Genomic DNA, 144,179 nt, shown 5'->3' with positions numbered 1-144,179 from the left:
CTAGTGTGGCATTGGAATCTGTGTCTTTGTTTCAACAGGTTCCTACCAAAGCCACCAAAACTAAAATTTCAAAACACAAGTCAAAGAAAACCACCTCTGTTGTTTCCCAAAAGACAACAGTTATAACAACTACCATAAACCCTGAAGGGAGTGAACAGGGTGTGAGTGGTGAGGGGAGGGGTGAACATCAAAAAACCCCCCAGGATAAGGTGGGAGAGGTGAGTGGTACCCCAGCCAGCCAAGTCACAGTCTCTCAAAAGACTGTGGTGGTTCAAAAGGAGTCAAACACATCCCTAGTTGCATCCTCCCAAAAAGGATGCAGCTATTGAAAATAGTCCCCAACCAGGGACACAGAACAAAAGAGGGAGGGACACTGAAACCACACACTCACCAATCAAAGCCTTTTCAAGGAAGAAGAAGGCTAAAACCCTAGTTTCCACACAGGGGGCACACACAGCACAGATACATCCACCTGTATCTTTGCCTTCTTAAATTCAGCTTGATGTGACTCCAGCAAATGTGGAGTCACAGCCCCATTCTCTCATAATAGAAATACATCAATCATCAAACTCTCCATCACCCTCTCTGGATGTGGATATGATATTCACATCAATTCCTGATTCTCCCTCCTTAAAACTCAGGGATGAGCCCCACTCAAATCCTGATGATCATCATCTTTTAGATGATTTGTTGGATCATCAGCCAATTCTTTCAGATATAGTTGAAGAATCTGTATCACCTCACTTAAAATTAATTCACACAGATTCAACAATTATGTCACTTTCAATATCTACATCTTTTCCTTCTTCAACGGATATCTCTCATCCGTTGACAAGTGGTTGTTCTTCGACGGATAAGCTTAACAGCAGTTATCCGTTGATACCATCAGTTTCCACTTCAACGGATACTCCCTATCCGTTGATGGTCTCTACACATATAACAGAAACAGTTCCAACTGTAGAAGACATGGTTACTGTTCAATCACTTTTAGGTTTGAGAATCTGATGCTGACAAGAGGCTGGCCAGGTTGGAAAACAGAGTTCAGATTATTAAAGACTCTATGGTCACCATTCTTCAGAATCAACAAACTCAGACAAATCTACTAATACAGCTGGCAAAAGCACAAGGCTTGACCCCTACCCTTGATGATAACAAAAAGGGGGAGAATAAAAGGGAAAGGGAAGGAGAGCCATCAACAACAGTTCAAATATCTAAAGTGCTAATTCCTGCCATCACCACTTCTCCACCTATTCAAATCAAAGGAAAGCTTGATGGAATTGATCTAATCCAGATAGCAGCAGCTGAATTGCAAGTCAAAGAGCAAAGGAGGAAAATTGATGAAAAGGTGCAACAAAATTTTGCTTCTACAGCTTCTAAATCACAATCTGTGAAGCATAGCACAAAGGTGGAATCAATTATTATGGAGCTCAAGCCAGTAAGGAGGAATAAGGTTGGAGAGACTTCTGCCAAGAATATGAAACCTATGGTTCTCAAGCCCAACAACAGATCCAATAAGGACTCTACAAAGAATCCTCTAAGCCTTGCTCAGATGAAAGAAGTGGATTTTCCTCTTCCAAAGCCTGATGAAGACAAGGTTCTGGGTGGAAGTATCATAAAGAACAAAGAGACCATGTATGTGGTTAAAAGGATGAAAATGGCTATTATCTTTAGAGAGGGAAAGAGCATTTGTGTGATGCAAGGACATCCCAAATTCTCAATAGCCAAGAGGGAAGAAGCCAGAAGGTTGAAGGAAGAAGCCAAAAAGCTAAAGGCTGACAAAAGAGCACAAACAAAGCTTGAAAGATAACTAAAGTCAAGTCAAGCTGAAGAAAAGAAAGAAATTGAAGACAAGAGTGAAGATGTAGGTATGGGGGACATGTTTAGTGATGATGTGGGAGAAAGAGGTAAGGAAAGAGAGGAATGGCAGAAAGGGAACAGAAAGAAGGTCAATACAAAAAGAAATATGGTAGATGAGACTGAAGAAACCCAATCAAAATCCAAACCACTACCTTCTATTCCTGAACCCATTGTGCCCGACCCCTTCATAAACATCCATGGTGAAACAATCACTCTTAAGGAGGAACCAATTGATTGGGACACCATCAAATTGCCCACATTCTTAACCACTTCTCCACCCTCAAAGAAACAGAAAAGGAAAATCAAATCAACACCTCCTCTAACCTCAATCAAATTCACTCAGAAGCCTAAGCCTAAGCCACAAGCCTCTAAGGATGATTATGTTCGCATTTGTGACATAAAGGAATTCTCAGACATTGAACTCTATCTGGATGAGCTGGAGGAAGTAAGGGGAATAGATGCCTACAGACAGCTACCAGAAAGACTAGTGTTCAAATACAAAGGAAGTGGGGAAAGAACTTGGCCTCTCTACAGGATTCTGAATGAAGGCTACTCTACCTTGGTTAGAGTCTACTCAGCCATAAAAAGGGATTCTGGCTTTACCAGGACTGCCAAGACTGAGATTCTCAACAAGATTGCCAATATAAGGAAGACTTGGTGGGAGCCCAATGCCTTGCCTAGAATATTACTCATTCAAGAAAGAGGAATTACAGTTCACAAATCACCTCATTGGTTGATGGAGTTCAGAGACAACAAAGGAGTCAGAAGATTTTTCAGACTTGAAGATCAGCTCAAGATTGCCAATAATGAAACTCTCAAGGATATGCAATCTAAGTTGGACATCAATGAAGAAGATGAAGTTGAGTTCTACAGACAACTTCAACTTCAAATAGAGGAGAATGATAGGAGGCTAGGAAAGAAAACAAGGGATCAAAGGAAAATAAATTAATCTGCTCAGGCTAAAGGAGCACCCTTGGAAATAATGTAATTCTTCAATTCCATCTCAACATACACATTTTTGCAGCACTTTTGAATTTCTGCTTTTTTTTACAGTTAATATGTTTGTCAAGTATTTTGTTATCATCAAGCTAAACCCAAATTTATGCCTACAGTTCTAGTAGACATAAATAGGGGGAGATTGTTAGGAATATGTGTATTAGTTTGATGATAAATTAAACAAAATACTTAAGTAGAAATCTAGTATTTGTAGCCTCAACGGATAAGACCATCTTGGCTATCCGTTGAAGGAGTAGCTTTAGTTAGCAATAAGTTTAGTATTTTAGCACATTTCATTCTTTGGATTCAAGTTGTAATTCTTAGATGTTGTAGAAAATTATCAGTCATGTTGACTACTAGTGGATATGCAAATAGGAGGGCTAATTGTAAATATTTCATGCCTTGTAATTTTATATAAGTGAAGAAGTATCAACTGATATTGAAGACCTTCAACGGATAAGAAACAAAGCTTCAACTGATGCCTCTAAAGCTTCAACGGATAATATCCATCAACGGATAAGTGCTTCAACGGATAAGACTTCAACTGCTAATGCATCAACGGATAAAGCTTCAACGGATAAAGCCTCAACGGATAAGACATCAACGGATGAAAGCTTCAATGGATGCTTAGTTCAATAACAGTTGATAGTGATAATTCATAAGCTGACAGAGGCACATGGGTTGACAGAGACAAACTGGAATGTGGCAGCCTTTAGGAGGAATCAAGAAAATGCAGCATTTCCATTCTGGTGCAAACAAGGGAGTATTCAAAGATTAACAGCTAAACCCAAATTGCATTGGATAGAGAAATAAAGAAGAAACATGTGAAGAGCCTTTTTAATTGTATTTTACAGTTTTGTCTTCACTTGTAAACTTGGTGATATATAAACCAAGTAGCAGCTAGTAATTAGGTGTGAATTTTCCAGAGCTGTTTAGAAAAATCCAGAGAGAAAATCATCTAGTTTGTACTAGGAAGCAGCTGTGATTTAATTCTTTGAATCACAGATTTTTTGAAATAACACATCTCTGGTGGAACAACAAATCTACCATAAAAGTTTTTAAGTTCTTTGTGTTCTTTATATTTGTGTTTGAATATATATCTGTATGTATTAGCTTCAAGCAATTCACACACATTTGCTCACTAAAACACTTAGCCTTAGAAACTGCTCAAAACTTGAAAAAGTTTTGAGATTTACATTCAACCCCCCTTCTGTAAATCTCATTGTTAGTCCACTGGGAATAACATAAACTCCCAACCAATAACAATAAAATAACTTAGTTATCCAGACTCTTTTAACTAAGGACTTGCCAAGAGTTTATACATGACCAAAAAAAATTAAAGTAAAATGCATACTTGAATACACAAGTTCAGGAATGGGCTAATCTCTTTCTTCAAGCTATCACAGATTAGTCCATATATTTTCTCAATACAAACCGTTAGGTGTTGCTTAAACAACAGAGCCGTATACTTGGCTTCTATTTTCAATTGTCTGTTTGGCTTTCCCTCCATTCCGCTGTACCCACTGGAAATTCCCCTTCCCATTGCAGATGCACGAAAACCCTGTACATATAAGTAGACTTTTAAAAATTGAGTCAACACATTTATATGGGAATTTCCTACTATAAAAATTTAAGCTCTACTTTGAAAAGCTAACTTGTGCCATTCTGTCAAACAGGGTTGTAGGAGAAGCTCAACGACGCTAACGAAGAACCTGGTTCTCAGATTCGAGGTTGGATACATTCAGTTCTAGCCTGAGTACGCGCATAGACCACATAATTAGATAATTAGAAAACATGCACTGCAGGTATTTTTTCCCTCTCAATTACAATTGGGAAATTACCTTTCAAGGAATTATTTGATGAATGTCATCATGCTAGAGGGAGACACCCCTACGCTTGCATTATGATGGTAAGTTTATCTATGTAGTACTATCGAATTAAATTTACTGTGACATTTTATAGACCAGTTGATTGAGTTTTTTATATTAGAAGTTGATTTTCCTTTCAATAGTTGCATATGCAACCTATTTCACGAGTCTCCACTCTATACCTATAGACAATGTTTTCCAAAGGGCAAGCAAATACACAACACATACACAGTGGCGAAAAGATTATTGTTCACACTGTTTTCGTGTAATAGGAGTCATGTTTATCTTGTTTTATATGTATATCTGTTGTATATCATTGTATCTACCTTCACCGATTTTTAATAATGCACCACATGAATTTTATCACCCTCAAGTGGAATCTAATAACTTTCAGCTTCCTAGGATATTAGGGATGACCGCTTCCCCTATCAACACTAAAGGTACACACAAGCATTGACTTATATATATAAGTGTGTGTGTGTCTGTGTGTATATATATAAAATTACTGTTAAAAATTACTTCAATAAATGTCATTAAGCCTGGACAGGGCAGAGTACTTGATCTATATATTCAATTTCATTATTATTTTTACTTTGTTTTTCAAATTTAGGTTCAAGGGACAAAACAGGTTACTGGAAGAAAATCCATGAACTTGAGAATCTAATGAACTCAAAGGTCACGTATATTACTTTTCTTTTATGCCTTTTATTGTTTTTGTTTTATGGTTATAAGTATGGCATACAATACTGGTGAGGAAAGCATCATTACTTGAACCTTTTGTCATATTTTGGAGACAGATGTCTCGAGTCATAGTGTGGCTTGTCTAAGATATGTATTATTTTGAATAAACAGAAAAGCACTTTCCTGCAGAAATGATATCACCACATCTTTCTTATGCGATTTACAAGAATAGCTCACTTGTATGTCCACATAAATAGTAGACTCATTTGTAATGTGCTCACGTAAGAATTGCATGATTACTTTACATAGGAGTGAAGATATTATGATATAATGAGATATAGCGAGAAGTTTGTTACCTTTATGAAAATGAAAGTCATTGAAGAATCGCAGAAGTTTGCTTCTGTTTGTTACAAGTACATTCACGATCTCAGGAGGCTTGTTTTAATTAGCAACAAAAAGCTAGTAACATAAGCATGCAAGAGTATCTATAAGATTTAAAATCAGAGAACGAAGAGCCAAATACCCTAAATGTGTTTATAGACATATATATACAACATACAAGATATTCGGTCCAGATTTTCAGAAAATAACCTTGAACACATGAAATGCTTCTAATTTGATCGTCTTGTTTGAATCCTTAAAATATAAATGAGAAAGTTTAATATTAGAAAAAGAAATATATATTGCATTACGAATCAGAGCTAGATGAATGAACAAACATCAAAATACCCTGAGAAGGTTCATGAGGATCCTCATGTTGTCTATTGAACTAACACACTGTACCATCACTAAAAGAAGATAGTGCATTAATAACATTAGGCGTATGATTATAATGAAATGTGAGTTATGCAAAAAAACAGAACATGAGATGACCTTGACTACATTTCTTCTAGTGATGTAGTTAGAAGACTCCAACAATGTGTTGTACTCCCGGAAAAACTGTGATAAGAGAACTGCAAGATTAGCTGTTGTAAAGTACCCAAAGTTCTTATATACAATTCTTATATGAGTATAAATTGAATTTATAAAATTCTACTTATATTTTTATGGGTATTAACTGCCACTACTAAGGATAACTCTAGTTGTTTTGATTTCTGGCTAGTTTATTGTTTACTCCATTGTAATTTGCTTGTTTCCTTCCAAACTCATAATCTACAGTGGCCTTAAATTTTTGGAAATGCAAGCAAGATTACTAGATCAGAGTAATTAAATTATATTATTGCTTATAAAAGTGATAGTGTAGGAAAGTTACCTGCATACTTGTAGTTCCAAAGAACTGAAGTCTCACGGAGCTCGACATAAATTAAATTCATGCAAACAAGGATATCAAAACTTTGACGAAAGTTTGAAAACTGCAGGGCCTATACAGAAACAAAGAGTTGAATTTGCTAAAATATAATGTAATCAAAAGATCGTGAAGAAGATTGGTTACCGTCAAACTGCAGGGCCTTTTTGCACTATTCATGCTCATTTAGTAGTTGCAGTCTGCAGCACAAGCAAAAAAAATAGAGGGGGTTTATCAGTTTTATTAAAATTCGAGCAGTTATATTAAATACTATAAAATGAAATAGTACGTTATCCATAAGAAAGATCCCACACATACTGATGTAGCGTTGTTTTCTTCCAGGAGCCTTTATATTGAAGCTGAAGGTTTAAGTTCTTCAAACAAAGAGTCATCCACAGCGGTTCCTCGTTGCACAGTATGTACATAACACTGCATATTTCACAATGCAAAGTTATTTCTAATTCATTACATTTGTTATAACATACACACACATTTCAATGAAGCTGAAATGATATCACTAATTACATTTATTTTTGGTAATTCCTACATAATCTCAAATGATATCTTCCATTCTCAACATATTTGACATTTAAATCAGATAACCCTATAGATGGGTGAACTGCGAAAGTTCCCACCATATACGCTTTAAATATAATATAAAATAAAACAGCTGCTCATATAACTATTTATTCATACTTCTATCATTGAACTATAAGTCTATAAGAAAATCGTTTGTCACCCTCAATTTGATATATTTCAAATATCAGAAGTATCTCCCACGGCCAAAATAAGTAGCAAAACACGCCTACTAGGAGAGAAAAAATAACATAGCAAAACGATGCTAATTATTGATGATGACAACACCTAGCATATAAACCAATAACATCTGGATTCTCTAACACCACTAAAATCGTCTATTGTCAAAATATTCATCATCCTATTCCTCGTGCGTTTACTTTCCTCCTCTTTTAACAAAACATATTAACCTACTGTTAAAACTTAATCACAAAAGAATCTATTATCTCACTGTAACTCCTCCTTCATTCTACGACCTGCGGCTTAATTTCGATCCAAATTCCTAATTAAATGTTGCGATTCAATACTTATTATTCAAACAACAATAATACCAAAACATTACATATTTGTACTAAATTGAAACCTGATAACAAACATATATAAATTTAATCCATAATTCTATAATTAATTAAATTCACTACTAAAAATAAGCTATGCAAAACTGAAAAATTAGAATTGATACCTGCTAACGCAAGATAAACGAGCGACATCGAGGAGAGAGCAAAACTAAAATTGAACACAAGGTTTCATCTGGAAGAACACGTAGGTCGCCGAGAGCATCGATTCTACGATCTTTCGAAGCTACAGAGCTTTCATCAATCTCCATTTATGGTGATTGTATTTTTGTGTGTGACAGAGAGAGAGATGTACACAAGAACTCGACGATATTTTTGGAACGAAACCCATGGCCCTTTTCAAGCTCTAAAGCCACTATTTAGGTCTAACCTTGCCAATTTGAAGCTTGATTTGGTTCCTAATCAGGTCCAATTTCAGTGTCGATTATGTACTAGTTTCTAATTAGGGTTTACGAGAGGCAGTGGCAAGAAAAGAAAGAAAGAGAAGAGAGATGAGGGAGAGTCGTGATGTTTAAGATGAAGTTGAGGTTCGAGATAGAGAGAGAGAGTTGCCATCGATGTTTGAGAGAGAGAGAGTCGGCGTGCGAGTAAAGAGGGAAAGAGGGGAGATAGTTTTGGAAAGAGGGAAATGAAATATGTGTAAAGGGGAACAATTTTTTTGTTAAAATTAAAGGGGGAAAGTGTACTGAAACCGGGGGAAAAAAGACAAGTAAATTTTTATTTTTTTAAAAAAGGTTATAGACAACGGTTAACAAAATTAACCGATGTCAAAATTAAATGCATATATTTGGCCTTTTTAATTTATGAATATAGACAACGCCTACTATATGAAACCGATGTCAGTTTCGTATTCAATATCATTTTTTTCTAAACCGATGTTAAACATGATTTTAACATCGGGTGTATTACATGCCAATGTCTAAGCACCGATGTCGTATCTACTATTTCTAGTAGTTACAAAATTTCTAAGCTCTTTAAAGTTAAAGAGCTCAGCTTCTTCTCGAGAGTGTTACAAGAATTTTTATCTAAATTGTTACTTCTAACTAGAGGACCAGTGCTAACTTTATATCTCAGTTAACTGCTGGTTTACACAATGGATAATAAACATGCTATTAAATTTTCTAAACTGTCACTTGTCATTTCTATTTATAGAAAAACAAATCTTCCATTTCTGGCTTAGCATATCTTTGGTCTCCCGTGTTTACTTTAATCTTCCTCTGTCAGTTAATCTTTTCCATTGATATTGCACACTCTTCAAACTGCTTTTTATAGACTTGTCAATCAAGCTGTTGGATTGTTTGTTGATTGTTTATCTTGGATATTGAATTGATCTGCAATTCTGTACTTTGAGACTGTACTTCTAGATCTCCAGTTTGATTTAATAGAACACCTGACATCTCGATAAGTACATAGGCTTATCGAGATCTCTGGCACTCCGTAATGAGTTCGGCTTGTAGAGGTCTTCAGCTTGTTGAGATCTCTAGTCTTCATATCTTCACTTTGACTTGTAGATATCTCCGATTTCTCGAATAAATGTAAACTTGTCGATAACTCTGAGTTCTCTAGTGAAGGAATGACTTGTCGATATCTCCAACCTACAGTTCTTCAATTGGCTTGTCGATATCTTCTTGAGTTCTTGAGTAGCTTTCCTGACTTCTCTACTCCCGGTGGATATTGCTTATCCGTCGAGTAGTGATGGCTTATCCGTCGAGTAGACATTGCTTATCCATCGAGTAGATGTTGCTCATCCATCGAGTAGATATTTCTCATCCGTTGGTACTCTCTGGAGTTTGAATGACTTCTCGATAAGCCATTCCGGAGTTCTAGAATGACTTCTTTATAACATTAAATCTGTGACTTATAGAGATCTTGACTTTGAACATTTTTCTCCAAACAGATTTATTCAACTCCAAGCTTCTTCAAAATTCTTCTGAGGCATGATCTTCTTGATCTTCTTCCAGATAGAATCCTTAGGCTTGATAATGTTTTAGGAAAAAGACTCCAGTCTGCTCCTTTGCATTTTTACAGACTTTAAGTGCTACAAGTACAAAATACAAATTTTGATTACAATACAACTTACTTAGGATTGACCTCAAGCTTAACTGATTACTGAAGATAATTGTTCATTAATCTTCTACTCAGATCATATGTCCATTTGATTTGCTGCATACTATGATCAGAGATGCTAATGACATTGTTAGCTCCAGTAATCTTTGACATCATCTATTATATATTACAATCTCCCCCAACTTGTTCATTATGAAATTATGCACAAATTCTGATTGATGATGTCAAAACTTTAACTAAATGCAGAAACCAATCTTCCCATCTGGTCTTCTTTTGTTGAGTTGCATTTAGATTTATTCAATATCCATCAGCTGTTTTGGCATTTAGATATATCTTCTCCCCCTTTTTAACATTATCTCCAGGAAGAAGGATCCAGCTAGATGTACATTGTTCAAGCTGCTGTCATTGTCCATTTGGAACACTATCTACAGCTTCAAGCTTCAGTGAGATATATGGTGATGAGTTTATCAAATAGAATAGAAATTGCACTTAGATCTGCAGAAAAATTATGTCAGTGATAAAAGTCCTAAGCTCTCTGTTCTTTTGAATAAGTAGTCTCACTACTTCTCACTGCACTAGTCTCATAACTTTTGAGAGTCAAAGTTTCCTCACAAGGATTACTAAATCCATACACTCATCTACCTCATCTTTTGCCAGAAAGGATCTTGCCTCTCTTATTCTCTGTTTTTTTCTCAATCTTTTCTCTTATTCTCACATAAAAGGCTCAAATGTTGTTTGACCTACAGAAATAAGAGATGGCTGAGAAGAGTTTATATGTGATCACATGATTAGGGGAAATCCATATAGTTCATACTCATTTCATCAGAAGAGTGAGTTCATAAACATCTGTGACTAAGGTCATAGTTTGACTCACAGATTGCTCTGTGGTTTTGAAAGTGTATTGTCCTCCACTTATAGTGGGAACCTCCAATTGAATTGGAGGGGATTTGACTGGGTTACTGTCATGTGCACCAGCCTCAAACCCTTGTATGTCTTGCAACATACTGATACTTGAATATGCTATGCTTGCCTTTCTTATGACATTATCATTGACAATTGTACTTCTAGCTTTGACCGCTAAGGCAGCTTCTACTAGAGTTGTGAGGGGAGTTGTTCCTTCTTGAGGAACCTCCAATTGAATTGGAGAGGATTTAAATAGCTCCCCCTCAGGAGTACTACCCTCAAACCTAACAGACTGTTTTGCACATAAAAGTGCATTAGTGATATTCATGAAAATCTGATGAGTTTTTCATGTTAGTGATACCATGTTTCTTTTCTCAAACAACAAAACAACTGAAGAACATTTTGGGGATTCTGTCCTTTTGTAAAACAGGTTCCTTTTGAGAGTTACCTGAGTGGGATTGTGTTTGAGTTTGTGTTTGTGTTGTTGTGCCTAGGTGAATTGCAGTTTGGTTTTGAAATATTTTAGCTACAGTTTTAGCACTAATACCTGTGGATTGATTATCTGAATTCCTTGTTGTTGTCTGAGTAGATCATGTTGGACCTGTAATGCATTGAAAAAATATATCTTTTTGGAGTTCCATTAGATGAATACATTGCAAGATATTTTAGTTGCAAGCATTATTGCAGAGAAGACAATATTCAATACAGATATAAGCACATAGTAATCATTACACAAACAAGAGAATGCTAGAGAAGAATTTGAATTTTCATTAATAATAGAAACAGAGTACATTAAGACATAGATTTTAACAAGTAAATCCTAATCCTAATTACTCTAGTTTGGACTTCTTCTCTGCCTCCAACCTCATTGCCCTGCGCTAGTAAGCTCTGGACATGGAGTGTGCAAGAGAAATGATTCTCTCCTGCAACTCCAAAGCAGCAAGGCGTTGCTGCTCAGCTACTCTTGCACGTCTCTCTTGCTCAAGAGAGACTTCCATCTCAAAGAAAAGGATGCTGAATTGATCATTCCATGAGAGTTCATCAAATATCTCTCTTGGAATATCAAAGGGGCTGCAAACAACCCCCCCTGAGACGAACACGAAGTCCGAAGGGATCAAAGTAAATTTGGTCTTCATCTAGGTGATGGACAAGCTGGTAAGCCCCATGAATAAGTCTGTAAAAGACTGGGGCATACATTAGAGTGAGAGAGAGAGAGATGAACAGGAGGTGAGTTTGAAATTAGATGTTTGTTGAGAATAGGAAATTGATGAATGATAAAGAGTGAAGCGTTTTAATTTATAGAGGGAGTAAAGATAGAAACCAATAGACTCTTGAGTTGCCCGGATAATAAGAGTAATAATCACATAAGCATATTTGACAGTTAGAAATGACTAGTTACTATTCCCCATGCAAGTACTCAAGAATATTAGTTCACTATTTAGAATAACTGTTCCCCATGCAAATAAACAAGTACTCCCTACATAAAAGTAACTTCTCCTATCAACATATAGTCAAACAATTAACCATTAACAGCTATCTCAAAACATCAAATATAAAGTACTAGTCTACTTACATTAGACCAACATATTTTAAAAAAAAATCAAGCATGCAAATATGTCAATAAGTCAGAGTAATTATAGACAAGGTATGTCAAAAGTATTTTGCTGAACATAATTTATGAATTAAATTATATCAGTTTTTCATACTTTTTGCTTCTTTTGATCTGCTATTTATTAACTTCATATAGTGAGGATATGAATTAATAAATATTTAGTTTACTTAGAATTTTGAGAAATTCCAAGTTAAAATAATCGAGAAGTCCGGGTATTTATAGTAAAAGTAGATGACTTGTCGAGAACTCAAAAATAGACATTCGGAGTTGTCTATCGAGAAGTCATTTAGAGAAGTGAAGTACATATCGAGAACTCATTTTAAATTACTCTTATAGAGAAATCAAAAATGACTTATCGAAATGTTAGATGAATGCCCAGTTTGTCCAAAAAGGATTGAATTAATTATAACTTTTATTTGAATAAATTCAAAATAAAATTAGAATACATTTTTCAAAAGTAGTTTACCAGAATAATTTATCAATTTAAATTATCTCAGTTCTGAGTTATTGATAAGTCAGGAATTGTACTTGTAGAGAACTCTGTGAATGAATATTATTAGAGAACTCTACAAAGACTTATCGATGAGTCATTTTAAACCTATCGAGAAGTCAATATGTTAGATATATTTGATAATGTCATGTCTAATGTGATTTGTGTTTAGTTTTCAGATCTTACCTAAACAGGACAAATCAGTACTTAACTGGAAATCAGTACTTATACTGAAGTCAGAACTTAAGTGGTCAGAACTTAAGTTATCAGGAGATATTTATCAGGAGATAATATCAGGACTCAAGGAGACTTTCAGATAAGGAAGACGACTGATTGAAAGGAAAGAAGATCAAGACAAACGCAAGAAGAGATATGCATGAAGAAGGAATTCTATGAAGAATAGAATACTTGGAAGAAAAGATATCTGATTGATATATTTTAGGAAGCAGAATTATATTCCATATCAATTAGTGATTATCGTGTAACTGTGTAGTATATAAACACATACATAGGGTTTATACTATAAGTGTTATCATTATCGAGAATAATATTCATTGTAACCCTAGCAGCTCTCGTAATATTCGTTCATCACTGAGAGAGGACAGTTCCATATTGTAACAGAGTTTATTATATTGAATAAAGTTTGTATTCTGTTACTTGAGTTCTTTAATTCGATTTGATTGTGATAAACACTGTATTCAACCCCCTTCTACAGTGTGTGTGACCTAACAAGTGGTATCAGAGCAGATCTGTTAACACACAAACAGTTTAAGATCCAAAAACAATCATGTCTGAAGAAGAAACTCCAACCAAGCCCACCAAAACTGAAGAACCTCCAAAAACTCAAATCCATAGTCGATATGAGACTATCAGAGTTCCCATTCTGAAACCATCTCAATATTCCATATGGAAGGTGAGGATGTCTATGTTTCTGGAAGCTACTGATCCAGAATATCTTGACAGAATCAATGAAGGACCACACAAGCCAACCAAACTCGCTGTTGTAGTTGCAGGTCAACCAGCAAAGTCTGTGCCAAAGGAGAAGAGTGATTACACTGCTGAAGATATCTCTTCAATTGCTAAGGATGCTAAGGTACGACACTTGCTGCATAGTGCTATTGATAATGTAATGTCAAACAGGGTAATCAACTGCAAGACTACAAAGGAGATATGGGATGCTTTGGAGACAAGATGCCAGGGAACCGAATCAGTTAAGAAGAACAGGAAGACAATACTCACTCAAGAGTATGAACACTTTAACTCAAAGCCTGATGAGTCATTAACTGGTTTATATGACAGATTTGTCAAACTCTTGAATAATTTGTCACTAGTTGACAAGGAGTATGATCTTGAGGATTCGAATCTTAAATTCCTGTTAGCACTTCCTGAAAGATGGGATTTGAAGGCCACCACTATAAGAGACAACTATAATCTTGAAGAATCAACTCTTGATGAAATTTATGGGATGCTCAAGACTCATGAACTTGAGATGGAACAAAGAAGCAAGAGGAAAGGAGGAAAGTCAAGGATGGTTGCTCTTAAGGCTGAGGAGGAATCTCCCAAAGCAGCTACCTCAAGGAAAGGCAAGGGAAAAGCTCTCATCACAAAGTCTGATACTGAGTCATCAAGTTCTGATAGTGATGATGACTCAGAAACTAAAAGCTTGCCTGAGATGGATGTTGATGAAGAGATGATGAAGCTGTATGCTCTTATGGTGAAAGGAATCACAAGAATTGTATACATAAAATTCAGGAAGGGAAAGAAATTTTCTAGGAAAGGTGCAAGTTCTGATAAGAAGAGTTTCAGAAAATCTGAAGGCAAAGGAGGGAAGTCTGATAGAGGAGATTACCCAAATGTCAAATGCTACAACTGTGGTGAGAAAGGCCACATATCTCCTGATTGCAAGAAAGTGAAGAGTGACAAAGGCAAGGCTCTTGTCACAAAGAAGAAAAGATGGACATACACTTCAGATTGTAAAAGTGAGGAAAACTATGCCTTGATGGCAAATGCTGATAGCAGTTCTGATTCTGCTGAGTTAAAGGTACCTCAAACTACTTATGCCTTTCATACTGATGATATTAATGAGTTGAGAAGATATCTTAAAACCATGTTCATTAGTTATAGAGATCAAACTTTAACATGTGAAAGATTAACTTCTAAAAATCTTGCTTGTAAAAAGAGGAATGATTATTTAGAAAAAGAGTTAGTCATGTTCCAACAAACTCAGAAAGATAGAGATGATGCTTTTTATGTTAGGGATGAAGTACTTAAAATGAATGAATCTCTAAAAACTGAGTTAGAAAAGGAAAGAGAGATTATCAGAACTTGGACTAACTCTGGCAGAACAACTCAGAATTTGTTAAGTAGTGGAAACTGGAAAAAGGGCTTAGGTTATGGAGATGATACGAATGATAAAGGAACTGTAGAAATTGAGCCTATAGTTGTTAAACAAAAGCCAAAGTTGAAACCTATTAAGTTTGTAGCTGTAAAGTCTGATACTGATAAATCATAAGTTAAAGAGGAATTAACTTCTGGAAAACTAAAACAGGAAAAGCCAACTGAAGTTAACGTAGGCTTAATGACAAAGAATCAGCTTAAGCATAAGCTGAAAGATGTTAAGAATGTAAACAAGGTAAAGTCACCTAGGAAAAATAGGAATGGAAAGGAAGGTGTGAATAAAAGTAATGATTACAAGCCTGTTCCTAATGCTCCTAGAAAAATATGTTATAACTGTGAAAATTCTAACCATCTGGCTTCTTTTTGCAGGAAAAATAAGAACATAAACTCCTTACCTTCAAAGTCAGGAGTTAAGAGTCAGTCTGTTAGATATAGGCCACAAAATCCTTATTTTCATTGTGGTAGTTTATGGAATTCCATTTATACTTGTAAGGAATATCCTAGTTTGTACTATGATTATTATCAAATAAAACTTCTTTAAAGAAAGTTAGCATTGTTCCTTCTAGTGTAAGTTCTGATACAAAGTCTGATAGTGTAAATGCTGATAAGAAAAATGTTAACATAAACTATGATACTAAATCCGCTGCAAATGTTAACAAACTTAATAAGACCAAAGAATCCAAGCAAGTCTGGGTCCTTAAAACTAATCATTAATGGTCTTTAAGATTACAGGGCAATAGAAAAACATCCTAGTTCTGGACAGTGGATGTTCAGGACATATGACTGGAAATAAAGCCCTGCTATCAGACTTTATGGAGAAAGTTGGGCCAAATGTTTCTTATGGAGATAGCAACATTGGAAAAACCTTGGGATATGGCAATATCAATCTGGGGAATGTCATCATTGAAAAAGTAGCTCTGGTCTCAGGACTTAAACACAATCTGCTCAGTGTTAGTCAAATCTGTAACAAAGGTTATCATGTGGATTTCTTTGAAGAACACTGTGAAGTTGTAAGCAAATCTACAGGCAAAGCTGTTCTGAAAAGATACAGGCATGGTAACATTTATGAAGCCAAGATTTCAACAAGTACTGATGGTTCTGCAATCTGTCTGTTAAGTAGAGCATCAATTGAAGAAAGCTGGAATTGGCACAAGAAACTCTCTCATTTAAATTTCAACAATATAAATAAAATAGTCAAGAAAGATCTTATGAGAGGAATGCCAAAATCAGTATTTGCTCCTGATGGCCTTTGTGATTCATGTCAGAAGGCTAAACAAAGAAAATCTTCATTTAAGAGCAAGACTGAATCATCAATTCTTGAGACTTATCACCTACTACATGTTGATCTATTTGGTCCAGTGAATGTCATGTCTATTGCAAAGAAGAAATATGATATGGTCATAGTGGATGAGTTCACCAGATACACATGGGTGTATTTCTTACATACAAAAAGTGAAACTGCATCTATCTTGATTGATCATATCAAGCAACTGGATAAATTAGTCAAAGATTCTGTGAAGATTATAAAAAGTGATAATGTCACTGAGTTCAAGAATTTGATCATGGAAGAGTTCTGCAAAGACCATGAAATAAAGCATGAATTTTCTGCTCCTGGAACTCCACAACAAAATGGAGTTGTTGAAAGAAAGAATAGAACTCTTATTGAAGCTGCACGAACTATTCTTGATGAAGCAAAGCTACCAACCTATTTTTGGGCCGAAGCTGTGTAGACTGCTTGTTTCACTCAGAATGCAACACTCATTAACAAGCATGGAAAGACACCATATGAGATGGTGAAGAAAAAGAAGCCAAATCTGAAGTATTTTCATGTATTTGGATGCAAGTTTTTTGTTCTTAAGACTCATCCTGGACAGCTATCCAAATTTGATCTAAAAGCTGATGAAGGATTTTTTGTTGGATATCCACTTTCCACAAAAGTCTTCAGTGTCTACAATTTAAGAACAAGGGTTGTCATGGAATCTATCAATGTCTCTTTTGATGATAAGAAGATTACTGGACTTGAAGATTTTAATGATCATGATCATCTAAGATTTGAAAATGAAGATTTAAATTCTGATAATGTAAATCCTGACAGTCTAAATCCTGATAGTCTAAATTCTGATACTGCAAATTCTGATGGATTAAACTCTGATGTTATTGAAACTGTGGTGACTACGCCAAAGGAAGATGCACCTGTGCAGGGGGAGCATACTGAAGATCCAACCACATCTCAAGAAGCATCAGAATCTACAACAGGCTCTTCAAGTTCTGATGGGTCAAGTTCTGATAATTCTGGAAACTCATGTTCTGATATTTCTGGAAACTCAAATAATGAAGGATCCAACTCAGAGAGCATAATTTCAGGGGGAGCATCAAAAAATATAGATGAAGACAACATGGATCATGGGGGAACATCCAGTTCTAGAGAAAATCTTCCATCTGTAAAGAAGTGGACTAAATCACATACACTTGACTTAATTATTGGAAATCCTGATGCAGGTGTCAGAACTAGAACAACTACACCAAATGTATGTCTTTATAATTCTTTTCTTTCTCAGACTGAACCAAAGAAAGTGGAAGAAGCTCTTCAAGATGTTGATTGGGTGCAAGTAATGCAGGAAGAGTTAAATGAATTTGAAAGAAACAAAGTCTGGACCCTAGTGCCAAGACCAAAGAACAGATCTGTTGTTGGTACAAAGTGGATGTTCAGAAACAAAACTGATAGTGATGGCAAAATTACAAGGAATAAAGCAAGGCTGGTTGCAAAAGGATATTCTCAACATGAGGAAATTGATTATGATGAAACATTTGCACCAGTTGCTAGATTGGAAGCCATAAGGATATTTTGGCTTATGCTGCTCACAAAAAGTTTACTGTCTTTCAAATGGATGTGAAAAGTGCTTTTCTTAATGGAGAATTGGAAGAGGAAGTATATGTTGAACAACCTTCAGGCTTTGTAGACTCCAAACTTCCAAATCATGTCTACAGGCTTGATAAAGCACTTTATGGCCTTAAGCAAGCTCCAAGAGCATGGTATGAGACTTTAGCTCAGTTTCTTCTGGAAAGTGGATTTAACAGAGGAACTATTGACAAAACACTGTTCTACCTCAACCATGGAAATGACTTACTTTTGGTGCAAATATATGTTGATGATATCATTTTTGGTTCTACAAATGACAGACTTTGCAAGAAGTTTGCCAAACTGATGCAGTCAAGATATCAAATGAGTATGATGGGGGAACTTAGCTATTTTCTGGGCCTTCAAGTCAAGCAGAATGAAGAAGGCACTTTTATTTTTCAATCCAAGTACACCAGAAATTTGCTGAAGAAATTTGGAATGCAAGATTGTTGAAGTGCATCCACTCCCATGGCCACTGCAACAAAATTGGATAAGGATACTGGTACATCAGTAGATATTACTGATTACCGAGGTATGATTGGCTCCTTACTCTATCTAACTGCAAGTAGACCTGATATCATGTATGCTACCTGTCTTTGTTCAAGATTTCAAGCAGATCCAGGAGAACCTCACTTAACAGCTGTGAAAAGAATTTTCAAGTACCTTAAGGGTACAGCTGATCTGGGATTGTGGTATCCCAGAGAATCAGACTTTAAGCTAATAGGTTACTCAGATACAGATTTTGCAGGATGCAAAATTGACAGGAAAAGCACAAGTGGAAGCTGCCAATTTCTTGGAGGCAGATTGGTTTCTTGGTTCAGCAAGATACAGAAGTCAATTTCCACATCAACTGCAGAAGCAGAATACATTGCCGTAAAAAGCTGTTGTGCACAGATTCTTTGGATGAAGAATCAGTTACTGGATTATGGGTTAAAATTTTCTAAAATCCCTATTTACTGTGATAATTAAAGTGCTATTGCTATGACAAGTAATCCAGTTCATCACTCAATGACAAAGCACATCAGCATTAGGTACCACTTTATAAGGGAACATGTGGATGAAGGTACAGTGGAATTGCATTTTGTTCCCACAGATCAACAACTAGCAGATATCTTCACTAAACCACTGTGTGAAGCTACTTTTACAAGATTGGTAAATGAACTTGGAATGATTTCAGGTTCTTTCTCTAAATTTGCTTAGTTTATGTTCTGATACATCAGACTTTATGATCAGTATTTACAGATATTACTATCTTTGTGTATTCTGTGCTTAAATTGAAAATTGCTTAAGTACTGGTTGTTGTCTGATGTGAATTTCTAAACTCTGATAGTGATATGAATATTTCTGTGACTATTCAATCCAATGAGGATAATTGTACTAGATGCTGACCTAGTAGTCTACAATATACTAAAGTCCCATGTTTGAAGTAATCATTTATGTGGAAATCTTTTAACACAAGCAAATCCTGATTTTGAGCTTAGTTAAGTTTACTTTGTGTATCTTATTACTAAGTCAAAAAATAGAATAGTGCTTCTTATCTGTTAAATTCTGATGTTAGTAAATCTGATGGATGTACTAAGTGCTGATAAACCTCACTTATTAAAAGAAAAAGGAAAAGAAAAAGAAAAAGGAAAAGAAATAGAAAAAGGGAATAAAAATCAGGTACTCCTTTGAGATCTAGAGTAAAAATGTGGAAGGGAAGACCCAAGTGCATTGATGGTATTAAGTAATATGCATCAGAAAAGCAAAATAAATATTTTTCTTGGTGACTTTTCACACTCTATGAGTGCTGGAGAAATACTCTGATAACAACATAAATTATGATAAGCAGTCGTAACTCACTTACACTGAGAAGCCACTGTAAAATAGAATTTCAAAAGATGCAGAAAATGAGCACAAAACAGTTGAGGTGGACTCATGCATGAACTTATTCTAAAGTAGACTTCAGAATAATGACAGATTTTGAGCAAAGTTCTTAGTTATGCCTTATTTCTAAGATGTACTGAAGTGAATCAGACTTTATTCTTTGTCTGATATTTAGCTTAATACACACACATACACTCCATATGAATGATGAAAATTACTGTGGTGATAAATGTTATTTTAGATGAACAGTTTAAGTGTCAGTTGCATAAATTCTGAGGACAAGTTATGATGAAAATTATGATGATTAAATTTTGAAGAAACGAAATCAGAATTTGTGTGAAGAATTACAGAAATAGGCATTCACCTTTCGAGTTAAGGTTTCATATTCTGATGACATATTAAATCCTGATACTAACCATATTCTGATGACCTTTTTAGCTCTGATATAAATCAAGTTTTGATTCTGACGTGGCAGTATTTATTTACTTGGTTTATTTATGGTCATTCTCACATTGGTCATATTTTTACAGAATATTGGTAAAGTAGTAATAATAATTTATGTAGTGGGAACAGTTTTCAAATTTAAAATAAAACTGCATGTCCTTGATTAATGGGATTACTTGGTAAGTGGAACGGTTTTTCTCCTTGAAAAACTGCATGTGATAAGTAATGATTACTGAATACCCGTGCCCATTAATTATCTTTTACTGCTGCATGTCTGACAGATGTCTCAACGGTTATTTTTTGTATATAAGTAAAAGAGAGAAAAAATTGTAAAATCTTTTATTTACCTTCATATTTTATCTCTCTCTTTTTACTTTTATTCTCTCTCACATCTACTGACGATTTTTCATACAGACATTTTATCAAACACCTTACAGGAAATTTTCTCTCTCACGTATTTCTCATGGCACCCAAGGACATAATTTTTGATGGAGCTACGTTTGTTCCTAATAACTTCTCCGCTATTCTTAGCAAGTTAGAAGCCCCATCTGAACTTCACTTCATTCAGGACTTTCTTGCTAGTTCTGATATTGGGTATGCTCTGACCGAACCTGAAGCAGTCTCTGGTACTCAAGTACTGGAGTTCCGGAGAAGCAGTGTATATGATGATGGTGGTGCTCAAGGGTCCCCAAGTATTATTTTTTCATCAGGGGAGGATGAGTATGTTGTGATATTGTCTACGGTTCGACAAGCACTGCAGCTACCTGAGAACTGTGTTTATTCTACTGTTGAAGAGCCAGTTCTTCAAAACATGATGGCCAGTCTGGGATATGAGAAGACATTGGCAAAGCTGGGCCAGTTGAAGAGATCTTTCATAAGGAGGGAATGGAGTTTCTTCTTTGACTGCATAACCAAGGCTTTTGCAAACAAATGTTCCAATTTCGATGCAATTCCCATCTTCAGCCAACAAATCGGGTATGCTCTCATAAATCAAACTGATTTTGACTATGCAAGTGTTGTCTTAGGTTTTATTGGGGATAGAATGACAGAAGATAGAACTACTGATTATTTTGCTAGATTCCGTCAGCTTATCTATAGTTTCCGTTGTGGTAATAAGCCCCAATCTGCTAGTGAATTAATTTCATCATTCAGACTAGCTAAAAGAGCTTTTAATGACTTATTATCTACTGATAATAAGAAGGCTGTGTTAAGACCCCTCCTAATTCCTTTATCTGTCAAACAAGCCTTAATAAACTACGATCCAGTTAAATACACTGAACTATATCCTGATGTTCAACCATCCGAACCTCATCCATCAGCACCTACCACCTCTACTCAACCACCTCACACTTCTCAACCTCAACCCTCAAACTTCAGATCCTACAATACAGCCTTCATCTTCCAAACCTAAGAGGACTAAGAAAGTACCTCAGACACAACAGAAGAGAAGGAGATTCATTCTGCGAGATGAATCAGATGCTGAGGAACAGGTTCCAGTTTCAGAACCTGTTGTTGTAGAAGCTGAGAAGGTCTCTTCTCAGAAGGATGTTGATATTGGGAGTTCCAGACCCCTAAAAAGGCTTAGAAAGCATAATTCTGATGATACAGCTCCTAAAGACTCCTCAAAAGCTAAAAGACTCAAATCATTGGCAAAAAGGCCTGAAGATTCTGGTAAAGGAATGGAAGCAGCAGCTAGGAAGGGGGTCAGGAATCTCTGATCTCACAAGACCCTGTTGAAGCTCACAATTCTCCTAGTGCTGATCCAGACCTTCATGCAACTCATCAATCTCCAGTACATGCTGATAACGAGGGGCCAAGTGATGAAATTGACATCCATAACTTAGAAGTGCCTCAGGTTTTGCATCTAGAAGCTCCACCAGCTCCAATCACTCCACCACCAACACCATTTCTTGATACTGATTTTAATCCAGAATTGCCTACAACACCTTCTCTGCATCTAGATACTGAAGATCAGATTTTAGGTGAGCATCAGAATATGGCTGTTGATCAGAACTTAGTTGGAGATCAACACTTAGAGGATGATGTTAAAGCCTCCATAGCCTCTCATACTATTCTTTTATCAGAGGATGCTGCTGATGCTGATTCTACAAGTTCTGATGCTGCTAATGATGACGTTACTGGTGAAGCTACTGCTGCAAATGTAGATGCTGATGCAGTTGGTCCATCAGGACATGCACCTCAACAAACTATTCATAAAGCTGAGATAGTTAAGAAGTTTGTTACAGGAGAAGCACCAGTACCTTGGAGTGAAACTCCTAGAGGACAGGAGTGGACTAAGGAGTGGAACACAGTTACCTTTGTTCCTTCTGAAAAGATTCTTGCTGAGCATCTTGCAAAAGCTGATGAAATGCTGATCAATGATGATTTCAAGACACAACTGAGAGTTACTGCATTGAGTACAAGGCACCTTCAAGGTCAACACTCAATATCTCATGACAAGGTGAATAAAATTCAAGAAAACTTGATCCAGCAAGATATGAATCTGAAACTTGAAAAGAAAAGGTTTTTCCAACCTACCTTTGACAGAATTGCCTAAATTGAGAAAATCCAAGAGAAGCAACAGTCTCAGATTGATGAAATTTTGAAGAATCAAGCTTCTCATCAAAATCAACTCAATGAGATCCAATCCTCATTGGAATTGCTTGTCTCTCTTTTATTACATGCTGATGCCAAAAAGGGGGAGAAAGTAATTAAGTCCAAATGCAAACCTATTAAGACACTGAAGGGAAATGATGATGGAAAAGATGATCCGGGAAACTCTGGAATGGGTGGAGGTCATGGTCAAGGTAAAGGTCTTTCATCAAGTAGTACTGGAACTACAAGTCAAAGAACAAGTTCTGATACTGGGAGAAGAATAACTTCTGATACTGGTAAAAGGATAAGTTCTGATGAACATCTGGAACTTGATGAGGAGATTTCAAGACAGTTATTTCTGAAAGAAAATCCAGGAATGGACTTTGAAAGTCTAAAGGAAGAAGAAGCTAGACTTAAGTTAGAAAAAGTCAACTCCAAATCTGAAGCTTCTGTTGTTGAAAAGAAAATTCCTAAGGCTAAAGGCATTGTGATAAAAGAAAGGGTAAATCCTGATGCAACCAAGGCCAAATCACAAATGCAGATAGATCCAAGGTCCAAGGGCAAAGAAAAAGTTGGTGAACCTGTAAAGGTTTATGTGCCTCCTATGGATGAAGAAATATCTGTTGAAGATGTTAATCTTACTCTGGTTTCAAAGAAGATTTTTCAAACAACCTCTGACATGGCTCAAGTTGTTCAGAGTCAAGATATAATAAGTTCTGATATAACACTGAAGCAAGCAACCTCTGACATAGCTCAAGTTAGCTTGATATCAGAAGATAAGTTAAAGGAAACCTCTGACATTGCTCATGTTAAATCCTCAAAACTACTCCTACCGGGATTCACTAAAGCTAAACAGACTCAACCTTTGAAGACCGCAACAAGTGGTTTTGAAGCAAGAGTGGTTACAGGAAAGGAAGCAAGAGATAAATCTGGATTGGGTAGTGCTGATGAAAGAAGAGTGCAGAACACAACCAATGATCCAACTTCCTTAAGTGAACCAGGTGTTGGAGCAACTCCTGAAAGAGTGAATCAGCTTGAATCTGTACAGATGGTTTACCATACCTTCTTGAAAGAACACATCTTGTTATATTTTATGACATATGGAAGGGTTTACCACATAGGGAGAATGCTATACCACTGAAGTATTTTGAGGAATTAGAACATGTTCTATTCTTACTTCAAGTGAAGAACAGATTAACAGAAAGTGCTGCAAATTATTTGAAGACTCAAATTCAGAAACAGAAGAAGCTTTATTTTGTGAAGTCTGACAGCACATACTGTCCCAAGTACAGAGATCACAAAGGTGATATTGTTGAGATGAAGCCTAACGCTGCTAAGATTATAACTACCTTTCTGGGTTATAAGGCTGTAGAATTCAATCTTGAGTCTGACAAGACATATTTGATCAGACTAGATCAGGACATAAGGAAAGCTAAAATAAATGATCTCAGGGCTGCTATCTTTCAAATTGGTGAAGATACAGTTGAATTGAAGAATGCTAAAAGGAGGATGATTGATGAACTTAAATATGCTGAGAGATGTTTGTTAAAGAACTATCTCAGAACAACTCCTGACATCAAAGAGATTAGTAATTAAAGCCAAGTCAAGATCTACAACTGCTAAAATTCTGATGTGTATACAGACTGAAGCTGTTATCGCAAGTTAAAGTTGGTAAAGCTTTAAGGACTGTAAGTTGTAGTTATCTAGTCAAATTCTCATGCATTTGTACTTAATGTTTTTGACATCATCAAATATCTGTTAAACTTGTATATTATACTAATTTACAAGTTGGGGGAGATTGTTAGATATATTTGATATTGTCATGTCTAATGTGATTTGTGTTTAGTTTTCAGATATTACCTAAATAGGACAAATCAGTACTTAACTGGAAATCAGTACTTATACTGAAGTCAGAACTTAAATGGTCAGAACTTAAGTTATAAGGAGATATTTATCAGGAGATAATATCAGGACTCAAGGAGACTTTTAGATAAGGAAGGCGACTGATTGAAAGGAAAGAAGATCAAGACAAACGCAAGAAGAGATATGTATGAAAAAGGAATTCTATGAAGAATAGAATACTTGGAAGAAAAGATATCTGATTGATATATTTTAGGAAGCAGAATTATATTCCATATCAATTAGTGATTATATTGTAACTGTGTAGTATATAAACACAGACATAGGGTTTACACTATAAGTGTTATCATTATCGAGAATAATATTCATTGTAACCCTAGCAGCTCTCGTGATATTTGTTCATCACTGAGAGAGGACAATTCTATATTGTAACAGAGTTTATTATATTGAATAAAGTCTGTTTTCTGTTACTTGAGTTCTTTAATTCGATTTGATTGTGATAAACACTGTATTCAACCCCCTTCTACAGTGTGTGACCTAACAAGTAAGTTGACTTATCGATGACTCACTCGAGAAGTCCTAAAATGACTTGTCGACAAGAAGTCAATTTATACTTATCGAGAACTCAGTTCTCTAGATACTTTTGGTTATTGTAATTCTGCCTTGAGTTAATTTTACATATTAAGGATGTAAATTAACAACTAAGCAGTTTAATCAGAATTTGAAAAATTCCAAGTTAAATGAATTTGAAAAACAAATATGCAGAGATTTATGAAATATTTATAATTCATATTTTAGTTAATTTCCAATTTAATCAAATTAATTTTGATTTACTGGAGATTAATCTGATGCAAAATATTAGCCGAGTTCTTGCCTTAGGATGAAGAATTGAGCATTCCAATTTCACTTACAAGTCTAGTGAAAGTTGCTTCATCCAAAGGTTTAGTAAAAATGTCAGCTAGTTGTTTTTCTGTTGGTAAAAAAATGAGTTCAATGGTACCATTAGTAGCATGTTCTCTAATAAAATGGTACCTCACATCAATGTGCTTTGTCCTAGAATGATTAACTGGATTAGCTACTATAGATATAACACTAGTATTGTCACACATGATAGGAATTTTGTGTAACACTAGGCCATAATCCATTAGTTGATTTCTAATTCAAAACACTTGAGTACAACAACTTCCTGTGACTATGTATTCAACTTCAGTTGTAGAAGTTGATACAGATTGTTGTTTCTTGCTGTACCAAGATACAAGTCTTTGTCTAAGAAATTGACAGCTTCCACTGGTACTCTTTTTTTCAACCCTGCATCCAGCAAAATCTGCATCTGTGTATCCAATAGCTTCAAAACCATTTCCCTTAGGATACCATAATCCCAAGTTTGGAGTTCCCTTCAAATATCCGAAAATCCTCTTTACAGCCATCAAATGTGATTCTTTAGGATTGGCTTGAAATCTTGCACATAGACATGTTGCAAATATGATGTCTGGTCTACTTGCTGTTAAGTAAAGCAATGATCCAATCATCCCTCTGTAGCTTGAGATATCTACACTCTTGCCCTTTTTATCTTCATCCAACTTTGTTGCAGTAGATATAGGTGTAGATGCAGGTGAACAATCAACCATTCCAAACTTTTTCAAAAGATCCCTGACATATTTAGTTTGGCTGATAAAGATACCATCACTTCTTTGGCTGACTTGAAGTCCAAGGAAGTAACTCAGTTCCCCCATCATACTCATTTCATATTCACTTTGCATAAGCTTGGAGAATCTTTGGCACAACTTCTCATTAGTAGAACCAAAGATGATATCATCCACATAGATCTGAACTAGGATCATATCTTCACCATGTTTCTTGTAGAAGAGGGTCTTGTATATGGTTCCTCTAGTAAAACCATGCTTTAATAGAAAATCTGACAGTGTGTCATACCAAGCTCTAGGTGCCTGTTTTAGTCCATAAAGAGCCTTGAGTAACTTATACACAAAATTTGGGAATTTTGGATCCTCAAATCCAGGAGGCTGTTGCACATAAACTTCTTCTTCTAGCACATCATTTAGAAAGGTACTTTTGACATCCATTTGATACACTTTAAAATTTGAATGTGCAGCAAATGCTAAAAAAAATCTTATAGCTTCAAGTCTTGCAACAGGAGCAAAAGTTTCATCATAATCAATCCCTTCTTCTTGTGAGTAACCTTTTGCAACCAACCTTGCTTTGTTTCTGGTAACTATACCATTTTCATCCATTTTGTTCCTGAACACCCATTTTGTTCCAATAATACTTCCGTTCTTTGGTACAGGAACTAACTCCCAGACTTTGCTTCTTTCAAACTGATTCAGCTCTTCCTGCATGGCAGATATCCAGTCAGGATCCAGCAGAGCTTCATCAATTTTTTTAGGCTCTACTTGAGATAGAAAACATGCATGTAGGCACTCATTAGCTGTTACACTTCTAGTCCTCACACCAGCAGTAGGATCACCAATAATTGCTTCTCTGGAGTGACTTCTATCCCACTTCCTTGTGTGAGTTTGTTGACTTGTGCCTTCATCATTTTCTCCATTATTGGTATGACTGGTAGATCCTTCCTCTCTTTTCCCCCTGAGTTTGTGCCATCAAATTCAGGTGTTTGATATGAGCTTCCATTCCCATGATTTTCCACTTCAGTAGACTCTTCATTCATCATTTGTTGTGCATTAACTTCATCTTCTCCATCAGAATCACTATCAATGTTGAGGTTTTCAAATGCAAGTGTTTCGGCTTCATTATCATCAAGGCATTCCAAGTCTGGACACTTGTCATCATCAAAGGTCACATCTATGCTTTCCATAATCTTCTTTTGATCATTCACATAGACTTTGTAGGCTGTTCTTTCCAGTGAATATCCCATAAAAATTGCTTCAAAAACATTTGAGTCAAATTTTCCCACATATTCAGAGTTGTCTTTCAAAATGTAACACTTGCTTCCAAACACATGAAGATGCTTTACAATAGGCTTTCTCTTAGACATGATTGAATAGGATGACTTTCCATGTGCCTTGTTAATGAGATATTTGTTTAGAGTATAACGTGCAGTGTTGACAGCCTCTTCCCAGAAACTTGTTGGCAACTTGGCATCTTGCAGCATTGTTCTAGCAGCTTAACCAATATTCTGTTCTTTCTCTCAACTACTCCATTTTGTTGAGGTGTCCTGGCAGCTGAGAATTCTTGAACAATGCCTTTACCTTTATAGAATTCACTTAATGTAACATTTCCGAATTATGTTCCATTATCACTTCTCAGTCTTTTCACACAATTTTAATCTTTATCCTGCTTTTCTATCTTCTTGATGTACTCAATTATGATATGTGGAGTTTCATCTTTAGAGTACATGAACTCTACCCAAGTGTATCTTGAGAAATCATCCACCATCATAAGTGCATATCTGTTCCTTGAAATTGATAAGACATTTACTGGCCCAAACAAGTCCATGTGAATAAGCTGCAAGGGTGCACTAATAGAATTCACATTTTTTGACTAGTGACTAGATCTTTTTATCTTTCCTTTCTGAAAAGCTTCATAGACTTCAACTTGAGCAAACTCCAGCTTGGGCATGTCTCTCACTAACTCCTTTTTGACTAAGTTGTTAATTTCCTTGAAATTCAAGTGATACAGCTTCTCATGCCATAGCTTGCTTTGTTCTTCTAATGTCTTGGTGTAGAAGCAGCAAATACCATCCTTATTTGTTGAGTCCAAGTATGCAACAAACAAGCTTCCTTTCCTTGCTCCTTTCAGAGAAATTTCACCAGTTTTCTTGTTGATAAAGGTGCATTCTTCTTTATTGAATAAAACTTCAAAGCCTTTGTCTACAAATTGGCTAACACTAAGAAGATTCACCTCAAGACCAGCTACTAATGCTACATCATCAATGACAACATTTTCAGAGACAATCTTGCCATATCCCATTGTGAATCCTTTGTTGTTGTCTCCAAAGGTTACCAATGGGCCAGCTTTCTCCTCAAACTGTGATAGCAGGGCCTTATCACCTGTCATATGTCTGGAACATCCACTGTCAATGATCCATATGACTTTCTTCACTTTGCCCTGCACGGCTGCACACAATGAGATTCAGGTGTGTTTAGTGACCCAAGCAGTGTTGGGTACTTTCTTCTTGTTAACTGATTTAGCAGAAGTAGAGTGATTTGTTTCAGATAAAATAGAGTTCAATGATTGTTGTGCAGTTTCCCTTTCTAATTTAGACTCAATTTTTGTTTCCTTAAGATCCACTCTCAGTTTGTGGCAACTTTTCATCACTTTTAAGTTGCAAGGGATGTAATCAAACTTATCACAGAATGAGTAGGGATCATTTAAATCTGCTTCATTGTATTTGCAAGTTCCTTCTGTTGGCTTACGAACACCTTTTTTACAAAGGTGAGTTAGATGATTTGTAGAGTCACATTTTCCACACTTCTTGTCAGGAACATCTGCAACATAAGCCGAATTATTGCTTTTGGTTATCCCCTTTCTCCCATTTCTATTTTTCTTCTTCTTTCTTGCATCTTCAATCTTGGTTTCTTTGACATGAGTCTTGGTACTTTGATTATCCATAAGATTTTCTTCAGCCTTAAAAGATTTAATTGAGCTTGCATTTTTCTTTTCATTGTCCTCATCTGCAATTTCTTGCTTGATGATCAATTCTTCTTCACTGAAGTTTACTTCACAAGTCTTAAACACAGGTAACCCAACATTTCTCAACATTGCTGGAACATTTTTACTCTTTGTTGCTTTTCCTCTGTCACCAGTGTTTTTCTTTTTGCCGTTTAAGGCATCATAATCAAGACCAATAACAATGTTTGCACATGGTTTGTTTTTCTCATGGTACTGACCAACCAATTCAGATGCATTCTTGAAGGACTTCAACTTTACTTCACTTTTCTCCAGTTTTTCCCTTAGCACAACCTCAATTTCATTTGTACACTTAAGCTTGTTTTTCAGATAGCTATTTTCTTGTTTCAAGGCTTCAAGCTCCACTATCAACAATTCAGCTTCTTATTTTTCACTTTCAAGCTTCTCATTTAACTTTGTTAATCTGCTAACTTCTTCATTAGCAGCAATAATTCAGCTTCTTGTTTTTCACTTTCAAGCTTCTTGTTTTTCTTGTATGAATATGAAACATTTTTGTACTCATCTTTTCAACAGCTTCCTTATATTTATTCATATTTAAATCAGTGAAGGTAAGAGTTGGTACATGTGATTTAGATGAGGATGATTCTCCTTGCTTCAAGGCCATGAGTGCATAGTTTCCAAGTTCTTCATCTTCATTATTTTCAGAGTCATCCCAACTTTTACCTTCTACAATATAATCTTTGCTTTGCTATTTCTTCAGAAGAGCTTCATATTTTGCTTCAAGTTCAAGATAAGCCTTATCTTTCCTTGACTTCTTGGGTTTCCTACATTTTGTAGCAAAGTGGCCTAGTTCATCACAGTTGAAGCACCTTATATTAGATCTGTCAACAGATCCAGTTTTGTAACCACTCTTGCTATCAGAATTGTACTTCCCTTTCTCTCTCCAGCTGTTGTCTTTGTTAAAGGACTGTTCTTTACTCTTGAAGTATCTTGGCTTCCTTACTCTAATGTTAGAGAATTTTCTAGCTAGATAGGCCATTGACTGATCTAGCCCATCCAGTTCTTCAAGAGTATAAAACTCATCCGTTTCCAATTCTAGTATGACTTGCTCATGTGAATCTATTGTTCTCTGCTCACTTGTTGAGGCATCCGGAATATGAGATCTTGGTTCATCATGAGATGTTTGACCTTCATTTACTATTAAAGCACTTAAACCATCTACAACATGTCCTTGCCCAGATCTCAATGATTGACTTTGAATCATCTCTAGTTTATAGGTTTTGAGAATTCCATATAGAACTTCCAGAGTTATTCTGCTCAAGTCTTTCCCTTCCCTGATTGCTAATATTTTCTGTTCCAAATGGTCAGGAAGAGTAAGCAAGAACTTCAGATTCACCTCTTCAGCTTCATAGTATTTGTCATGAAGCTGCAAGTCATTTATCAGCTTATTGAACCTTTCAAACACATCAGTAATGCTTTCCTTAGGGTTAGCCATGAAACCCTCATACTGTGAAATCAATATCCTTCTTTGATTAGATCTAACCTCCTCAGTTCCTTCACAGAGTATTTCAATCTTCTCCCATATTTGCTTGGTAGTGTCACAGTTAACAATATTGTTGTACATCACATTGTCAAGTGAATCAATCAATATTAATTGCAAGCTGCTATCCAGGGAGACTTTCTCCTTTTCAGGGTTAGAATATTCAGCTAGATCTTTGGGAGCATAATGAGCTGGTATGACCATGTCTACATCTGTAGATTCCTCAACTCTTACCATAGGAATGAAGGGTCCATTCTTGAGGATCTGAATATAGAATGGATTGGCCATCCTGATAAATAACATCATTTTCTTTTACCAAAGAGTGTATTTAGCTTTGTCAAAGGTAGGAATTTTGATGCTACTGATTTTCTGTGTATTCATTCTTCCAAGATTTTGAATCTGTTTACTTTCAGATTTTTCTCTGATACCACTTGTTAGGTAATGAATCACACACAGGGGGGGGAATGAATGTGTTTTTCTGATTTTAGGCTTTTCTTGAAAGTTAATGGTTGAACAAAGTAAATTAAATCTTGTATAGAAAAGTGTTCATGCAGAATATAAGCTTGCAGAAAATAAAGAACACGGATCTTCAAAACTCACTTAATTTTTGTATTAAAAATTAAGATGTTTTGCTACAAAATTTCTAAGCTCTTTGAAGTTAAAGAGCTCAGCTTCTTCTCGAGAGTGTTACACGAATTTTTATCTAAATTGTTACTTCTAACTAGAGGACCAGTGCTAACTTTATATCTCAGTTAACTGCTGGTTTACACAATGGATAATAAACATGCTATTAACTTTTCTAAACTGTCACTTGTCATTTCTATTTATAGAAAAGCAAATTTTCCATTTCTGGCTTAGCATATCTTTGGCATCCCGTGTTTACTTTAATCTTCCTCTGTCAGTTAATTTTTGCCATTGATCTTGCACACTCTTCAAACTGCTTTTTGTAGACTTGTCAATCCAGCTGTTGGATTGTTTGTTGATTGTTTATCTTGGATATTGAACTGATCTGTAATTCTGTACTTTGAGACTGTACTTCGAGATCTCCAGTTTGATTTAATAGAACACTTGACATCTCGATAAGTACATAGGCTTATCGAGATCTCTAGCACTCTGTAATGAGTTTGGCTTGGAGAGGTCTTCAGCTTGTTGAGATCTCTAGTCTTCATATCTTCACTTTGACTTGTAGATATCTCTGAGTTCTCGAATAAATGTAGACTTGTCGATAACTCTGAGTTCTCTAGTGAAGGAATGACTTGTCAATATCTCCAACCTACAGTTCTTCAATTGGCTTATCGATATCTTCTTGAGTTCTCGAGTAGCTTTCCTGACTTCTCTACTCCCGGTGGATATTGCTTATCCGTCGAGTAGTGATGGCTTATCCGTCGAGTAGACATTGCTTATCCATCGAGTAGATGTTGCTCATCCATCGAGTAGATATTGATTATCCGTTGGTACTCTTTGGAGTTGGAATGACTTCTCGATAAACCATTCTGGAGTTCTCGAATCACTTCTCTATAACATTAAATCTGTGACTTGTAGAGATCTTGACTTAAAACATTTTTCTCCAAACAGATTTATTCAACTCCAAGCTTCTTCAAAATTCTTCTGAGGCATGATCTTCTTGATCTTCTTCCAGATAGAATCCTTAGGCTTGATACTGTTTTAGGAAAAAGACTCCAGTCTACTCCTTTGCATTTTTACAGTCTTTAAGTGTTACAAGTACAAAATACAAATTTAGATAACAATACAACTTACTTAAGATTGACCCCAAGCTTAACTGATTACTGAAGATAACTGTTCATTAATCTTCTACTCATATCATATGTCCATTTAATTTGCTCCATACTATGATCAGAGACTCTTGTGACATTGTTAGCTCCGGTAATCTTTGACATCATCTATTATATATTACAAATCTCATGAATATTATCATCATATTCTCTTATTATATATAGAAGAGACTTATCCATTCATCTTAGTATTATGTAATTTAGTATTATGTAATTTAAAATAGTGAATCATGTTTTTATCACTTTTATGTACACATTTATAATTTAAGATTAAAAAAAACTTTTAAATTTATGATATAATGAATAGCTGTCACTCTTATTCCACACATTTGATCGGTTATTCTCATTCTTTTATTTGATAGGTTAAGAGTTCGATTTTTTATTCCTAAGAAACTGCATGTCACGATTTGCAAGTTCGTAATATTTTCGAAAATAGAACTAAAAATATATTAGTATTCATATACAATGTTCGTATTCACGCGTGATATGATAATTAAGTTATGGGAAGTTATATTTTATAGCAATTTTTTAATTTAAAGATTAATGTTATGCCCGAAGATTGGTATAAACAATATTCAGATTAAGTTTGATAAAATAGTCAAAATTGAGGTACAAACGCCTAAAATTAAGGAGCAGATAAGACGACCCTTCTTTATAGAAGGAAAGTAGGCACGCTCTATTAGTTGGGAATGATGCGCCCTAACTTATGAATGACTAATGGAAATGTGCCCCTGTAAGATATGGAGGGCGCGCCCTCACCGTATGAGGGAGGCGCGCCTTGATGGTAGGAAGGAAGATGCTAAGTAACTCATTACAGGGTTTGACCCTTTTTATCTTTTGAAGAACTTAGGGCGCGCCCTAAAATCAATGATAGCTGGGAAGAAGTTCAACATGGATGCTTGGATAAACTCTTTGGAAGATTCGAGGAAGATGGAGATTATTATTACTAACCTATTTGATGTAGGTACTCTATTGAAGAACTCCTTCCTGTAGTGCATCTACAGGAAGGCGGTGCCCGTGGTTAGAGACCTACAAGGGTATGTCTGGGCGGAAGGCCTCCTCCTGTAGTCAATGATTGTCCTCATTGGGGATGTGGGGTGAGTTCTGGTGTGTGCTTTTGGAGCTCTGTCTCTGTAGTCAGCGGGTGTCCTCGTTGAGAGACTTTAGAGTATCCTGCACTTTGCGCCCAAAAATTTGGGATCACTTGTCCTGTAATCTGGTAGGGGCTCCTTATCGGGGGACAAGGATGCGTTCCACATTTGGGGTGAACCACGGCTATACCTGTGTCCACGAACTAGAGAAACAACTGGTAGCAGAGGGTTATCCTTGGACAGGGAGATGCCTTATCCGTGAAGTCTCAAAGCCGCAGACGAGCCTTGGGCCTTTGTGGTTGGGCCTCATCGGCGGACATTCCTAAAGCTAGTAGTAGACGGTTTCCAGTGGGTTTACCATTGGGCCTCGGGACAAGAGATCTAAGCCCATTAGGTTTCTTGTTCCCCAAGAACTACGTTGGCTTGATTCCCTATAAATAGGGATACATAGGCAAATTGTGAGGGGTCAGAAGTGAGAGTGCAAAGAAGCCACCACTAACCCGAAGCAATCTCAGCCACCAATAATCACCACCAAACATTGGTTATAGAATTCGACGATTACTGTTCACGTTTCCAAAAAAGAACCATCGTCACAGATCTTGTTTCCGGCTACGAACCTCAGACTTTGTTGCTCCCAAATTCCTCCGTCAACAAATTGGCGCTAGAAGGAGGGGCTAATCAAGATCTGCATCTAGGAGGAAAGATGTTTCAATACCATGATGAAAGTTTTTGTGATGGAAGCTCTGAAAAAGCATCTGATCATGGCTATGACCGCCATGAACCCTATGTTCCACCCATGACTGATCGCCCCACTCCAGATATTGGGGGTCAGCCGCCTGTGCTTAACAACAATGATGACTTGTTGGAACAACTGTATTGCATGGAAGATGCTTTGAACGGTTTCAACTCAAGGCTGAGCACCATGGAGTGACGCAAGACCAGAAGAGTCCTTCATCATAACCGTGCCGCTCACGCACCTGGGAAGGCCCCCATGACTGATAGGGATGGATTGGCCGGTCGCGGTCGAACTAAAGGTGGACGTATGCCAATAACCCCGCGATATCTGAACTATTCCAATGATGTATCCCCGATCATCAAGCTTGTAGAAGAGGATGCTGATGGTCAAGAAATATTGCGGGCAGATAACCGGGGGGTTACTCATCCGCACCGGTCTGGGCGTAGTCTTGAAGAACGCCGACAAGCTGAGTCTATGCCGGATAATGAGCAGTGAGGCTTCACAGCTTTAAAGGATCGTTTGGGGATCCGCTTAGGCGACAATAATCTAAGGATGTTGCTGCTAGAATGGAAAAAAAGAGGTTGATCGCGGAGATGTAACGCCCCGTTGTACAACGCGTGTGCCCCTGAATTCCCATGAGAATTAGGAACGGCACCGTGATCATGAGAGAGCTCCTCCACGCGAATCGGTGGACCGATATGGTCGATGATATGGAAGTGATCGTTGGAGAAGACCCCAGTGGAGGGGAAGAGGTGGAGGTCGAGGTATATACTTGGATGGATATCGCCATGACAACTATCGTTGCCACAGGGATACGCTGGTATAACCGAGCAGAAAGCGGTAACTATGCCGAATATGATGATCACAGGGATGTGGCAAATTATGATCACGAGATGGCTCGGGGCCGCGGCCAAGGTCAAGGAGAAAATCTTGGGGGAGATCAAGGTCAAAACCCAGAAGTAATTGTGATACCTGAAGATGCTCGGAACACCAATTAACAACAAGCTCCTCTAGGTGGAAATCAGGTAGAGGTACCTTCACCTCAGTCCCAAGGACCACAACCTCATATGCAAACTATCCCAGGTATGGGAACCTTCAATGTGGATGATCTAAAAAGGCTTCTTAACCACTTGAAAGGCAGAGTAATGGCCACGGTCGCAACACTACTAGCGATCTCAGTTTCCATGGAAGCTCAGACCCTGTAGAATTCTTGGGCCGATTAAATATAGAGATGGACGTGTATCAAGTCCTAGACTTGGCTCGATGTCGGCTTTTGGCGGTGACTTTTAGAGAGAGCGCCCATCAATGGTTTCAGAAGCTCGGACCGGAGTGATCACTTCCAGGGACCAAATGAAGACCCTGTTCCTGACCAAGTTCCAAGCCGCCGTGAGGTATGCTCCCTCTGTTACAACTCTTGCCAATGTTAGGTAGAGGGAAAATGAAAGTTTGACGTCCTACTTTAAAATATTGAACGCTGAGTCCACCAGTGTAAGAGGGGCTTCAGACGAAGCGTTGAAAAGCTTTTTGATAGCAGAGTTAAGGGTGTTGGATTTTTAATCGCAGCGGGGCATGGCAAAACACTTTTACACATATAAAATCCAAATAAAAGCATATAAATCGTGGTAAAAACATAGGGATCGAATCTAACCTTTAAAATAATTCGGAGACAACGATCAGAGATCCTTAGCAGTTGCTCCTCAAGTGTGAAGCACTCCACCGGTATCCATCAAGAAAACGATGTTAAGGAGGAGGAAGGAGGTGGAGAGAATTGGGTTTTCCAAACTTTTTGGGTTTTTGGGGTTCGAATAAAAATAGGGTCTATAATAGTATATTTATAGGCAAAATTTTTAGCTGAAATTTTCATATAAATATTATTATTATTATCCCATTTATTATTCTCATTAATAATTAAAACACCTTTTAATTATTAATCCTTTTTCTAAACACTTTAGAAATAATTCTCTCTCTTGATTTAATTTCCAAAAATTGAATTCTTAATTAATAATATTAAGAACATTTCTTAATTAATTTATAATCAATTAAATCTCATTTAATCAATTATTAAATTTGACAATTAATTATTTATTTCATAAATAAATAATTATTAGCCATTATTAATTATTTCCTCCACCATTAAATCATTCTCTTTTTATGGTGTGACCCTGTAGGTTCAATATTAAGCCGGTAGTAGAAATAAATAATAATAAAACTATTTTATCATTATTTATATAAATTCTCTAATTTATTAAATATGATTAATACATTTATTCTACATCGTGAGGGATACTTCTCAGCATATCGCGACTATCCGGATAATATGAATTCACTGCTTAGAATACCAAGAACCTATTCAGTAAATAGTTACCGTACAATAAACTCCTTCTACCCTACAATGTCCCGATTAAATACAAGGCATGGATCTCGTGTCAAGCCTATCTAATTTAATCACTTGCTTACCATTTACTATGCGTAGTTCTATGCAAATTAGAAACTCCTTTTTAATTTCATTCACTCTGGCCAGAGATTCCTGAACTAGCATAAGTGGATCAGCCTTGAACATTCGCTTCCTTCACTAGAAGGGGTAGATCCTTTATTGATCATACACTATCTTCGTGTACAAATTCCTATACCCAGTAGAGCCCTAATAATTGTCCCTGGAGACTAAGAACTAAACCAAAGCATAGTTCAGTGTACACAAGATGACTATGATGACCTCAAGTCTAAGGATACTTGTACAACTATCACTATGTGAACAACTGCTGACACGTGAGTGAACTCCATCAGTTGTTCAGTTGTGCGAGTCATGTTCAGTGAACTTATTCTATAATAAGCACCTACATACTAGCTATAGTGTCACCACACAAATGTCTATGAGAACAGACATCCTTCATAATGAAGCAAGCATAGTATGTACCGATCTTTGCGGATTATTAATTACCAGTTAGTAATCCTATGATCAGGAACTATTTAAGTTTAGAGTTATCATCTTTTAGGTCTCACTATTATGATCTCATCATAATCCATAAAAAGCTTTACTCTAAACTATGGTATATCTTATTTAAACACTTAAATAGATAGAGCCCATAATAAAAACAAAACAAGTCTTTTATTAATATTAATAAAATCAAAACAGATTACATAAAAGTTATTCCTAAATCCTCATACATGATTGGACTTAGGACATATTCCTTTCAATCTCCCACTTGTACTAAAGCCAATCACTCTGGTATCTAATACCCATCTAGTCTTTATGACGATCAAAGTGACTTTCAGAAAGTAGCTTTGTGAGTGGGTCTGCTATGTTGTTATGTGTGTCAACTCTATTTTAATACAATATAAGAAATGTTACCGCGCTCCCACTAACCCTTTTATAAACGCATGGTTCATCTACGTTTTTGATAAAATCAAACTCTTTGATTGTCTCATCAAAACGAATGTTCCATCTTTCGAGAAGCTTGCTTTAAACCACATATGGTTCGCAGTAGCTTACACACTAGGTTTTCATTTCCCTTGGAAAGAAAACCATCTGGCTATATGCCAGATCTCATAGTCGTAGTAAGAAGCAATCGCAAGCAAAATCCGAACTGATTTTAACAGGGCTACAGGTAAAAGGTTTCATCAAAGTCAATCCATTGCCTTTATTTGAATCCTTTTTCCAAAAGCCTGGCCTTAAAGGTCTCCACCTGGCCATCTGCTCTAATCATTCTTTTGTATCCCGTATACATAGATTTGATTCCGGATTTCATGGCACTATGCCATTTCTCTGAGTCTACACTACTCATAGCCTCATTATAAGTTACAGGGTCGTCATCATCAATGAACAACAACTCATTGTCATTCTCAATGACAAGGCCATAATACCTCTTAGGTTGGCGAGACACTCACCCTGATCTATGAATGGGTTGTTCCACAAAAGGTTGTTCAGTCAGAACAGGTGTTTCCACTTGATCTGTAGTAGTTTGTGCTTCTTGAACTTCATCAAGTTCAATTTTGCTCCCACTGTTTCCTTCAAGGATAAACTCCTTTTCCAAGAAGGTAGCATGTTTGGAGACAAACACCCGATGATCGGTGTAAAAGTAATACCCTAAAGTCTCTTTAGGATATCCCACAAAACTACATTTTACGGATCGATATTCCATCTTATCTGGGTCAACTTTCTTGACATAAGCTGGACATCCCCAAATCTTAACGTGTTTAAGACTCGGTTTCTTTTCTTTCCATATCTCATACAGAGTTTGAGGAACAGATTTGGAAGACACCTTATTCAGTAAATATGTTGAGGTTTCCGATGCATAACCCCATAGGAATACTGGAAGATTTGCATAGCTCATCATGGACCGAACTATGTCTAACAAAGTTCGATTTCTCCTTTCAGATACCAATCTGGAGGCGTCCACTGGGAGACTATACCATTTACTTTGAGATAATCCAGAAACTCTCCTTTAAAGTATTCACCACCTCGATCTGATCGAAGAGTTATAATACTATGTTTGGTTGTTTCTCCACTTCATACTTATACTCTTTGAACTTTTTAAAGGCTTCAGACTTGTGTTTCATCAAACACATATCCGAATCTAGACCTATCATCTATGAAAGTAATGAAGTATGAAAATCCACCCATGGCTTGCGTAGACATTGGTCCACATACATCTGTGTGTACCATTCCTAGCAAATTTGCAGCCCTCTCTCCATGTCTACTAAATGGAGACTGCAGTGCCACAATGAAGTAAGATTTTTATCATCCCTTTTCTTTTATTAGTTTGTTCAATCTAAAGTAAATAATGTCACATTTATACAGACCATTATTTAAAGCACCACGTCCATAAAGAATATTATCTCTAAGAATAGAACATTCATTATTCTCAATAATAAATGAAAATCCAGCCAAGTCTAATATGGGAATAATATTCCTCACAATCGAGGGAACAAAATAACAATTATTTAAAACAATAGTCTTGCCCATAGGCATATGTAAATGAAATGATTCTACATCTTCAGCAGCAACTCTTGCTCCATTTCCATCAGTAGAATCACCTCCTCTTCCTCAAGAGTCCTACTTCTCCTTGGTCCCTGCAATAAATTGCAGATATGAGAACCACAAGCGGTATCTAATACCCAAGTAGAAATTTGATTTAATGACATATTCACTTCTATCATGAACATACCTGAATCAGAAGCGGTAGTCTCACTACCCTTCTTCTTCTTCAATTCTGTAAGGTAAACCTTGCAGTTCCTCTTCCAGTGCCCCACCTTATTACAGTAAAAGCGAACAACTTTGCTCTTGGGGTCTTCAGCTTTTGGAGGAACCGGCATTTTCTCACCTGCTTTCTTCTTCTTGGAAGGGTTCCTCTTCCTTTTCTTAGGATTGGAACCTTCACCAATTAGAAGAACATAACTCTTCTTAGGGGGAAAATTCGATTCCGCAGTCTTCAACATGTTGTGGAGTTCAGGCAGGCTGACATCCAACTTATTCATATGAAAGTTCACAACAAACTGCGAGAACGAACTCGGAAGCGATTGCAAGACCAAGTCTTGGCTTAGCTCCCCATCCATGGCAAAACCAAGTTGTCCAAGACGTTCAATCAAATTGATCATCTTAAGTACATGGTCATTCACAGATGATCCCTCAGACATCCTACAACCGAACAACTCCTTCGATATCTCATATCGAGCTGTCCTTCCTGCCACATCATACAACTCTTGTAGATGCATGAGGATAGTGTAAGCATCCATATGCTCATGTTGCTTCTGTAGCACAATGTTCATGGAAGCTAGCATGATGCATAGATCAACATTTGCATCATCTATCCACTTACGATACGCAACATGTTCATCATTATGTGCATCACTAGCAGGTTCAGTAGGCTTAGGTGAGTCAATCACGTATTCCAGCTTCTCAATCCTGAGAACAATTCTCAAGTTTCGAAGCCAATCAGCATAATTAGGACCAGTCAACTTGTGAGCATCTAGTATGCTCCTGAGTGATAGTGCAGAAGACATAATGTATATTGTAAATCTGTAAATGATAAACACATAACAACACTTAGCAAATATTCGATTTCATTTTAAAATACTACATGAATCGGTTCTTTATTCATAAGTGGCTCCCACTAGTTTATCTAATTTATTCAACCCCCTACGTGAAAAATTAAGCATTCATAATGCTAGTGGGAATAGGGATCCTACATTCCATTACACGACCCCGGCTGTAGCACGAACCACCATGTAATGTTCAATAGGCAGACAACTCTTGTCAATTACATCTTATGTTATTCCCTAATCAAACTTTAGCATCTTGAATAATTGAGTCTCGGCTGTGGCACGACAAACTCAATATTCTAAGTCAAGTCTAACCCAATATTCCGTACAATTGAATCAGTCCCCAAAGGCCCACGGCTGTGGCACGTACCGACATTTAGATTCTTATTCAATGTACACATCTCTATGTAATAGACAAGTATTTCTTATTTCGAAATCAAAGCCCTCGGCTGTAGCACGAACCGACAATGATTCAAAAATAAGAACTACTTTTCTATCATGTTGGAAGGCTATGACCGACACAAGCCCGTTGTGTCATTGGCCAATTACTACTTGATATTATTTAATTTTAGAGGGATTATATTACGTTACAATCATAATCATATTATAAAGAGATTCTTCCTTTTAAATGAAATATTTTAAATCAATAATCAATAATCAGATGATTCCCAGATCGGGTGGAGCATTGTCAAGAGGCGTCACTTAATAACCCTTTCTTACAGATAAAAATCTGTTGTTGACAGAATCATCCTTTCTCTCATATCGAAAATTCATATTCAATTATGTGTTTCATAAACACAAGAATCTCATGATTGTATTCATAATATTGTTATTAAGGTTATGAAACAATTTCACTATACTAGGTTGTCTAACAAACGCCTTATGTTCATTCAAGTTCACCTAAATCTATCATCGCATGATAAACTAAGCATATATCATATATATCAACATGAATAAACATCAAGGTAGGCATATTACATCATCTAGCATATTGGTCTAAGCATTATACATCTCTATGTATCACATGAAGCATTTAAAAGCAATTAAAACAGTTAAAAACAGCTTTAAAACACTTTATGGAAATATAAACAGTTCAAAACTTTTATATAAACTAAAATTTATCACTCCATTAGATCCATCTCGGAAAAACGAATCCAACGGTATATTGCACGCCCAAAACGGAGTTACGAAACTCCCAGAAAATCAATTTTAATGTAAACAGTCGGGTTGTAACGCATTACAGGAACGCGTTACAAGCCCTTTTAAGCCATTAAAAGGTGTAACGCATTTCGTGAATGCGCCACAGGCTGTAACGCATTCCCGGAATGCGCGACACCCTTTTTTTTTTGCAGCAGCCGCCTTTTCTCGATTAGCGTGCCACCGTACCTTCTCTGTCTTCTTCCGTGCAGTCAGTAAAAAGCATTCAACAGATGCTTTTCTTTACAGCAGCAGATGATACAAACATATATATATATATATACTTTATATACATATATTTACTTATTTAATTACGAATTTTAATTGCAAGAACTTCAAAAATTCATAATAAAAAATCTATACATCATAAAATTATGAAAAAAATACCCAGACGATCTACAACACTTGTAGAACCCAGATCAACATTCAAAATTACTCTGAGAAACGATTTCTCATCAGACAAAATTAATCCATGATATAACTTGTAAACATCATAATTAATTCATACAAGCACATAAAATTCTGAAATTTTTACCACAGATCTATATGCAAACAACCTAAGCTCTGATACTATTGTTGGATTTTTAATCGCAGCGGGGCATGGCAAAAAACTTTTACACATATAAAATCCAAATAAAAGCATATAAATCGTGGTAAAAACATAGGGATCGAATCTAACCTTTAAAATAATTCGGAGACAACGATCAGACATCCTTAGCAGTTGCTCCTCAAGTGTGAAGCACTCCACCGGTATCCACCAAGAAAACGATGTTAAGGAGGAGGAAGGAGGTGGAGAGAATTGGGTTTTCCAAACTTTTTGGGTTTTTGGGGTTCGAATAAAAATAGGGTCTATAATAGTATATTTATAGGCAAAATTTTCAGCTGAAATTTCCCATAAATATTATTATTATTATCCCATTTATTATTCTCATTAATAATTAAAACATCTTTTAATTATTAATCCTTTTTCTAAACACTTTAGAAATAATTCTCTCTCTTGATTTAATTTCCAAAAATTAAATTCTTAATTAATAATATTAAGAACTTTTCTTAATTAATTTATAATCAATTAAATCTCATTTAATCAATTATTAAATTTGCCAATTAATTATTTATTTCATAAATAAATAATTATTAGCCATTATTAATTATTTCCTCCACCATTAAATCATTCTCTTTTTATGGTGTGACCCTGTAGGTTCAATATTAAGCCGGTAGTAGAAATAAATAATAATAAAACTATTTTATCATTATTTATATAAATTCTCTAATTTATTAAATATGATTAATACATTTATTCTACATCGTGAGGGATACTTCTCAGCATATCGCGACTATCCGGATAATATGAATTCACTGCTTAGAATACCAAGAACCTATTCAGTAAATAGTTACCGTATAATAAACTCCTTCTACCCTACAATGTCCCGATTAAATACAAGGCATGGATCTCGTGTCAAGCCTATCTAATTTAATCACTTGCTTACCATTTACAATGCGTAGTTCTATGCAAATTAGAAACTCCTTTCTAATTTCATTCACTCTGGCCAGAGATTCCTGAACTAGCATAAGTGGATCAGCCTTGAACATTCGCTTCCTTCACTGGAAGGGGTAGATCCTTTATTGATCATACACTATCTTCGTGTACAAATTCCTATACCCAGTAGAGCCCTAATAATTGTCCCTGGAGACTAAGAAGTAAACCAAAGCATAGTTTAGTGTACACAAGATGACTATGATGACCTCAAGTCTAAGGATACTTGTACAACTATCACTATGTGAACAACTGCTGACACGTGAGTGAACTCCATCAGTTGTTCAGCTGTGCGAGTCATGTTCAGTGAACTTATTCTATAATAAGCACCTACATACTAGCTATAGTGTCACCACACAAATGTCTATGAGAACAGACATCCTTCATAATGAAGCAAGCATAGTATGTACCGATCTTTGTAGATTATTAATTACCAGTTAGTAATCCTATGATCAGGAACTATTTAAGTTTAGAGTTATCATCTTTTAGGTCTCACTATTATGATCTCATCATAATCCATAAAAAGCTTTACTCTAAACTATGGTATATCTTATTTAAACACTTAAATAGATAGAGCCCGTAATAAAAACAAAACAAGTCTTTTATTAATATTAATGAAATCAAAACAGATTACATAAAAGTTATTCCTAAATCCTCATACATGATTGGACTTAGGACATATTCCTTTCAAAGGGTCGGCTCAGATTTTTGGAAGCACTTACAGGGAAAAGACCCTGCCACTTTGGCAGAGGTCTTTGCCTTGGCAGAATCATTTAAAGTCATAGAGCAGTCCTTGGCGGAGGTACAACCAACTCCGCAAGCGATTCAGAGAAGCAAAGCAAGGAAGAGAGACAGATCTCCAAGCCCAAGGTATAGAAGGAGTAGTCGAATCCCGAATTGGGTAAATGCTAGGACCACAAAGAGGGAATAGAGCCCTCCCTCGAGCTATGACCACAGAACAAGCAGATATACGCCTTTGGCCGCGTTTATTAAACATATCTTTGAGGTAAACAAGAATAGAGGGCTGTTTAGAAAACTCGAGGCACTGTCATCTTGGCAAAGCAAAGATAAGAAGAAATATTGTAAATACCATAAGTCATCCGGACACAACACATGAGTGTCGACAACTTAAAGATGAGATCGAAGTACTTATCATGGAAGGATATCTAGGCGAATGGGTGGTTAAGGAAGTAATGAGGCACAATGATGGCGCCGACATAGTTAAGGAAGAAGGAGGCCGAGCCCTACGGGGGTCGAACAATGAAACTCTGGAAGAAAATAAGTTCGTCAGGGATGGCAGCATCCGAACAATCTACGGAGGAGATCCCAGAATGGAATGCAGTAATAGAGCCTTGGCAAGGTATACAAGGGAAGCCCCATTCAGACCACACATAGACATTCTTAGGGTGGAGACTCGACCACCCAAAGTATTTCAGGGTGAGTCCATGTACATCACCCTCACAATGACGCACTGGTTATTTCCATCCAGATCGGGACCAAGAATATCCACAGGGCCTTCGTAGACAATGAAAGCTCGGTAAATATCCTCTACTACAGCACCTTAAAAAGATGGGGCTACCTGATCGGGATATGTTGGGAGAAGATTCTTGGGTCTATGGTTTTTATGGCACAGGAGTTAGAGTTATGGGATCAATTCGATTGCCATGTACCTTGGTGGAAAATCCGTTGTCCGTGATAAAGATGCTCGAGTTCAAGGTTCTAAATCAGGAGTCATCCCACAATCTGCTGTTAGGATGACCTTTTCTTAGGGAAATGAAGGTCATCAGTTCGATCCATCACCTTACCATCAAGTTTCCAACCTCAAATGGTGTGGGAAGCATAAAGGGTTCTTAATATGACTCTCGGGAATGTTATAGGCAAGCTATGAGGGGCTTTAGGAGAAAGGATGCCCACAACGAAGACGCATCGGATGAAGAGCGAGATAAAAGCATCGAACAACCGATTGAGGAAATTCGAGTCCATTACTATATCGAGCAAGAAAATGAGCGCCCCACTGAATTACCTCCAGCGATGTTGTTCTTAGAAGACATAATCAGGATTGAAATATTGGAGGAAGAAGAACCCCCAAATGATATAGTCCAAGAAAACTTCAACCGAGAATGGCTCGAGGGAAGATTTGATGTCTTATAGAGTCTTGGATAAGATGTGCATAAGGTAAATGCCCCTCTCTTTGAGGGCACGACCTTATCTTCATAAAATTCAAAAAAGGTTGATTCCCCTGTGACACAGGGCGCGCTTTCTAAAGAAGTTGATGCTCCTCTCCAAGAGGATGCGCCTTCTCTGTAAAATGATGAGGATCGTAATCAGCTCGACTTATATCCACAGATACCCATGCCAACGGAAAAGATGGGGCCAACGGAAGACACAATTGAAATCCATGTTGACGAAAAAGATCCAAGTAAAGTTCTGAAAATCGGATCTCAGTTGGCCCCAAGATTGAAAGAAGGGATTTTGATATTTCTCCTGGAAAACCTTGATGTATTTGCGTGGAACCATTCTGATATGGTGGGAATTGACCCGAAAGTTATGTGCCATCTGTTATGCCCAAAATTTGGTATAAACCTTGTTCGGGTCAAAACCGGGTCAATTGGTCAGAATTGGGATTTTGGTGCCTAAAATTAAGGAAATATAAGGCATCTATTTCATCACAAAAGAAGAAGGCGTGCCCTACAGATATGGGGAGGCGCGCCCTTATGCATACGAGAAGAGTAATGCTGGCGCCTTACATAATCAAGGCGCACCCTCATTGGTGAATGAGGCGCGCCCTATTGATATATGAAGAAAGTAATTCAACTAATTCTTAGAGCTATCCCCTAAGGTATTAGGGCGCGCCCTAAGTGAGAAACATAGCTTGGATGGGAATTTAACATGGTTACTTGGACGGGTTCTTTGGATGATTCAAGGAAGATGGAGAATTATTATTACTAACTTATTTGGTGCAGGTACTCTATTGAAGAACTCCTTCCTGTAGCATATCTACAGGAAAGGTGGTATCCGTGGTCAGAGACTTCCAGGGGTATGCCTGGACTGAAGGCCTCCTCCTGTAGTCAATGGGTGTCCTAATTGGGGATGTGGGGTGAAATTTGGTGTGTGCTATGGGAGCTCTGTCTCTGTAGTCAACGGGTGTCCTCGTTGGGAGACTTTGGAGTATCCTGCACTTTGCACCCAAAATCTTGGGATCACTTGTCCTGCAATCTGGTAGGGGCTCCTTATCGGGGGACAAGGATGTGTCCAACATTTGGGGTAAACCACGGCTATACCTGCGTCCGTGGACTAGAGAAACACCTGGTAACGGAGGGTTATCCTTGACCAGGGAGATGCCTTATCCGTGAAGTCTCGAAGCCGCAGACGAGCCTTGGGCCTTTGTGGTTGGGCCTCATCGGCGGATATTCCTAAATCTAGTAGAAGACGGTTTCCAGTAGTTTTCCTACTGGGCCTCGGGATAAGAAATCTAAGCACATTAGGTTTCTTGTTCCCCAAGAACTACGTGGGCTTGATCCCCTATAAATAGGGGTATGTAGGCAAATTGTAAGGGGTCAGAAGCGAGAGCGCAAAGGAGCCACCACTAACCCTAAGCAATCTCAGTCCCCAATAATCACCACCACCAAACACTGTTCATCTTTTCCGACAAATACTGTTCATCGAATCCATCGATTACTATTCACGTTTCCGACAAAGAACCACCGTCACAGATCTTATTTCCGGCTACGAACCTCAAATTTTGTTGTTACCAAATTACTCCGTCAACAAATTGGCGCTAAAAGGAGGGGCTAATCAAGATCAAAATCTCAGGAGGAAGAGATGTCTCATCACGATGAAGGTTCTTTGACGCAAGAATTGAAAGATAGCCAAGGAGGAGTTGCATACAACGGCCACGGAGGAGATCAGTGAATAACTGTTTTCGGCAGGGGGGTCGAAGGAGATTTGAGTATAGTATCCGCGGCCACGAGGGAGATCCATGGATGATGATATCCAGCCATGGAGGTTGAAGTTTGCAGCCATAGCCACGAAGGAGCGAAGTTGGATGGAAAATTCGGATTTGATGGATTAAGCGATTTGCTTACACTGTTTAGGTCGTATCTCGAGTTCCATAAGTCAGATTTGAACGATCTTACAGTCTACGCGAAGCTTGTTGAATCCCGTTAATTCGAAGATGATATGATTACGAGAATAAAACTTGAGCAGTCCAAAAACAGAGGAAAACAATAGCTGCGAATTTTTCCAAAAAATTGTATTTGGTTTAGAAGATTGGGAGAATCCTATTTGGTTTAGAAGATTGGGAGAAACCTCTTTGGTATTGAAAATTGGAGTATCCTATTCTAATTAGAAGATTGGAGTATCCTATTCTAATTAGAAGATTGAAGAATCCTATTCGATATAGAAAATTGGGGAATCCTATTCTAATTAGAAGATTGAAGAATCTTATTTCATTAAGGAGATTGGAGAATCCTATTCAAGAAGAATGAAGAATCCTATTTGATTTAGAATATTTGAGAACACTATTCAGTTCAGAGGACTTAACCAGGAGCAAATCTGAGGAGGATCGAGAGGAGAACACTTCAAGAAGAAGGCATTACTACCATGAGCTAGTCATCGCCGTTAAGACGATTCCTCGAGGTAACACTCGACTAGTTTTGTTATGTTTTCCGTTAATTGTTTCTGGGACTTGTGCAGGAAGAATATTGTGAAAGAGATTTAGCACGGAGGAGACCCCCACAAATACTTAGAACGCGCCTTGATAAAGATATCTGAGGCACAGGAGACTTCCAACATATTTCAGGAGAGTTCGCTGATTGGACACGTCCGTCCCTCTAGGACGCGTCCTCCAGGTAACATTTAAAGTTCCATATTAATTGTATTTCTTGCAGGTAGGAAACCTTATCTGGGAAAAATCTCATGATTTGCGAAGCACAGTATCACAATCTATTAAGGCACGCCCTCTGCGTGTGAGACATTCAGTGGAAAATTGCCTTCCCAGTGCGCGCCTCTATGGAAGTTTTCAATGAAGATGTCTTGATGATCAGATGAGTCATAGTCAGTACTTGAAGAATGGCTCGACTAGAACTAATTCATTGTCTTTCAAGACGCGCCCTTTTCTTTAAGGCGCGCCCTGACAGAAATATTGAGTGTGAGATGCCATTTATTGGATGACACTTCGTGAGACGCCCAAGAGATGTTTCTACATGAGATAATTTCTGCATCCCTTGAGCTTTGTAGAAGATAGAAGCCTTCTAAGAATATTGATCTTTGATTTGGTTTAATTATATGAAGATTCTGTAGAAGACCCTTGTCGAGGTGGATGCTCCTCTGACAGATGACGCACCCTCCGAGGATGATTTTCCTTGACGAGGTAGATGCTCCTCTTACAGAGGACGCACCCTCCAAGGATGATTTCCCTTATCGAGGTAGATGCGCCTTTTACAGATGTCGCGCCCTCCAAGGATGATTTCCCTTGACGAGGTAGATGCTCCTCTTACAGAGGACGCGCCCTCCAAGGATGATTTCCCTTGACGAGGTAGATGCTCCTCTTACAGAGGACGCGCCCTCCAAGGATGATTTCCCTTATCGAGGTGGATGCTCCACTTATAGAGGACGCGCCCTCCAAGGATGATTTCCCTTGTCGAGGTGGATGCTCCTCTGACAAAGGACGCGCCCTCCAAGGATGATTTCCCTTGTCGAGGTGGATGCTCCTCTGACAGAGGACGCGCCCTCCAAGGATGATTTCCCTTGTCGAGGTGGATGCTCCTCTGACAGAGGACGCGCCCTCCAAGGATGATTTCCCTTGTCGAGGTAGATGCTCCTCTTACAGAGGACGCGCCCTCCAAGGATGATTTCCCTTGACGAGGTAGATGCTCCTCTTACAGAGGACGCGCCCACCAAGGATGATTTCCCTTGTCGAGGTGGATGCTCCTCTTACAGAGGACGCACCCTCAAAGGATGATTTCCCTTGTCGAGGTCGATGCGTCTCTGACAGAGGACGCGCCCTCCAAGGATGATTTCCCTTGTCGAGGTGGATGCTCCTCTGACAGAGGACGTGCCCTCCAAGGATAATTTCCCTTGTCGAGGTAGATGCTCCTCTGACAGAGGACGTGCCCTCCAAGAATGATTTCCCTTATCGAGGTGGATGCTCCTCTGACAGAGGATGCGCCCTCCAAGGATGATTTCCCTTGTCGAGGTGGATGCGTCTCTGACAGAGGACGCGCCCTCCAAGGATGATTTCCCTTGTCGAGGTAGATGCGTCTCTGACAGAGGACGTGCCCTCCAAGGATGATTTCCCTTGTCGAGGTAGATGCTCCTCTGACAGAGGACGCGCCCTTCAAGGATAATTTCCCTTGTCGAGATGGATGCGTCTCTTCCAGAAGACGCGTCCTCCAAGAATGAATACCCTTATCGAGGTAGACGCGCCTCTTACAGAGGAAGCTCCCTCCAAGGATGATTACCTTTATCAAGGTAGGCACGCCTTATATAAAGGGCGCACCCTCTAAAAGTATATGATTGTTGAAGATCGTAAAGGTTTTGAGTTTGAGTTAAAATGAATCACACTATTTGTGGAAAAGACGAGATCAACGATTGAGAGTTATGATTTGACAAGGAGCAAGAAATCAAATATGGAATGGTATTGTGTTATTGATGGAAGAATCACTCTCACCAACAAAACACGTCCTCCTTTCATCAAAGATTATTTATTATTTGAAGTTCAGAGAACTGGTCTTTTATCCTGGTTATGCCTTCCCTTAGAGAGCGCCCTCTAATAATGACCCTTTCTGTTTAAGGCGCGCCCATGAGAAATCAATATTAGGATGAAAAAGTTGGAGAAAACTCTCAAATCTTCGTTAATGGATTATGCTTTTTCAAGGTATGTGAGGTGCACACTTTTGTACAACTTCTCTTATTTCTTACGCCGAGTTAGCTCATGTAAGCTTAGAGAAGTTGTGCATAAGTGGTAAACCTCTCTAGACAAACCAATATTATAGCTATAAAGAAGAGAAGTGGTAGAGAGTGACAAATGTTACATTGAGGGGTGTGAAGTTGTTGTATAGATTCAAGAGACGCGCATTCATCCAAGCCGCATCCTATCATGTTCAAAGAAGAAATAGAGCAGGATGAAGAAAGAGGAATAAATAAGTTCGTAAGGGCATACCCTCAAATTGGTAGACGCTCATACAAATTTTCAAGTTTGCTAGGGGGGTTGAAAATTACAATCCCATTTTCAATAGCATATGGAATTTGGGGGGTAGTTGTTATGCCCAAAATTTGGTATAAACCTTATTCGGGTCAAAACCGGGTCAATTGGTCAGAATTGGGATTTTGGTGCCTAAAATTAAGGAAAGATAAGGCATCTATTTTATCACAAAAGAAGAAGGCGCGCCCTACAGATATGGGGAGGCGCGCCCTTATGCATACGAGAAGAGTAATGCAGATGCCTTACATAATCAAGGCGCGCCCTCATTGGTGAATGAGGCGCGCCCTATTGATATATGAAAAAAGTAATTCAACTGATTCTTAGAGTTATCCCCTAAGGTATTAGGGCGCGCCCTAAGTGAGAAATATAGCCTGGATGGGACTTTAACATGGTTACTTGGACGGGTTCTTTGGATGATTCAAGGAAGATGGAGAATTATTATTACTAACTTATTTGGTGCAGGTACTCTATTGAAGAACTCCTTCCTGTAGCATATCTACAGGAAAGGCGGTGTCCGTGGTCAGAGACCTCCAGGGGTATGCCTGGACTGAAGGCCTCCTCCTGTAGTCAATGGGTGTCCTCATTGGGGATGTGGGGTGAAATCTGGTGTGTGCTTTGGGAGCTCTGTCCTTGTAGTCAACGGGTGTCCTCGTTGGGAGACTTTGGAGTATCCTGCACTTTGCACCCAAAAGCTTGGGATCACTTGTCCTGCAATCTGGTAGGGGCTCCTTATCGGGGGACAAGGATGCGTCCAACATTTGGGGTGAACCACGGCTATACCTGCGTCCGTGGACTAGAGAAATAGCTGGTAGCGGAGGGTTATCCTTGGCCAGGGAGATGCCTTATCCGTGAAGTCTCGAAGCCGCGGACGAGCCTTGGGCCTTTGTGGTTGGGCCTCATCGGCGGACATTCCTAAAGCTAGTAGAAGACGGTTTCCAGTAGGTTTCCTACTGGGCCTCGGGATAAGAAATCTAAGCCCATTAGGTTTCTTGTTCCCCAAGAACTACGTGGGCTTGATCCCCTATAAATAGGGGTACGTAGGCAAATTTTAAGGGGTCTGAAGCGAGAGCGCAAAGGAGCCACCACTAACCCTAAGCAATCTCAGCCCCCAATAATCACCACCACCAAACACTGTTCATCTTTTCCGACGAATATCATTTATCGAATCCATCGATTACTGTTCACGTTTCCGACAAAGAACCACCGTCACAGATCTTGTTTCCGGCTACGAAGCTCAAATTTTGTTGTTACCAAATTCCTCCGTCAACACCATCGTTTGAACATTGATCCCAAGCATAAGGGGATCAGGCAAAAATGGAGAGCCGTGAGTGGAGAAAGGGTTGTAACTTGGCAGAAGAGGTAGAAAGACTCTTGGACGTCGGACTAATCAGAGAATCTTTTTACCCAGATTGGTTGGCAAATCCGATTTTAGTGAAAAAACCCAACAGTAAGTGGAGAACGTGTGTGGATTTCAATGATCTAAATAAAGCATGTCCAAAGGATAGCTTCCCTTTGCCAAGAATCAACCAGTTGGTCAATGCCATGGCAGGGCATGCCCTGCTGTGTTTCATGGATGTATACTCTGGGTATAACCAAATCCCCATGTACGAGCCCGACCAAGAGCATACCTCTTTTATTACTAATAGGGGGCTTTATTGCTATATTGGGATGCCGTTTGGACTGATCAATATTGGGGCCACTTATCAAAGATTTGTGAACAAAATGTTTAAGAGGCAGATCGGGAAGACGATAGAGGTGTACGTGGATGATATGCTTTTAAAATCTAAGAGGGAGGAAGATCACATAGCAGACTTGGCTGAGATGTTCCATATATTGAGAAAGTATAGAATGAAGTTGAATCCTCAAAAGTGTGTATTTGGCGTGGAAACAGGAAAATTCTTGGGATTCATGGTTAACCACCGAGGGATTGAGGCGAACACGAAAAAAATCAAAGCTCTGTTGGACATGAAATCTCCCACCAGCATTAAGCAAATATAAAACTTGACGGGAAAGATTGCGGCTTTGAATCGATTTATCTCAAAGTCATCGGATAAATGCAAGGAATTCTTTAAGGCAATTAAAAGGATGGGAAAGGATTTCATGTGAACCTCAGATTATGAATATGCTTTTCTAAATATCAAAGAGCGGTTGGGAAATCCTCCTATGTTGTCCAAACTGGAGGATGGGGAAACGTTGGTTCTTTACTTGGCGGTTTTAGAATACTCCGTCAGCGCGGTGTTGGTGAAGGAGGAAGGGAGTCACCAATCGCCCATGTATTATGTAAGCAAAAGGTTGCTAGATACAGAGACTAGATATACCAGCATGGAGAAATTAGTTACGCCCTTATCCTTGCGGCACAAAAGTTGAGACTGTACTTCCAAGCTCACCGAATAGAGGTTCGCACCGCTTTTCCTGTCCAGAATATTTTAAATAAACCAGAATCATCGGGAATAATGTTAAAATGGGTGATAGAGCTGGGACAATTCGATTTGGAATATTTCCCTCGTATAGCGATCAAGGGATAGGCGTTGGATGATTTCATACAAGAGTTTGACTCTGAAGTAGACAATAAGGCTATAGTGTTGGCAGAATCTTCCTCACAAGAAAATCATCCTGCTGATGTGAGAGAAGAGTTCCCACACCCTTGGTGGATCTTGCATGTTAATGGGGCTGTGAATAATAATGGAGCAGGTGCCGGGATTATTTTGGTCACCCCGGAAGGGCATCGTTCGATGAGTGCCATCCACTTTAAATTTTACATCACTAACAATGATGCTGAGTATGAAGCATTAATTAATGGTTTGAAAATAGCCCTGGAAGTGCGGATTGTGAACTTGATCGCTCAGAGTGACTCAGAGTTAGTGGTAAATCAGGTCAACGGAGGTTTCCAAGTCCGAGGACCTCAGACAGAGTTATATATGAGATGTGCGCAGCGTCTACTGGAAAGGTTTGGAAGTGCCAGGCTAGAAGGTGTACCAAGGGAAGAGAATAGCAATGCAGATGCCTTGGAGAAGATGGGGTCACAGATGGACAATGTCTAACTTGGGCAAATTCCTTTGGGGATCCAAGAAATCCCAAGTATTCTAGAGGTATGGGTGTTCCAGGCACAGGAGATCCCGCAAGAAAATTGGATGACCCCCATTCATAACTATATTCAAATAAGAGCTCTTCCAGAAGACAAGTTACAGGCTCGACGCCTTCGCTACCAGGCTGCGAAGTACGTTGAATATGATGGAGTATTGTATAAGAGAGGGTTTAGCCAACCACTATTATGATGCGTGGATCCGGAAGAAGGGAATTATATTCTCAGAGAGGTGTATATAGGTATTTGCGGCAATCACTCGGGGGGTGGTTCATTGGCATTGAAGGTCCTTAGACAAGGATATTATTGGCCGACTATGAAAGAAGATGCCTTCAAGTTTGTTCGGGCCTTTGACCGTTGCCAGCAATTCGCTAATTATTCCAATGCCCCGGCAACTTCTATTACTTCGCTGGCAAGTCCTTGGCCTTTTGCCATGTGGGAAATTGAACTCATTGGAGAATTACCCAAAGCCAAGGGGGGTGTGAAATATGCGGTGGTGGCTGTTGATTATTTTATAAAATGGGCGGAAGCTATGCCATTGGCCACGATCACGGCAAAGAAAATCAAAGACTTTGTCTTTAACTCCATAGTCTGCAGGTTCGGAATTCCGTATAAAATCATCTCGGATAATAGAAAGCAGTTCGACAGTAAAGAGCTAAGGAAGTTTTGTAAAGGCTTGGACATCAAGAAAGTTTTTGCCGCGGTCTATCACCCGCAAAGAAATGGTCAGACAGAAGCCATAAACAAGATTATTAAGCACACTTTAAAGGCTAAGCTGGAAGAAAAGAAGGGAGATTGGCTAGAGGAGATGCCCATGGTCCTTTGGTCTTACAACATGACTCCTAGATTAACCATAGGAGAGTCACCATTTTTGCTGACTTATGGGTATGAGGCTATGGTTCCCATGGAAGTAGGAGCCGAATCCCTGTGAAGGGCCTTGTTTGTTGAGGAAGATGCAGAAGTTAACCAAAGGCTCCACTTGGATTTGCTAGATGAAGCCAGAATGAACTCTCAATTGAATTTTGCTGCATATTAGCAGAGAATTGCAAGGTATTTTAATAAGAAGGTGAAGTTCGTACCATATAAGGTGGGAGGTCTTGTGTTGCGAAAAGTCATGCCAAATACCAAAATAGCTCAGCATGGGGTGCTTGGAGCTAACTGGGAGGGACCATACAAGGTCAAGGCTATACTCTAGAAGGGAACTTATCATTTGGAAGATTTGGATGGCAAACTTATCCCTCGGGCTTGGAATGCAGAGCACTTACGGAAGTATTATCAATAGGGTGTGGCTTTGGCCTCCTCGTTTCTATGATTAATTCCTATGTAATAGACTAGTAGCCTATAAATTCCTCCTAGCCTAGGGGGTGGTATACATGACTACGAGCCTTGGAACTAGCAGAAGGATAAAATTTCAAATAATTTTCCCACAGAGCATAGTAGCCATGGGACTGGTGTAATCTTTGCACGAGAGCGCATTATTAATGAAAAGAAAAAGTTGATTCATATTGCTTTGTTTTCTTAGCATATAAATTGTAGGGGAACTTTAGGGCGCGCCCTGATAACAGAGTCTCCTCATATATACAGAAAAAGCTATTTGTGATACATCAACAAAAGATGTTCATAATATGATGTGATAGTGAAATTCCATTATTAGGGAATATACCCTTTAAATCAGAAGTTATAAAAATTTCCTATCTAAGAAAATCTGTTAAAAAATGAAGACGCGCGTTATGATAAGGCGTGCCCAATTGGGGAAATACTATGTTCTAAGTTAACTTATGATCACGATGCAAAAAACGCGCCTCTATGGAAAGACGCACCTTAACTTCTGTGTGTTTATAAAATCTTGGCAAAAATAAAAGTGTAAGATTGTCTAGAAATAGCTAAAATAAAAAAACCTAGGTAAAACAAGGCGTGCCTTAATGGTGGAGGCGCCTGGTTTTGACTTTGAAAGATTATTATACAAGAATGTTTACTTTTAAGATGTGGCTGACCCCTTAAGGCGCGCCATCAATGTGGTATTTAGAAACTTTTTTGCAGAAAATCTACTTGTTAAAAGATAAATGAAACCTTAAAGCCATAATTCAAATAAAAAAGTAGCAAAATGAAACATAGTCATAACAACTTTGCACAGCATCAAAAGAGGGCTGGTTCCTCAAAGTATTAAAAGACTTATTTCAGATAAACATGATAATAAATTAGGGTGCGCCCTGATTTTCACCGGTTGGAGGAATGGATTGGAGAGGAATTGAGGGGTCAACCTTAGGCGCGTCCTTCTCAGGCTCGTCGGTAGGCGCGCCCTTAGCTTCCTCTAAGCCGAGCTCAACCCTTTTCTCTCGAATCTCCTTGTCAAACTCCCTTTTGAGTTCAGCCATTTTAGCTACGGTTTCTTCGCCAAACTTCTCAAAAGTGTACTCAAGATCATTTGCCACGAACCCAATCCTGTAGAAATGGAAACCATTGGCAAAAGCATCATCCGTTATAGTCCTCCTCACCTCCATCCAGCCGCTCCTTTCTTGATCCTCAAGATACTCTATCCTCGCTTTTGCTTCAGCCAATTCTACGTGAAGAAGTTCTGCCTTTTTGTTGGCTATTTCAAGCTGGGAAGTTGAATTTGCAACTTCACCTTTGAGGAAAGCAATTTCAGAATATTTGGCTTTGATATCTTTTGAATGGAGGAAGTCTTTGTCCTTCAAAGTATTTTTGAAAATATTGTTGTCACCTTGCAGCCTCTCATGGCACGCCTTCTCCTCTAAAAACTTGTCCACCATCTGATTAGAGTGGATGAACAGTTGGCAAGATGCCTTAATGGAAGGCTTGGTGGTGTCTTCCAAGCACATGGCTTGCCATTGCTCCACCTCCTCATCTGTAACATGGAGGTAACCCAAAGGACTAAGGGAATTCAGAGCAGTAGCAGATCCTGAAGGCGCGCCATTTGTCCTTGGCTTTTTGGGCGCACCCTATTTTTCGGTCAGATCAATGATTGGCCTTTTCAGAACAGGAGCAGTCTGAGAGACAGGAGTAGGAACATGAGTGGATGTATGGGCTGCAAAAACATATTTCCTTAATTTGGGCTTGGGTTTGTCGCTGGGATGCGTCCCGAATGACTTAGCAATTCTGGGAGGAGCCATTTCTGCATAAGACATGGTAAACATAAATGAACATTGCAATGAGGCGCTCCTAGATTTAGGGCGCACCACAAGTATCAAATTTGTCAATAAAGGCTTGAAAATATACAATGTACCGAGATGCAACAAGTAAAGATAAAAACAAGAATAAAATGTATAATATGAATGTGCAATCTATAACTAAAGAAAATGATACGAAAACAAAAAAGGTATAGGGATGACTAAGGGATATGGAATCGAAGATATAATATGATATGCGAGGAGTGAAGCTAACAAGAAATTTTACAAAGTTTTTATTAAGCTACGAAGACGCGCCAACAACAGAAGGCGCGCCAATGAGGCTTAAAATGATCAAACCTGAAGGAACCTCTCCTTGAAGGGAGTTGTCTTTTACTTCTTCCTCTTCTTCTTCAGCATCTTCATCACTGTCTAAGTCAATGGCACGAGAGACAAGAACACCTTTTTTAAATCTTATGAATCTACATCTAATCCCCACCTGGTCGAAAAGGATTCCAACCCGCATAAGGTTGGTCCTGGTAACCAATGTTTTTAGATTCCATCTCTCGACGACCACTCTAAGAAGGGCTTCTACTCGCCTTTTGGGCGCGCCCTCGAGTGCTCTTACCACTGGTTTGTCTAAGTAAAAACAATATTATGAGAGATAGAAAATAAATATAAGCTGATAAAAAGAGAACGAAGGAGGCGCGCCCTTACTTGGAGATGTGTTGAATCTAATTCTTATCCTGGGAATATCGTATAGATAGAAGAAATTTTCCTTCTAGCCTTTCTCATGGCTGAGCTTTCCAGAAGAGAAGCCTTTTTTGTTATATTGTTTGTCCGTGACCAGATAGTAGTATCCAAGGTCAGACTTCCTTAGGCTGAAAAAGTAGCTCACTTTGGCCATTGAGGGTTGAGAAAAACCCAAATTTGTGTAGAAAATGAATAAGGCAAGGACAAATTTGTAGTTGTTGGGAGAAAGTTGGAGTGGGGCTACATCATATAGCTTAATCACCTCTCTAAGGAAGGGGTGCAAGGGCGCGCCCACTCCCAATGAAACCAGCTTGGGACTGGTCACCATTCCGGGAATCCTGAAATTCCTTCCATTATTAAAAATATGGGGTCGCATCATGCTGAGAGGGCGCGCCCAGATACCCTCCATGTCATAGTACTCCATAAGCCACCCTAATTGTTCATCTGAACAGGCTGTGGGGAGTCCAACACATAATAGCTTCATGTGCTCTTTCCCGAAACGCTTCTTCACAACTTCGTTGCACGGCTCGAAGTCATTCCAATCGAAGTTCAACTCGCTATCAGATACTTCCCAATATTGGAAGGGGGTGGGAGAAGGGTCAGGAGAAGTAGAAAAATAAAAGGTGTCTTCATCAAAGAAATTCATTTCATCCCGAAGAGGTGATGCGTTCTCTTCAGACGTACCCTCTGATTGCTGAGGAGTGGGCGAACCCTGTGATTGTTGAGGGGAGAGACTTGGAGAAACAGCCCTGTAGGAGACCTTGGATGACCCTGCCCCAACATTAACACCAATTTCAATGCCCCTATACATATTCGCGTTCAAACTCTCCAACCAGTCATCGTCATCTAGTTCTGTACTAGCAGGGATTGGGGATCTTTCTTTTTGAACTAGTTTATGTTTACCCCTTTATTTGATTCAGAGGGATGTGGTCTTGAGAGTTATGTGGTGATTCTACCATTATATCACTGAATTTGAACTCTTCAACAAGGTGCGCCTCTTGTTCCAAGAAATGGGGAGTTCTGTGTGCGTCTGGGAAGTCTAGTTCGAAGGAGATGGGAGGGGGAGAATAGATTCCTAGCCTAGAGCAAAAATCCTTGAATAGATGAAAAGGTGAGGACGCGCCCTCGTCTTCCAGCTGTCAAGAAAACCAAAGAAACATTGAGGGCGCGCCCAATTCGAAAGAATGGGAGAAGAAAATATAAAGGAAACAAACAAGTAATAGAGGGCTTAAGAAGATAGTATCCCCTGTGTTGGGGGTGACCTATATTAACCTCCTCCTAAGGCACGTACTATGCTATGAAGGCGCATCCTATCAATGATAAGACCCATGTAGTCTAGTATAATGACTAAATGCTAAGATGTTGGAAGTAAGGCTGTCGAAAAAATTCGAAAAATCCGATATTCGTCCGAAAAATCCGCATTCGTATCCGAAATAAAGCGGATATTATTCGTATCCGAAATAAAGCGGATATTATCCGTATTCGAATTCGATGATTACGGATACGGATATAGGCATATTCGAATCCGATAATATCTGAATCTGAATAAATATATTATATTTAAATATTTATGTAATTTAAAATTTATTATATTAAATTTATAGTGTTTGTATGTGTATATAAACATATACACACACATATATAATTAAATATTATATTTATACAAATTTTATATAAATATAAAAATAGTATTGACATATATAAAAAATCATTTGAGTTCAACAATTTAAAGATAACAAATATATTGAAAAGATATATAAAAATTAATTTTTAATAAATTAAAAAGGATTAAATCACTTTAACTTTTATTTTATTTTTTAAAAATGAAATTTTAATTTTTACTGTATTTTTTAATTTTTTTTGAATTTTTAATATAAAAATCCTGACGAATCATTTAGTTTTATGATTTCATCGATTAATATAGTTATCAAATGAATTGTAATTAAAAATTCTGATTGAAAATTGGATTCAGATCCGGATATTATCCGTATCCGGATAGTATTCGTCGGATCCGGATTCAGATATTATTCTTCAAATATTTCCAGATACGGATATGAAATTTCGGATCCGGATACGGATATAGGTAGATCCGTATCCGAAATATCCATTTGACAACCCTAGTTGGAAGGTTAGTGGTTAAGATGGTGCGCCTTAAACGGCAAGGTGTACAGATTATAATGACACTACTGATAATAAAGTGGGGTGACACGCCTCATATAAATGAAAGGGCGCACCATGGACGGGTCTCACGGAATATACGCCCTTAGACTTAATTGAAAGTAGAATTATAAACGGTTGGAATTCCTAGAAACATAAATTTGAAAATTAAACCATATGATTTTGGATCTAAACCATAGAGATTGCAATATACACACATATATACACACGAATACATACAAACAGAGGATGAATTATGAACAAAAAGTTGAAAAGATAATATGACATGCAGTGTAATTTACTCGATGAAATCCTGAAATAAGAAAAGCTTTACATACCTTTTCGGTTGGAGAAGAAGATCAACTGAGAAAATCTGAGAAACGGCAACAGAAAAAGGCAGATTCCGGGCACAAGTTCCTCCCGCCAGTGTGGTAATTTTTTGAAGAAAAAGTAAAATAAGAGAGAGAGAGTAAGGTAAAAGGTGAAAAGGCTGATTATGACTTGTATTTATAGCTCAAAATGACAACTGTCAATCACATCAATCATGTCGGTCATGACTCCCGAAGAAAAAGGGGAACTGTTTTGAACCGTTTGAAATTCTAGGACGCACCCTCTTGAATGCGCGCCTAATCTAATTGTCATGGCAATTTGAAGTTCTGAGTAGAGAAAGATGGAAATTTTGAAAGACGCGCCCTGCTTACGGCGCGCCCTGTGGAAAAATGTTGGTAAATAAGTTTATACGAATTTTGATGAAAGGTAAGTAGAAATTCCAATCCCATTTCCAATGACATATGGAATATGTGGGATAGTTGTTGTGCCCGGAAATTGGTATAAACAATATTCATATTAAGATTGATAAAATAGTCGAAATGAAGTACATACGCCTAAAATTAAGGAGTAGATAAGACGACCCTTCTTTATAGAAGGAAATTAGGCGCGCCCTATTAGTAGGGAAGGACGCGCCCTGACTTATGAATGACTAATGGAAATGTGCCCCCTGTAAGATATGGAGGGCGTGCCCTCACCAGATGAGGGAGGCACGCCTTGATGGTAGGAAGGAAGATGCTCAGGAACTCATTACAGGGTTTGACCTTTTTTATCTTTTGAAGAACTTAGGGCGCACCCTAAAATCAAGGATATTTGGGAAGAAGTTCAACATGAACTCTTTGGAAGATTCGAGGAAGATGAATATTATTATTACTAACCTATTTGATGCAGGTACTTTTTTGAAGAACTCCTTCCTGTAGTGCATCTACAGGAAGGCGGTGCCCATGGTCAGAGACCTCAAGGGTAATGCCTGGGCGGAAGGCCTCCTCCTGTAGTCAATGAGTGTCCTCATTGAGGATGTGGGGTGAGTTCTGGTGGGTACTTTGGGAGCTCTGTCTCTATAGTCAGCGGGTGTCCTCATTGGGAGACTTTGGAGTATCCTGTACTTTGCACCCAAAAGCTTGGGATCACTTATCCTGTAATCTGGTAGGTGCTCCTTATCGGGGGACAAGGATGCGTCCAATATTTGGGGTGAACCACGGCTATACCTGCGTCCACAAACTAGAGAAACAGCTGGTAGCGGAGGGTTATCCTTGGCCAGGGAGATGCCTTATCCGTGAACTCTCGAAGCCGCGGACGAGCCTTGGGCCTTTGTGATTGGGCATCATCGGCGGACATTCCTAAAGCTAGTAGAAGACGGTTTCCAGTGGATTTCCCATTGGGCCTCGGGACAAGAGATCTAAGCCCATTAGGTTTCTTTTTCCCCAAGAACTACGTTGGCTTGATTCCCTATAAATAGGGATACGTAGGCAAATTGTGAGGGGTCAGAAGCCAGAGCGCAAAGGAGCCAGCACTGACCCGAAGCAATCTCAGCCACCAATAATCGCCACCAAACACTGTTCATAGAATCCGACGATTACTGTTCACGTTTCCGAAAAAGAACCACCGTCACAGATCTTGTTTCCGGTTACGAACCTCAGATTTGTTGCTCCCAAATTCCTCCGTCAAAAAGTATAAAATTAAGAAAAACAAAAATATCCTCAAATTGATATTTTTATTATTTTATTATTGATTGTAAATTCAGAGACAATTTTGTCTTGGGATTTTTCATAAATATACTAAAAAAAGTTTTGCAAATTTAATTAAGGACTTTAAAAACTATTGCAAAATTATTTTAAAATTGAAAACATTTCGTAAATTTACGATAATGAATAAAAAATAATAAAAAAAGTACTTTCAATTGGTTATATTCTGTTGCAAAATAATCACACTCAACAGTTTTTTGCTCATGACTTACTTTCTTTGTATACATTATAATCAACAAATTACATAGATTTCTTCGTTTACAACACAGATTCGTTAAAGACAAACACAAAAGTCGTTTGAAATATGATTTATGTTCATCATTACAATAGAGAATCAAATTAGAGCTTTATACTTTTGTTAAAATCGCCAAAAAAAAGGATAACTTCTAATACCTAAATTTATATAATAGTTGTAGATCTGTTCTTATTCATTATCAAACCTTGATTATGAAGTTTATGATTTAGTATGAAGAATTGTTAGTTTTAGTTTTATAACTGGTTGCTGAGATTGTATATTATTGGCTTATTAATTTGAATGTATAAGTGTTCAAGTTTCTTTTTATAGTTACAATTATTGTGTCAAATAATTTTGTTATCGGTAATTAGCTAAGTTAGAATGGATGTAAGTCATATGTCATAGACCTATTTGTATATTCGAGGATTCAACTCAACTCAAATAAGAATGTAATAAGTAAATAGTGGATCGACCGTCAGAGAGATCTCGCAAAGTAATATCTGTCAAAGGATTCAGAGACAATGTTCATCTACAGACTTGAGGAGTTAATTCACTGGAAGAAGTTCAAGAAGTTGATCATGCCTCAGTGATATAAATCAAGATCGTGGATTTAATCAAGTGACAGAGATCTCGTCAGAGTATCATTAATTACAAGGATTTAATCTGAGGAAAATCAAAGTGTCAGAGTCAAGACATGAAGAAACGTCACGGAAGTTAGTCACTCATGAACCAGACAGTACATCGAGTGTCAACGTTGAAGTGGTGGAATTGATTCATAATTTTCAGTGATTTTCAGAAGATTTGCAGAAGAATGGTTGCTGCTCAAGACTAGAATTAATTCTCTATTAATTAATTAATTCATCTAATTTAATTAAGAAAATAAATTATATATGCGAAGAATAATTTATTTATTAATTGAATTAATTGATTAATTAATTCTGAATTAATTTTAGGAATTTTCAGAAGTTTAATTGGATTAAATTCAAATCTTAAATCAGCAAGACAAATGGAAATGAACTAGCATGACAATCTGGATTGTCATACCGATTGTCATGCTAGGCCATTTTCCATTGTCATACCGAAAGTTACTCTAGGAGGATAATTGTCTTGCTAGTTCATTCTGATTGTCATGCTAGTTCATTCTGATTGTCATGCTAGTTCATTCAGATTGTCTTGCTAGTTCATTCAATTGTCCTACGGAAAGTCTTGCCAGCTATAGGATTGTCATGCCAATTCAATTCTATTGGTTTTGTTGATTAAAAAGAAGCAGAAGACCTTCTTTCAATTATCATCCAACACACAAGTCAAGAACAAAAGAGCAGCCGCCTTGAAATATAAAATCATCTTCTCTGCAGAAATTCAAGATCAATTTCTAGTTTGTTAATGTTAAATCCAAACCACTAGAATTATTTATCTTGTTCTTGTGTAACAATCTAGCGGATCAAAATCCCTAGAACTTAATCTCAAATCGCGTTTAGCATTTGATTCTAATTATTGCAAAAATAGAAAAAGTTCATGTCGAATTTATTCTAGATTTGTGATAATTGATTTGAGATTAATACCTTGTAATCGATACAGTTGTTGTAACACCTTTCAAGTTTAATAATATTTTTATTTAACTTGAATTTTGTTTCACATTTTTTATTCCGCATTTTATTCGATTATTTGGTAACGTTTGTATTCAACCCCCCTTCTACAAACACATTGGGACCTAACAATTGGTATCAGAGCCTTCTGATTAACGAACAAATCAAGATCCTAGACTTTTGTGATTTTTCAACTCCTTGAATTTTTATTTATTCAAAAATTCATAATGACTTCACATAAAGTTGGAACCGTTAAAATTCCACAATTTGATAAAGAGAATTATATCATGTGGAAGAAGAAGATGCTATTATTTTTACAAGTTGCAAATCCCAAATATTCAAACTTGTTAAAGAAGGGTATAAAAACTCCGATGGTTATTGAACCGGAGGTAATAATAGATGGTGTGGTGACTACTGAAGCTAGAACCTATCCAAAAGAGCCTGAAGATTTTACTCCTGCTGAGAAGGAAGAAGCCTCCTTGGATGCCAGCCTTCAATTAATATTAATTGATTCCCTTGATCCCTTGATGAACAGACATGTGATGAACTGTAAAAATTCCAAACACATGTGGGAAACTATTGAGGTGATTAATGAAGGCACAGAGGAAGTTAGGGAGAACAAGTTGGAAATCCTAACCTCTGAATATGAACATTTCAAATCAAATCCAGGAGAAGGAATTACTGAAGTGTTTGAGAGGTACAATGCGTTGATCAACAACCTGAACATCAATGGAAAGTATTATTCAATCAGGGAGGTCAACAAAAAGTTCCTTTTAACACTGCCAGCTCATCTTGAACATAGAATCACTGCCATTAGAGAAGCTAGAGATCTGAGTGAGATTTCTTTGGACAGGCTCTATGGAGTGTTAAAAACCTATGAGTTGGAGCAGATTCAACAGAAGGAAGTCTACGGGAATGATAGAATGGTCAGCACATCTAATGCACTTGTAGCTGAAGGTCAACAACAACAACAATCTCAACAGTTAGAAAGAATGGTACAGTTTTCCAAGGGTGAGGAAAATGAGTTAGTAGCAGAATATGATCCTCCTACTACAAATCAATCAAGTGATGATTTTTATTCCTTGGAAGAGCTGGAGCAATTGGAAGACGAGTCAATGGCCCAAATTGTCAAGAGATTCTCCCATGTCAGATTCAAGAGGAATCCCAAGTTTAAGTACAAGTCCAACTACAACAAATTCCAGAAAGGTGGATCTTCATCCTCTAACACCAGCAGTGGTGGATACAAAACAGGGATGGTTGATCGAAGCACCATTAGATGCTATAACTGCAATGAGTTGGGACACTTTGCCACAGAATGTAGGAAGCCAAAGCAAGTAAGAAAGAACTCTGAAAGGGCTTATCTGGCAAAGGGAAGAAGCTGGGATGATACTGACAGTGAAGATGAAGATGAAGGAAATCTTGCTCTTATGGCTATTGATGGAAAAGCTTCATCGTCAAGAATAGAGGTAAAACTTTCTGATGCTGAAATGGTTTATCATCTAAGAGGTAACTTAGATTGTGCACGTCGTGATAATGAACTGTTAAGTTTACAGATCACAGACCTTGAGAAAGAGGTCAATGAATTAAGACTTGTGCACATTAATCAAGACAAATTAAAAGAACAGGTATCTTTTCTAGAGAATAGAGTTGACTGTTATAGAAAACTCGAAACTATTCTCAAAGACAAGATCACCGATCTTGAGACTAAGGTTAGAGCCTACTTCAATTCTTGTTCGAAGGCTAAAGAGTTCTACAGTAAGCAAGCTGTTAATCAAACATCTGGAATAGGTTATGATTACAATGCTGCTATTGGAGAATTAGGCATAAACTCCCCTCCTCATGTATGTGCTAAAGGGAGGGAAGTACCACATGTGCTTAAGGGTGTTGATGAACCCCTCTATAAAGCATCAATTGCTGAACCATTTGATGCGACCTCTTCTGTTATTCAAGAAGAAATACGTGCTGAGGATCATGCTTATGAGAAGATTGTTTCCAAGTCAAGTGAGTCGAAAGTTCCAGTCAAAGTTGTGAAAGCAACTGAGACTAACTCAGACACACATGAGTTGGATAACAATAATGCCATGTCTACCATGCATAAATTGCCTGCTGTTAATCACTCTCATAAAGCATGTGATGTTGTTAATTGTATGTCTTGTGCTTTTAATATGATGTATGCTTATTTTAATGGTAAGCATGTGTCTAATGATAAGACTACTCCTCGTCAGCATGTGAATAACAAGAAGCATGATAGGTCTAAGACTGCTAGTCCTTCTAAGGCTAGAAAGGAGACATTTGTGCCTAAGCTTAAACAGAAATTTGTTAAGGCTGTTTACAAGGTCAAATGTTCAGTCATTGAGAAAGTTGAGACAATTAAAATTAAAAATGTTGTTTTGCCTGATAAAGGACAGTTCTACAAGTATGCCGGGCCCAACCAAGTTTGGGTTCCGAAGAAGGTCTAATCCATTTGTAGTGCAGGGCATTAAACAAGTATAACCGGTAGTGTGGATTCTTGACAGTGGATCATCAAGACATATGACCGGAGATAGAGCCCTGCTATCAAATGTGGTTGAGAAAGCTGGCCCCCTAGTTACCTTTGGAGATAACAGCAAAGGTTTATCTGAGGGATATGGCTGTTTGCAAGCTGGGAATGTTATCATTGTAATTTTGTATATTGTGCTAGGTTATTATCAGGAAGCAGTATCTAACATATAGCACCAGTGACGAGACTAGAGAATATTACGACATATCAGACACCTGCTGCACATTACACTTGGAATTGTACTCTAGTAAGATGTGTACAAGTGTACTCCTGGTTGGTAAGTCAAAAGAGGAAGTCAATGCACCACAGTTCATGGACTTTGCAGCTGCAGATCTATTGGACTATGCAATTTCTTCTTCACAATCTCACTTCAGGTTGGTATGAACTAGTATACTGCTCAAGCAATCGTCAAGGACATGGTATGGCACTCTAACAGAAGTTATAATTTTATATGAATAAGTAGAGTCGTCATATTAATAACTATCTTATCAATAGGCACAATCATATTGTTTTATATGTGCAGTGATATATTGATAATGCAACATAACAATTAGTATCTAAAGTACTTGACAAGTATCGATCAATGATATGTTGTTAACATTATGTTGCAGAAATTTGTAAGCTTTTGATATGAATGAGAATTACTTAGACTTTACCCTAAGTGATCAATGTTTTATCAAAAACTCATTCATATTGAAAAACAAAATCAAACTTCTTTCTACATTAGTGATTTCTTATTTCATGTAAAATCTTTTGAAATCACTATTGTAAATCATTTTCTCTCTATTACCATATGTTCTATGATACAGGTTCAGTCTCCATTGACTTTCTTTCATTGACAGTCATGAGGTTGAAAACCCACAACGTCTATCCCAGACTGTAAAGACAAACATAAAAACAGAACCAACCAACACTCTCTTACCACTAAATATAGTATGAATGAGCGTGAGGGAGATAGTGCCTAGTGCACCACATAAGGAAGGTTCTGTAGTCAACCCAGTGGCTCTGTCTCATACATAGATGAGTAGTATTTAAACCGAGACAACTGCTAGCCCCCATACATCTTCTCAAAAAGATGTAATGGCTGAAAAGGCACAAAAACAGTTACTAGATTCATTCTCTCAACAGGGTGAGTCTATTGAATTTTGCCTGTCGGCCAAGGTATCCGATGTAGTGTCACCACTTCAAACATAAACAATTCTTGATGCACAAGGAAATGTTACACACACAAAGGATGAGTTGACGGAAACAAGAGTTTCGACCATTTTAAGGTCAGATTCGATTGTTTAAGGTTCGTTAATGGACCAATTGCCTTTACAGGTGTTAGGAGAGGATACTGATCCAAAAGCCATATGTCAGTGGTCAGTGTCTACCTCCCCAGGCTTAAATCCCCTGGATGCATCTGCGGATAGTGGATCTGACATAGGTGCAGATCGGCAACTTGTTGACAATGATTCAGATATTACCTGATGAGTCACAAGGAAATGTCTTCACAGACATTAGAAGGGAACTTTGATCTTTATGCTAAATTCTTTGGATCATTGTTTACCTTCCCAGAATTCAAATCTGGAACCCTAAAAGGGAAACTAGCAACTTGTAGATTATGACTCAGATTCATCTGACGAGTTTAACAAGGATGGGGATTTGCGAACTCCCATTGCACCACCTATGACCTCCTTAAGGATGGCTAAGGTGATTTTCCTTGCAGGTATAGCTGGATTATGGAGCTATGAGAGGAGTGATACACTTGTGAGAATGAGTGTAAACATGAGTGGAGAGAAGAGTGAAACACATGTGAGGTACACTAAAACACAATCACACACTCACAGTGAGGAAGAAAGAGAAACACTTGTTATTTCTTTTCCAACCAAGTGAAATATGAGAACTCCTTCAGACGAAGGCATACATTCCTTCTTTAAGGGGGAGATAAAAGCTTAAGTAATAGTTTGGAGGATTCCTCAACTAAGGGGGAGAAATAGCAAGGAGGAAGAAAAAGATCCTAAAAATGTACACTACACCACACCATTGTTGTTTGTAACTACGGATCCTATTGTACGGGAGAGGTGGTAAACACAAGGTGATTTCCTAGTAAGGGAAGAATCTGTTAGGGGAGTACCATTGGTTTTTATCTGCGGATCCTATTGTACGGGAGAGGTGGTAAAACGAAGGTGATCTTCTTTAATCAGTTGATTCTCATAGGGGGAGAAGCAAGAGATATGGGCTTCTCAACAGGAAATGTGGTTGTACAAATGAAGATGGAACTACTTGAAGATATGTTCAGTCTAGAGGAACATCTACTTGGAATCTGGAAAATGTTAAATCTCATCCAGAACTTTTCTGCTATTTACTTTACATGTATGTTTATATCTTTTTCTTATTTGTTAGTTGAGTTATCCTCTAGGTATTTGTGTGTTATTGTCTAACAAACAAATAGGGGGAGATTGTAAGTCATATGTCATAGACCTATTTGTATATTCGAGGATTCAACTCAACTCAAATAAGAATGTAATAAGTAAATAGTGGATCGACCGTCAGAGAGATCTCGCAAAGTAATATCTGTCAAAGGATTCAGAGACAATGTTCATCTACAGACTTGAGGAGTTAATTCACTGGAAGAAGTTCAAGAAGTTGATCATGCCTCGGTGATATAAATCAAGATCGTGGATTTAATCAAGTGACAGAGATCTCGTCAGAGTATCATTAATTACAAGGATTTAATCTGAAGAAAATCAAAGTGTCAGAGTCAAGACATGAAGAAACGTCACGGAAGTTAGTCACTCATGAACCAGACAGTACATCGAGTGTCAACGTTGAAGTGGTGGAATTGATTCATAATTTTCACTGTTTTTCAGAAGATTTGCAGAAGAATGGTTGCTGCTCAAGACTAGAATTAATTCTCTATTAATTAATTAATTCATCTAATTTAATTAAGAAAATAAATTATATCTGCGAAGAATAATTTATTTATTAATTAAATTAATTGATTAATTAATTCTGAATTAATTTTAGGAATTTTCAGAAGTTTAATTGGATTAAATTCAAATCTTAAATCAGCAAGACAAATGGAAATGAACTAGCATGACAATCTGGATTGTCATACCGATTGTCATGCTAGGCCATTTTCCATTGTCATACCGAAAGTTACTCTAGGAGGATAATTGTCTTGCTAGTTCATTCTGATTGTCATGCTAGTTCATTCTAATTGTCATGCTAGTTCATTCAGATTGTCTTGCTAGTTCATTCAATTGTCCTACCGAAAGTCTTGCCAGCTATAGGATTGTCATGCCAATTCAATTCTATTGGTTTTGTTGATTAAAAAGAAGCAGAAGACCTTCTTTCAATTATCATCCAACACACAAGTCAAGAACAAAAGAGCAGCCGCCTTGAAATATAAAATCATCTTCTCTGCAGAAATTCAAGATCAATTTCTAGTTTGTTAATGTTAAATCCAAACCACTAGAATTATTTATCTTGTTCTTGTGTAACAATCTAGCGGATCAAAATCCCTAGAACTTAATCTCAAATCGCGTTTAGCATTTGATTCTAATTATTGCAAAAATAGAAAAAGTTCATGTCGAATTTATTCTAGATTTGTGATAATTGATTTGAGATTAATACCTTGTAATCGATACAGTTATTGTAACACCTTTCAAGTTTAATAATATTTTTATTTAACTTGAATTTTGTTTCACATTTTTTATTCCGCATTTTATTCGATTATTTGGTAACGTTTGTATTCAACCCCCCTTCTACAAACACATTGGGACCTAACAATGGATTAATAACTTATAATTATAAAAATCAAATCAAGGGCGGATTATTTTTTTTGACCGTAAGGTTGCAGTGATTATCTCAAAATATTAAGTTGTTTGATTCAACAATTATGAGTAATAAAGTGAAAGTGTTTTTACAAGTTTATATACACAAAAGCATATGCATAATGGATTAGTTTTTTTTAAGGTTGTTGTGTTTGCGTCGAAACATTTATCTATTACGTTGTTTGATGCAAAATTAAGAGTATTAAAGTGAAACTGTTTTAAGACTTTATAAAATAGAAAAGCATATCCAAATGGCCTTGCTTTTTCTGATTGTAAGGTTACAGTGATTGTCTCAAAATAATTGAATATTGAGTTGCTTGATTGCAGAATTAAGAGTAATAAAGAGAAAGTGTTTTACAAGTTTATACTACACAAAAGCATATCTAGAGTGCATTTTTATTTTTTGTTGGGCCTTTAATCAACTGTAGAGGGGGTGAATATAGTTTAAATAATCAAATCAAAATAACAAACTCAACATAAAGAACATTTTTTATATTAATGAATAAAAACTGATTACAATACTCTCTCAAAGGATGAACATATTGAAAGAGATATGTCCTAAGTCCAATCATGTATGAGGATTTAGGAATAACTTTTATGTAATCTGTTTTGATTTCATTGATATTAATAAAAGACTTGTTTTGTTTTTTACTGCGGGCTCTATCTATTTAAATGTTTAAATAAGATATACCACAGTTTAGAGTAAAGCTTTTTATGGATTGTGATGAGATTATAATAATGAGACCTAAAAGATGATAACTCTAAACTTAAATAGTTCATGGTCGTAGGATTACTAACTGGTAATTAATAATCCGCAAAGATCGGTACATACTATGCTTGCTTCATTATGAAGGATGTCTGTTCTCATAGACATTTGTGTGGTGACACTATAGCTAGTATGTAGGTGCTTATTATAGAATAAGTTCACTAAACATGACTCACACGGCGGAACAACTGATGGAGTTCACTCACATGTCAGCAGTTGTTCACATAGTGATAGTTGTACAAGTATCCTTAGACTTGAGGTCATCATAGTCATCTTGTGTACACTGAACTATGCTTTGGTTTAGTTCTTAGTCTCAAGGGACAATTATAAGGGCTCTAGTGGGTATAGGAATTTGTACACGAAGATAGTGTATGATCAATAAAGGATCTACCCCTTCCAGTGTAGGAAGAGAATGTTCAATGCTGATCCACTTATGTTAGTTCAGGAATCTCTGGCCAGAGTGAATGAAATTAGAAAGGAGTTTCTAATTTACATTAAATAGAACTAAGCATAGTGAATGGGAAAGCAAGTGATTAAATAAGATAGGCTTGACACAAGTTCCATGCCTTGTATTTAATCAAGACATTGCAGGGTAGAAGGACTTAATTGTACGGTAACTACTCACTGAATAGGTTCTTGGTATTCTAAGCAGTGAATTCCTATTATCCGGATAGTCGCGATATGCTGAGAAGTATCCCTCACGATGTAGAATAAATATGATTAATTAATTAATCATATTTAATGAATTAGAGAATTTATATAAATAATGATAAAATAGTTTTATTATTATTTATTTCTACTACCGGCTTAATATTGAACCTACAGGGGCACACCATAAAAGAGAATGATTTAATGGTGGAGGAATTAATTAATAATGGCTGATAATTATTTATTTATGAAATAAATAATTAATTGGCAAACTTAATAATTGATTAAATGAGATTTAATTGATTATAAATTAATTAAGAAAAGGTTCTTAATATTATTAATTAAGAATTTAATTTTTGGAAATTAAATCAAGAGAGAGAATTATTTCTAAAGTGTTTAGAAAAAGGATTAATAATTAAAAGGTGTTTTAATTATTAATGAGAATAATAAAGGGTTAATAATAATAATATTTTATGGGAAAATTTTTAGCTGAAAATTTTGCCTATAAATATATTATTATAGACCCTATTTTTGCCTAAACCAAAAAAATTTACAAAACCCTAATTCTCTCCATCTCCTCCTCCTTCATTACATCATTTTCTTGGTGGATACCGGTGGAGTGCTTCACACTTGAGGAGCAGCTGCTAAGGATCTCCGTTCATCGTTCTTGGATCGCTATTAAAGACCTCTATCTTTCCATTAACGTAAAGCTTCTTAAGATAAACATACTGAACTACGAATTAAATATTATTTTTCGCATGGATCCTGTGGAGGGTTTCGGTTTTTTAAGATTAAATTTACGTTTTCGCTGCGTTTATGTACTAAAAACCCTTCATATATATCCTTGACAGCTACTAGGTTAGATAATGATATATCAATGCACGACACATAAAGTTTAATCCTAACTTGTGTTTATATACTGCACAACTACACAATCAATCTAGAATATGTATTACAATAGAATAAGGAATCCTAATAGATATTCATCTATTGATTGCTATGATAAGTAAAGTCCTCCACCGGCATATCTCATCAAATCTTTCCTCCTTTGATATCTCCTGAATTCCAACTTGACAAATACTGATGACAAAAGCTGATCAGAAAATACTGATGACAAAAGCTGATCAGCAAATACTGATGGTAAATAATGATGACGTCATATCTGTCAAACTCTGATATCAAATACTGATTGGATAATGGAATCATATATCCTATCTCCGACTCAGAATGGGTTTCTTCAGTGCATGTTGTTCCTAAAAAATCTGGAGTTACAGTTGTAGCAAATGAGGAGAATGAGTTGGTGCCTCAACGAACCGTCACTGGTTATAGAGTTTGTGTTGGTTACAGGCCTCTCAACAATGCTACAAGGAAGGGTCATTTTCCTTTTTCATTCATCGATCAAATGTTGGAAAGGTTGGCCGACCGTGCTTATTACTGCTTCTTCGACGGATACTCCGAATATAATCAAATCACTATAGATCCCGAAGATCAAGAGAAGACAACATTTACATGCCCTTTTGGTACTTTTACCTTTAGACGCTTATCTTTCGGTCAGTGCAATGCACCTGAAACTTTTCAAAGATGGATGATGAGTATATTCTCTGATTATGGTGGGAAAAATTATTGAAGTATTCATGAATGATTTCAGTTTCTTTGGTGATAATTTCGATGACTGTTTGTGGAACTTGGGTTTGATTTTACAAAGGTTCGAGGAAACAAATCTAGTGCTGAATTGGGAAAAATGCCACTTCATGGTGACCCATGGTCTTGGACATGTGATTTTTTTTCAAGAGGCATTGAGGTTGATAAAGCAAAAATTGACTTGATTAAGTATTTACATGTTCCGCCAAGCGTAAAGAAAATTAGGTCCTTTCTTGGACATGCTGGTTTTTATAGAAGATTTATTCAAGATTTCTCTAAAATTGCTAGGCCTCAAATTATTCTTTTTCAGGAAGATGTACTATTTGAGTTTAATGATAATTGCAAGTTGGCATTCGAGGAGCTGAAATTGAAGCTTACATTATCCCCCATCATACAAGCACCTAATTGGAATTTGCCATTCGAGATATTGTGTGATGCTTCAGATTATGTTGTTGGAGTTGTACTTGGGTAACGGAAGAAACCAATGAGAAATTGGGAAAGAAGTTTTGACAGTCAAGGAAATAAGTTAAATTTGCTCAGTCTAGAGGAGCACCTTGAAAATGGCTTGTGAGATTCTCTGTAAACCTTCCTCTATATAATTTTCAATATATTGCAGCACTTGTTAGTTTTATCTACTAGAAATCAATATGTAAAAGTTGGGGGAGATTGTTAGGAATATGTTGTGTACTTGATGATAAGTTAAACAAAACACCTTAGTAGATTTAATTTAGTGATTTTGTAGCTTTCAACGGATGATCATTTTAACATCCGTTGAAAGGGTAGCTTATGTTTTAATAAGTTTAGTAGTACATTTTTGCATATTGTAATGCCTTAGAGAACTAGATGTTGTAGAATGTTCTAAGTCATGTTGACTACTAGATTGATATGCAAAATAGGTTGGCTAACTGTAAATATTAGATGCCTTGTAATCTTGTATAAGTGAAATATAGTTAACTGCTATGAAGATACTCTCAACAGATGTTCCACAAGGTTTCAACGGATGATCAACTAAAGCCTCAATGAATGATCAACCGGACTCTCAATAAATGATCAACCAAAGTCTCAACGGATGATCCCACAGAGTTTCAACGGATGATCAAATTCAAAAGCAGTTGATAGTGACTTGACAGTCACATGCGTTGATTGTATGCAAATGGAATGTGGCAGCCTATTTACAGGTTTTAGAGAACAAAGAAGTATTTCCATTTCCATGCTAAATTGAAGATATTCAAAGATGCTGGATAGAGAAATGAAGAAACATGTAATTAGACTAAGATACATTTTATCTTATTTGTTTGTCTTTTTATCATGTAACTTGGTGATATATAAACCAAGGGTAGCAAGTAGAACAGTATCGAAGTAAGTAAACAATTACCAGAGAAATAGATAAAGTTATATCTGTAAAGAATTTCTCTGATCTTTGTAAGTTCAACTCGTAAGCAGCTGTGCAAATCTTGCATCACAGAGTTCTCAAATTTATATATATCTCTGGTGGAAAATTTCAATCCTCCAGAAACTTTTTAAATACTCGTATTTGATTACTTTGTGTTTGATTTTTTCAATACTTTCATTCCGCACTTTAGCTAAATCACACACAGTTATATATTCAAAGTAGAACAGTTCTTAAAATTCAAAAAGTAGCTAGAATTACATTCAACCCCCCTTCTGTAATTCTTTGTTAGATTGTTGGGAATAACACATGGTATGCAGACATTGTGAACTATTTGCACGGTAGAATGTTGCGTAATACTTTGACCCATGCACAAAAATATAAAATTAAACAAGATTCAAAATTTATGTGTGGAATGATCCATATATGTGGAAGCATTATCCCGATTTAATAATTAGAAGATGTTTTCCTGATAATGAATTTGAATCTGTGTTAAGATTTTGTCATAATTATGCATGTGTGAGACACTTAAGGGCGAAAAGAATTGCACATAAGGTTTTAAAGTGTTGTTTTTATTGGCCGGCGATCTTTAAAGATGTGAAGGAATTTTGTAGCACTTATGATAGATGCCGGCGATTAGAGAACATAAATGCTAAAAATCAAATGCTCATGAATCCTATTTTAAATGTTGAGTTATTTAATGTTTGGGGTAATGATTTTATGGGGTCGTTCTTGAATTCAAATGGGTTTCTATACATTCTTTTGGTTGTTGATTATGTGTCAAAGTGGGTGGAAGCTAAAGCCACCTGCACTAATGACTCTATAGTTATTTCAGAATTCTTAAGAACACATATTTTTGTTAGGTTTGGGATGCCAAGAGTTGTTATTAGTGATGGAGGATCACATTTTTGCAACCGGACCACTGAGGCGTTGTTTCGCAAGTATAACATCACACATAAGGTTTCTACACCTTATCATCCACAAACCAGCGGACAAACAGAGGTGTCTAATAGGGAGATAAAAAAATCTTGGAAAAACCGTGGGATCAACTCAGAAAGATTGGAGTCAACAATTAGATGATGCATTGTGGGCTTGTAGGACAGCATACAAGACACTCATTGGTATGTGACCATATCATATTGTCTATGAAAAGCCTTGTCATTTGTCAGTGGAACTCGAGCATAAGATGTATTGGGCTACAAATAAATTCAACATGAGCTTGGATGAGGCTGCTTTGCATCGCAAGCTACAATTATCGAAATTAAAGGAGCTACGCAATGCAGTTTTTGAAAGGGCTCGGATTTACAAAGAGAAAACGAAGGTGTTTTACGATAAGATGATTCAACGGAAGAACTTTGAGATTGGTCAGAAAGGTCTCTTGTATCACTTTAGGTTGCGTCTTTTTCCTGGAAAGTTGAGATTAAGGTGGATTGGTCCGTTTAAAACTGTGGAGGTATTTTCATATGGGGCTGTGGTGATTAAAAAAGATGATGGAAATATATTTAAGGTGAATGGGCACCGTCTCAAACCATAGTTGGAGGACCCTTCGAATCATATTAATAAAAGCGAGACTCTTAACGATGTGATTATCTCTAATGCGTAAATTATGAGGCATAATGAGCGCTTCTTGGGAGATAACCCATGGTTGTTGTAAATATTATTATTATTATTAAGATATATTGAAGTAATAATTTATTTATAATATATCGATCATGAAAAATATAAAAAAATTAATCGAATTTAAAAAATCGGGTGGGTTTAATAATCGATAGGTAGTGGCAATTGTCAAAATGCATAAATAAAAAACAAAGGCGTAACCGTAGACGGTATTTAGAAAGCAGCAGCAAGCAAAGAGGTTGAACCACCGACCCTATAATCATATACAAAAATGAAACTTGTAATCACATGAACCTATATATGTATTCATAATCATCAAACGATAATCGTATAACCCAGAAAATTGAATTAAAATTTTCAATAAAAATTGTTAGTCGACTATAACCATCCGGGAATCAAACAACAACAAAGCATATAGGGATCAATTCTCCTAAACATGGCAAAGCTACTCATATCATCAGAATCATCCAAAAATCCCTATAAATAAAAGCCCTAAATTGAACATAAACCCTAAAATTCGAAATAAAATCAATCTGAGAAATTTTTTATGGTAAAATTGGATTGTCCTCTTCGAGAGCTTCACAATGACAACAAATATGTTTGTTAGGTCACACACACACTGTAGAGGGGGTGAATACAGTGTAAAGTACAATCAAATCGAACTTTAATAACTCAAGTAACAGAAAACAAACTTTATTGAAACAATAAACTCTATTACAGTATGGAACTGTTACCTCTCAGTGATGAACAAATATCACGAGAGCTGCTAGGGTTACGATGAATAATCTTCTCGAATATGATAACACTTATAGTGTAAACCCTATGTCTGTGTTTATATACTACACAGTTACAAGATAATCGCTAATTGATATAGAATATAATTCTGCTTCCTAAAATATATCAATCAGATATCTTTTCTTCCAAGTATTCTATTCTTCATAGAATTCCTTCTTCATGCATATCTCTTCTTATGTTTATCTCGATCTTCTTTCCTTTAATCAGCTGTTGTCCTTATCTGAACGTCATAGAATTCCTTCTTCATGCATATCTCTTCTTATATTTATCTCGATCTTCTTTCCTTTAATCAGCTGCTGTCCTTATCTGAACGTCCTTCAGTACTTAAGTTCTGATATCCATCTTCTGATGATTATCTCCTGATAATATAAGTACTGATATCCTTAAGTCCTGACTTCCAGTAAGTACTGATTTATCCTGTTTAAGTAAGATCTGAAAACTAAACATAAATCATATTAGCCATGACATTATCAAATATATCTAACAATCTCCCCCAACTTGTAAATTAGCATAATATACAAGTTTAACAGATATTTGATGATGTCAAAAACATTAAGTACAAATACATGAGAATTAGACTAGATAACTACAACTTACAGTCCTTAAAGCTTTACCAATCTTTAACTTCTGATAACAGCTTCAGTCTGTACAAATATCATAATTTAATCAGTTGTAGATCTTGACTTGGCTTCATCTTCTGATCTCTCTGATGTCAGGAGTTGTTCTGAGATAGTTCTTCAACAAACATTTCTCAGCATATCTAAGTTCATCAATCATCCTCCTTTTAGCATCTTTAAGCTCTGCAGTATCTTCACCAATTTGAAAGATTGCAGCCCTGAGATCATTAATCTTAGCTTTTCTTATATCCTGATCCAGTCTGATCAAATATGCTTTATCAAACTCAAGATTGAATTCCACAGCCCTGTAACCCAGAAAGGTAGTTATAATCTTAGCAGTGTTGGGCTTCATTTCAACTATATCACCCTTGTGATCTCTGTACTTTGGAAGATATGTGCTGTCAGACTTAACAGAATAAAGTCTTTTCTGTCTCTGAATCTGATCCTTCAAATAGTTTGCGGCACTTTCTGTTAATTTGTCATTCACTTGAAGTAAGAATAGTACATGCTCCGGTTCTTCAAAATACTTCAATGGAATGGCATTTTGCCTTATATGATAAACCCTACCATATGTCATGAAGTACAACAAGATGTGTTCTTTCAAGTAGGTATGGTAAACCATTTGTACAGATTCCAGTTGATTCAATCTCTCAGGAGTTGCTCCAATACCTGGTTCACTTAAGGAAGTTGGATCATTGGTAGTGTTTTGTATTCTTCTTTCATCAGCACTTCCCAATCCAGTTTTATCTCTTGCTTCCTTTCCAGTAACTACTCTTGCTTCAAAACCACTTGCAGCAGTCTTCAAAGGTTGAGTCTGTTTTGCTTTAGTGAATCCTGGTAGGAGTGTCTTTGATTTATCTTCTGATATCAAGTTAACTTGAGCTATGTCAGAGATTACTTGTTTCTTCGATATATCAGAACTTACTGTCTCGTGACTCTGAACAACTTGAGCCATGTCAGAGGTTGTCTTAAAAACTTTTCTTGAAGTCAGAGCAAGATCATCTTTTTCATCAGTGATTTCTTCATTCTCAGGAGGCACATAAACCTTGATAGGTTCACCAACTTTTTCTTTACCCTTGGATCTTGGATCTATCTGCGGTTGTGATTTAGCCAATGTTGCTTCAGTATTTGTCCTTTCTTTTATCACAATGCCTTTGAGTTTTGGAAGTGTCTTTTTACCAGAAGCTTCAGATTTAGATGTGACTTTCTCTGATTTAAGTCTGGCTTCTTCTTCCATTAAACTCTCCAAGTCCATTCCTGGATTTTCCTGAAGAAATAACTGTCTTGGTATTTCTTCATCAAGATCTAAAAGTTCATCAGAACTTATCCTTTTACCAGTAGCAGAACTAATTCTTTTTCCAGGATCAGAACTTGTCCTGTGACTTGTGATTTCAGCTTTTCTTGATGAGAAACCTCTACCTTGACTATGACCTCTACCCATTCCAGAGTTTCCTTGGTCATCCTTTTCATCATCCTTCCCCTTCAGTGTCTTATCAGTTTTGCATTTGGACTTAGTTACTTTCTCCCCCTTTTTGGCATCAGCAGGTAAGAGAAGAGAGACAAGCAATTCCACTGAGGCTTGGATTTCATTAAGTTGAGATTGCTGAGAAGCTTGATTTTTAAGAATATCATCAATTTGAGCTTGTTGTGTCTCTTGAGTCTTCTCAATATAAGCAACTCTGTCAAAGGTAGGTTGGAAGAACTTTTTCTTGTCAATCTTCTGAACTTGTTCTTGCTTAATGAATTCTTCCTGAATCTTATATAACTCTGCATGAGTAGTGGAATGAATACCTTGTAGATGTTTAGTACTCAATGCAGTGACTCTAAGATGTGTTTTGAAATCATCAGTAATTAACATCTCATCAGCTTTAGTCAAGTGCTCAGCAAGATGCTTTGTATTTGGAACACAGGAAACTGAGTTCCATTCCTTAGTCCATTCCTGTCCTGCAGGAGTTTCACTCCAAGGCACTGGTGCTTCTCTTGTAACAAACTTCTTCACAAGTTCAGATTTAAGAACAGTTTGTTGAGGAGCAAGTCCTGAAGGACCTGCTTCATCAGCATCTGCAGTTAGAGCAGCATCACCAGTATCTCCAGTATTTGCAGCATCAGAACTTGACGAATCACTATCTTCTGATAAAACAACAGTATGAGTAGCAATGGAGGCTTCATGATCATCCTCTAATTGCTGATCTGGTTCCAAGTTCTGATCAACAGCCATATCCTGATGCTCACCTATATTCTGATCATCAGCATCTAGATGCAGAGAAGGTGTTGTAGATAATTCTGGAGTTTGAGCAGCATCAGTAACAGGTGTTGTTGATGGATTAGTTGCTGTTGGAGCTTCTAAGTAAAGTACTTCAGGCACAACCAAGTTCTGGATATCAATATCAGTACTTGTGCCTGAATTAACAGGAGATACAGTCTTAGGAGACACAGATGGTGTGTTGGCCTTTTCAGTAGCAGCTTCCTTAGTTGGAGTTAATGGAGAAGCAGTGGCTTTAGCAGATGCTGGTTCTTGTGAGATCAGAGATTCCTGATCTCCTTCCTTAGCTGCTGCTTCCTCATCATCTGAAACTGGCCTTTTTGCCCTCTGTTTCTTGTATTTCTTTGAAGATATGGATTCCTTGGGAGTTTCATCAACAGTCATTCTTCTAAGCCTTTTGAGAAGCCTAGATCCCCCAATTGCAGAATCCTTCTGAGAAGGAACTTTCTCAGCTTCTTTGACAACAGGTTCTGATGTAGAAACCTGTTCCTCACTGTCAGATTCATCTCTCAAAACAATCCTCCTTCTCTTCTGAGGTTTTGGGGAACTGTCTTTGTCCTCTTAGCCTTGGAAGATGAAGGCTTCACAGGAGGTGCTGAGGATGAAGGTTGAACTGTCTGTGAAGTGGAGAGATATGATTTGAGATATTGTCTGAGGGTAGGTTGAGTAGTATGAGTGGTATGTGCTGATGATTGTTGTGGTGTTTGAGATGTGGTGGTTGGTTGGACATCAGGATAAACAGATCTGTAGGTATCAGGATCAGCATTTACTAAGATCTGTTGTACAGATTGAGGAATCTGTAAGGATCTAACCACCTTCTTCTTAACATCAGCATTTACCAAATCATTAAAGACACGTTTTGCAATTTTGAAAGATGGAGTTAAGTCTGTGGTAGGTTGGGGGTTATCAGCACAACAATGATTAAAAATAAGCTGACAAAATCTAGCAAAGTAGACAACATTCCTATCTTCTGTCATCCTATCCCCAATAAAACCTATCACAGCAGTTGTAAAATCAAAATGAGTTTGGTTAATGATAGCATACCCGATGTGCTGACTCATTATAGGAATAGCATCAAAGTTTGACCATTTATTCCCAAAAGCTTTAGTTATGCAGTCAAAGAAGAAGCTCCATTCCTTTCTGATATGAGCCTGTTTCAACTGCCCAAGCTTTGCCAAACTCTGCTCATACCCCAAACTAGCCATGAACTCTTTAAGAACTGATTCCTCCGGGGTTGAAAAAGTACATCCTTCTGGTAGATGTAGAGCCTTGCGAATTGTACCAGGAGTTACCCCATATGTAGAATCACCCACTTCGAAAACAATACTAGGAGTACCATTTTGACCACCATTATCAAAGTGTCCAGTCCTCCAAAATGTCAGAACTTGTTGGCTCGAAAAGGTTGAAGGTTGGGTCAATGCATACCCGATTTCGCTGTGTGCAAGAAGATCTTGCACAAAATGCAACTCAGACGGAGCTTCAGCATGATCAAGAATTGCAGCATAGTTATTTGTAACAAATTTAGCTCCATCAATGATTAAATCCTTAGGTGCCATGAAAATAATCGAGATTTAAGAGTGCCTGTTAGGTGTTTGATAAAATATCTAAATGAAACCAAATAGAGAGATAAAGTATAAAAGTGAATAAAAGATTAGAATATCCTCTCTCTGTCTTACTTATACTTTTTAAAAAAATGTAATCGTTGGACACCTGTCAGACATGCAGTAATAATGAATAGTTAATGGGCACGGGAAAACAGTAATCATTACTTACCCACTTGCAGTTTTTCAAGGAAAAACCGTTCCACTTACCCAGTAATTCCATTAATCAAGGTAAAGCAGTTTTAATTCAAAATTGAAACTGTTTCCACTTATTTAATTATTTTTCACTGCAACACAAATATTTTGAAAAAAAAATCGAGTGAGAATGACCAAAATAAATCAAGGGAACAAGTACTGATAACGTAAAATCAGAACTTAATTTAAATTTAAATTTAAATGGTCATTAGAATATGAATATTTATCAGGATTTATCAATGCATTTCAGAACCTCTCAGAGACAAGAACTTGCAAAAAGAGAAATTTTATTAATATATTAAGAGAATACATTCATGAAATTTAAATTACATCAGAACTTTTACAAGATTGTCCTAAGCTGCTAAACCTAACATCAACAGCTAATTTCCTGAGCTAAGAAGCCTGACAAAGCTGATGATGAAGAAAAACAGGAAGAAGAAAATAAATTATTTCTTCTTCCTACTGTCGACAAAGAGAATAGCGAGTCGTATTATTTGCTCCTGCTTTCGAAGACGACGAAGATGAAGTTCTCTTCGAACCGCCAGCAGATCACGTTTAATAGCCTCTGGAAATTGAATCCAGAGATTGTGAGGGATGTTGGCGATAGGGTATGGAGTTGGAATCCCATTTAAAAAGACATGTACAGTCTCATCACCATAGTTGTAAAACTAGCCAAATGCAGCCATTTGTGGTGGTAAGTGTAAAACGAGAGTGAGTTTGTGATAAAAGAGTTTATGTGAAGGCTGATGTGAAGTGGTTGTTTTTATAGGCAAAAAAATGCCAGGAGACGCAAAGAAATTTAATACTGACAGGTAGAATTAATTCTACCTCGTCTCCCCAGACTTGGAAGAAGGAAAACAGTCATTGGAAGTTTAAGTCAGGGTTAATGCGCATAAGTAACAAGTAAAAATTACTGTACGTGTATGTGAACCACTATCCCTAATGATATTGACTGTTAATATTCTACCCAAACATAGACTGATTTAAAATGAAACTGTTTTTAGATTTTATCCACAAATAAGTCAAGTAAAGAATCAGAATTGAATATCAGAACTTAGACTTATATCAGAACTTGAACAGTTATCAGAACATAATTTCTTAACTCGAAAAATGAATGCCTATCTTTGTAAGTCCTCGCACAATTTCTGATTTAGATTCTTCAGAACTTAATCATCAGAACATGCAATCAGAACTTGTCCTCAGAATTTGTGTAATGTGACACAGAAACTGTTCATCTAAAATAACATAGATCACCACAGTAATTTTCATCATTCATATGGAGTGTTTAGTGTGTGCATTAAGCTAAATATCAGACAAAGAGTAAATTCTGATTCACTTCAGTACATCTTAGAAATAAGGCATAACTAAAACTTTACTAAAAACCTGTCATTATTCTGAAACCTACTATTGAATGAGTTCATGCTTGAGTCCACCTCAACTATTTTGTGCTAATTTTGTGCATCTTTTTAAATTCCATTTTTCAGTGGCTTCTCAGTGTAAGTGAGTCACGACTGCTTATCAGAATTTATGCTATTATCAGAGTATTTCTCCAGTAATCATAGAGTGTGAAAAGTCACCAAGAAAATATTTTGCTTTTCTGATGCATATTTACTTAATACCAGCAATGCACTTGGGTCGTTCCTTCCACATTTATACTCTAGATCTCAAAAGAGTACCTGAATTTTAATCCTTGAATCTTTTCTTTTTCTTTTGATAAGAGAGGTTTATCAGCACTTAGTACATTCAACAGATTTACTAGCGTCAGAACTTAACAGATGAAAAGCATTATTCTAGTTTGTGACTTAGTAATAAGATAGACAAAGTAAACTCAACTAAGCTCAATATCAGAATTTGCTTGTGTCAATAGATTTCCACAGAAATAATTACTTCTAACATGGGATCCCTAGTTTATTGAAGACTACTAGGTCAGCATCTAGCACAGGTATCCTCATAGGATTGAGTAGTTACATTAACAGACATATCACTATCAGAGTTTAGAAACTTATATCAGACAACAGTCAGTACTTAAGCAAATTTTCAATTAAGCACAGAATACACAAAGAGAGTAAATTCTGTAAATACTGATCATAAAGTCTGATGCATCAGAACAAAACTAACCAGATTTAGAAAAAGAACCTGAAACCATTCCAAGTTCATTTACCAATCTTGTAAAAGTAGCTTCACACAGTGGTTTTGTGAAGATATCTGCTAGTTGTTAATCTGTTGGAACAAAGTGCAATTTCACTGTACCTTCATCCACATGTTCCCTTATGAAGTGGTACTTGATGCTGATGTGCTTTGTCATAGAGTGTTGAACTGGATTACCTGTCATAGGAATAGCACTTTGATTATCACAGTAAATAGGGATTTTGAAATATGTTAACCCATAATCCAGTAACTGATTCTTCATCCAAAGAATTTGTGCACAACAGCTTCCTGCAGTAATGTACTCTGCTTCTGCAGTTGATGTGGAAATTGACTTTTGTTTCTTGCTAAACCAAGAAACCAATCTGCCTCCAAGAAATTGGCAGCTTCCACTTGTGCTTTTCCTGTCAATTTTGCAACCTGCAAAATCTGCATCTGAGTAACCTATTAGTTTAAAATGTGATTCTCTGGGATACCATAATCCCAGATCAGCTGTTCCCTTAAGATACTTGAAAATTCTTTTCACAGCTGTTAAGTGAGGTTCTCTTGGATCTGCTTGAAATCTTGCACAAAGACATGTAGCATACATGATATCAGGTCTACTAGCAGTTAGCTAGAGTAGAGAGCCAATCATACATCTGTAATCAGTAATATCTACTGATTTACCAGTATCCTTGTCCAGTTTTGTTGCAGTGGCCATGGGAGTGGGTGCACTTGAACAATCTTACATTCTAAATTTCTTCAGCAAGTTTCTGGTGTACTTAGTTTGACAAATAAAAGTGCCTTCTTCATTCTGCTTGACTTGAAGGCCCAGAAAATAGCTAAGTTCCCCCATCATACTCATCTGATACCTTGACTGCATCAGTTTGGCAAACTTTTTACAAAGTCTGTCATTTGTAGACCCAAAAATGATATCATCAACATAAATCTGGACCAGAAGTAAGTCCTTTCCATGGTTGAGGTAGAACAGTGTTTTTTCTATTGTTCCTCTGTTAAATCCACTTTCCAGGAGAAACTGAGCTAAAGTCTCATACCATGCTCTAGGAGCTTGCTTAAGTCCATAAAGTGCTTTATCAAGCCTATAGACATAATCTGGATATTTGGAATCTACAAAGCCTGGAGGTTGTTCAACATATACTTCTTCCTCCAATTCTCCATTGAGAAAAGCACTTTTCACATCCATTTGAAAGACAGTAAACTTTTTGTGAGCAGCATAAGCCAAAAATATCCTTATGGCTTCTAACCTAGCAACTGGTGCAAATGTTTCATCATAATCAATTCCCTCCTGTTGAGAATATCCTTTTGCAACCAGCCTTGCCTTATTCCTTGTAATTATGCCATCACTGTCAGTTTTGTTTCTGAATACCCACTTTGTACCAACAACAGATCTATTATTTGGTCTTGGTACTAGGGTCCAGACTTTGTTTCTTTCAAATTCATTTAACTCTTCCTGCATTGCTTGCACCCAATCAGCATCTTGAAGAGCTTCTTCCACTTTCTTTGGCTCAGTCTGAGAAAGAAAAGAATTGTAAAGACATTCATTTGAAGTACCTGTTCTAGTTTTGACACCTGCATCAGGATTTCCAATTATCAAATCAGGTGTATGTGATTTAGTCCACTCCCTTGCAGATGGAAGGTTTTCTCTAGAACTGGATGCTCCCCCATGATCCATGATGTCTTCGTTTTCATTTTCTGATGCTCCCCCTGAAACTATGCTCTCTGAGTTGGATTCTTCAGAATTTAGATTTTCAGAACTATCAGAACTTGGCTTATCAGAACTTGACGAATCAGAACTTGAAGAGCCAGATGTATGTTCTGATGCTTCTTGAGATGTGGTAAGATCTTGAGTATGCTCCCCCTGCATAGGTGCATCTTCCTTTGGCGTAGTCACCACAGTTTCAATAACATTAGAGTTTAATCCATCAGAGTTTGCAGTATCAGGACTTAGATTGTCAGGATTTTCAGTATCAGAATTTGAGTTTTCATTTTCAAATCTCAGCTGATCATGATCAATAAAATCTTCAAGTCCAGTAATCTTCTTGTCATCAAAAGAGACATTGATAGATTCCATGACCACTCTTGTTCTCAAATTATAGACTCTGAAGGCTTTTGTGGAAAGTGGATATCCAACAAAGATTCCTTCATCAGCTTTTAGATCAAATTTGGATAGCTGTTCAGGATGAGTCTTGAGAACAAAACACTTACATCCAAATACATGAAAATACTTCAGATTTGGCTTCTTTTTCTTCACCATCTCATATGGTGTCTTTCCTTGCTTGTTAATGAGTGTTGCATTTTGAGTAAAACAAGCAGTCTGCACAGCTTCAGCCCAGAAATAGGTTGGAAGCTTTGCTTCTTCAAGCATTGTACGTGCAGCTTCAATGAAAGTTCTATTCTTCCTTTCAACAACTCCATTTTGCTGTGGAGTTTCAGGAGCATAGAATTCCTGCTTAATTTCATGGTTTTTGCAGAACTCTTCCATTATCAAATTCTTGAACTCAGTGCCATTATCACTCCTTATTGTTTTCACAGAATCTTTGACCAATTTATCCAGTTGTTTGACATGATCAATCAAGATAGATGCAGTTTCAATTTTTGTGTGCAAGAAATACACCCATGTGTATCTGGTTAACTCATCCACTATGACCATAGCATATTTCTTCTTTGCAATAGACATGACATTTACTGGACCAAATAGATCAACATGTAGTAGGTGATAAGGCTCAAGAATTGATGATTCAGTCTTGCTCTTGAATGAAGATTTTCTTTGTTTGGCCTTCTGACAAGAATCACAAAGGCCAACAGGAGCAAATACTGACTTTGGCAGTCCTCTCACAAGATCTTTCTTGACCAACTCATTTTCTATTGTTGAAATTTAAATGTGAGAGTTTCTTGTGCCAATTCCAGCTTTCTTCAATTGATGCTCTACTCATCAGACAGATTGCAGAACCATCAGTACTTGTTGAAAGCTTAGCTTCATAAATGTTACCACGCCTGTATCCTTTCAGAACAACTTTGCCTTTAGATTTACTCACAACTTCACAGTGTTCTTCAAAGAAATCAACATGATAACCTCTGTCACAAATTTGACTTATACTCAGCAGATTGTGTTTAAGTCCTGAGACCAGAGCTACTTCTTTAATGATGACATTCCCAAGATTGATATTGCCATATCCCAATGTTTTTCCAATGTTGCCATCTCCATAAAAAATACTTGGGCCAGCTTTCTCCACAAAGTCTGATAGCAGGGCTTTATTTCCAGTCATATATCCTGAACATCCACTATCCAGAACTAGGATGTTTTTCCTGTTGCCCTGCAATCACAAAGACCACTAATGATTAGTTTTAAGGACCCAGACTTGCTTGGATCCTTTGGCCTTATCAAGTTTGTTAACATTTGCAGCGGATTTAGCATCAGAGTTTATGTTAACATTTTTCTTATCAGAACTTACACTATCAGACTTTAAATCAGAATTTATACTAGAAGGAACAATGGAAACTTTCTTTAAAGAAGGTTTTATTTGATAATAATCATAGTACAAACTATGATATTCCTTACAAGTATAAATGGAATGCCATAAACTACCACAATGAAAACAAGGATTTTGTGGCTTATATCTAACATACTGACTCTTAACTCCAGACTTTGAAGGTAAGGAGTTTATGTTCTTATTCTTCCTGCAAAAAGAGGCCAGATGGTTAGAACTTCCACAGTTATGACACATTTTCCTAGGAGCTTTAGGAACAGGTTTATAATCATTACTTTTATTCACACCTTCCTTTCCATTCGTATTTTTCCTAGGTGATTTTACCTTATTTGCGTTCTTAACATCTTTCAGCTTATGCTAAGCTGCTTCTTAGTCATTAAACCTATGTTTACTTCAGTTGTCTTTTCCTGTTTTAGTTTGTCAGAAGTTAATCCCTTTATAACTTCTGATTTCTCATTATCAGACTTTACAGTTACAAACTTAACAGGTTTTAACTTTGGCTTTTGCTGAACAACAACAGGCTTAATTTCTACAGTTCCTTTATCACTCTTATCCTTTCCATAACCTAAGCCCTCTTTCCAGTTTTCACTACTTAGCAAATTTTGAGTTGTTCTGCCAGAGTTAGTCCAAGTCCTGATAACTTCTCTTTCCTTTTCTAACTCAGTTTTTAGAGATTCATTCATTTTTAGCACTTCATCCCTAACATAAAAAGCATCATCTCTATCTTTCTGAGTTTGATGGAACATAACTAACTCTTTTTCTAAGAAATCATTTCTTTTCTTAAAAGCAAGATTTTCAGAAATTAATCTTTCACATGTTAAAGTTTGATCTCTATAACTAACAAACATGGTTTTAAGATATCTTCTCAACTCATTAATATCATCAGTATGAAAAGCATAAGTAGTCTGAGGTACCTTTGATTCAGCAGCTTCGGAACTGCTTTCAACACTTGCTTTATCAGCATTTGCCATCAAAGCATAATTCTCCTCACTTTCAGAGTCTGAGGTGTCTGTCCAGCTTTTCTTCTTTGTGACAAGAGTCTTGCCTTTGTCACCCTTCACTTTCTTGCAATCAGGAGATATGTGGCCTTTCTCACCACAGTTATAGCATTTGACATTGGTATAATCTCCTCTATCAGACTTTCCTCCTCTGCCCTCAGATCTTCTGAAATTCTTCTTATCAGAACTTGTGCCTTTCCTGAAAAACTTCTTTCCCTTCCTGAACTTCCTGTATGCAATCTTTGTGATCCCTTTCACCATAAGAGCACACAGCTTCATCATCTCCTCATCAGCATCAGTCTCAGGCAAGCTTTCAGAATCTGAGTCATCATCACTTTCAGAACTTGACGACTCAGTATCAGACTTTGTGAAAAGAGTTTTACCCTTGTCTTTCCTTGAGGTAGCTTCCTTGGGGGATTCTTCTTCAGCCTTAAGAGCAACTGTCCTTGACTTTCCTCCTTTCCTCTTGCTTCTTTGTTCCATCTCAAGTTCATGAGTCTTGAACATTCCATAAATTTCATCAAGAGTTGTTTCATCAAGATTGTAGTTGTCTCTTATTGTTGTTGCCTTCAAATCCCCGCTTTCAGGAAGAGCTAACAGGAATTTAAGATTTGAATCTTCAAGTTCATACTCATTATTAACCAGTGACAAATCATTCAAGAGTTTGACAAATCTATCATATAAATCAGTCAATGACTCATTAGCCTTTGAGTCAAAGTGTTCATACTCTTGAGTGAGTATTGTCTTCCTGTTCTTTTTAATTGTATCAGTTCCCTGACATCTTGTTTCCAGAACATCACATATCTCCTTTGCAGTCTTGCAGTTAATTACCCTGTTTGACATTACATTATCAATGGCACTATGAAGTAAGTGTCGTACCTTAGCATCCTTAGCAATTGATGTGATATCTTCAGCAGTATAATCATTCTTCTCCTTTGGTACAGTCTTTGCTGCTTCACCTGCAACTGCAACCGCGAGCTTGGTTGGTTTGTGAGGTCCTTCCTTGATTCTATCAAGATATTCTGGATCTGTAGCTTCCAAAAATATGGTCATCCTCACCTTCCATATGGCATATTCAGATGGTCTCAGTATGGGAACTCTGATGGTCTCATAACGACTTTGAATTTGTGTCTTTGGAGGTTCTTCAGTTTTGGTAGGCTTAGTTGGAGTTTCTGTGTCAAACATGATTGTGTTTGGATCTTAAACTGTTTGTGCATTAACAAATAGGCTCTGATACCACTTGTTAGGTCACACACACTGTAGAGGGGGTGAATACAGTGTGTGTGTGACCTAACAATGTTATACTTTGCTTTCCAGATCACGTCAAAATCATGGTTCTTGAAACCCTAACACTAATTTCAGAGAATTTTTTGAATATTTTTTTTTTCTAAAAATAATTAATTATCAAAATCTATTTATAATTATAAAAAAATACACTAAAAGGGCCTAATTAGATCATTTAATAAAAATAATTAGCTCAAAATTAATAATTAACGAGGAATAAATTTTTATCTAATAAATATAAAATTTATGCCAAAATTTTCCAAAAATTATAAATAATCCAAAAATGCGAAAATATTGAATATTTGACAGTTCCACTATTTTATAAAAATAAAAATACGATTTTTGTGGGTTTTTTAACGTCCCGTTAGGGGCTCAGTAAGATCATTTTTCACGAATTGAAACATTTTCTAAATTAACTAGATGTTCCCAAAATCAATATAATAAACTTCATATTACGCCTAATAATGCCAAACACCCCACTCACAATATCGGGTGTTAAAATTTAATCTCGATAACATAATATTATATATAAATACGTTTATCGCAAAATAAAATAGCCAAAAAATACCCGAAGTCACACTGAACATATAAAACACACAACTTGTCACATTTATGACCAAATATAATTTTGAATTTGTATTGTAATAAAACACATAATACTTTATTTAATACCACACAAAATAGTCATAATTTTTCGGGTCTTACAGAACCCATGATTGTTGTAAGTAAAATCTGAGACACATTGACAGTAAAGAAGAGTAAAGAGGTGTATATTTTGGGAGGCAAGCCATGGTTGTTGTAAATATTATTATTATATATTAAATTAATAATTTAATTATAATATATCGATTATGAAAAATATAAAAGAATTAATAGAATTTTAAAAATATGATCGGTTTAATAATCGATAGGTAGTGGCAATTGTAAAAAATGAATAAACAAAAAACAAAGGCGGAACCGTAGACGGTATTAAGAAAGCAGCAGCAAGCAAAGAAGGTGAGCCACAGACCCCTATAATCTCCCGGAAACACCCCCAAATCTAACAAAACTACACCACCATCCTTCCTTCCTTATTTATCAACTCACTCCCCCCCCCCCCCTCTCTAATCAATTAATCAAATTCAAAATGGCCACTTCTTTATCCCAAACCCTAATTCGCAAACTCAAAGCTCACCACCTCACCTCCTCTTCTCGATTCCTCACTTCAATTCGACACCAATCCAGCCAATCAGGCAACAACAACTCTGTTTTTATAATCGGTGGAGGCGATCAGCAACAACAGCAATTGGATTTTGAAGCGTTCAGTGTACAGCGTATTGAAGATGCTATTCATGGAATCATCGTCAAGCGATCCGCTCCTGATTGGCTTCCGTTTCGCCCCGGGTATTCCTATTGGGTTCCGCCTCGGAGAGATTCTTATGGGATTGCGGACTTGGTTAATACTTTGTCTAATAATCTCGCTGATGATGAGGTTATGTCTCTTACCACTTCTCGCGGCTGGCCTTCCTCTACTCTTTTCGATGCAACTGCTCAGGGTAACATTTTCTATCTTCAATTAACTATATGTTGTTGCGTTTATCTTCAACTTCATTTTTGTTTTCATTTATAGCTACTTTAGGTCTTGTTTTCTCGGTATTAGCTAAACCAACAAAACTTGTAGTTATTACATAGCAAGGCCCAAGACCACAGAGAATGTGTCTTTTCGTTGTCTGGATTTGCAGTTTGATTTAGGGAATGTACTATGGACTCTTTTTGTCAGATTTTGCCTCTCCTACTTGTTGCTTCTCTCAAGTTCAATAGAGTAGTTATACAGAACACCGGTTACAAGTGCATTGCATGGTTTAACAAGTCATGTATTGATATGTTTTATGTCTAAGACCACTGTTCGACTTTAAGATGTCAGATGCGATTTTGTTATATGCATATATGACCTTAGTAAGCTCATTCTGTTTTCCACCTCTGTTTTAGATGAATCTCTGATTCAGTCCGAGGAAGATGCAATATCCTCAGAAGAGTCACAATCCAAAGATGTAGAGTGAAGGAAGGCCATTAATGATGGTATTAGCTGGTACAAGATTTAAATAAGTCTCCTTTTAATCTAATCGGGCTTTCCCAGACCAATGTAAAAATATAAATATCTTTTATCTAATCAATTGCTTGCTTGTTTGCAGGTCCCATCAGCCCTTGACTATGCACATCAAAGAGAACAAAAGAAAGTGGAAGTGAAATATAGACTCCAATTGTAACAAGTGTACCTTGCAAAGTTGCTTTGTTTCAACACAATTTGCCTTTGACAATGAGGAATAGCTATATAAGCCCTCTTCTTTTCTTTCTGTTGATGATTCGTGAGGCGTTTGTACATTAAGTGTATGTTTCAGTGTTTGTATATTAAGCTTTGATCTAAATTCTCTGTGTTTGGTTTACTTTTTGCTCTTACTGATTGTGTCCAGTTGTTAGTTGTGATTGTGTTTTGATGAGTACATTTGAACAAAATCTTGTCAAACAAAATACGTGAAAAGACGGAGCACTACAATCTAGACATTCATACTAAAACAGCCCACACATAAATAAACTGAACTTAAGGGCTCTTTTGACCGCGAGTCAGAATCAAATCAAACCCCAAAGGTGATGAACTAAGTTACCAACTGTATTTAGCATCATTGGCATTAGCGGATGCGCACATAAGCACTTAATAGTTTCCAAAAGACCCAAAACTATGTAGAATACATATTCTGCATTTTGCAAATTACCTTGGCACACCTGAACATGGGAACTTCAAACGGAAAGATGTAAACACAAAGGAAGATGGACAAAGGATTATTTACTAGGTCGCGGTTGTTGGAAGGGAAGCTGAGAAAAATTGTTAAAAGAAATAAGAAGGTACTAGCCCCGAATTTTATATTTATGAATCTAAAACATATTTTGCAACACAAATCCAGCTTGTTACTACTGATCCGTGCGGGTTAAGATGTAGATATGCTGTTTGCAACAAACAAACAAGAATGAATAAATCAACAATATCTTACAACATTGGGAATAAACACTTGGTTCACAGATCAAGGGACATTTCTAGTAGGAGACTACTAATCAAACAGTTGTTTTCTTTCAGATGCTTACAATACAAACACTAGATCACCTAATGGTGAAAAGGGAAACAAATTGCAAATCATCCACAAGACAAATGACTGAAGAGCCTCTGCACATGGAGAAGTTCACATACTGGATGCAGCAGCTCCTCAACACAAGTCAGGACTGTCTACAGGTTGCCATAAGACATTGAACTATCCGGAATCATTAATGACGACAAATTTCCTAGACGGGCAAATGAACAGAGTTAACAAGGAAACAAGATAAAAATGTTTATCAAACAAGCATCATACAGCAACTGCATACTTTGGTGCTCTAAATGCTTAATTTAGAGAAAAATTACTTTAATCAAAATTTAGATGGAAAACAAAGTTCAAAGAAGACTCGTGTTCTGGAGTAACTTTAAATAAGAACTCACACAAAAAGTCTGAGAAACAAACTTCTGTAAAGCCTTCACAGTTCAAGTTACGTAATTCTGTAACACACTTATACTTATACTTACAGGTTTAAGCTTATAGGACATTAATACTACATGGCAGCTAAGAATTTTTGCTGTTGTCATCGACAGGTTACAAGCATTCAACATTATCAATAATCAATGGCCTTGTCAATCAGAGCTGATATTCAAAGCAAATGGCCAAAATATTTTCTGAAGTTGCTAAGAATATCCTTTGACTTGTGGATCTACAGTGATGTTTCTGTGTAACTGGTGTTCCAGCATAATTAAAATTCCATATTATTATTATCAATGTTTTCTACCCATGTGAAAATCAGGGAAAAACTAGCACGAAAATATGAAATTAAAAAAGAGATGGCTAAACTAATAGATATCAGTGATACAGAAAAACTTTCAGATACATCACAATGTATATTGTTAAAAGAAGTCCAATATTTTTAAAGGCACAAGACTGAATGTAAAGGCATAAGATGTAAGCCAACAAAATCAAAGAACACTCGAATAAAAAGGGGAAGAATTAAAAAAAGTAAAGAAAAAAAGAAAGAAAACAAAAGCAAAGGAAAACACAATTCGCAAGAATAAATCAGGGAAAAACTAGACTGAAAATATCCAACTCAAAAAACAGATGGCCAACCTAATAGATAGCACTGATTCATAAAAAAATGCACATAAATCACAAAGCATATTTTTAAAAAGTTAAAATTTACTTTTTAAGAGGGGAAACGAGACTAAAGCCGAAGAACATAACCTAAAGGAATGACAGAACACTAGAATAGGAGGGGGAGAGAATAAAATTATCTTGCAAATTTATTTATTTTTAAAATGGAAACAAAAGCAAAGGAAAACACAATTTGCAAAACTAATTCCTCGGGTCGCTTCATAAAAGAGAACCTTTAGGCTTTCCCGTGTCATCTTAAAAATTTTCCAAGATATGGATTCTCATATACCCAAATTTCTTAATTAATTCTCATAAATCCGCATCGACATCACGACTTACTAAATATCGAAAATATGAGAAGACATCCTTTATGGCTTCTGCTGCCTTTTTCTAGCATCATCAGTTCATATATTTCTTCTTAGTTCTTACTATATTTTCCAAACAGCATGCTCCATGGACATCTCAAACCTACTGTGTCAAATACTTGAGCACTAATTACTTTTATATAGTTTCTCTTAGCAATCCTTTTAAAAGACTACATGTTACAAGCAATAATTAAAAAAAAATAGGGCTTCATGTGACATGTTTATACATCCACAAGAAAGAAACTTTGAACAAAAAATTTCTCTAAAAAGATCTGCTAAAGCAAATTATCATAATTTAATCAGGACTTGATATCTGTTTATTTATAGAAAAAGAAACATCATACACAATTTTTCTCCAAAAACCTGTCACATAAACATCAACAAAACTTTATCAGGATTTGCCTTGGTCTCCACAGAAGAAACTAAGTTCTTTCCTATATTGTTTCATGCACCTTCTGATCCAAAGTCTTACCAGAACTAGCGTACAATTTAGATTACCCTATCATCCACAATAAGCTATCTGATGGTAGATAATTTTTATCAGCCTCATGTTCAGTTTCTCCCTTTCGAAGTCCCTCGCTATAAAAATAATGGGGTTTATATCAAATTGGCCACTCATTTCGTCAGAAAATCTCATCCGACTCAACATTTCAATTGGGACTCATTTACACCACTCAAAACACTATATATATATATATATATATCAGTCTCTTAAATCTGAAAAGTAAGTTAACAAAAAAGTTAACGAAATCTCAGTCGGCAGGCCGTGTGTTTGCCAGGTGGTGTTGATGTCATTCTATTTTCTCTCTATTTCATTATATACAAACTCAGAAACCAAAATCAATTATTGATCCCCTAGACAACTTTAAAGAGCATAGTGTCTAGATGATGATGAAAGTGCAAAAAAATAGCTTAGGGTTTGGGAAGATATTTCGATAACCATTAAGTTCTTAGCATCACGAACGCACACTGATTTCCTACCTCTTTTCTCCATCTTTCTTTTTACAGTTTCTTGATCACGACCAATTTAACTATCCATCCTTTCTTGATCTAGTTGGTAAGAACTAACAGGGCTCCACTGGACATCAAAATGTGGCTTATTTAAGGGTATTCTGGGTGATGAAAGTGGAAATATATATTGGGTGGATTTAGAACAGTGTTTTAGATTATAATTTTGGGAATGAGTAGAAGGTGTAAATGAAAGAAGAAGAAGATTACACTAATGTTTAAGGTTAGATCCCATTTATATAATCTATAACATATGTTTATCCGAATAGTGTATTTATGATATTTAATCAAAGTGGGTGACACATATTCTGCCATTAAGTTTTCTGTTAATTTTTTTTAGGATTTAACGGAGTGATATATAGTGTTTTGAGTAGTTTAAATAAGTCCAAATTGAAATCGATGGGTCGGGTGAGATTTTTCGACAGAATGAGTGTGCAATTTGATATAAACCCCTAAAAATAATAATATGACAAGTATATTATACTGAGGTCAAATTTCTTGGTTACCAGTACTTTATCAACCACTTTATCAACTACAGACAAATTTAGTATTTACTAAATTCCATTGTTTAGGGATAAAGCCGATTGTGATTATTTACGGGTTTTAGTTATATCTGGTAAGTAGAATTCAAAGAAATCACAATTGGCACAACCTGCAAAGTATGACTGTATACTCCTGAGAGAGTGCAAGTTGTTGAAACTTCGATATCGTCTCCTACTGTCTTACCCGCTGTGATGTGCGATAAGAATTTAAAAAATATAATCTCAGCAACTTGTCAAGTAAAGATATAATTAAGATTTCTAAGCTACATGAAAATGAGTATGGTTAGATTTTGATAGAGAGTCGAAAGCCAGAATTAGATCCTAATAAGTTGGTCCGCAAATGTTCTCTATTAAATGTCAAAGTGAAATGTTCTTGTAGTAATGGTCCTGCTTGCAAGTATTTGTGTTTAGGTTCAATGCATAATTTGTTTGATACAATGCCTAAGAAAAAATTGGCAATTTGGAATGTTAAACATGATTCGGGTAGTTGTATTGAGCAAATTATTTGTGGTGTGGTTTGCTTATTAAAGGATGGCAGGTTCATACAAATTTAGATGTGGTTAGGAGGTGAGTTAATGATAGAAAGTGCTTCCAATGTTGGGATGGTAATTATTAAGTAATGTGTCATAAAGTTACATGAAAATGAATACGGGAAGATTGAGTCTCTTGCTGGAAGTAGGAAATCAGAAATCGATTTGAAGTCGCTTGATAAGAATTGATAATGGATTACACAACAATGGGACTGATTTGTCATGCATTCGAGAGTTTCAAGAGGATGCCAGCGAAGAAAGCGGAATCATGTAATAATAGTAAGGGGTGGATTGCTGACAGACATATGGCCTGTGAAATGTGTGTACAATTTTCTTGATAAGTCTATTGGATTTCATCATTCTGTGAGATAAATGGAGGTTCTCCAGTCAATAGTACTTCATGGCTGTCGAAACTTAACGACCTTTATGTGTTCCTGGGCTTGAAGGGTTCCTCGTTCCTTCTAAAACGCGTGGCAATATATTAAAACTGATTGATGGAAATACTGCTCTTGTACGCTAGGAGTGCACACAATCTAGAATTGATATGCTGCTGTTAAAGTTGGCACAAAAGATATATCTGGATAGCTCTGAGGAGTTCCTTCTAATGTTTGATTTTCGCTGTCCATTGGTCACATTCCGCACGGCTGCATGCTATGCTCTCATCAGCACCGGAAGTACATCAGTCGAGGGTGCTATCTAGAGGTGGCCAGTAGTGCGGTCCGGGCGGTCCGGGCCGGGCTAAGTACGGGTTGAACCCGCGAAAGATGAACACTGAACCGGACACACAAGTTCAACGAAACGGGCCGGGCCGGGTTGAAACCGCCACACACGGACTCGCAACCGGCACTGGACTCATGAGCCGTGCGGGCTTCGCGGGTTGGAGATTGAATTAAGTGTTTGGACAGGGTTGGTCCACGTAGTATAGCATTACTCCATCCAAATCACATTTGCACTGTTTTCCATGTCTCCACTTCTCTCTCTAAACTCTCCTTTCATTCTTCCACCAGAATCTCTTCTTCCTCTAAAATCCCTCTTCCCAAACACCCCTTTAACCCTAAATCTCACTTTTCTCTCCCTGAAAAAACTCACTTCTACTTCTTGTTTTCTTGAAAAAACTCAATTCTAATTCTGTACCCAATTCATCTCTTGCTGCTGAGAAGCTTCTGGGTGTGCTTAATTCACCTAGGTCATCGGATAAAGATGAAGTTGGTGTTGCTAGTGATCTTCGGGTGTTTCTTAATGGTTCTAAATTGGTTGGTAAGAATCAGGTTAAGGTTAAGAATGAGGTTAAGGTTGGGCGCGTGAGGCACACCCGCGGGCTGTGCGTGCCGGGTCCGTGCGGTCCGGTCCGGTCCCGGTTTTTTAAAAATGGATTCGTATTCGGCTCGTTGATTTTAGCGAATTGTGCGGGTTTGGACCGGCCCGGTTCGGGCCGAATAAATTCGGGTTTCCGTACGAGCCGGTCCCGAGTGGGCGGTTCGAACCCGCACAATTGGCCAGCTCTAGTGCTATCCATGTGAATGGTAACTTACATAAGGTGAATGTGCTTGAACTTATCTGCACATCAGTCAAAGGGTTAACTCCTAATAGTAATGATGCATTAATGATGTCAATGGGTGTTATTATATTGACATGGATCTAAGTTACCCGGACTCTTCAATTTTGCCCTCATACCTGTGTCCATCGGACATGACGTGGGTGTGGGTATGGAATCTGTGTCGGATCCTTAGCTGGATACCGGACACTTTGACCTTAAGAAATGTAATTTAAAATGATCTATAAGGCCTAGCAACAACTTAATCCTCTTAATACGAAAGAGGGATGTCTATAGATTACTATTTACATGTTATCCTTTTGATTTATGTTAAAAATATTTTATGTATATCTTTACTTTATGTGGTAGAAGAGACGAATTAACAAATGTAATGTATAAAAAGTAGGTATAATTTCACTTATGTGAAAGGTTATTTGCCGAATTCCCGCACCCGTGTCCAATATTGGATCCATATCCACGAATCCTGATTTTTTAAAAACTAAGAGTCTGACACTTGGATCCGCACCCGTATCCGAGTCCGGGTAACTTAGACAAGGATGCTATGCTGCTCCCCATCGTATGCTTCTACAAAGGCGTTAAAGGCGAATATCTTTGATATTGCCTTCAACACGAATCCTTTAGGTATGGGCTCTAATGGTTTATCAAGACGCTCATCGTTGTTGTCTGGAAGACTTGCTAAACTGATTTTGATTGATTGCGAGCAGAACAAGAGTTGCTATCCGTTGGTAATTTCAGCGTTGGACTTCACTATGCAACTTGTTGAGACTGGAGCATAAAATGACGTTCTGGCACTCGATGTTTTCTCCATCTAGTGCGATTTAGTTAATTATGAATACTGGGAATACAAAGTGAAGGATGTTCGCTGAAAGATGATGTTAAAGGTGCTTGAAGTAATAAAGAAATGCACCTTGTCAATCTCGTACTCTAGGAATCTGGGTAAGGTTGTCAAGAATATCTTGCATTCTGATTCCTCTGTTCACCGTTCATTCTTTCAAACTGTAGAAGTAATTGAACAAGGAAAGCAAGGGGCAAGAGAAGTCCAATTAGGTCTCGAGATAGTGAGTCGTATTTTACATGTTTTGGGAGAGAACTGGCCTCTCGAATGTCCAGGAGTTGTAATTGCAGTCCATATTGAGTTTCAGACTATCTTATTTCAGTATTTGGTGAATATTACACTTCTGTTCCTGCCCTGTCGCGTTTGGTTAGGTACTTGTCCGTTGTGTTCTTACGTTTGGTTTTGTAGAACCACTGGTAGTGCATTACATAGGGCTGATATGAAAGATTATTGAAACTTCAAGCATTGCTTTGAGATTTCTGAAAGTTCAGGAGGGGGGAAGAATAGCAATTTTCTGAAAGTTGGACTGTTTTGTAATGATTTTAGAAGTTGAGGTACCTGGTTGCAGTTTCGTAGAATATATATTAAAAAAGATTAGGGTCAATTACTTTCTTTTAAGTAGCGGCAGCCTCCAATGGATAAAAGCTAAAACCACTTATCTTTTCTTCTTTCCTTCTCCTTTTATTCTAATTCTCCTAGAACTGTTCTTTTACTCTGATGTAGACAGTAACCCCAGTATGAACAGTAACTTCCGCCAGTGAAAAAAATAAATAATCCAAGAATTTCAAGAAACTAAGAAACTGATGGAGAAACCTAAGCTCTAACACCAATTGATGTAAGACAAGAGATTAAAGCGAATATTAAGCAAAGATTTACACGATATCCCAAGAATAATTGATCAATATTATTTCCAAGATAAATGTGTAATCAAAGCTGAATATTATGTGGGGATTACATCATTATATAATTAAGTAACCTAATGGACTGCGGCCCAATAACAATTGGGCTTATTATATAATTTACTAATTAATAAACTACAAGTTCCACATATAAAACACATAAACAAATGATTTTAATCCTCTCTGAACAAACTACATGTAATAAATAACATATATAAATATTCTTTCCGTTCCTCACCATATTTATCCTGGAAGAGTTCTCAGATCCATAACCCTAGACCTCTTTGTACATAAGTACTTTATCTCCTCAAAATGCTAGATATACATAAGACTAATTAACTACACTGTTGCTTCATTCAGATAAACTTTTGAAATTCAAGAGAGCCTAAAACACCTCAATTAAGCGTACTACTATAAGTCTATAACAATGAATACATTCGACTCATTGCCGAACACTTGATTGGCATCATCTAGAACCTCTCAGTACTTTATACCTTCCTTCTCTATTTCCATAAAAAACAACTCATCTAACTAATGCTTCCACCTTACTCTAGCCTCATCTGAGAAAAAAGTAAAGGTTCTGGTCTTCACTTGAGAATCAGACTTATCAGCCTCCATAGTTAAACAGCAGTCATTTGATCATATTGAATGTTACATGCAAATGCAAATATTTATGGGGGTTTTTTACGAACATAAACTATAATCGAAATGCAAATAAACATAGCACGTAACGAAATTTTACTATAATATGAAGAATATACAGTGTTATCTGTACACAATTAAATGCCTCATACCAAAAATGTCAAGCAAGCTTGATTATAGCTCAATAAAGGCCCAACATTCTCAACTCCGTAACATGGCTGGCATCAAGCTCCGCAACATTTTTATTAGCTTCTCGATCTTCTACTATATATTCCTAGAAACAAAACAAAACTTAACAGCTTAAAAGACAAAAATGACAGTATAACCATGGAGTAAATATATACTAAAAGTGGACAAAATGTAAAGGAAGAATAAAAAAGCAACATTAGATATCCTTGTGTTCATGAAACATAGAGATAGAAACTCCCTACAGAAATCAGTGAACGTATCTATAAAAGAAACTCCCTTCAGAAATCAGTGAACATATCTTAAAAATTCTCTTAGTGAAACGAGTGAACTGAACCACAAACATAAAATACGAAAGACCTACAAGTCAACTGGTATGAGCCAATTGTAAAATGGTCCACAGACCATGAGTAGTACCAAAGTACAGTAATACTTGTGACATGTAACGCAACATATGCTTATAAGCATGAAATGCTACAAATTGTATGAAACAACTCGAGCATTTTTAAATAGCAGTGCAATACACATCTTCAAGAAAGGATTAATCCTATAACGTATATTTCTTGAGGCTTTAATTTTTCTCTTGGGTAATTTTTTCATGTGCCACCATTGCACATAAACAGACACCAATAATACCAATTCACATTGATCAAACAAGACCAAGTCACATTAAAATGTATTCAACTAGACAAATTTGACTGACGTTTCAGTTACGGAATTCTCTTGATAACTATTTTCAATAATGAAAATTAGCTATTTAAGAAAGTAACTTGATAAACACTAAAAACGTTTGACATAAAATTACCATCCACTCTTGTCAATTGAATAAAAAATTTACACATGCGATTATCTTACCAAAGCCATATAGCAATTTTAAAACCCGTGGTAAATATTATGAGTTTGAATACTAATAATAAGTTTAGATATTGATCACTCTATATCTGGATCCATTAATATGCATGCTTTTACAATCCTAAAGATAAGACCAAGTTAACAAACTTAAGGATAATTTTCTGACACTTAATGATTGGCCATAGTTGAATGATGACTAGACATCATTTACGTGCACGCTTTAGGTTTGTCATCAGTCTTTTTTACATCACATTCTAGATTATTCTCAAGGGAAAGGTTTATTTGAACTTCAAACTGTAATGGGATAACTCAAGACACCTATAACAATATTACTGTCCTAGAAAATAGCACGAAGTACACATCTCCCCACGTTCCACATTGGTCTACGAATACAAAGTTTTCAACGACATAAGCGCTATTATATTCATAGGGCATCATGATGTTAAGCATGGAATTAAGAAATTTGTCCTGAATCACCTTATCAATATATAAAGATGAATTATGTGTTGGTACATATAGAATGATTATTATTAGAAAGCAGTGTTCTAAAACCTGGCCCATATAACAGTCTCGGGTCCTTCTTAAAGCTGATTTTATACTACTCGGACTCTGACCCAGTTTTGAGTGATATAGGGTGGGTTGGTCAAACTCAGTCATTAAACAAAAGAGGGTTTTAACAAATTTATATATATATATATATATCAAATATAAAAAATTATTTTTTTTTCACTAAACGAAATTGACAACTTTTTAGATAAGATTTTGTTAAATTAAACAAATTAACATATTTAGTATACATATTTTTTATATAATATATAAGATATATTATAAATTTGTAGATATGTCCAATTTAAGAGCCTAGTATTCCCCAATTAACCCGAGTACTCATTATTTGGTAGGCTCACCGAGTCAAATCGAGTTTCGATTATTAGAACACTGTTAGAAAGTAAACACTAATTAGGATTAATTTCATTTTATCTAGGATTTTACCTAACCAAGTTCTAGGGCATCTGTTTAACTAATTGCAACATTCATAATTGGTGAAGTTGAATATTTAATAGATATATTAACATGAATCTGCGAATTAATTGTGTTTTACCTACTCTTTGCGGACATAGGTTTTAAATCATGCTTATAAATCTTTTTTCTTTACCTTGTCCTACAGTAGCTCATTAATCGTTAGCCTGACTCCGTGGAAACAAAGTGAAAATCGCCCCCCCCCCCCTCCCTATTTTGAGGATTACAATAGAAGTACCAAAGAAAAAATCATGTAGCTTTAACTGGATAAAATTGATTTAAAATATTACCGGACATGATTATACCTTGCATAACATGTGCTTGGCAAGTTTAGCTTATTTTCTCTAGGTAAATACAATATATACTTAAATTTATTTTTATCTTGAATGTTTAGACATTTAATAATATCATATATAAGATATAGCTATTATTGGCTATAAATAATGTCAATAATTTGAGCGGTGATTCTGACAAAAAAAAAGAAGTATTTGAGCAGTGATGAAACCGAAAAATGCAAATACATTGTAATATGTTATAATATTAGATAATAAATACAATTATGTGTATGATAATAAATATTAAAATATGATAGCTGACCAGAAAAGTGGGTTAACTACAACTGAGTGAACATCATACTATAAACAACTCTTTAAAACTTAATATTCAGGTTTCATTTTATGGCTCTTACTTTTCTGGTTTTTGATAAACCTAAATCTGTTGGATCGAATTTACTTTTGCGGTAGAAACGGGTTCATGTTTGAATTTAAATTTGGTCAGGCCCGATCTGATCCGTTGTCATCCTACGTACACAAAAAGGCCAAATGAAGTAGCAAACCTTCCAATTTAACACTTAAAATTAACCTACGATTAGTTCCAAAAATTAGAAAATAAACCTTAGTCAACTCTTGCTTGGCAAGAACATGGTGATGCCGTTCACTGATCCTCTGACCGCATATAATTGCTATAAAAAATCCATAAAGCAAGCCCACCAGAACAATAGCTAAAACTGCAACAATCATCAAGACATGAACGAAATGAGATATATTAAACGTCGCAAGTTTATAATTTTTCAAAGAAAAGGAGAGTAACTAGACATTAATAAAGTGTTACTATGGCAATGACAAGATGGTGTAGGTAGCCATTAAGGCACAAGTAAACAAGAACGTATTGATATGCACACCCATAGATGATGAAAATATATTCTGATTTATCTAAGATGATTAATCTTTACTTTACATGAATTAATTACTAATAATACTCGTAAATGTGGTTATAATTACAAACAAATTAAGGGTATCAATGTCATTCCTTACACCAATCAGAGAACTATGTATTAGTTTGCGACCGACCAATTAAAAGTTATTTTTTAATTTTATAGCAATCATAGCATATTACCAGTTTATATTATTTATTATTCTCATCCTACTCAACTAATTACGGTTAATGAATACTTCTAATTTAAATACATTATTACTTGATTTAACATATCTATATATTACATCAATACTCTTGTATAAAGGAGAAGACAAGTGCGGTGAGGTAGCGCCCCTCATATCGTCTCAACGTATTTTTCTAATTTTCTCAAATATTTGAATTAATGAACTCAAAAAGTAATGTTCGGAATTATGAGATGAGGAGAAGTGTAATTAAGTGAAAACTATACTATATAATTTGTATTGTCGTATGACATGGTGAGACCGTTCTAACCTTTTGGTTATCCAGTTTTTTGCTGTTTTTTTTCTTATTTCAAGTAGAGTATTGTGAGTTTGTTATTATGGCTGGTCTAAGAAATCCATTGGCAGAAATGGAGGAAAAATTTGCAATGTTCAGAATTGAGGATGAGGAGGAAGGAGGCCTTGTATATGAAGATAATGTGGAGGAGTTGTCTGAAATAGATATTAAAAATTCTTAAAGGATATCAATTTTCAGGCAATGCAGCATAAGATGGCCTCTCTGTGTGAAAACCAGAACGGGGTATGTAAGTGAAGGAGATAGATGTGAACCGCTACATTTTCCAGTTTTACCATGAAATAGACATCAAAAGAGTCATAGACGGAAGCCCATGCACATTCGAAAGATTTAGTTAGTGTTTGAAAGATTAAAGGATGGAGAGAATCCAAGGACTATCGAATTGAATAAGCTTGAAACCTAGATTCACTGCATGGTATGAGTACAGGTTTCATGTCACAAAGAGTGGTTGAAGATATTGGAAATTATACAGGCACTTTTGTTGAACATGATGCTGGGGTGCAGAGGGAATGATGTCAAGAAAAGTGAAGCAATTGGTTGAAGGTTCGAGTCACAATATCACTGGTAAGAGAAGAATGATGTCAAGAAAAGTGAAGCAATTGGTGTTGGGCAACGTTCAGATATGAAAGTATCCCAACATGTGGGTCACAGTGAGCAATTTTGCGAGAAAATCTTTAGCACTTCTCCAAAATTGATTGAAAAACCTTATGGCATTTGGATGAAGGCAGAGCTTAGCGAAAAATCACATTATTGGATTCAAGTGGCTACAAGAGGGTGGTTCTCCGGTGGACTCTACGAAGGGGAAAAAGATAAGGATAGAAGGCAAGTTGTTACCAAAATTGTCGTTGGACTTATGAGTAATCCCAACAAATCGGGAGAATCTTCGATGCTAATGAGAGAAAATAAAGGAGATGATATGATAAGGGAGGAGACAGATACTCCGAAAATATTGGTAACTAATTCATACTTAAATTTTCAAGCGCAAGGAGGCAAGTAATGGACTTAGAAAGTTATGGCCTTCAGATTACTAACCTAAAACGTAGAAGAACAGAAGAGCCCCAAATAGAAATTTCTTAAGATATGAAGCATAAGGAGGATGACATGGCTTTGGACTCTACAATTAGTAATCAAGTAAAGCAAAAAAACTTGATTGGGGCGAGTCTTGCTGTGCAGGCCCGCCTAGAATTATTAGTACATTGAGATGGAACTGTCGAGGAGTTGGGCTTCTTCGAAATATCCTAACGGATGTCATCCGTCAAGACAGGCCCACATTTTTTTTGTGAAACTATCATTAAAAGAGATCATTTAGAATGGCTTCGTCATAAAATTGGTTTTAAAGGTTTGTTTGTTGTCGACACAGAGGGGGAAAGTGGGGGATTGGCGTTGTTCTAGAAAGAATACCAAGTTGAATTTAAGGGTTATTCGAAGAATCATATTGATATGGTTAGTAAAGTAGAGGGAATGGGTTCGTGGAGATTAACGGGATTTTATGGTTAGCCAAACAGAGCGCAGAGGAAAAAACATGGGACCTTCTACGATATTTGACTCGAGATTTGAATCTTCCGTGGTGTGTGATTGGGGACATAAACAATGTTGTGTCTCAAGATGATAAACGAGGTGGTGCTCCGTATCCTAATTGGCTTATAGAAGGTTTTAATGATATGTTGGTGGAGACGGACTTAACTGATATGGAGTTTATTGGACATCCATATATGTGGGAAAGAGGGTGTGATACTGATAACTGGATTGAGGTTAGACTCCATAGAGCCTTGATATCGAGCTTTCAGCTGTCTATGTTTCCAGTAGCAAAACTATACAATTTGGAGAGTCGTCTTCAAACCACAACCCAATTTTTTTTAATGCCTAATAAAGTGGAAAAGCAGATAGGTCCAAGGCGTTTCGAGTTCGAAAATGCATGACTTATTGATCCCATGTTTAAACAACTGGTCAAGGACGGGTGGGAAGGTACCTTGTACAATAATATCCAGCAAAAGTGAAGCATTGTGGGGATGTGTATGACGACAGTTTTTTTCAAAAACATTGGGAAATAGTTGGTAATGATGTGGTCAAATTGGTGAGGCACTTTATTTTAACTAGTAACATGGTGCAAGGTTTGAGTGAGACGAAATTAGTGCTTACCAAATCCAACAGTGATTGGTTAGCTTAGGCCAATCTCTTTGTGTAATGTTTTAGCGAAAATCATCATCAAAGTTATTGCAAATGGAACGAAAGAGAAGCTTGATGAGGTGGTGGCAGGAAACCAAAGTGCTTTTATATTGGGACGGCTAATTTAAGACAATATAATGATCTCTTCTGAGGTCAAGTGCTGTTTAAAAAGAAAGCGTCTGGAAAAAAAGGGGTATATGGCCTTGAAGTTAGACATGAGCAAGGCTTATGATAAACTGAAGCAGGATCATTTGAAGGCTGTTTTGCAAAAGATGGGCTTTCATAGCTGGTGGAACCATTTAATCCTTCAATGTGTAAATACGGCGCCATACAAAATAGTTCATGGAAACAGAGAGATCGGTCAGATTTTTCCAACTCGGGGTATTAGGCAAGGCGCTCCAATCTCCCCATATTTATTCATATTGTGGGCAGAAGGTTTGTCAGCTTTAATCTAAAGATATAAGATGCATGAAAAAATTCAAGGTATAAAAATCTGTCGGCAAGCCCCCAGTATCTCTCTCATGTTATTTGCAGATGGTTGTTATTTGTATTGTAAGGCTAATGGAGAGAAGGCCCTTCAAATTTTAGATTTATTGCAAAGGTTTGAATCTGCATGAAGGCAAGAAGTAAATTTGATGAAGTCATCGGTGTTTTTTGTTTGAATGTTATCCCCTATAACAAAAAACACATTAATTCCTGTAAATGGGAGAGGCAGAGGACATGAGCACATTTCTTGGTCTACCGAACACGTTGAGTAGAAACAAAGTATCAGCGTAGGCTTTTAAAAAGATAAAGTGAGCACTCGCAGTTACGCTATAAGCGCGTTCTTGTTACCTCTAGAGTTAACGAAAGACATTGAAAGAAAGCTAACTAAGCAGTGGTGGAACTCAAATCCTAACAAGTGTACAACCATTCATTGGATGGATGAAAACATCTCAGTCGTCATAAATCAACAGGTGGCATGGGGTTTAGAGAATTTAACTTGACGTAACTTGGAAAGTACGGGTGGAGATTCATCACGTGTCATGGGAGCTTAGTCGACAAAGTATCAAGGCATGTTATTTCCCACAGATTCATTTTCTTGCGTCTAGTAATTCAAGTTATTAGGAGAAGTGTTTGGGAGGCGAAGTCGGTATTGAAGTGGTAGATTGGTTCTAGAGAAAAGATCAAAATTATAGGCCAACCTTGGCTCGAGAATGATCTTAACCCATATGTTACAACAAAACCAATGTACCTGGAGAATCATATGATTTCTGCTCTGTTCCACAATGATAGAAGGGGTTGGGATACAGACTTACTAAAGGACATGTTTAGAACTCGAGACCAATTTTGTATCTTAAATACAAAAATCTGGGATGAAGGAATAGACGATCATATGTATTGGTGCAAAGAGAATTTAGGTGTGGATAAAGGTGTGGCAAATTAAACCCAGACAAAAGTTTAGAATTTTTATGGAGAGCATTGTCAAACTCCTTGCCAACTAAAAGCCAATTAGTGCAAATATTTGTTCCAATTCAAAATGTTTGTCCTTTTTGCGAAAAATTCAAGAGCACACTTCAAAAAGAAAATTCTAAAATTCTCCTTTCCTTTCCTTTCCTTTCGCTTCTCTTCTTTGTTCCAAATTCTGGAGCACAATGTTAGGGAGAAGTTGAGTGTGGGTAGTAAATTATTGTACTATAATTACTAGAGTTTGTAGCTATGTTAAATACATGAATTATTATTTTTTAATAAATTATACGTGTGCTTAATTTTTGGAAGGTGTAAACCAACCAACCAATCGGATTATCTTTTGTTTTACTTATAATAGTATAGTATAGATTAGAGCCGGCAATTTCATACACGACACGAAAATAACGGTTTTGGTTTGACATTTTTGGTACACGAACACGAAAGTACACAGATGAATTTAGTGTCGGTTTTGGATTTACACTTGAGTACACGACACGAAACGAAAGTACACGAAATAAATAGATATATAAATAAATTTATCAAAATTATATGAATACATATATCTTACAATAATATATTACATATAATATTTACCGAAAATAGATATAAAATAGATTCAACTTTAAATTTCATAAGACTTGACTGCACTCGAGTCTTTATCACTTATTGATTTAAGACTCGACTAGTAAAAACTTAATATTTATATATATTTTTTATTTATTTTTATTTTTATTATTAATTTTAAATTACACGAAAAATGACACGAAACGTACACGAAATGAAGGTACACGAACACGAAACGAAACGAATCCTTAACGGTTCGGGTTTGGGTTAGGCATTCATGACACGAAACACGAAAGTACACGACACAAAAGTACACGAAACGAACGAATTGCCAGCTCTAGTATAGATTCTATTTCATATACGGAAATGGCTGAACGACATAATACTGAAAAGGTATATAGTTTAAATTTAATAATATATATATGATACCGGTTTACAACTCATGGTGTGAACAAAATAACATAAAATGATAAAAATACTTTTTTATTTGTGGATCCCGATGCTATTTATGTAAATATATCTTGAATTGAGGTGTCTTGTTTCTACAATTATTTTATTTTATTTTTTTTTTGCTAAATTTGTTTCTACAATTATACTTTAATATATGCCAAATTTGCGTGTCATCCTTTCCTTTATTTCATTTTAAACAAATTTAAGTTTATTTGCCTAATTGGGGGGTAATAATATATTATGTATTACCAAAACTTTGAAAATTAATTATATAACATATATAATAATAGTCCCTACATCGTATCGAAAATTCAGTCGACTTAAGACCTCGTTGACTGAGCCGTGGACCCGAGTACCCGACAAGGCCATTTTTTATGCGAAACTTTCTAGAATATCCTAGAATATTTTAGTACCACTTGATATATATGGAATACTCTAGAATTCTCTTGCACAAACTTGTAAAATATCTTAGATACTAATTTTGAGTAGTAGTCCCTAGAACCAAAAAGAATACTTTAGTAACATCTAGAACCTTTCTTAGAGTAGTATTAATAGGGGGGTCATTTGGAGGATCATCACGAAAATTGTAAACTCTCTCCTATTTGAAACACTTGAAACACTTGTGCTCTGATTAATAAAAGTTTTATTTTTCTTCCAAACATTGTGGTTATGTGTGGCTCATAGAGTTCGTACTTAGACTAAAGTTAATAGATCTCAAGAGGAGATAACTCCTAACTGCTGGCACAACTGAATTAAATTAAGGGAGTTCTAAATTCATGACAGCAAGGACGATACTGGTGTATTTAAGGAGATTAGCATCATTCACAATCGCAACCTTCATATGGTCTTCCTTTAGGAGTTGCCACCATCTCCACCTCCAGATCTGATTGCCGGTACTTCTTTCTTAATTTTTGTCTCCTCGATTTTGATAATAATTAATCTTGATAAATCATTGATTGCCAAAATAAAAGGCACAACTATGATATTATTTTCAAGTTACAGAGAATCATAAACAAATTTCCCATCAAGTGACTCGTACAAATATGTTTTCCAAATTGAGCAATCATACCTTTTTAATCTTCGTTCGTATATTTTTGAAATTTTTAGGTAAACAATGAAGAAGATGCTCTAAAAATTAATTATGGTCCATGGGGAGCGGCACCAAAAACAACCCATTCCCTTGTATATGGTAAGAATTCGGTCTTTGCTCGTAGGTACATACAATGTTTACACGTCGAATTTCATCATTTTATTCTCTTTAGTAAATTCATCTCATTTGTCATTGTTCTTTTAAAGAGTAGCTAAATAAATTTTAGGCAAACACCCGTACGTTTACTTAGGAGCTTATTTTATACCAAAAAATTTCTCGTTTGAAGGAAAAAGGAAATTGGGGGGCATGTGTCTCCCGTGTACCTTTCAAAATCCGTCATTGATGATATACATACACAAATATATATAGGTTTCTTCCACAGCCACATGTGGTTGGGCTGTCCATTCAAAACATAATCTAGCAATTAAGCGTAATGCTTCATTAATGGAGGTGTTTCTCCAACATTCCCTCGCCGGGGGAAATTATATATTGTTCATAATTTGTATATTATAAATTAAAAATTTATTTTTTGTTTGTAAAATAATAGATAACGAATATTTAAATTATCTGAATAAGATATATTACCTACTTTTTTTATTATCTTCTATTTATTCAATTTTTATTACTACTTTTTTAAGATATATTAATATTATTATTATTTTAAATTTGATGTATTTATATTAATATTCTAATCACCTATTTTCAATTATTTTCTTATTTTGAATACTTTTAATTTTTTAAAATTTTTATTTTGGAAAATATTCAAAATTAAAAATAGTTGAAAAAATAAAAACATGATTTTATTCGAGAAAATATAAAATAGTAAAATAATCTCAATGCATGTAACTTAAAAAATTTATAATTTCAAAAATAGCTATGCCCCTAATTTAAATATTTTTTTATGATTTAATATCTCTACAACTATTAATATAGATATTAAATCCTTATATATCGAACTAGTGAATCTTGGGAGTTTTTTTAAATAAGAATTTTTTTTACACTAAAATCCCTACAAATTAATACTCTTTAAAGTGACCATCTACATATATTTTCGCTTTACAAAACTTTTTTTCATTTTCTTGTTTTTATATTGATTTATATGTGTTAGCATTTTTATAAACTAAAACTATAAATATTAAATTTTAATCAATTATTAATACGAGTTAAAACCTGTGCGTGTGTGTACTTTTAGAATTAATAATATAACAATTAGATTTTAACATTTTGGTGGAATTTCAACTTTGAACTCATATTAATATATTTAAAAATATATTTATTAAATTTAAATACGATTAATATTCCCTAGTTCATTTGTTCATTGTTGCTATCACTGCATCAACTTAGCTGGTACAATTGAATTATAAAGTTCGTATCTTTCTGTCTATTAGGGCAGGTGGAGCAGTTGCATAGAATAATCATGCGTTGTGGGCTGTGATTCACCTTCACCTACAGACATCTTCAATCCCCAAAAACAACTTAGAAGATGTGTTGCAGAAATTTTCGAAGGCTTACCTGCAACAGCATTAGTACTAATTGAGACCCTGCTATCCATAGACATTTCAGCTCGACAGTCTGCAACCCATGCTTTAAATAGTAAGGTACCAAGTAGTCTGCAAAGTTAGACTTCTTTTTCTTATTATAACTGAATCCCCAGAATCTTGTTCTTCATATTCTTCATTAAGGGCCATGAGATATCTATAAATATCCTCTAATATATGATGTACTTTCCTTAAAGTATTTTCTCTTGCAGTTCACCAATTCCTTGCTACTTTAGTTGGTCATATTATATAGGATATAATAAGTAAACTGCCCAGAACAATAACACATGGGTACAAATACATCACAGTGAAGGAGCTTTTCCGAACCCATTGATTCAAAACTTCTATAAAGTTCTACTTTTTTTGGCTTCGTTTTCTCTGTTGTCCTACCATTCATGTGTCATACATAATGATGGATTGACTAATGGATTTATTTTTTATAGGATTATATAATAAATTGAGGGATTTGATCCAAAATCAAATGCTACTAAACAGCCTACTAACTCTGAAGAATCTTGTTCTTCTATCTCCTCCATGTGAAGAAGGTGATGGATGATGATGTAAAGGCCTAGAAAGAAAAATCAGAAGGCTGCCAATAATACTAAAGGGCACTGGAAAGAAGAGGTGGATAGGTTGATGCATTTTCATTCACAAACTTATTTACAGTTGTATATGAAATTATGAATAATGATATTATTCATTAATTGTATAAAGATTTATATAATGTTTCTTCCTTAGTCCAGCTGAGAAATGACATTTTGATGTATAAACTCAACATAAAAGTTGGTGAAAATGACTTTTGAAACTCAGAAAGCTATCCCATTCCCTTATTTTATGTTATCATGAAAAATATGATGCCTGATCGAAACCCTCATAACGGGCTTTCTTTTTTAATCGAACGTTTTGCGAGCTTATTTTGGTTCAGACAGACTTTTAGGACCCAAATTTCATGTACATCTCTACCTAATTTTATGTGTACATGTCTACCTGATTTTGTATACATCTCTACATAAAATCTAGCCACGAAAGCCTCATTAACGAATTTTTATATAAATTCTATTTTAACTTTAAAAATGTGTTTCTGGCCTTATGTTTAAGCCTATAATTCAGCATTAGAGTTTTAAGTTGTTAAAGACTTGATAATATATAAGAGGATATTTTCTTATTCAACAAAATAAGGAGGAAGATAGGGTTTAGTTGTTCACAAAGTATTGTAAGTTAGAGATTCGTAGTGATCTTCATAAGCAGCAACAAGAAGATAGTTACTGTAGGCCGTAGGGAGTATTTTAAGGCAAAGATTCGGCGTAATCTTCACAATATTGGTAAAGAAGATTGGTTTCTTCTATATCTTGAATGTTTTATCTTCATACTAACTACTGTTCAGTTTCCATTCAATAATATTCTGATGGGAACATAAGTTGCATCAAGAGAAAAGTATTGTAGGTATATAATTATATTTAGTAGCAGTTATATGCGAACTTACCAGCCATGGTATAGAATGCATATGGATGTTCTGCATAGCCGAACATTTCCCTAAGTTCTTCTCCGTAGAAATTGTAGACCAGGACACCTAAGAATGCTACAACCTGTCACATAAGATATAATCCCATAAATTTAAAATAATAACAAAAATCCCGAAATAGCACTATACGTGATTGAAAATAAGTATAATTTAGAAGAAACAGTTAATTTTCAGTAAACAATCATTAGTACATAACTAGGTTGCACAGGTAGACGGGACTGAAGAATGACATACATACAATTGAAAGACTAATATCAACCCCCCCCCCCAAGCAATAGTATTAACATGCATCAAGATTATGTTACTTAGATTCTTTATTTTGAAGCGAACACCCATGTCGAAAACGACACTATGACATGGGAATCGGCACTCAGCACTTCATTTTTGGAAGGACCGTTATTTTTTTATATAATTTGTAATGTATGACGCATGAATACATATCCATGTTGTACACTTCCATTCCATGTAACATAGGTCGCGTAAAGGCCTAAAAAGCACCATAACTAATACAAAATGGACAGGGTAACATAAAAAGAATGACCATACCAGTTGAACAATAACAAATATGAATGCATGGTCTCTAGCAACAAGGAACTGAAATTTCAATCTCAACCACCAGCGTTCTGGTGGTACATTTGCACGTAATACAAACATGGCCCTACATTCTGTACAGTGAGAGAAAGCAAACCCCTCCTGCATATTAACAAATGACATGAGCTTACAAGTTGCATGTGATGATGTATTGATGTGAGTATAAAACACTAACTTCTGCATATTCAGCTATACTTGTAAGATCAAATCATTCTTGTAAATAAACATTTCTGATAAATAAAAAATGTCATTGCTTGGATTATACTAAACTAGGAACAAATTAATAACAATCAATCAACTAAGGTGTACTTGAAAATATTAAATAAACACTAGACGTTTACCCTAGCTGATCTCCAGTTGTCAAGACATGATCTGTGCACATACTTCTGGGTACCTCGGCAGTGGCATGGTGCAATCAAATCTTCACCTAAAAGTTATTGAATGAGAGACTTGAAACTAAATTCCGAAATATCTTATAATATACTAATGAATGATACTGGTTAGCTAGTGGAATATGTAACAATGTAATAAAGCATTCAGCTGACCTCCACTGTCAAGGCAGATACGGCACTGTAGTTGGTCTGCATTAACCAGACTGCAACTTTCATCCACGTAATTTTGCAAGACATCCGGTCTCACAGAAGTATCATCATCTACGGTTTTTATTTCAATCGAAGATGATTCTATAGATCTATGTGCAGTAACAGAGGGAGCTAAAATCGGTTCTTTTTCTGAACGATCGCCAGGCTGACTATCACCCAGTACTAAATGCATAGTAGAAAACGTTGAAACAGGACGATAAGACACATGTCACTGCAGAAACTTATAGTACAGGAGAGTGAGAACATCTCAACTTAAATTAGTAATCCTGCAACCGAAACAAATGAGAAACGTGAAAAAAAGCCATATAAAAATATCTAGCAAACATCTATAGGCAAATTCATTTTCCAGTTACCAGCTACACCATGTAATTTGACATTAAAACATATAGTGCTAAAGTATCTAATAAACCGCTAGAGTATTCAAACTACATATTGCCATGGAATCTACTTCAAGATTTGCAGTGGTAAAATTAATTTCAAATTCTAATCCGTAATAGCACAGAATAAATAGCAGTGAACAAAAACTGTTGTCTCTTGCATTTGAAAATGTTTTAGAAACTAAGGGGTCATTTAGATCAGGGGATTCCGACCCGGTTAATGGGAATGAGAATGAGATTCCAATACAAAAATGTATTAGAATCGCATTCCCATTCCCATTAACCGAATTGTAATTCCTAAGATCCAAATGGCACTTATTACCCTTTTCTAGGTGTATGATGTAACTTACAAATATAACTCTTGTGAGCTATTGAGTAGTTTAGACTGCTAGCCAAAAAATAAGAGCAGTTTTTAGAAGAAATTCAAACACGATGCACAATTACTTAATTCCAAATTAGTGCAAAACAGCATAACATTCGTTGAAGTAGATTTAAAGCAGTAACTAATATTATATTATAGGAAGAACTACATTACAGATCATTCAATGACAACATCGATTACAATTCCATAACGCGTCTCTTACAAATATATAAACTGGCGAGAAGCTGATGTTACAATTACGATAAACTAAACTTAAAAAACAGGAGGATAATCGGATAAACTATGCTTAATGATGGACTTGGTTATGAAATCGAAACATTAGAGAGCATTTAACAAAATAATCCCTAGCAAGATGCTTGTGTAATTCCAGAATGCAAATACGCAATCACAACTTAACTAATATAGAAAACTGATGGATCATGTTCATGAGATTCAAGCACGTACATTTGAATCCAAAACTGGATCGATTCTAATTACTTAATTCGATGAAACTGCGAAATAATATTGATAAAATATTTATGATTAATATTTTTTTATAAAAAATAGAAATAATGAAGAAACAGCGCTGAGAGAAAAGAGAAAGACCCTGGGACTCTTCTGCATCCACCACCGAATCTTCTATGGATTTAACAATTAATTTGGATTCGTGTTGCGTTCCTGCAGGCTCCCTGTCGGTCTCGGTTCATTATTCACAAGCCGGTGACAAAACCTTGAGAGACAGCCCAATAGTCTTCCGACCTTCACCTGCTTTATTCATTTTTTCTATTTTTTTAGAAATAGTTCAATTATTTAGGTTCTGTTTGTTTATCGGTAGACTATCAAAAAATTCGAAAAATTTGATATTCGGCCGAAAAATCCGTATTCGAAATCGAAATAAAATGAATATTTTCCTTATTTGAATCTGACGATTGCGGATACGGATGATATAAGTATATTCATATTTGATAATATCTTATTCCGAATAAATATATATTATATTTATATATATATATATAATTTAAAATTTATTCTATTAAATTTATGGTATATGTCTATGTACACATATAAATATATATATATATATATATAGGGCTGTTCAAATAAAAACAACCTTAAAATAAAAACTAAAAACTAGCTTAATTAAGTAAAGGCCCAACCCAACTAACAGCCCAACCCACTTACCACCAACAAAAATACGCGCTTCTTTATCAGTTATCATTTTCTCACTCTTCTGTTACAACTAGCCTACCACCATCTCAAATCACAATCATGATTTCTAATCACTCCTTTCATCTCTGATCTATATCTACGCCACCATCTCCGATATATCTCCGTCCGCCACCATCTCCGATCTATATCCGTCTGCCACCATCACCTGCAATCATTATTTATATTACGTAAATCACTAAATTTTATAATAGGAAATGATGAATATGATCGAAGTTGAATGTACAGGGGCAAAAGTGTTGGGGTTTTAAACATTTACTGTGAAATAGGGGGAGATATATATGAATGAAATGTGAAAATCATTAAACAATCACCAACAACCACTAATTTCCAATAAAAATCACCCAATCTAAAATTTGAATATGATATATAAGTACAAATACCAATTCATATAAGATAAATCACCAGATCTACAATTCTATCACTAAATCGTATGACGGAAATCACTGATTTATATCACACAAATCACCGAATTGTATTATAAATATCATTAAATAGTATATACGGGACATATACATATAAACATATAATTTTTTATATTGATAAAAATCATCGATCTTGTTGGTTGTAAAAGATACAGATATGGTGGATGAAGTGTTTCGATTAGTGATCATGGATAAAGATTGGATGATTGAGAAAAGAGACGATGGAGAAATGATACAGTGGTGGACAGTGAGTGTTAGATATATTTGAGATGACATGTCTAATATGATTCATGTTTAGTTTTCAGATCTTAACAAACAGGACATATCGGGACTTATTGCAATCAGGACTTACTGGAAGTCAGAACTTAATATCAGAACTTAAGGTCATATCAGAACTTAAGTGCGGGAAGACTTTCATATAAGGAAGGAAGCTGATTTATAATAGAAGATTGAGACTAAAATAAAAGAAGATATGCATGGAAAGAGTTAGAAGACTGGAAGACTTGTAGAAGATATCTGATTGATATATTTTAGGAGACAGAATTATATTCCATATCAATTAGAAGTTATCTTGTAACTGTGTACTATATAAACACAGACTTAGGGTTTACACTATATGTGTTATCATTATCGAGAAGATTATACATTGTAACCTAGCAGCTCTTAGTGATATTTGTTCATCACTGAGAGAGAACAACAGTTCTTATTGTAACAGAGTTTATTTAATATACTTGATCTTTATTACATATTTGTGTTAAATCGATTTGATTGTATAACCACTGTATTCAACCCCCTTCTACAGTGTTGTGTGACCTAACAATTGGTATCAGAGCTTATTTGTTAACACACATACAGTAAAGATCCAAACAATCATGTCTGAAGAAGCACAAACTCCAACCAAGCCCACCAAATCTGAAGAAACTCAAAAGACTCAAACCCACAGTCGATATGAGACTATTAGGGTTCCCATACTGAGACCTTCTGAGTATCCCATATGGAAAGTGAAGATGGCTATGTTTCTGGAAGCTATAGATCCATAATACCTTGACAGAATTAATGAAGGACCACATAAGCCTACCAAGCTCTCTGTTATAGTTGCTGATCAACCAGCAAAGACCATACCAAAGGAGAAAGGTGAGTACACAGCTGAAGACATCTCATCTATTGCCAAGGATGCAAGGGTAAGGCATTTGCTGCATAGTGCCATTGATAATGTCATGTCAAACATGATAATTAATTGCAAAACTTCAAAGAAAATATGGGATGCTTTGGAGACAAGATGCCAGGGAACTGATGCAATCAAGAAGAATAGGAGGACAATACTCACTCAAGAGTATGAGCACTTTGACTCAAAAGATGATGAGTCATTAACTGACTTATATGACAGGTTTGTCAAACTCTTTAATGATCTGTCACTAGTGGACAAGGAATATGATCTTGAAGATTCAAATCTAAAATTTCTTTTAGCTCTTCCTGAAAATTGGGATTTGAAGTCTACTACCATAAGAGACAACTATGACCTTACTGAAACTACTCTTGATGAAATTTATGGTATGCTCAAGACTTATGAACTTGAGATGGATCAAAGGAGCAAGAGGCATGGAAGGAAGTCAAGGACAGTTGCTCTTAAAGCTGAGGAGGAATCTCCTAAAGTTGTTGCCTCAAAGAGGGGCAAAGGAAAGGCTCTCATCATAAACTCTGATTCAGAGTCATCATATTCTGATGATGATGATTCAGAAACTGAAAGTTTACCTGAAATAGATGCTGATGAAGAGATGATAAAATTGTGTGCACTTATGGTAAAGGGTATCACAAAGATAGCATACAGGAAATTCAGAAAAGGCAAGAAGTTTTCCAGGAAAAGTGGAAGTTCTGAAAAGAAAGGTTTCAGAAAGTCTGAAGGCAAAGGAGGAAAGTCTGACAGAGGAGACAACTCAAATGTCAAATGCTATAACTGTGGTGAAAGAGGCCACATATCTCCTGACTGCAAGAAAGGAAAAAGTGACAAATGCAAGGCACTTGCACAAAGAAGAAAAGCTGGACATACACTTCAGATTCTGAACATGAGGTGAACTATGCCCTGATGGCAAATGCTGACAACAGTACTGAAACTGCTGAATTGAAGGTACCTCAAACAACTTATGCCTTTCATACTGATGATATTACTGAGTTGAGATTATATCTTAAAACCATGTTCATTAGTTATAGAGATCAGACTTTAACATGTGAAAGATTAACATCTGAAAATCTTGCTTATAAAAAGAGAAATGATTATTTAGAAAAGGAGTTAGTTTTTTTTCATCAAACTAATAAAGAAAAAGATAATGTTTTATATGTTGGAGATGAAGTGTTAAAATTGAATGAATCTCTAAAAGCTGACTTAGAAAAGGAAAGAGAGATTATCAAAACTTGAACTAACTCTGGCAGAACAACTCAGAATTTATTAAGTAGTGGAAACTGGAAAGAGGGCTTAGGTTATGGAGATGATAAAAGTGAAAAAAGGAACTGAACAAATTGAGCCAATTGTTGTTAAACAGACAGCTAAGCCAAAGGTAAATCCTGTTAAGTTTGTGGCAAAAACTGTAAAGTCTGATTCTGAAAAGATGAAAGAGTCTGTGACAGAAGTTAAGAAAAAATCAACTTCTGACAAATTAGAACAGGATAAACTAGCTGAAGTAAACATAGGCTTAATGACAAAGAAGCAGCTTAAGCATAAGCTGAAAGAGATTATAAATGTCAACAAGGTAAAGGAAGCTAGAAAAAATAGGAATGGAAAGGAAGGTGTGAATAAAAGCTATAATTATATGCCTGTTCCTAATGCTCCTAGAAAGAAATGCTATAAATGTGGAAACTCTAACCATCTTGCTTCTTTTTGCAGAAAAAATAAAGATATAAACTTTTTACCTCCTAAATCAGGAGTTAAGAGTCAGTCTGTTAGGTTTAAACCACAAAATCCTTATTTTCATTGTGGTAGTTTATGGCATTCCATTTATACTTGTAAGGAATATCATAGTCTGTACTATGATTATTATCAAATAAAACCTTATTCGAAGAAAGTTACTTTAATTCCTTCTAGTGTAAAGTCTGATGCAAAGTCTGATATAAACTCTGATAAATAGAATGTTAGCATAAACTCTGAAATTAAATCCTCTGCAAATGCTAATAAACTTAAAAAGGCCAAAGGATCCAAGCAAGTCTGGGTCCTTAAAACTAACCATTAGTGGTCTTTGTGATTGCAGGGTAATAGGAAAAATATTCTAGTGTTGGACAGTGGATGTTCAGGACATATGACTGGAAATAAAGCCCTGCTATCAGACTTTGTGGAGAAAGCTGGCCTATGAGTTTCTTATGGAGATTACAACATGGGAAAAACTCTGGGATATGGCCATATAAATCTTGGGAATGTCATCATTGAAACAGTAGCTCTTGTCTCAGGACTTAAACACAATCTGCTTAATGTGAGTCAAATCTGTGACAGAGGTTATCATGTGGATTTCTTTGAAGAACACTGTGAAGTTGTAAGCAATTCTACAGGCAAAGTGGTTCTGAAAGGTTACAGGTATGGTAACATTTATGAAGCCAGACTTTCAACAAGTTCTGATGGTTCTGCAATCTGTCTGTTGAGTAGAGCATCAATTGAAGAAAGCTGGAGTTGGCACAAAAGACTCGCTCATTTAAATTTCAACAACATAAATGAGCTTGTAAAGAAAGATCTTGTGAGAGGACTACCAAAATCAGTATTTGCTCCTGATGGCCTTTGTGATTCATGTCAAAAGGCAAAACAAAGAAAATCTTCTTTCAAGAGCAAAACTGAATCTTCAATTCTTGAGCCTTATCACCTACTGCATGTTGATCTATTTGGTCGAGTCAATGTCATGTCTATTATAAAGAAGAAATATGCTATGGTTATAGTGGATGAGTTCATAAGGTACACTTGGGTGCATTTCTTGTACAAGAAGAATGAAACTGCATCTACTCTAACTGATCATGTCAGACAGCTGGATAAGTTGGTCAAAGATTCTGTTAAAATTATAAGAAGTGATAATGGCACTGAGTTCAATAATCCAATCATGGAAGAGTTCTGCAAAGAGCATGGAATCAAACAGGAATTTTCTGCACCTGGAACTCCACAGCAAAATGGAGTTGTAGAAAGAAAGAACATGACTCTCATTGAAGCTGCATGAACTATGCTTGATTAAGCAAAGTTACCAACCTACTTTTGGGATGAAGCTGTGCAGACTGCTACACTCATAAACAAGCATGGAAAACACCATATGAGATGGTGAAGAAAAAGAAGCCAAAACTGAAATACTTTCATGTATTTGGTTGTAAGTGTTTTGTTCTTAAGACTCATCTAGAATAGCTGTCAAAATTTGATCTAAAAGCTGATGAAGGAATTTTTGTTGGATATCCACTTTTCACAAAATCCTTCAGAGTCTACAATTTAAGAACAAGGGTAGTCATGGAATCTATCAATGTATCTTTTGATGATAAGAAGATTACTGGACTTGAAGATTTCAATGATCATGATCAGCTGAGATTTAAAATTGAAGATTTAAGTTCTGATTCTGTAAATTCTGATGGTTTAAATCCTGATCATGTAAGTTCTGACGGGTTAAATTCTGATGTCATTGAAACTCTGGTAACTACTCCAAGGGAAAATGCACCTGTCCAGGGGGAGAAAGTTGAAGATCTATTAGGTATGAATACAACACAGAGGGGGGTGAATGTGTTTTGGCTTAAATGTTTGATTTTTTATCGACTTAGGCATTAACAGTTGGTAGTTGTTAATGATTTAGTAGAATGGATGTTAAACATAAATAGCTGTGCAAATATGTAAAAAAAGATCTTCAAAACTCACTTAATTTTATATTAAAAATCAAGCAGTGTTTTGCTACAAAATCTCTAAGTTCTTGTTTTGGAACTTAGCTTCTTTCTTGAGAGAGAACACACAAATTTTCTATTCTGATTGTTCTACTTAACTAGAGGACCAGTGTTAACTTTATAACTCATTTAACTGCTGGTTTACACGGTGGATAATAAACATGCTATTAGCTTTTCTAAACTGTCACTTGTTATTTCTATTTATAGAAAAGCAAATCTTCCATTTATGGCTTAGCATATCTTTAGCATCACGTGATTACTTTAATCTCCTCTGTCAGTTAATCTTTGCCATTGATCTTGCACATCTCTCAAGCTGCTGTTTGTAAACTTGTCAATCCAGCCGTGTTAATTGTTTGTTGATTTGCAACCTTCAATATTTAACTGTTCTGCAATCTTGTACTTAGAGAAATTTCTTCACTTCGAGATCTCCAATTAAGCTGTAGAGAACTCGACATCTCGATAGGCATGTTGGCTTGTTGATATCTCTGAAACTTCATTGTTAACTTGACTTATCGACAACTCTGAGTTCTCTAGTGAATTTTGGTTTATCGATAACTCAGAGTTCTCTAATGGACTTTGGCTTATCGATAACTCAGAGTTCTCTAATGAATGTATACTTGTCGATATCTCTGAGTTCTCGAATGGGTATCTGACTTATCGATATCTCCAATAGCAATTCCTGAGTTCTCTACACCCGGTGGATGTTGCTTATCCGTCGGGTAGACATTGCTCATCCGTCGAGTAGATATTGCTCATCCGTCGGGTAGACATTGCTCATCCGTCGAGTAGATATCGCTCATCCGTCGGGTATATGTTATTCATCCGTCGGTACTCTCTGGAGTTCAAATGACTTCTCGATAAGCCATTCTGGAGTTCTCGAATGATTTCTCTATAACACTAATTATGTGACTTTTAGAGATCTTGACTTAGAATGTTTTACACCAAACAGATTTATTCAACTCCAAGCTTCTTCATAATTCTTCTGAGGCATGATCTTCTTGATCTTCTTCCAGATAGAATTCTTAGGTTTGACACTGTTTAGAGAAAAATGCTCCAGTCTGCTCCATTTACATTTTACAGACATTAAGTGTTACAAGTATGAATTACAGATTAAGGTTACAATACAACTAATCTTAGGGTTATCAGTATGACTTAGTCTTTTTATAATACAGGCATGTCTTGCACAACAATCTCCCCCAATTTGTGAGAAGATTGTTTATCACAAATTCATGTCTGTTAACAAGACTTACCCCAAGTTAAAGAATGAAAATAAAATAATACAAAAGCTGATACAACACTTGTACAATGAATATATGACAGTTTACAATAATTAAGTAAAGACTGAGCTGTCTGATTCTTTCTCAATTATGTTCTTAATTTGCACAAGTATTTCCAATTCTTCTAGGATCGGGGTGTTAGTTAGAGCCTCTATTAGTTTCAGCAAATCTGGCTTAGGATATCTAGCTAACATCCCTATCCTATAACTTGACAAAGAGCCAGCTTTATATTCAGAAATCTTCCATCCTTTGATATTCTGCTCTTGCCTGCTGCCTTCAACTCTTCTGATCTTCTGATATACTCAGATCATAGATGTTGATGATATTATTAGCTCCAGTAATCTTTGACATTCTTCCGAGGCATAATTCTTTGACATCATCTATTATATATTAGAATCTCCCCCAACTTGTTTATTATGAAATTATGCACAAGTTCTGATTGATGATGTCAAAATTTAACTAAATGCAGAAACCAAAACCAGTCTTCCCATCAGGTCTTCTTTTGTTGAATTGCATTCAGATTTATTCAACATCCATTAGCTGTTTTGGCATTTAGATATATTCTCCCCCTTTTTGACATTATCTCCAGGAAGAAAGATCCAGCTAAATGCACATTGTTCAAGCTGCTGTCAATGTCCATTTGGAACACTGTCTGCAGCTCCAAGCTTCATTGAGATTCATGGATGATTATTTAAAAAAAATAGAAGCTCCACTTAGATTTACAGAAAAAGTTTGTTAGTGATAAAAGTCCTAAGCTCTCTGTTCTTTTGAATAAGTAGTCTCATCAATTCTCACTGTACTAGTCTCATGACTTTTGAGAGTCAGAGTTCCCTCACAAGGATTACTAAATCCATACATTCATCTACCTCTCCTTTTGCCAGGAAGGATCTTGCCTCTCTTATTCTTTGTTTTTCACTCAATCTTTTCTCTTATCCTCACATGAAAGGCTCAAATGTTGTTTGACCTACAGAAATAAGAGGTGGCTGAGAAGAGGTAATCTGTGATCATATGATTAGAGGAAGACCATATAGGGCTAATCATACTCATTTTACCAGAAAAATGAGTGCATAAGCATCTATGACTGGGGTCACAGTTTGACTCATAGATTGCTCTGTGGTTGTGACAGTGTGTTGTCCTCCACTTGTAGTGAGAACCTCCATTGGAATTGGAGAGGATTTGACTGGGTTACTGTCATGTACACCAGCCTCAAACCTTTGTGCACCTTGCAGAGCACTGTCACATAAATGTGATAAGATTGCCCTTCTTATGACATTGGCATAGGCAATTGTTCTTCTAGCTTTGACTGCTGAGACAACTTCTGCTAGAGTTATGAGGGGAGTTGTTCCTTCTTGAGGAACCTCCAATTGAATTAGATAGGATTTAGATAGCTCCCCCTCAGGAGTACTACCCTCAAACCTTTCAGTCTGTGAAGACTGTTTGTGCACATGAAGGTGCATTAGTGATACTCATGAAAAGCTGATAAATTTCCATGTTTGTGATACCAGTTCCTTTTTCTCAAACAATCATAACAACTGAAGAACATTTTGGGGATTTTTTTCCTTTTGTAAAACAGGTTCCTTTTGAGAGTTACCTGAGTGGGATTGTGTTTGAGTTTATGTTTGTGTTGTTGTGCCTGGGTAAACCGCAGTTTGGTTTTGAAATGTTTTAGCTGCAATTTAACACAAATACCTGTTGATTGAAACTTGAATCTCCTGTTATTGTCTGAGTGGATTGTGTTGAACCTGTAATGCATTGAACATATTTATCTGTATTGATTAGGCATAACCATTGAGACATGCAGTTGCAAGCATATTGATTAGGCATAACCATTGAGACATGCAGTTGCAAGCATTATGACAGGAAAACTAATAATCAATTAATTTGTAAACACAAGGCAATCATGACATAAAAAATCAAGCAACAAAAACAAATTGATAAAGAAGAAGATAATTTCATTAATATTAAATACATAGTACATTAAGATGTAGATTACATCAAGCAAATCCTAATCCTAACTACTCTAATTTAGACTTCTTCTTCTCAGCCTCCAACCTCCTTGCCCTGCGCTGGTAAGCCCTGGACATGGAGTGTGCAAGAGAGATGATCCTCTCCTGTGTTGGATTTTTAAACGCAGCGGGGCGTGGAAAAACATTTTTACACATACAAAATCCAAATAAAAGCATACAAATCATGAATAAAAATTCGAGGGATCGAATCTAACCTTTAAAAATAATTCGGAGACAACGATCAGAGATCCTTAGCAGTTGCTCCTCAAGTGTGAAGCACTCCATCGGTATCCACCAAGAAAATGATGTTAAGGAGGAGGAAGGAGGTGGAGAGAATTGGGTTTTCCAAACTTTTTGGGTTTTCGGGTTTCGAGGTTGGAATAAAATTAGGGTCTATAATAGTGTATTTATAGGCAAAATTTTCAGCTGAAATTTTCTCATAAATATTATTATTATTATCCCATTTATTATTCTCATTAATAATTAAAACACCTTTTAATCATTAATCCTTTTTCTAAACAGTTTAGAAATAATTCTCTCTCTTGATTTAATTTCCAAAAATTAAATCCTTTAATTAATAATATTAAGAACTTTTCTTAATTAATTTATAATCAATTAAATCTCATTTAATCAATTATTAAATTTTCCAATTAATTATTTATTTCATAAATAAATAATTATTAGCCATTATTAATTAATTCCTCCACCATTAAATCATTCTCTTTTTATGGTGTGACCCTGTAGGTTCAATATTAAGCCGGTAGTAGAAATAAATAATAATAAAACTATTTTATCATTATTTATATAAATTCTCTAATTTATTAAATATGATTAATTAATTAATCACATTTATTCTACATCGTGAGTGATGCTTCTCAACATATCGCGACTATCCGGATAATATGAATTCACTGCTTAGAATACCAAGAACCTATCAGTGAATAGTTACCGTACAATAAACTCCTTCTACCCTACAATGTCCCGATTAAATACAAGGCATGGATCTCGTGTCAAGCCTATCTAATTTAATCACTTGCTTACCAATTACTATGCTTAGTTCTATGCAAATTAGAAACTCCTTTCTAATTTCATTTACTCTGGCCAGAGATTCCTGAACTAGCATAAGTGGATCTGTCTTGAACATTCGCTTCCTTCACTGGAAGGGGTAGATCCTTTATTGATCATACACTATCTTCGTGTACAAATTCCTATACCCAGAAGAGCCCTAATAATTGTCCCTGGAGACTAAGAACTAAACCAAAGCATAGTTCAGTGTACACAAGATGACTATGATGACCTCAAGTCTAAGGATACTTGTACAACTATCACTATTTGAACAACTGCTGACACGTGAGTGAACTCCATCAGTTGTTCAGCTGTGCGAGTCATGTTCAGTGAACTTAATCTATAATAAGCACCTACATACTAGCTATAGTGTCACCACACAAATGTCTATGAGAACAGACATCCTTCATAATGAAGCAAGCATAGTATGTACCGATCTTTACGGATTATTAATTACCAGTTAGTAATCCTATGACCAGGAACTATTTAAGTTTAGAGTTATCATCTCTTTAGGTCTCACTATTATGATCTCATCATAATCCATAAAAAGCTTTACTCTAAACTATGGTATATCTTATTTAAACACTTAAATAGATAAAGCCCGTAATAAAAACAAAACAAGTCTTTTATTAATATCAATGAAATCAAAACAGATTACATAAAAGTTATTCCTAAATCCTCATACATGATTGGACTTAGGACATATTTCTTTCAATCTCCCACTTGTACTAAAGCCAATCACTCTGGTATCTAATACCCATCCTGTCATTATGATGATCAAAGTGACTTTCATAAAGTAGCTTTGTGAGTGGGTCTGCTATGTTGTTATGTGTGTCAACTCTAATTCAATACAATACAAGAAATGTTACCGCGCTCCCACTAACCCTTTTGTAGACGCATGGTTCATCTGCGTTTTTGATAAAATCAAACTCTTTGATTGTCTCATCAAAACGAATGTTCCATCTTCGAGAAGCTTGCTTTAAACCACATATGGTTCGCAGTTGCTTACACACTAGGTTTTCATTTCCCTTGGAAAGAAAACCATCTGGCTATATGCCAGATCACATAGTCGTAGTAAGCAGCAGTCACAAGCAAAATCCGAACTGATTTTAACAGGGCTACAGGTAAAAAGTTTCATCAAAGTCAATCCATCGCCTTTGTTTGAATCCTTTTACCACAAGCCTGGCCTTAAAGGTCTCCACCTGGCCATCTGCTCTAATCTATCTTTTGTATACCGTATACATAGATTCCATTCTGGATTTCATGACACTATGCCATTTCTATGAGTCAACACTACTCATAGCCTCATTATAGGTCACAGGGTCGTCATCATCAATGATCGACAACTCATTGTCATTCTCAATGACAAGGCCATATTACCTCTCAGGTTGGCGAGACACTCTCCCTGATCTATGAATGGGCTGTTCCACAAAAGGTTGTTCAGTCAGAACAGGTGTTTCCACTTGATACGTAGTAGTTTGTCCTTCTTGAACTTCATCAAGTTCAATTTTGCTCCCACTGTTTCCTTCAAGGATAAACTCCTTTTCCAAGAAGGTAGCATGTCTGGAGACAAACACCCGATGATCGGTGTAAAAGTAATACCCTAAAGTCTCTTTAGGATATCCCACAAAACTATATTTTACGGATCGATATTCCAGCTTATCTGGGCAATTTTCTTGACATAAGCTGGACATCCCCAAATCTTAACGTGTTTAAGACTCGGTTTCCTTTCTTTCCATATCTCATACGAAGTTTGAGGAATAGATTTTGGAAGGCACCATATTCAGTAAATATGCCGAGGTTTCCAATGCATAACCCCATAGGAATACTGGAAGATTTGCATAGCTCATCATGGACCGAACTATGTCTAACAAAGTTCGATTTCTCCTTTCAGATACCAATCTGGAGGAGTCCACTGGGAGACTATACCATTTACTTTGAGATAATCTAGAAACACTCCATTAAAGTATTCATCACCTCGATCTGATCGAAGAGTTATAATACTATGTTTGGTTGTTTCTCCACTCCATACTTATATTCTTTGAACTTTTCAAAGGCCTCAGACTTGTGTTTCATCAAACACATATCCGAATCCAGATCTATCATCTATGAAAGTAATGAAGTATGAAAATCCACCCATGGCTTGCGTAGACATTGGTCCACATACATCTGTGTGTACCAATCCTAGCAAATTTGCAGTCCTCTCTCCATGTTTACTAAATGGAGACTGCAGTGCCACTATGAAGTGAGATTTTCATCATCCCTTTTCTTTTATTAGTTTGTTCAATCTGAAGTAAATTATGTCACAATTATACAGACCATTATTTAAAGTACCACGTCCATAAAGAATATTATCTCTAAGAATAGAACATTCATTATTCTCAATAATAAATGAAAATCCAGCCAAGTCTAACATGGAAATAATATTCCTCACAATTGAGGGAACAAAATAACAATTATTTAAAACAATAGTCTTGCCCGTATGCATATGTAAATGAAATGATTCTACATCTTCAGCAGCAACTCTTGCTCCATTTCCATCAGTAGAATCACCTCCTCTTCCTCAAGAGTCCTACTTCTTCTTGGTCCCTGCAACAAATTGCAGATTTGAGAACCAGAGGCGGTATCTAATACCCAAGTAGAAATTTGATTTAATGACATATTCACTTCAATCATGAACATACCTGAATCAGAAGCGGTAGTCTCACTACCCTTCTTCTTCTTCAATTCTGCAAGGTAAACCTTGCAGTTCATCTTCCAGTGCCCCACCTTGTTACAGTGAAAGCAAACAACTTTACTCTTGGGGTCTTCAGCTTTTGGTGGAACCGGCTTTTCTTCACCTACTTTCTTCTTCTTGGAAGAGTTCCTCTTCCTTTTCTTAGGATTGGAACCTTCACCAATTAGAAGAACAGAACTCTTCTTAGGGGGAACATTCGATTCCGCAGTCTTCAACATGTTGTGGAGTTCAGGCAGGCTGACATCCAACTTATTCATGTGAAAGTTCACAACAAACTGCGAGAACGAACTCGGAAGCGATTGCAAGACCAAGTCTTGGCTCAGCTCCCCATCCATGGCAAAACCAAGTTGTCCAAGACGTTCAATCAAATTGATCATCTTAAGTACATGGTCATTCACAGATGATCCCTCAGACATCCTACAACCGAACAACTCCTTCGATATCTCATATCGATCTGTCCTCCCTGCCACATCATACAACTCTTGTAGATGCATGAGGATAGTATGAGCATCCATATGCTCATGTTGCTTCTGTAGCTTAATGTTCATGGAAGCTAGCATGATGCATTGAGCAACATTTGCATCATCTATCCACTTACGATACACAACATGTTCATCATTATGTGCATCACTAGCAGGTTCAGTAGGCTTAGGTGAGTCAATCACGTATTCCAGCTTCTCAATCCTGAGAACAATTCTCAAGTTTCAAAGCCAGTCAGCATAATTAGGACCAGTCAATTTGTGAGCATCTAGTATGCTCCTGAGTGATAGTGCAGAAGACATAATGTACAAAGTAAATCTGTAAATGATAAACACATAACAACACTTAGCAAATATTCGATTTCATTTTAAAACACTATATGAATCGGGTCTTTATTCATAAGTGGCTCCCACTAGTTTTCCTAATTTATTCAACCCCCTACGTGAAAAATTAAGCATTCATAATGCTAGTGGGAATAGGGATCCTACATTCCATTACACGACCCCGGCTATAGCACGAACCGCCATGTAATGTTCAATAGGCAGACAACTCTTGTCAATTACATCTCATGTTATTCCCTAATCAAACTTTAGCCTCTTGAATAATTGAGTCTCGGCTGTAGCACGACAAACTCAATATTCTAAGTCAAGTCTAACCAAACATTCTGTACAGTTGAATCAGTCCCCAAAGACCCACGGCTGTAGCACGTACCGACCTTTAGATTCTTAATCAATGTACACATCTCTATGTAACAGACAAGTATTTCTTATTTCGAAATCAAAGCCCTCGGCTGTAGCACGAACCGACAATGATTCAAAAATAAGAACTACTTTTCTATCATGTTGGAAGGCTATGACCGACACAGGCCCGTTGTGTCATTGGCCAATTACTACTTGATATTATTTAATTTTAGAGGGATTATATTATGTTACAATCATAATCATATTATAAAGAGATTCTTCCTTTTAAATTAAATATTTCAAATCAATAATCAATAATCAGATAATTCCCAGATCGGGTGGAGCATTGTCAAGAGGCGTCACTTAATAACCCTTTCTTACAGATAGAAATCTGTTGTTGACAGAATCATCCTTTCTCTCATATCAAAAATTCATATTCAATTACGTGTTTCATAAATACAAGAATCTCATGATTGTATTCATAATATTGTTATTAAGGTTATGAAACTATTTCACTATACTAGGTTGTCTAACAAGCACCTTATGTTCATTTAAGTTCACCAAAATCTATCATCGCATGATAAACTAAGCATATATCACATATATCAACATGAATAAACATCAAGGTAGGCATGTTACATTATCTAGCACATTAGTCTAAGCATTATACATCTCTATGTATCACATGAAGCATTTAAAAGTAGTTAAAAATAGTTAAAAATAGCTTTAAAACACTTTCGGAAATATAAACAGTTCAAAACTTTTATATAAACTAAAATTGATCACTCCATTAGATCCGTCTCGGAAAAACGAATCCAACGGTATATTGCACGCCTAAAACGGAGTTACGAAACTCCCAGAAAATCAATTTTAAAATCAATAGACGGGCTGTAACGCATTACAGGAACGCGTTACAAGCCCTGTAACGCATTCCGGTGATGCGTTACACCCCTTTTAAGCCATTAAAGGGTGTAACGCATTCTGTGAATGCGCCACAGGTGTGTAACGCATTCCCGGAATGCGTGACACCCCTTTTTTTTTCAGCAGCCGCCTGTTGCTTCTCGAACTCCGTGCGCCGCCTGTTCTCCTTTACTTTCCGTGCAACACAGCAGACAATACAGAGCAGATGCAGATTACAGATGGCAGTACAGATATATATACATACTTAAAATCAATTTATATATATATATACATATTTAATTACGAATTTTAATTGCAAGAACTTTAAAAATTCATAATAAAAAATCTATACATCCTAAAATTATGAAAAAAATACCCAGACGATCTACAACACTTGTAGAACCCAGATCAACATTCAAAATTATTATGAGAAATGATTTCTCATCAGACAAAATTAATCCATGATATAACTTGTAAAAATCATAATTAATTCATACAAGCACATAAAATTCTGAAATTTTTACCACAGATCTATATGCATACAACCTATGTTCTGATACCATTGTTGGATTTTTAAACGCAGTGGGGCGTGGAAAAACATTTTTACACATACAAAATCCAAATAAAAGCATACAAATCATGAATAAAAATTCGAGGGATCGAATCTAACCTTTAAAAATAATTCGGAGACAATGATCAGAGATCCTTAGCAGTTGCTCCTCAAGTGTGAAGCACTCCACCGGTATCCACCAAGAAAACGATGTTAAGGAGGAGGAAGGAGGAGGAGAGAATTGGGTTTTCCAAACTTTTTGGGTTTTCGGGTTTCGAAGTTGGAATAAAATTAGGGTCTATAATAGTGTATTTATAGGCAAAATTTTCAGCTGAAATTTTCCCATAAATATTATTATTATTATCCCATTTATTATTCTCATTAATAATTAAAATACCTTTTAATCATTAATCCTTTTTCTAAACAGTTTAGAAATAATTCTCTCTCTTGATTTAATTTCCAAAAATTAAATCCTTTAATTAATAATATTAAGAACTTTTCTTAATTAATTTATAATCAATTAAATCTCATTTAATCAATTATTAAATTTGCCAATTAATTATTTATTTCATAAATAAATAATTATTAGCCATTATTAATTAATTCTTCCACCATTAAATCATTCTCTTTTTATGGTGTGACCCTGTAGGTTCAATATTAAGCCGGTAGTAGAAATAAATAATAATAAAACTATTTTATCATTATTTATATAAATTCTCTAATTTATTAAATATGATTAATTAATTAATCACATTTATTCTACATCGTGAGTGATGCTTCTCAACATATCGCGACTATCCGGATAATATGAATTCACTGCTTAGAATACCAAGAACTTGTCAGTGAATAGTTACCGTACAATAAACTCCTTCTACCCTACAATGTCCCGATTAAATACAAGACATGGATCTCGTGTCAAGCCTATCTAATTCAATCACTTGCTTACCAATTACTATGCTTAGTTATATGCAAATTAGAAACTCCTTTCTAATTTCATTTACTCTGGCCAGAGATTCCTGAACTAGCATAAGTGGATCAGCCTTGAATATTCGCTTCCTTCACTGGAAGGGGTAGATCCTTTATTGATCATACACTATCTTCGTGTACAAATTCCTATACCCAGAAGAGCCCTAATAATTGTCCCTGGAGACTAAGAACTAAACCAAAGCATAGTTCAGTGTACACAAGATGACTATGATGACCTCAAGTCTAAGGATACTTGTACAACTATCACTATGTGAACAACTGCTGACACGTGAGTGAACTTTATCAGTTGTTCAGCTGTGCGTGTCATGTTCAGTAAACTTATTCTATAATAAGCACCTACATACTAGCTATAGTGTCACCACACAAATGTCTATGAGAACAGACATCCTTCATAATGAAGCAAGCATAGTATGTACCGATCTTTGCGGATTATTAATTACCAGTTAGTAATCCTATGACCAGGAACTATTTAAGTTTAGAGTTATCATCTTTTTAGGTCTCACTATTATGATCTCATCATAATCCATAAAAAGCTTTACTCTAAACTATGGTATATCTTATTTAAACACTTAAATAGATAAAGCCCGTAATAAAAACAAAACAAGTCTTTTATTAATATCAATGAAATCAAAACAGATTACATAAAAGTTATTCCTAAATCCTCATACATGATTGGACTTAGGACATATTCCTTTCATCCTGCAACTCCAAAGCAGCAAGGCGTTGCTGCTCAGCCACCCTGGCTCGTCTCTCCTGCTCGAAGGAGGCTTTCATCTCAATGAAAAGAATGTCGATTTGATCATCCCACGAGAGTTCGTAAAAGACCTCAAGTGGAATATCAAAGGGGCTGTAAACAACCCCCTTGAGGTGGACACGAAGTCCGAAAGGATCAAAGTACACTAGATCATCATCCAAATGATGGACCGGTTGATAAGCTCCATTAACAAGTCTGTAGAAGACTGGGGCATCCATTTGAATAAGAGAGAGAGGGAGATGAACAGAAGGTGGGTTTGAAATTTGATGTTTTTGTTGAGAGTAGGAGAGTGATGAGTGATAAAGAGTGAATCATTTTAATTTATAGAGGGAGTAAAGATAGAAATCAAGAGACTCTTGAGTTGCCCGGATAATAGGAGTAATAATCACATAAGCCTACTAGACAGCTAGAAATGACTAGTGACTATTCCCAATGCAAGTACTCAAGAATATTAGTTTATTTTAAAGAGTAACTATTCCCCATACAAATAAGCGTGTACTCCCTACACAAAAAGTAACTCTCCCTATCAGCAAGCAATCAGATAAAATTATCACTATCAGCATACGCAAAGCAACACAAATAATGTACTAGTCTACTAATATTGGACTAACATATTTCCACGTAAGTAAGAAATCATATAAGCATGTAAATATGTCAATAAGTCAGAGAAATTTAGAGACTAAATATGTCAAAAGTATTTTTATGAACAGAATTTATGAATTAAATTTGTTCAGTTTTTCATACTTTTTGCTTCTTTTGATCTGTTATTTATTAAGTTCACATACTGAAGATATGACGTAATAAATATTCAGTTTACTTAGAATTTTGAGAAATTCCAAGTTAATATTAATGGAGAAGTCTGGGTATTTATAGAAAAAGGTGAAATACTTATCGAGAAGTCAAATAAACATTTGATATTAAACTTATCGAGAAGTAATTTAAATATGAAAAAGGTACATTCGAGAAGTCAAGTGACTTATCGAGAACTCTGATAAATGCCCAGTTTGTCCAAAAAGGACTGAAATACTTCTAATTTATTTGAATTGAATCAAATTGAAATCAGAATAAATTTTCCAAAAGTATTTGTCTAAAATAATTCATTGAATTAAATTATTTTAGTTCTGAGTTATTGATAAATCTCAAAATATCCTTGTCGAGAACTCTGTGAATTAACACTATTAGAGAACTCTACATGGTCTTATCGATAAGTCATAATAGAGCTTATCGAGAAGTCATTCGAGAAGTCTGTAAATAGACTTATCGAGGACTCACTCGAGAACTCCAAAATGACTTGTCGATAAGTCATTTTGACTTATCGAGAACTCAGTTCTCTATACCTTTGAGTACTTGTTAGGTCACACACACTGTAGAGGGGGTGAATACAGTGTAAAATACAATCAAATCAAACTTTAATATCTTAAGTAACAGAAAACAAACTTTATTGAAATAATAAACTCTGTTACAGTATGGAAATGTTACCTCTCAGTGATGAACAAATATCACGAGAGCTGCTAGGGTTACAATAAATAATCTTCGCGATAATGATAACACTTATAGTTTAAATCCTATGTCTGTGTTTATATACTACACAGTTACAAGATAATCGCTAATTGATATGGAATATAATTCTGCTTCCTAAAATATATCAATCAGATATCTTTTCTTCCAAGTATTCCATTCTTCACGGAACTCCTTCTTCATGCATATCTCTTCTTATGTTTATCTCGATCTTCTTTCCTTTAATCAGCTACTGTCTTTATCTGATCGTCCTTCAGCATTTAAGTTCTGATATCCAACTTCTGATGATTATCTCCTGATAATATAAGTACTGATATCCCTAAGTCCTGACTTCCAGTATAAGTACTGATTCCCAGTTAAGTACTGATTTGTCCTGTTAAGTAAGATCTGAAAACTAAACATAAATCATATTAGCCATGACATTATCAAATATATCTAACAATCTCCCCCAACTTGTAAATTAACATAATATACAAGTTTAACAGATATTTGATGATGTCAAAAACATTAAGTACAAATGCATGAGAATTAGACTAGATAACTACAACTTACAGTCCTTAAAGCTTTACCAATATTTAACTTCTGATAACAACTTCAGTCTGTACAAATATCAGAATTTAAGCAGTTGTAGATCTTCGACTTGGCTTCATCTTCTGATCTCTCTGATGTCAGGATTTGTTCTGAGATAGTTCTTCAACAAACATCTCTCAGCATATATAAGTTCATCAATCATCCTCCTTTTAGCATCTTTAAGCTCTGCAGTATCTTCACCAATTTAAAAGATTGCAGCCCTGAGATCATTAATCTTTGCTTTTCTTATATCCTGATCCAGTCTGATCAAATAAGCTTTATCAGTCTCAAGATTGAATTCCACAGCCCTGTTAGAAAGGTAGTTATAATTTGAGCAGAATTGGGCTTCATTTCAACTATAGCACCCTTGTGATCTCTGTACTTTGGAACATATGCGCTGTCAGACTTAACAGAATAAAGCCTTTTCTGTCTCTAAATCTGATCCTTCAAATAGTTTGCAGCAGTTCCTGTCAATCTGTCATCCACTTGAAGTAAGAATAGTAAATGCTCCAATTTTTCAAAATACTTCAATGAAATGGCATTTTGCCTTATATGATAAACCCTACCATCTGTCATGAAGTACAACAAGATGTGTTCTTTCAAGTAGGTATGGTAAACCATTTGTACAGATTCCAGTTAATTCAATCTCTCAGGAGTTGCTCCAATACCTGGTTCACTCAAGGAAGTTGGATCATTGGTAGTGTTCTGTATTCTTCTTTCATCAGCACTTCCCAATCCAGTTTTATCTTTTGCTTCCTTTCCAGTAACTACTCTAGCTTCAAAATCACTTGCAGTAGTCTTCAAAGGTTGAGTCTGTTTTACTTTAGTGAATCCTGGTAGGAGTGTCTTTGGTCTATCTTCTGATATCAAGTTAACTTGAGCTGTGTCAGAGGTTACTTGCTTCTTTGAAATATCAGAACTTACTTTATCTTGACTCTGAACAACTTGAACCATGTCAGAGGTTGTTTTAAGAACTTTTCTTGAAGTCTGAGCAAGATCATCCTTTTCATCAGTGATTTCTTCATCCTCAGGAGGCACATAAACCTTGATAGGTTCACCAACCTTTTCTTTACCCTTGGATCTTGGATCTATCTGCGGTTGTGATTTAGCCAATGTTGCTTCAGTATGTGTCTTTTCTTTGATCACAATGCCTTTGAGTTTTGGAAGTGGCTTTTTACCAGAAGCTTCAGATTTAGATGTGACTTTCTCTGATTTAAGTCTGGCTTCTTCTTCCATTAAACTCTCCAAGTCCATTCCTGGATTTTCCTGAAGAAATAACTGTCTTGACATTTCCTCATCAAGATCTAAAAGTTCATCAGAACTTATCCTTTTACTAGTAGCAGAACTTATTCTTTTCCCAGTATCAGAACTTGTCCTGTGACTTGTGATTTCAGCTTTTCTTGATGTGAAACCTCTACCTTGACTATGACCTCTACCCATTCCAGAGTTTCCTTGATCATCCTTTTCATCATCCTTCCCTTTCAGTGTCTTGTTAGTCTTACATTTGGACTTAATTACTTTCTCCCCCTTTTTGGCATCAGCAGGTAGTAGAAGAGAGACAAGCAATTCCACTGAGGCTTGGATTTCATTAAGTTGAAATTGCTGAGAAGCTTGATTTTTCAGAATATCATCAATCTGAGCTTGTTGAGTATCTTGAGTCTTCTCAATATAAGCAATCTTGTCAAAGGTAGGTTGGATGAACTTTTTCTTATCAATCTTTTGAACTTGTTCCTGTTTGACAAATTCTTCCTAAATCGTGTGTAGCTCTGCATGAGTAGTTGAATGAAGACCTTGTAGATGTTTAGTACTCAATGCAGTGACTCTAAGATGGGTTTTGAAATCATCAGAAGTTAATATTTCATCAGCTTTAATCAAGTACTCAGCAAGATGCTTTTCAGTTGGAACACAGGAAACTGAGTTCCATTCATTAGTCCACTCCTGTCCTGCAGGAGTTTCACTCCAAGGCACTGGTGCTTCTCTGGTAACAAACTTCTTAACAAGTTCAGATTTAAGAATAGTTTGTTGAGGAGCATGCCCTGAAGGACCTGCTACATCAGCATCTGCATTTGGAGCAGCATCACCTGTATCTCCAGCATTTGCAGCATCAGAACTTACAGAATCAGTATCTTCTGATAAAACAACAGTGTGAGTAGCAATGGAGACTTCAGCATCCTCTAATTGCTGATCTGGTTCTAAGTTCTAATCAACAGCCATATCCTGATGCTCACCTAAATTCTGATCATCAGCATCTAGATGCGGAGAAGGTGTAGTAGATAACTCTGGAGTTTGAACAGCATCAGTAACAGGTGTTGTTGAAGGATTAGTTGCTGTTGGAGCTTCTAAGAGAATTACTTCAGGCACAACCAAGTTTTGAACATCAATATCAGCACTTGTGCCTGGATCAACAGGAGATACAGATGGTGTGATGACCTTTTCAGAAACAGCTTCCTTAGATGGAGTTGATGGAGAAGAAGTAACTTTAGCAAATTCCTTTTCTTGTGAGATCAGAGATTCCTAATCCCCTTCATTAGCTGCTTCCTCTTCATCATCTGAAACTGGCCTATTTGCCCTCTGTTTCTTGTATCTCTTTGTAGATTTGGATTCCTTGGGAGATGCAGGAACTGTCATTCTTCTAAGCCTCTTGAGAAGCCTAGATCCCCCAATTCCAGAATCCTTCTGAGAAGTCTCTTTCTCAGCTTCATTAACAACAGGTTCTGAAGAAGGAACCTGTTCCTCAGTATCAGATTCATCTCTCAAAGCAATCTTCCTTTTTTTCTGAAGTGTTTGAGGAACAATCTTTGTCCTCTTAGGTTTGGAAGATGAAGGCTTCACAGTAGGTACTGAGGATGAGGGTTGAACTGTCTGTGAAGTGGAGATATAGGATTTGATATATTGCCTGAGGGTAGGTTGAGTAGAATGAGTGGTAGGTGCGGATGGTTGTTGTGGTGTTTGGAAGGTTGTCATTGGTTGGACATCAGAATAAACAGATCTATAAATATCAGGATCAACATTTACTAAGATCTGTTTTACAGACTGAGGAATCTGTAAAGGTCTAACCATTGATTTCTTAGTGTCAGCATTTATCAGGTCATTAAAGTAACGTTTTGCAACCTTAAAAGGTGGAGTTGAGGAACTGACTAATTGAGGTTCATCAGTGCAAAAAGTATATATAAGTTGACAGAATCTAGCAAAGTAAATAACATTCCTATCCTCTGTCATCCTATCCCCAATAAAACCAATTATAGCAGTTGCAAAATCAAAATGAGTTTGATTTATAATAACATACCCGATGTGTTGACTCATAATTGGGATAACATCAAAATTCGAACACTTGTTCCCAAAAGCTTTAGTGATGCAGTCGAAGAAGAAGCTCCATTCTTTTCTGATATGAGCCCATTTCAACTGCCCAAGCTTTGCCAAACTCTGTTCATACCCCAAATGGGCCATTAAATCCTGAGGAGTTGATGCCTCTGGAATTGAAAAGGTACATCCTTCTGGGAGATGTAGAGCCTTGCGTATTGTACCAGGAGTGACTGCATATGAAGAATCACCCACTTCGAAAATAATACTGGGAGTGCCATGTGTACCACCATTATCAAAGTGCCCAGTCCGCCAAAATGTCAGAACTTGTTGGCTCGAGAAGACTGAAGGTTGGGTCAATGCATACCCAATCTCACTGTGTGCAAGAAGATCTTGCACAAAATGCAATTCAGATGGAGCTTCAGCATGATCAAGAATTTCAGCATAGTTGTTTGGAACAAATTTAGCTCCATTAATGATTAAATCCTTTGGTGCCATGTGAAAAATTGAGATTTAAGAGTGCCTGTTAGGTGTTTGATAAAATGTCTGTATGAAAAACCAACGTTAGAAGAAGAAGGAGAGTAAAAACAAGTAGAGAGAAAAAGTATGAAGGGAAATAAAAGATTAAAAAAATCCTCTCTCTTTCTTACTTATACTCTGAAAAAAAAATGTTACCGTTGGACACCTGTCAGACATGCAGTAATAACGGATAGTTACTGGGCTCGAGAAAACAGTAATCATTACTTACCCACTTGCCGTTTTTCAAGGAAAAACCGTTTCACTTACCCAGATATTCCATTAATCAAGGTGAAACAGTTTTAATTCAAAATTGAAACCGTTCCCACTTATTTAACTATTTTTCACTGCAACATTAATATTCTGAAAATAAATCAAGTGAAAATGACCAAGATAAATCAGATGAGTAAGTACTGATAAAGTAAAATCAGAACTTAAATTAAAATAGAATTTATACGGTCATCAGAATATGAATATTTATCAGGATTTATCAATGCATTACAAAATAACTTAGAGACAAAATCTTGAAACAAAAACAAATTTTATTAATATATCAAGTGAATACATTCATGAAATTGAAATTACATCAGTACTTGTACAAGATTTCCCTAAGCTGCTAAACCTAACGTCAACAGCCTTTGTCCTAGCTCAAGAAGCAGGGCAAGGCTGATGATGAAGAAAAATAGGAAGAAGAAAATAAACCATTTCTTCTTCCTACTCTCGACAAACAGAATGGCGAGTCGAATGATTCGCTCTTGCTGGCGGAGAGCTTCCAGCCTTTCCTCCTCCAATCGCTCCAGATGGCGATGGTAATCCATATAGAAGAACAGGAGGTGGGTGAGTACCTCCTGTAGGACAGAGTCCCATATCTCATCAGAAATGGCAGTGACGTGCCATTCCTGCTGCCACTTAGCACAGCTTAGCTCCATATTGAAGGTTTCGTAGTTCAAAAACATGTTGTATCTGACCATAGTGTTTTTGAAAGAAAAAGTATGAAGGTAAGGTGAGTTTGTGAGAAAAGATTTGATGGGAATGCTGATGTGAAGTGGTTGCTTATATAGGCAAGAGAATGCCAGGAGACGCAAAGAAATTTAATGTTGACAGGTAGAATTAATTCTACCTCGTCTCCCCAAACTTGGAAAAAGAAAAACATTCATTGGAAAGAGAAAACATGGTTTAATGCGCACAAGAAGCAAGTAAAAGTTGACTGTTCAAGTACGAGTACCACTAACCCTAAACATAGTGACTATTAATCTTCCACTTCAACATATTCTAGTTTGAACCGAGACTGTTATCAAATTTTATCCATAGATAAGTCAAGTAAAGAATTAGACTGAAATATCAGAACTTAGACTTATATCAGAACTTAACAGTCATCAGAACATAATTTCTTAACTCAAAAAAGGAATGCCTATCTTAGTAAGTCCTCATACAAGTTCTGAGTTATATTCTTCAGAACTTAATCATCAGAACATGCAACCAGAACTTATCCTCAGAAATCGTGCAAATTGACACAATGACTGTTTATCTAAAACAACATAGATCACCACAGTAATTTTCATCATTCATATGGAGTGATTAGTGTGTGCATTAAGCTAAATGTCAGACAAAGAGTAAAGTCTGATTCACTTTAGTGCATCTTAGAAATAAGGCATAACTAAAACTTTGCTAAAGAGCTGTCATTATTCTGAAACCTACTGTTGAATGAGTTCATGCTTGAGTCCACCTCAACTATTTTGTGCTAATTTTATGCATCTTTTTAAATTCCATTTCACAGTGGCTTCTCAGTATAAGTGAGTCACGACTGCTTGTCAGAATTTATGCTATTATCAGTGTATTTCTCCAGTAATCATAGAGTGTGAAAAGTCACCAAGAAAATATTTTGCTTTTCTAATGCATATTTACTTAATACCAGCAATGCACTTGGGTCGTCCCTTCCACATTTTTACTCTAGATTTCAAAGGAGTACCTGATTTTATTCTTTGATCCTTTTGCTTTTTCTTTTAATAAGTGAGGTTTATCAGCACTTAGTGCATTCAGCAGATTTACTAGTATCAGAACTTAACAGATGAGTAGCATTATTCTAATTTGTGACTTAGTAATAAGATAGACAAAGTAAACTCAACTAAGCTCAATTATCAGAATTTGCTTGTGTCAATAGATTTCCACAGAAATAATTACTTCTTACATGAGATCATTTATTTATTGAAGACTACTAGGTCAGCATCGAGCACAGTTATCCTCATAGGATTGAATAGTTACTTAAACAGACATATCACTTATCAGAGTTTAGAAACATATATCAGACAACAGTCAGTACTTAAACACATTTGTCAATTAAGCACAGAATACACAAAGAGAGTAAATTCTGTAAATACTGATCATAAAGTCTGATATAACAGAGCAAAACTAAGCAGATTTAGAGAAAGAACTTGAAACCATTCCAAGTTCATTTACCAATCTTGTAAAAGTGGCTTCACACAATGGTTTTGTGAAGATATCTGCTAGTTGTTGATCTGTTGGAACAAAGTGCAATTCCACTGTACCTCCATCCACATGTTCCCTTATGAAGTGGTACCTGATGCTGATGTGCTTTGTCATAGAGTGTTGAACTGGATTACCTGTCATAGCAATAGCACTTTGATTATCACAGTAAATAGGGATTTTGAAATATATTAACCCATAATCTAGTAACTGATTCTTCATCCAAAGAATCTGTGCACAACAGCTTCCTACAACAATATACTCTGCTTCTACAGTTGATGTGGAAATTGACTTTTGTTTCTTGCTGAACCAAGAAACCAATCTGCCTCCAAGAAATTGGCAGCTTCCACTTGTGCTTTTCCTGTCAATTTTGCAACCTGCAAAATCTGCATCTGAGTAGCCTATTAGTTTAAAATCTGATTCTCTAGGATACCACAATCCCAGATCAGCTGTTCCTTTAAGATACTTAAAAATTCTTTTCACAGCTATTAAGTGAGGTTCTCTTGGATCTGCTTGAAATCTTGCACAAAGACAGGTAGCATACATGATATCAGGTCTACTAGCAGTTAGATAAAGTAGAGAGCCAATCATACCTCTGTAATCAGTAATATCTACTGATTTACCAGTATCCTTATCCAGTTTTGTTGCAGTGGCCATGGGAGTGGATGCACTTGAACAATCTTGCATTCCAAATTTCTTCAGCAAGTTTCTGGTGTACTTAGTTTGACAAATAAAAGTGCCTTCTTCATTCTGCTTGACTTGAAGGCCCAGAAAATAGCTGAGTTCCCCCATCATACTCATCTGATACCTTGACTGCATCAGTTTGGCAAACTTCTTGTAAAGTCTGTCATTTGTGGACCCAAAAATGATATCATCAACATAAATCTGGACCAGAAGTAAGTCCTTTCCATGGTTGAGGTAGAACAGTGTTTTGTCTATTGTTCCTCTGTTGAATCCACTTTCTAGAAGAAACTGAGCTAAAGTCTCATACCATGCTCTAGGAGCTTGCTTAAGTCCATAAAGTGCTTTATCAAGCCTGTAGACATAATCTGGATGTTTGGAGTCTACAAAGCCTGGAGGTTGTTCAACATATACTTCCTCCTCCAATTCTCCATTGAGAAAAGCACTTTTCACATCCATTTGAAAGACATTAAACTTTTTGTGAGCAGCATAAGCTAAAAATATCCTTATGGCTTCTAACCTAGCAACTGGTGCAAATGTTTCATCATAATCAATTCCCTCCTGTTGAGAATATCCTTTTGCAACCAGCCTTGCCTTATTCCTTGTAATTATGCCATCACTGTCAGTTTTGTTTCTGAATACCCACTTTGTACCAACAACAGATCTATTCTTTGGTCTTGGCACTAGGGTCCGGACTTTGTTTCTTTCAAATTCATTTAACTCTTCCTACATTGTTTGCACCCAATCAGCATCTTGAAGAGCTTCTTCCACTTTCTTTGGCTCAGTATGAGAGAGAAAAGAATTGTAAAGACATTCATTTGAAGTACCTTTTCTAGTTCTGACACCTGCATCAGGATTTCCAATTATCAAATCAGGTGTATGTGATTTTGTCCACTTCCTTGCAGATGAAAGGTTTTCTCTAAAACTGGATGCTCCCCCATGATCCATGCTGTCTTCATTTTCATTTTCTGATGCTCCCCCTGAAACTATGCTCTCTGAGTTGGATTCTTTAGAATTTAGATTTTCAGCACTATCAGAACTTGGCTTATCAGAACTTGACGAATCAGAACTTGAAGAGCCAGATGTATGTTCTGATGTTTTTTGAGATGTGGTAAGATCTTGAGTATGCTCCCCCTGCATAGGTGCATCTTTCTTTGGCGTAGTCACCACAATTTCAATAACATCAGAGTTTAATCCATCAGAGTTTACAGTATCAGGACTTAGACTGTCAGGATTTTCAGTATCAGAATTTGAGTCTTCATTTTCAAATCTCAGCTGATCATGATCAATAAAATATTCAAGACCAGTAATCTTCTTGTCATAAAAAGAGACATTGATGGATTCCATGACCACTTTTGTTCTCAAATTATAGACTCTGGAGGCTTTTGTGGAAAGTGGATATCCAACAAATATTCCTTCATCAGCTTTTAGATCAAACTTGGATAGCTGTTCAGGATGAGTATTGAGAACAAAATACTTGCATCCAAATACATGAAAGTACTTCAGATTTGGCTTCTTTTTCTTCACCATCTCATATGGTGTTTTTCCTTGCTTGTTAATGAGTGTTGCATTTTGAGTAAAACAAGCAGTCTGCACAGCTTCAGCCCAGAAATAGGTTGGAAGCTTTGCTTCTTCAAGCATTGTACGTGCAGCTTCAATGCGAGTTCTATTCTTCCTTTCAACAACTCCATTTTGCTGTGGAGTTCCAGGAGCAGAAAATTCCTGCTTTATTCTATGGTTTTTGCAGAACTCTTCCATTATCAAATTCTTGAACTCAGTGCCATTATCACTCCTTAAGGTTTTCACAGAATCTTTGACCAATTTATCCAGATGTTTGACATGATCAATCAAGATAGATGCAGTTTCACTTTTTGTGTGCAAGAAATACACCCATGTGTATCTAGTGAACTCATCCACTATGACCAATGCATATTTCTTCTTTGCAATAGACATGACATTTAATGGACCAAATAGATCAACATGTAGTAGATGATAAGGCTCAAGAATTGATGATTCAGTCTTGCTCTTGAATGAAGATTTTCTTTGTTTGGCCTTCTGACAAGAATCACAAAGGCCATCAGGAGCAAATACTGACTTTGGCAGTCCTCTCACCAGATCTTTCTTGACCAGTTCATTTATATTGTTGAAATTTAAATGAGAGAGTTTCTTGTGCCAATTCCAGCTTTCTTCAATTGATGCTCTACTCATCAGACAGATTGCAGAACCATCAGTACTTGTTGAAAGCTTAGCTTCATAAATGTTACCACGCCTGTATCCTTTCAGAACAACTTTGACTTTGGATTTACTCACAACTTCACAGTGTTCTTCAAAGAAATCAACATGATAACCTCTGTCACAGATTTGACTTATACTCAGCAGATTATATTTAAGTCCTGAGACCAGAGCTACTTCTTTAATGATGACATTCCCAAGATTGATATTGCCATATCCCAATATTTTTCCAATGTTGCCATCTCCATAAAAAACACTTGGGCCAGCTTTCTCCACAAAGTCTGATAGC

At 36.3% G+C, this 144,179-nt stretch overlaps 5 protein-coding genes and 1 long non-coding RNA gene across 16 annotated transcripts; 4 read left to right on the top strand and 2 right to left on the bottom strand.

Moving 5' to 3' along the window:
* Positions 1 to 4,061: 4,061 nt before the first annotated feature.
* On the bottom strand, positions 4,062 to 8,447 carry LOC141684794 (putative MO25-like protein At4g17270). Of its 8 annotated transcripts, none has more exons than XR_012560692.1 (10): positions 7,946 to 8,447; positions 7,006 to 7,116; positions 6,835 to 6,887; positions 6,655 to 6,763; positions 6,276 to 6,341; positions 6,132 to 6,190; positions 5,994 to 6,038; positions 5,759 to 5,861; positions 4,495 to 4,605; positions 4,062 to 4,414 (listed from the first exon to the last, which is right to left on the bottom strand). XR_012560692.1 is itself a non-coding variant. In XM_074489924.1 (10 exons), the coding sequence occupies exons 4-8, from the start codon at positions 6,700 to 6,702 to the stop codon at positions 5,844 to 5,846; spliced, it is 225 nt and encodes a 74-aa protein (XP_074346025.1). In that variant the 5' UTR covers positions 6,703 to 6,763; positions 6,835 to 6,887; positions 7,006 to 7,116; positions 7,946 to 8,447; the 3' UTR covers positions 4,062 to 4,414; positions 4,495 to 4,605; positions 5,759 to 5,843. The 8 variants fall into 8 exon arrangements, 2 of the variants coding, with proteins under 2 accessions (XP_074346025.1, XP_074346024.1); XM_074489924.1 differs by having other exon boundaries at positions 6,132 to 6,179; XM_074489923.1 differs by having other exon boundaries at positions 5,759 to 5,802; positions 6,132 to 6,179.
* A 43,577-nt stretch (positions 8,448 to 52,024) lies between these two features.
* Positions 52,025 to 53,751, top strand: LOC141685485 (uncharacterized). The gene is made up of 3 exons (XM_074490581.1): positions 52,025 to 52,668; positions 52,854 to 52,983; positions 53,236 to 53,751. The coding sequence occupies exons 1-3, from the start codon at positions 52,025 to 52,027 to the stop codon at positions 53,749 to 53,751; spliced, it is 1,290 nt and encodes a 429-aa protein (XP_074346682.1).
* A 19,481-nt stretch (positions 53,752 to 73,232) lies between these two features.
* LOC141685484 (uncharacterized) lies at positions 73,233 to 76,056 on the top strand. Its single transcript, XM_074490580.1, has 3 exons — positions 73,233 to 73,600; positions 75,386 to 75,524; positions 75,676 to 76,056. The coding sequence occupies exons 1-3, from the start codon at positions 73,233 to 73,235 to the stop codon at positions 76,054 to 76,056; spliced, it is 888 nt and encodes a 295-aa protein (XP_074346681.1).
* Positions 76,057 to 90,482: 14,426 nt separating this feature from the next.
* Positions 90,483 to 91,930, top strand: LOC141687395 (uncharacterized). The gene is made up of 3 exons (XM_074492647.1): positions 90,483 to 91,060; positions 91,494 to 91,593; positions 91,697 to 91,930. Exons 1-2 carry the CDS (start codon positions 90,652 to 90,654, stop codon positions 91,562 to 91,564), a joined length of 480 nt encoding a protein of 159 aa, XP_074348748.1. The 5' UTR covers positions 90,483 to 90,651; the 3' UTR covers positions 91,565 to 91,593; positions 91,697 to 91,930.
* Positions 91,931 to 92,502: 572 nt separating this feature from the next.
* Positions 92,503 to 115,371, bottom strand: LOC141683785 (uncharacterized). Of its 4 annotated transcripts, XM_074488552.1 has the most exons (10): positions 115,224 to 115,345; positions 115,083 to 115,129; positions 113,823 to 114,145; positions 113,619 to 113,704; positions 113,233 to 113,379; positions 112,648 to 112,750; positions 111,067 to 111,138; positions 103,052 to 103,164; positions 100,256 to 100,377; positions 92,503 to 92,837 (listed from the first exon to the last, which is right to left on the bottom strand). In XM_074488552.1, exons 3-9 carry the CDS (start codon positions 114,049 to 114,051, stop codon positions 100,285 to 100,287), a joined length of 843 nt encoding a protein of 280 aa, XP_074344653.1. In that variant the 5' UTR covers positions 114,052 to 114,145; positions 115,083 to 115,129; positions 115,224 to 115,345; the 3' UTR covers positions 92,503 to 92,837; positions 100,256 to 100,284. The 4 variants fall into 4 exon arrangements, with proteins under 4 accessions (XP_074344653.1, XP_074344652.1, XP_074344651.1 ...); XM_074488551.1 differs by lacking the exon at positions 115,083 to 115,129 and having other exon boundaries at positions 115,224 to 115,371; XM_074488550.1 differs by lacking the exon at positions 115,224 to 115,345 and having other exon boundaries at positions 115,083 to 115,217.
* On the top strand, positions 109,105 to 112,054 carry LOC141683787 (uncharacterized). Its single transcript, XR_012560447.1, has 4 exons — positions 109,105 to 109,429; positions 109,644 to 109,725; positions 111,015 to 111,224; positions 111,608 to 112,054. It is a non-coding gene; the product is annotated as an uncharacterized LOC141683787 (long non-coding RNA).
* Positions 115,372 to 144,179: the final 28,808 nt, after the last annotated feature.

Source organism: Apium graveolens, chromosome 9 (assembly GCF_009905375.1).
Source record: "Apium graveolens cultivar Ventura chromosome 9, ASM990537v1, whole genome shotgun sequence".
In the NCBI taxonomy this organism is placed as follows: Eukaryota; Viridiplantae; Streptophyta; class Magnoliopsida; order Apiales; family Apiaceae; genus Apium; species Apium graveolens.
Note: the sequence above shows the minus strand (reverse complement) of the source record. Positions and strands in the feature narration are given on the sequence as shown.

Coding starts and splice junctions, on each gene's coding strand:
- LOC141684794 (XM_074489923.1), bottom strand. CDS start 6,702: ATGTCGAGCTCCGTGAGACTTCAGTTCTTTGGAACTACAAGTATGCAG. Junction 6,342..6,654: donor TTGGAACTACAAGTATGCAG/GTAACTTTCCTA, acceptor CTCTTATCACAG/TTTTTCCGGGAGTACAACAC. Junction 6,039..6,131: donor TCCTCATGAACCTTCTCAGG/GTATTTTGATGT, acceptor TTATATTTTAAG/GATTCAAACAAGACGATCAA.
- LOC141685485 (XM_074490581.1), top strand. CDS start 52,025: ATGGAGAGCCGTGAGTGGAGAAAGGGTTGTAACTTGGCAGAAGAGGTA. Junction 52,669..52,853: donor ACGAAAAAAATCAAAGCTCT/GTTGGACATGAA, acceptor TAAATATCAAAG/AGCGGTTGGGAAATCCTCCT. Junction 52,984..53,235: donor GGGAGTCACCAATCGCCCAT/GTATTATGTAAG, acceptor ATCAAGGGATAG/GCGTTGGATGATTTCATACA.
- LOC141685484 (XM_074490580.1), top strand. CDS start 73,233: ATGCCACTTCATGGTGACCCATGGTCTTGGACATGTGATTTTTTTTCA. Junction 73,601..75,385: donor GTTGTTGGAGTTGTACTTGG/GTAACGGAAGAA, acceptor TATTTTTGTTAG/GTTTGGGATGCCAAGAGTTG. Junction 75,525..75,675: donor AAACCAGCGGACAAACAGAG/GTGTCTAATAGG, acceptor GTCTATGAAAAG/CCTTGTCATTTGTCAGTGGA.
- LOC141683785 (XM_074488551.1), bottom strand. CDS start 114,051: ATGCATTTAGTACTGGGTGATAGTCAGCCTGGCGATCGTTCAGAAAAA. Junction 111,139..112,647: donor TGCATTCTATACCATGGCTG/GTAAGTTCGCAT, acceptor ATGCTGTTGCAG/GTAAGCCTTCGAAAATTTCT. Junction 100,378..103,051: donor CCAAGCAAGAGTTGACTAAG/GTTTATTTTCTA, acceptor TTTTGTTTCTAG/GAATATATAGTAGAAGATCG.
- LOC141687395 (XM_074492647.1), top strand. CDS start 90,652: ATGGCCACTTCTTTATCCCAAACCCTAATTCGCAAACTCAAAGCTCAC. Junction 91,061..91,493: donor TTTCGATGCAACTGCTCAGG/GTAACATTTTCT, acceptor CCTCTGTTTTAG/ATGAATCTCTGATTCAGTCC.